The following is a 141,096-nucleotide window of genomic DNA, read 5'->3' on the forward strand; positions in this document are numbered from 1 at the left end:
CTATGCAACCTTGGCGGTTATTTCCTATATATCTCAGTAAAGCGGCTGATTGTTTGCAAGCCTAGATTCTAAATGTTTCCTTATGCCAGATCTAATCCTCTCCTAAGAAAGGGAAAGCCTTAAAATGTGACCAACATTGTATAATCTCCTGGTTTAGGAAGAAACTAGGGAGGGGAAGAGATAAAGAGGGAAAAGATCAGAACAAAGAATAAGGCAGAAACAGGACAAAGTTCAGGCAACAATGGTGCCTCCGGGGATTGGATCCAGACTTTGAACAGTGAATACTCCAAAATGGATTGTGGCGCTGCAAGCACAAAGGGTTACAGTTTTTTTTCAGTGGCAACCAGCTAGAGTGGGAGGAGGGAAGATACTCACTGCATTGCCTGAGTACTTTTAATGGGCAAACCACCATCCCAAACACGGTGAGAACTTGCAGCGGAGTCTTTCACCTACCTCCTATACTCAAGGAGTCTGCAGTTTCAGTTAAGAGCTCTAAGATGATCAAGTAATTGATAAACCAACTGTTGTATTTGGGTTGGTCATCATTTGTCCTCTTAAACTTTTTCCACTCATGACCCCTTCAGTGCTTCTTAAACTGTGGGTTGCTACCCCATATGGGGTCTAGTATATGAAAATAGGAAGCACCAGCTGTTGAAATTTCTTCTGCCATAGCAAACCCCTCAGCCACCAATGGCTATAGAGGAAAAAAAAAAAGAGGTGGCCTATATCTGAAGGACTTCCTGAGCCTCCCAGAAGCTGAGAGGATGATGTATGTTCCTTTTTTTTTTAAGATTTTTTAATGTAAATAGTATTTGTTTCCAACTATATGTAAAGACAATTTTCAACATTCATTTTTTATAAGATTCTGAGTTCCAAATTTTTCTCCCTCACTCCCTCTTCTCCCCTCTCCCCAAAATGGCAAGCAATCTGATATAGGTTATACATGTGCGATCATGTTAAACATATTTCCATATTAGTCATGTTTGTGAAAGAAGAAACAAAACAAAAGAAAAAAAATTTAAAAAAAAACAAAGCAAGTGAAAATAATATGCTTCAATCTGCATTCAGACTCCTTAGTCCTTTCTCTGGATGTGGATAGCCTTTTCTATCATGAATCTTTTGGAATTGTCTTGGATCATTGTACTGTTGAGAAGAGCTAAGTTTATCATAGTTGATCACGATGTGTTTCTTAAGAGCAGGGTATGTGCAAGACCTTATGAACCAAAAACATGGATCCCAAAAAAAGTATTCCAAGGAATCTCCACTGTATTTCTTTAAAGCTGTACTGTTTGGTATATTTTCTTCATGCTTATTCTCTGTACTTATTCCCACCCATGTCTGTCAATAACACTTACTAGATGCTCACTGTATGCAAAGGACTATAAAATAGTTCTTCCCTTCACCCATTTCTCTCACTAAACTATACATCCTTTGAAGGCGGAGACTAGTGGAATGTAGACTACTGGTGAAGAGGTCTCTTGTCCTACATAGCTTTGTAGTAGTGTGTTCTCAATGACATTAGGAAAAATCAGATGACAGACTATCATTAGCTTGTCTAACAATGGGAGAATATAAACTCAAAACCCTCCATCTAACTTTGCTGCCCATCAGGGCTGAAGAACTCTACTCCCAGTCGCACCACAGCGTAGGAACAGAGATTTTCCAATGACTGAAAACCTGGTAACATTCACAAGCAGTTCTTTGAAAAAAAAATGAAAATGGACAACACATAGTAGAAGATGAGATTCCCCCCTTGTCCTTGAATCAATTTGTCTCTAATATTGTCAAGGACTAGATTGAGAGCTGTATGTGTCTGGACCTTAGAGGCCATCAAGTTGAACTATCTCATTTTATAGGCAAGAAAACTGAGGCCTAGAGAAGTAAAGTGATGTACCCAAGATCACAAAGCTGGTAGTTATTAGAAGCTGGATTTGAACAAAAGTCTTCCATTTCCTTCTATAGCACTGATATGACATGAAACAAAACTTTCCTACGAGGCTTAAGGAGCTTTGTGGAGGAAGGCATGGCATTCTTAGTGCTTAGCATGGTGTTTTGCTATAAGTACATTTCCAAGTACACATTTATTCATACATGCACAGCCAGGAATAGATTACAGTTAATAATAAGAGCCTGTAATTTCATAATTGAAAGGTATCTTATAAGATGCCTAGTCCTACCTGGACCCAAATAGGCTTCAAATAAGGTTAAAAACACATTAAGATTCACAACATCAATACTACAAAGACATGAAATTTCATCATTCTACCCATGCAAACCAGAATTGTCTATAACACAATTTTAGAAAATCACCTGAGACTCAGAGAGTGTTCACGTAGGTCCTCCTGGCTTAAAACCCAGCACTCTGTCCTATTACTTCCACCTCTAATTTTACTAAGTTAAGGCCTCTCTATCTTGTATGAATCCTCTTATCAGTGCCAGAAAATCTATTCTGTCCTTCTCAAATTTCTCCAATTTGCAAACAGCTGGCACTTACACAGGTGCTGGACAATAAAATGACATGATAGCTACGTTGGAAGAGACCTCAGTAGCCATCAGACCCGTAGATGACCAAGAATCCTTTCTATCCAAGATGAGTGGTCATCCAGCCTTTATTTGAAAAGCTTAGCAAGGAAGAACACATCCTACCTCTTGAAGCAACAAGTTATATTTTTGGACAGCACTAATTATTAGGATGGGCAGCTAGGTGGCACAGTGAATAGTGTGCTAGTCCTAGAGTGAGGAAGACATCTTCCTGAGTTCAGATCTGACACCTATTAGCTGTGCGATCTTGGACAAGTCACTTAATCCTGCCTGCCTCAGTTACTCATCTGTAAAATAAGGTGAAGAAGGAAATTACAAACCACTCTAGTATCTTTGCCAAGAAAACCCCAAATGAAGTAGTCAGACATGACTGAAACTACTGAACAATAAGAACAAAATTATTGGGATACTTTTCTTTACATTGGGTCAAAGTCTCTCTCTCTACAAATTCTCCCACTGCTCCTACTATACCCTCTGGAAAAAGCTGAACAAATCTAGTCTCCTTGGCTTTCTTCCACATGGCAGCCTTTTGAATATTTCAAGACATATTCATTCCAATATCCACATTCCCCCTAAGCTTTTTCTACTGGAAGATAAATATCCCTAGTTCCTTCAGCCTATACTTACAGGGCATGATCTCCAATCCCTTCATCATCCTGGTTTCCTCCTCAAGCCACACTTAAGTTTATCAACACTCTTCCTAAGAAGTGGCATCCATAAATGTGTTCCAACTACAGCAGAGGACAGAAACACTTACTTCCCTAATTATGGATGCTGTCTCTCTCAAAATAGCTAAAATTAATGTTGTAGATGTGCCAGGAGTTGTTCTAAGCCTGCACTGTCTCCCACAGATGAGGATTTTGTGTTTCTATTATTTATGTCTCCCTCTACAAAATGTAAAAGTTCTTTTTGCCTCTTGATGAGGATTTTGTTTTAGCCTTGATTTTGTCTATTTGTTAACATTCAAACATTTGCCTTGTCCTGGGCTGCCTATTAACATCCCATCGAGGATTATTGATTGACCTATGGTCACGTCATATACTTGAGTTGCACCTTGGACATGGCCTTTGGACAGAGGTTACATGAAAACAAGAGCTAGAAGGTCAAATTAAGAGAGACTTACATTGGCACATTTACCTGCATGGAAGTATTCAAAACCACAAACAACATGCATTAAGAAGTCAGAAGAGTATACTGATACATGAAGAGGATCATGCTGAGGTGACCACTGAGGTACCTTCATCTATAAATGGTCTTGGAATAATTTGGTTCATCTAAATGAGTTACTGCATTGCTGGAGAGGATACGTGTATCAGTGAGGTCATAGATCCATTAAAGTATCCCAACTGGATCTCAGACCAAATTTTCTGCAAATTAATTTTTTTCTTGACTTTTTTTCTACTGTTTTCTTTTTCGTTTCTTTTCACAATAATGGCAGATATTACTGTGCAAAATTTCCCCTCATCTCCTTCTGCATTGTCTATAAATAAACTTATACACAACAAGGAAATTTCTGGCTAAGAATACTCCTGAATCTTGGCATCCTAGTTGTGGCAGTTGTTTTGCATGGGTTAAACTTCTCTAGAAAATTATAATGATCAAAGTCAATATCTTTGTTTTTATTCATTAGCTACTTTCAAAATTGGGGCAGCCAGCTGCTGCAATGGATAGAGCACTGGGCTTGGTATCAGTATAACCTGAGTTCAAATTCAGCCTCAGATACTGACTAGCTGGTGACTCTGGGCAAGTCACTTAGCCTTGTTAACCTCAGTTTCCTCATCTATAAAATCAGCTGGAGAAGGAAAGGGCAAACAGTATTTTTGCCAAGAAAACCCCAAATGGGGTCATGAAGAGTCAGACACAACTGAAATGACTGAACAACACTTTCAAAGTTGATAGCTTCTTTGAAAAGGTCAGGCTGGAGTTACACACACACATACACATATTACTTTCTGATCTTTAGCTTTTCCTCTAATCTTGTGTTTACTTTGAACAATCAACAAACATATACTTTGATCTATACATTTACTAACCATTTGTTAACCTGACGGCACATAGACAAAGTTCATTCTGAAGTGACCAAACCAGTTGTTTATTGTCTCTTAAGGAATAGTCTTTTTCATTATTGTTTCTTGTTCTTCAGTGCTTGTCACATTCAGGGCTAGTCTTGAATGAATCAATCCATCAGCAAGCATTTCTAGCCTCTACTATGTGCCAGGCACTGTTCTGGATACTGAAGAAAGCATTCATGATACAGTTAGAATGTTTTTGAATTGCCTGATCCTTTAGCTTTTGGCTCTTTCATTTTTTGATCCTGAACTCTATTTTCCAACACGGTTTTCATTGTTCTTCTCAATCTCATTTTCCTATTAAAGTCATTGAACACCAAAGCATATGTTGACTTTATTTGGAGGCTCTTCTCAACTTGAATTTTTATGTTTCTTCATCTCTTCATGTAAATAGAATCATAGAATTTAGAACCAAAAGGAGGTACTAATGAGGCCAATGAAGTAATTTGGTCCAACATCTTTATTTTACAAAGAAACTAAAACTCGGAAATATTGAATGACTGAAGGTGGAAAGCAACAGAGCTGTAATTCCAAACTTCATGAATTCTGATCGGATTGAGATCCAAAGTTGAAAAGCTAATGATTTTGCTGTTGTCTATTAATGTAGGGATCTACCTATCGGGAAAAATAGATTGATTTGACTAAAGTAACCTTTTGTTTTCGTCAACACTGTTGACATCATTCTTGCCTATGTGTCAGTTTTTAAAATGCTGTTTTAACAGGATAGAACTTTAGTAGAAACTGAGATGAACATCAAACAGGTTCTTGTTATTGTGGCTTACTAATTGGGGTGTGCCCAGGACTAAACAAATCACATCACATTGATAACACCAAGGTGTAATGCCAACGATGCCATCATTCACTATGAGATTGCTTGATAAAGCAAGTTGGAAAACCCTGATTCTACAGGTAGAAGAGTCCCCACAGTGATTTCCCCTTCCCACTCAAACTATCTGGCCCTGACCTGGCAAAAGAGGGAAATAAAGAGAATACATCCTTTCATTCAAAACTCCTCCAAAAGGAAGAGGCAAAAATGACCCAAAAAGGAAGGGAAATGCTTACCTCCGATCAAGTTGGCAATCAACGATTAAGTACCCTACTCTTTGTAAAGCACTGTGCTGGAGATACAAAGACAAAAATAAACTAGTCTCTGCCCTCAGGGAGCTAACACTTTACCAGAGAAAACTCTAAAGTGAAGCTTTTATGAGTCTTGGAATGAGAAATGCTTTTTTTTAAAAAAAAGAAAGTGTTGGAATGAAAAATGCTTAAAAAAAAGGTCTTGGAATGAGAAATGCTTTTTTTTTCCCTCCTCGGATGATGAGTAAAAGTAGCATATAAGGCAAAGAAAACCTCCCTTACATTTGTTAATGCTCTACTAGTGTAGGTAATCATCTTTACATTTGTACCATTGAAAATGACTATTCTTGGGGCAGCTAGGTGGCACAGTGGATAGAGCACTGGCCCTGAAGTCAGGAGGATCTAAGTTCAAATCTGGCCTTAGACCAAACACTTGACACTTACTAGCTGTGTGACCCTGGCAAGTCACTTAACCCCAATTGCCTAAAGAATAAAAAAAAAAGAAAATGACTGTTCTGGCAAGATACTGTAAAAGTCTAAAATAGATGTACCACACTGTCATGGCTCAAACTGGCAATCAATAAGTGGATTATTTCTTCTTGGCTTTTAAGTGTGTTTAAGTCTTCTTCAGGTAAGCATACATTTTACCTCCAGTTAGATTATATGCTCCTTAGGGATAGTTATCTCTTATTTTTTTCCATTTAGTTCCTCTGGCCAGGGTAAGGTGATAACAAAGCAAAGATCTGATACTTATGTGGGCTTGTTAGCTTAACATAGACAAAAACTGTTCTATGGTTATAGATTAGACCAATATCTCTGACAGCAGTCCTGAAGTAGTCAGAAGGGAGCAGAATAGGAGAATGGGATTTTTTTTGGCTATGTTTATAAATGTTGTTTCCACTGAAACCATGAACAAATATCAACTTGGAGAGAGTTTTCTAAAAGAGTACCACAGGGATCTATCCTGATCCCTACGTTATTCAAAATTTTATCATCCTTTGAAAAAAAGGCTTGGATGGATAAGAGAGGATCCTATTGGAGCCTGGGAATAGCATTAGGAGAGGACAATGGTCTTTTTTAAAAAGTTCATAAATGAAACTTTTTTAATATGTCAAATAGGCATAGATGGCATGCTTATCTTAGCTATAGATGATAGACAGCTGGGAGGGATAGTCAGTATATCAGATGACAGAAACTGGATCCAAAAAGATCTCAGCAAGCTAAAAGAGCAGCTAAAAAAATAAAAATAAAAAGATAAACAATCAACACGAGTATAAGGTAGAGTACTTTTATCTAGACAGCCCTTCCTGTGAAAAAGATCCAGGGATTCTAAGTACACATTCAATATGAGGCAACAGTGTGATATGGCAACCAAAAAAAAAGCTAATGTCTTCTTGGGCTGAATTAAACCAAAGTACCCAGAGGTAATGAGACTGGTTGATTCAATAGATAGAATGCTCAGCTTGCAGTCAGGAAGACCTGAGTTCAGATCCAGCCTCAGACACTTACTGTGTGGCCCTGGGTAAGTCACTTAATATCTGCTTGCTTTAATCCACTGGAGAAAGAAATGACAAACCCCTCCAGAATCTTTGCAAGAAAACTACATGGACAGTACAGTCAATGGGGTCATGAAGAGTCAGATATGACTGAAAGATTGAACAACCCAGAGGAAGGGAGGTGATAGTCCTGCTGTGTTCAAGCCCTACTCAGACCAGATCTCCTGGTTAAACATTTCCAATTTATTCAACCATTCCTTGGATGATGACACGATTTCCAGAATCATTTCCATCCTTGTTGTCTTTTTTTGGAAAAGCTGTAGTTTTTCAATTTATGTCTTTTTTTTTAATTCTTTTTTTTTTTTAATTTTTAGGCAGTTGGATTAAGTGACTTGCCAGGGTCACACAGCTAGTAAGTGGCAAGTGTTTGGTCTGAGGCCAGATTTGAACTCAGGTCCTGCTGACTCCAGGGCCAGTGCTCTATCCACTGCGCCACCTAGCTGCCCCCAATTTATGTCTTGAAATAGGGAACTCATAACTAAATAAAATAAACCAAATGTTGTGTGAACAGTGCCCCAATACTTCCCTTTATTCAGAACCTATACTTCTATCAATATAGCCCAAGTTGCATTAGCTTTTTAAGCATATAATAAACTCTACATGTAACTTTCAAAACTATACTTCATTAGCTTTTTTTTAAGTAGCCCATATTGTATATGTTAGCTCATATCAAACTCACGTTGATCTAAGGTTCCCATAGGTTTCAACATAAAAAACTGATCCACTTTAACCTATACATGTGAAATTCACATTTTAAATCTAAATGCTAAACATTACATTTATCCTTGACAAATTTCATCTTAGTCTGGTTCCCTCATTTTGATTTTTTTAAATCCTCATTCTGTCATCTATTACATTAGTCATCCCTCTCAATTTAAGTCATCTGCAAATTTAGTATGTATATCTTTTATGTCTCCATTCAAGTTGCTGAGAAAAAATGTTGAGTAGGATAGCATCAAGGACGCAATCCTCTTCTACAACTTCCTCTACATTGACAATAATTCATTACACAATACTTTGCACATGATTATTCATCCAGCTATGACTCTACTTAATTATCTATCAATCTAGCCATATTTTCTCACTATGCCCATAATGATATCATGAGAACTTTCTTTCAAATGCTTTGGTGAAATCCAGATATATTTGTCTACAGCATTCCCTCGATCTATATTTCTAGTGGACCTATCAAAAAATCAGTGCTAATTAAAGCATTTGCTAGTTATAATGTAAAATGTAATATATAGAAACTCTGTCTTTTTTGTCTTATATTATAGATAATAAAAGAGCTTGAAGTAACCAAAAATTTACCTGAAAAAAAAATAGTTATAGTGTTTAAGGATATCACCAAATACAGCACATAATTACAATCCATTTGTGAAAGACAATAGATAGTACCAATTTTTAATATGTATGTATGAGTTGTTATATAGAAGTTAAAATGGACAGTCTCCATCAGTATCACTTATAATGATTTTATAGGGGAAATATATATTTTTCATAATCACAAAATTATTCCTATAAGGCATTAGCCTGAAAACATGAGAAAGAGCTCAACCAAATGTTTGAAAATGAATAGCAAATTTTTAATCATATAATTATTTCTCTGTATCCAGACTGGATTGGAAGGAATCAGTCTTAGAATTGGTTCATCCTTATCTCAAGTCCAGGCTTTGCCTATAGCCAACCTAAGGATGGTAGCAGGAAGACAATCAATGGTGGCAAGACCTGCAAAAATAAGATCATAGGATCAAAGATTTCAAGCTAGACAGGACCTTACAAGTCACCTAATTCAACTTCTAATTGTACAGATGAAGAAACTGAGGCCCAGAGAAGTTACATGATTTGTGCAAGGTCACAAGGGCAGGAAAAGTCAAAAACAGAATTTGAACCCAGATCTTCTACTTTAACACTTAGTGCTGAGCTCACAAGAGCATTTATAAATACTTCAAGGAGAATAACTCCTCTAAAATCCTTATTTTTAATTTTAAAGCACCATTCTTACCATTTAACATTTGCCTTATCAATTCAGCCCATGACTTGTGCCAAAACCACCCCCTTGGTTTAGTTTTTGAAAATCTGCCTTTTGTTCAGAGAGTGGGTGGTAGAAAGAGACACAGGTGACTCCATGGGACACTTTCCGCCCCCCATCCTCCCACCCAACTCCCATCTCTGGAAACTTTTTTTGTGTTTGTTTGTTTGTTTTGTTTATTTTGTTGGTGAGGCAACTGGGGTTAAATGACTTGCCCAGAGTCATATAGCTAGTGAGTGTTATGTGTCTGAGGCCGGATTTGAACTCAGGTCTTCCTGACTCCAAGGCCAGTGCTCTATCTACTGTGCCACCTGGCTGCCCCAAAACTGTTTTTCTCGATAAAGGATAGTTCATGAGGAGTACTGTATCTTGACCTTTGACTGTATTGTTTGCTTACTCACTAAATAGAGCTTTAAAACTGAGTCATGTATAATTAAACAAGAGCATCAATAAAATAAACTTCATTCATATGAAACAGTATTCAATGGTGCACACATGCCCAGAATTCTTAGACTTTGAAAGGGCTTGCTGTATGACTTTGGGTTGACTTTAATTTGGGCATTGTATTATAATATTAACTTTACCAAGAGTTACAAGATTTCTATTAGGGCATTAACTGTAACTGAAACAGATCTTAGTTTCATGAACCATAGAATGGAGAAGTTCCCGTCCTAGTCAATAAACTGCAAGGGTTTCCTATTACCTCCACGATCAAACTCCTCTATTTTACCTTTTATAATCTTCCTCCCTTCCTATACCTTACTCCCATCCAGTGACACTGGCCTCCTTGCTGTTTCTCACACATTACACTCCATCTCCTGACTCTGGGCATATTCACAGACTGTCCCCATCCCCTTGCCTGGAATTCTCTCCCTTGTTATCTCCATCTCCTGACTTCCCTGACTTACTTCAAGCCCCATCTAAAATCCTATACTCTGTGGGGGGTTTTTTTTTGGTTTGTTTTTTGGTTTTTTTGGTGAGGCAATTGGGGTTAAGTGACTTGCCCAGGGTCACACAGTAAAATCCTATATTCTGCAAGAGGTCTTTTCCAATCTTTCTTAATGCTATTACCTTGTGATTATCTCCAGTTTATCATACATATATGTATATGTGTGTATATATGTGTATATATGTGTGTATGTATGTGTGTGTGTATATATATATATATATATATATATATATATATATATATATCTTGTTTGTCCATAGTCATGTATATGCTGTCTCCCCTGTTAGACTGAATTTTCTTGAGAACTGTGTTGTTATTGTTGTTGTTGTTGCAGGGGATGTTTTGGGGGATTTTCTTTTTCTTTTTTTTCTTTTCTTCTTTCCTTTCTTCCATCCCCCCCTCCTTTTTCCCTCCTTCCTTCCTTCCCTCTCTTCTGCCTTCCTTTCTTCCTTCCTTTTTTCTGTCCTTTCTTCCTTTCTTTTTCTCCTTTCTTTGCATCCCCAGCAATTAGCACAATACCTGACACATAGTAGGTATTAAATAAAGGCTTCTTGACTTGACTTGACTCAAGTTAGAATAGATGATCCTTGATGACTCTTCCAATTCAATCACTTTGTGATTTAGGAGTTTTCCAGAATCTGTGTAAATTGGAGATACATTATCTAAGCTTGAATGAGAGAAGACAAAAGCACCTGCTATAATATTTTATATTCATCACATGTCTAAAAGTTATAATTCAAGCCCTTCATAAATGCTAGTATTATTTCCATGAAAATGAATCCAGAGAGATGCTAAGCATCTTAACCAAAGTCATATTTGGTATCTGAGTCTGTATTTGAACCACAGTAGCCTATTGATGATCCTATTATGCCTTTCATTCAGTTCAATTCCACTAGGCAAGTATGTATTGCTTTTTTTTTTTTTTGGTAAGGCAATGGGGGTTAAGTGACTTGCCCAGGGTCACACAGCTAGTAAGTGTCAAGTGTCTGAGGTCGAACTTGAACTCACATCCTCCTGATTCCAAGGCCAGAGCTCTATCTACTGTGTCACCTAGCTGTCCCCTAGGCAAATATTTATTGAGAATCTACTATGTGTTATCAACATTAGAAAGTATTCAGGAAATGGAAAAAACATAATCTCTGCTCTTGGGGAGCTTACAGTCAAGACACATAAAAAAGTACACATATGAAACAATTAAATAAAACAGAAAATTGATGCTAAATGTCAATAGTACTTTTCACAGATGCTATTTCAATGTTTTCAACACCGAGCTGGCTGGCCTTGCTCGGGACATCTACAGTAAAATGTGGCAAGTTTCCTTTTATTGTCCAGATTACTATTTTATTTGTGAAGGGAGAGTTCTTAGCAAAAAAGGAAAGTCTTATTCTTTAAGGCCAAAGCACTCCCCAGTGGAACATTTACAGAAACTAATGATGTCCCAGTGGATTTGTGGCATTAATTTTACAGCTTCCTTCTTCAGAACCAAATGAAACAATTGCAAACCAGGTTGAATGCAGTGCTATTACTAAAATGAGTGAAAATAGAAGAAAACAGTAAGGGAGGATTCTCAAATTAAAAATGTGCTATTTCACTTAGTCAAGAGAAAAGATTATTTAAGTTGTCAATCCCTAAAAAACAAGCAAACAAACAAACAAACAAAAACAGTTTACAGGGGAAAAAATGATCTTAAAATCACCTTACCACCTGATGTGGTAAGAGCATGAAGCTGTTTTCAAAGAGAAAAAAACTTCCTCTTCATTCCATTTCATCTTTGTTACAAGGCCATGCTCAGGTAATGTGACCCCAGGAATAATCAAGGCCAAGGTCCAGCTGAGACTCCATGATGTTCTTGCCAAACTCCTCTCACCTCCAACCCTGGCCAGATTTCTGACTGAAGCATCTTGGCTTGCCTGAATGTCTAGTTGGGACAGGACTTTTTGGTTTGGGCCAGGAAATTAATTTGTGTTAGGGATGGGCCCCTACTGAACATGCTCATCAATTCTCCATCTGGACCACCCTTACAACTACCCAGTGATCTCTTCCATTCAACAATTCTTTCTTAAGTGCCTACCATGTAGAAGGCAATGTGATAACCACTCAGAAGTAGATAATTGCAATCAACCACTTGGAATATAACATAATGCATTTTGTACCATACTACCATGATAAAGGCTAAAAATGGACTTAAAGTGATTTGTTGGAAATTGGAGGAAGATAAGAAAAACATACAGACAATTTCTTTTATTTTACTATGAATATTTATTACAGTGGTTTTGCTTTGGTTTTGTTTTCAGGGAGGGAGGTGAAAGAAAAAAATATTTGTTAATTGAAAATTTATAAAGAAAAGAAAATACACAAATTAATGAATATTGAAAAAATATAATGACAAGTGAATATATACATATTTGTAAGCAAAGGGGAAGCTAAAGTCATTGACATGGTGAATAGAAAAGGAATCATGGGATTTAATGCTAATAACAATATCTGATGTGTATATAGCATGTAACAGTTTGCAAAATGCCTTCCATACATTCTCATGAGAGTCTCATAGGAAACTTGTGAGGTAGGTAATAAAAGTAATTATTATTCCCATTTTACTGAGGATCAGAGGAGCTAGATGGCATGCATATAGCCACTCAGCCAGAAAGTGTCATAAAAGGAATTTGAAGTTAGGTCTTCTGATTCTATGCCATACTCCCTACTCATTTCAATTTATCTCCTCTCTTCAAAGTAGTCAAAAATGAATTCTTGGATGAAGTGGGATCTTGGAAGCTTGATAAATGTCAGGGGTAAAGATCATTCCAAGTATTTCAAAAGCGAAGATTATGTAGTAAGTTAAAATAACAAATGAAGAAGACATTTCTGGCATGAGAGAGAGAAAGATAGGGATCCCAAAGAGTAGGTGATTTTAATTGGCCAAAAACATGGGAACCAATGACTACCTGAAGCTTATGGCTTAATGAAGAGGAAGAGAATCATCTAAGAGATATTCTGCGGGGAAAAAAAAATCAGCAGGCTTTGGCAACAGATGAGATGTGTGGGCAGTAGTTGAGAACTTTTGAGGATTACAGCTCATAAATATTTCAGGTACCTGAGGTATTCAGATCCCTTTTCTTGTCAGCACAAGAAAAACACTTTTCATTCAATTACATTCTGAAGAAAATGTACTTCTTTTGAGTTGATATGCTGTGAAGGATGCCTCTTCTGAAATAAGTAGAACAAGTTAGGATTTGAAGGCCTAAAAGAGAAAAATAACTTTTGGTGGTTTAAAAAAAATTTTTAAGCTAGCAACTTTTCTGACAATTCATATTCCCTAGACATTCATTTTCTTTATCTTCACTATGAAAATATGTGAAGTTTTCATCATGTCTTGATGAGAATAATCTTATTTAGACCCTTCTTGTCTAGAATTAACCAGACCCATAGGATGTATAAGGCAGTATTGAGTGGTTCTGACAGGATAGAGATCATCACTATTCTAAGAAAAACAATCCAGCAACCTAACTTGTCAAAGGTATTTCTCTGAAAACCACAGATAGATATTAAGCCTCCACAACTGTGGCTAGAATTAGCATATAGCAAAGTCAAGTCAACAAGTATTTATTAAGCATCTGCCACGTACCAGGCACTGTGCTAAGCACTAAGGGTAGAAAAAACAAACAAACAACAGTTCCTGCTCTCAAGGAGCTCATAGTCTAACATAGAGCTTACAGAAGGAGAAAAAGAAGAGAAGTGGCTTCAGATAAACAGAATTCACCTTTCTCAAAATATAGAAGGGTGTTGCAAAAGAATGTTTGATAATTTATTATCTATGTACCAGAAAAACTTTCATATTTAAGTAGGTTTTTTAATGCTTTCCATTAATAACTCAAATATATACTGGCCCAGTTTATTGTTCTTTTACAGTATGTCTCCAAGATGTATATACCAATTTGATTAACTCTATGGGTTGTCTATCCAACCGAATATCTGGACAAATGGCATTCTTCATCCCCATACTTTTTTATTAAATGGATAGGTAGGCTAAACTTCTGAGAAATTATCAGTCTCATTTAGGAGAGTGCAGTGTTTCTGAGAGTGATACAAACCACACAATGTCATACACAAATAGAGCCTCTAGAAAATCTGTAGATGCAATCCCTTCTAGATTAGGACTCTGCACTTGACTTCTATGATTCTAAGGTAGCTTTCCTTCCAAGGTACAGTAAACCCCAGAGACACTGAAAATAATATTTGGAGGAAACTCCTGAGGCTACGCATGTGGTACATGGTAGGGATCTTTGCATGGAGAATTGCAGGAAGGAGAAAGAAAAGTAGAGTTCAAGAGAAGCAGATGATTTCTCCATCATGAGGAAGAGGAAAATGTGGAGGGATTTGTTTCCCCACCCAGTGCCTGCATTCAGGGGGACTACGAGAATCTTACAGATTCTATAGATTCATGAAGTTCAGATATCTCTCACAGAGTACAAAAAATACCCAACCTACCCCTGCTGAAGTCTAAGTTGGAAAAACAAGTCCATAATGATGATAACGGTCAGCCTACACCATCTGCAAGCTCAGGTAGAGGAACAGAGAGGTTAGCAAGCAACAGCACAACTAGACCCATCTAAGAAATCACTAGACTAATTTATGATGTTGTAGGTATCCCTGAAGAAACAGTTACATAATTACCTAGGAGAAAGTACTGGGAATTGCCCATGTGAAGGGTGTCTTGCATGTGATTGCTTATGTTACTGCTGCATGTTTGAGTATGCTTGTTTGATTTTTTGGCTGTTATATTCATCTGTTAGTAGAACAACATCTGTAATTGTTTTGTGCTCTGTTTATTTGCATATGCTCTAATGATTACACTGAGGCTGCTTTTATAGGCCTGTTGGCATCAATATTGTTATAACTAGCTAACTTCGCTCTGTTAGACTCACTGCATTTTGTTGCTTCACAGTTTAGGGTTATTTGCTTTGTACTTCATATATGTTTGTACTTTCTATATGTGCATGTGATATGTCCTGTATGTACCTTAGGCATGCTGTCACTGAAGTATTCTAGTGATGCCTTTATAAGAGACACAGTCTCTTTAAGGTCCTTTTCATAAGGAGCAGTCAATGATGAAAAGAACAGAATAAGTGTTACTGTGTAAAGGAAGAATTTTAGATTGTCAATGATGTAAGATATTGCTGCTGGTATGGATGAAAATTTTGATATACAATTTGAATAGAAAAAGGACTTCATTTCAATATATACACTCCTAGAAATATGTATAAAGAAACAGCTTTCAGAAGACATTTGGACAGTTTGGGAGATAAAATAAAATGATCTGTGGTATAGATTTGAGGACTCGGATCTTCTTATTAACAATACAAAATAGTGTCTTGCTTTTGTGAAAACTTTAATATTATAAAGAAGCAGAAAATATATTTTCTGTATTAAAAACAGGGAAATATGAATATAAAGAAACATAGTTTCAAGGACACCAAAGAGATTGACCATGATGTTGAAGTATTCAAACTACAAAGTACCTTTGTAGTGTACCTTTAATTTTTATATACATGTTTGATGACCAATTAAGGCAAAACTAAAAGAAATCATAAAATCTCTGGAGAATGATGTATAATTTTAAAGGATGATCCATTTGTGAGGGGAGATTTCAGGAGTTGTGGTATTTTAAACAAGAGGTTCTTCACAGAGTCTGCAGGCTGTCTTTTGAGTAGCCACAGGAGGAATAGCAGAGAAGTTGACAAAGGGGCTCTATCTGTCCTTACAGGTAGGAAGCTGATAGGAGGCTTCAGCTAAACGATTCTTGATTGGTCAGAGAGAGAATTAACTACACTGGATGAGAGCTCCAGTGATAGCTATTGCCTTTCATCACCACTTCTCTTAGACTGAGTTATATGTTCAATCAAATGAGTGAAGTAGTCATGAACAAGTCATATAACTTTGTTGATTCAATTAATCAAAGTTATAATCTTGCTAAGAACTGAATGAAAGCTAATGCCAAGGAGGAAATGTCCTGAGGTTGGCTGCAGAAAACCAATCACATCCTATGATGTTTGGCTGAAACATGGAGCCCCAATTTGCAATACAGCTTACATAGTAGGACAGACTCTCATAGAGCAGCTCTAGCCAACCTTTTGAAAGGGAATCACTTGGCTCTAATGTCTTTTCTGAAAGGTTACCTTGAATCTATTTTGCATGTGCCTTGTATATACCTATATATGATTAATGTATTGAATCAATAGTTATATGACCCTGTTCACAACTACTTTAACACATTTGATTGATTCTATAATTCAGACTAAGAGTGGTCTTCACCTAAAAATGTATCGGGGTGTAACGCAACGTTTTAGTTCCATTAACTGGAGTTGAGGGATTTGAAATACTTCTCTTACATTTGTATGGCCCAAGTATAAACAATTAATATCTCTCTAATTTTAAGTCTTCTTTAATTTCTGTAAAGGGTGTTTTGTAACTGAATAAATGTACATCATTCATGTGTGTGTTTTGGTAAGTAGATTTCCATATATTTTATGCATTCTGATGCACTTCTTATTCTCTCTTCTTTTTGGATTTTGTTAATAATATACAGAAAAACTGGAGATTTCTTGGGGAAGGAGTTATTCTATATTATGCTACTTCATAGAAGTTATTAATAGTTTCAATTACTTTTAGTTGAATCTCTAGGGTTATCTAAGGAACCTGTCATATCATCTTCAAAAGGCAATCATTTTGTTTTTTCTTTGCCTATGCTTATTCCACAGAATATTTTTCTTGAATTGTTTTAGTAGTATTTTAACAATCATATTAAATAATAGTGATGACAATAGACATCTTTGCTTTAGCTCTCCTTCACTTCTTATTAAGAAGGGCTCTAGCCTCTCTTCATTACATGTAATCTAAGTTCTTGGTTTTAGACAGACACTTTATCACAATGAGAAAAGGGCCATTTATTACAATACTTCTAAATGTTTTAACACAAATGAATATTGCATTTTATATGAAGATTTTTCTGTATCATGTGAAATAATTGTGTGATTTTTATTGTTTTTGTCAATATGGTCTATTATGATTTTGGTTTTCTGAATATTGAAACAGCAATGCAATAATTGTTAGTATAAATCCAATCTGATCATAGTGTATGATATTTTAAAAGTTTTTGTAATTCTTTGCTAATATTTTACTCAATATTTTTGCACTGGTATTCATCAGGGATATTGGTCTACAGTTTTACTTCTCTGCTTTACCTCTCCCTGATTTACGTATAAAGACTATATTTGTCCCATAGAAGGAGGTTGGTAAGATGCCATCCCTCTTTATTTTTTCAAGCATTTTATGTAACATTGGACTTACTTGTTTTTTGAATACTTAATAGAATTCATTTGTACATCCATCTCTACAAATCTGTACATCTGTTTTCCCCTCTTTGGGAATTTATTGATGGCCTGATTAATTTCTTTTTTCTGAGATTGGGTTATTTAAATGATCTATTTAGAGTTCTGGACCTGGAGTCAGGAAGATATGCTACCTTAGACACCTACTAGATGGATGCCTGGGTAAATCACTTAATCTGTATGCCTCAGTTTCCACAACCTTAAAATGGGAATAATAATAGCATCTACTTCACAGAGTTGTTGTGGAGATCAAATGATATAACATTTATATAGTGCTTAGCATAATATATTTTATGTTTTTGCAAATATTTAGCCATTTTATTTAAGCTGTCAATTTTGTTGATATATTATTGGTCAAAATGTTTTCTAAGAGTTTCTTTATTTCTGTAGTGAATTCTCTTTTTTCACTTTTAAGTATGGTAATTTGGATTCCCTCTTTTTAATCAAATTACCTAATGGTTTATCTATCTTATTCATTTTTTTCTTCAAACAATTTTAGTTTTACATGTAACTAAATGTGTTTTATTTGTTTTCAATTTGTCTTTTCTTTGATTTTTAGGATTCTTATTTTTGTATTTAGTTGATGTTTTTATATACGGAGTTTTCCTACTTTTTTTAATGGCATGACCAATTCATTGAATAATTGGGTTTTAAAAAAATTGATGTTTAAAGATATAAATTTTTCCCTAATGAGTGCTTTGGCTATATCCCAAAAGTTTTGGTATACTGTCTCATTGTCATTTTCTTTGATGAAATTATCTATTGTTTCTATGATTTGTTCTTTGATCCACATATTCTTTAGGAATATATTATCTAGTCTCCATTAAAGTTTAAATTCTTTCTTTAAAAGCCCTTTATTGTTTACAATCATGTTATATTTGTGATCAATAAAGAATATTTAATATATTTTTCTTCCTACAATTGTTCATGAGGTTTTTAAGCCCAGAACATGCAAAGGTGCCATACAAAACCAAGAACAGGTATGCTCCTTTTAATTTCCATTCATTAAATCCCACAGACCTAATATAGCCAACTTCTCTAAAATTCAATTCTAGTCTTTCTTCTTTCTTATTTTTTTTAAATTGGATTTGTCTAACTCTGAAAGAGAGACATCAAGATCTTCAACTATATAGTTTTTATATCTACAGAGCAAAATTCTTTTGATTTGTTTCTTTTTAAGTACTTAGATTCTAAGCCATTTGGTATGTGTGTGTATGTGTGTGTGTGTGTGTGTGTGTGTGTGTGTGTGTATTCTAAAACAATGAAATTATTCCAATGACATTGAAACACTAAATTCAATAAGACTGACATTCAAAAACACTGAAATTATGTATTGGTATGAAGAGTCAGACATGAATGAAAGGACTGAACAACAAAATCTTTAAATATAATGTTAATGCTAAGTAAACTGCTTATTTACCTTAACTATGTCTATTTTTACTCTTGTCTTTTCTAAGATTATGATTACCACCCCTTTTTAAAATTCATATGAGAAAAATATATTTTGTTCCAATCTACCATTTTAATTCTGTGTGAAATTAGATGCTTCAAATGTGTAAACAGCATATTGTTGGATTCTGCTTTCTAATCCATTCTGTTACCTTTCTTCAACTTATGATTAAGTTCATTCCATTCACATTCACATTCATCTTTATGCCATGCTGCCCAGGATTGCCTCTCTTGCCATTATACCCTTACAGCTGGAACTATAGTTCCCACTCTATAGCCATACTAATTGGTAAGAGTTTGCTACATGTAACTGGCTCAAGATACCTGACTATGCCATCCTCATGCCATGCTACTATGCACCTCCTTATTGCCCCTACTTTCCACCTCCTGCTCTGGAAGCAGTATTAAAATCAGTAATGCCACTGTTTCAGAAAAGCTCATGTCATTCTACTGCCCTCTGACTAAACTCACCATCCCTATCATTTGCCTCCTCTTACTATAGTAACAGCTGACATTCATAAAGCCTTTAAAGTATGCAAAAAGATCTTTCATCTAAGTCTTGGCAAGCAAAGAGCTGCTCACAGGACTCCTCCCTATCTTTCCACCACCTGATGACATTGTCTGAGCTGTGACCCACAGATCTGCACCCTACATACCCTAGTCACAGGCCACCACCATGGTGAAGCTAGAAAAGGCTGCTAAAAATCAAGGTGAACCAAAGAAAATGGTCCCTCCCCCAAAGGAGACAGAAGACAGTGAGGATGAGGACATGTCAGAAGATGAAGAAGAAAGCAGGCTGTGGTTCCTCAGAAAAAGGGCAACCAGGCTGTGGCTGCACCAGGAAATAAGGTACTGCCAACCAGAAAAGCTGTTGTTGCCACCAGGCCTTCCAAGGAAGAAGCCATGACCTGGTGAGAAGAGTTGCCATGGCCCTGGCCAAGAAGGCAGCCCAAGAAAGCAGTGGTGTCCCCAAACAATAGGCAAAAAAAACAGGAAGAATGGCAAGAAGGAAGACAGGAAATCTGAAGAAGAGGACAGTGAAGATCATGGGCATGAAGAGTTTGAGCCTCTCAAAGCTACAAAGGTGGGAGTGACTCTGAGGATGAGGAGGATGAAGAAAATGAGGATGATTGAAGAAGAAGCTATAGATTCCACACCTGCCAAAGGGAAGGCTACTGCTATGAAAGCTGCCACTGAGAAACCTAGGAAGGCCAAAGAATCTGAGAAGGAGGAGGAGGGGGCAGTGGAGGAGGAGGAGGAAGGGACAGTGAAAGAAGCGCCAGGAAAGAAGTAACAAGGAAATGGGCAAACAGAAGGCTCCCAAAATTGGATGCTGAATCATTTACAAATTTCAATCTCTTCCCTGAACCTGAACCTCAACAAAACTGCTTCTGAGCTAAAAATAAGCATGACGTACTTTGCAAAAAAAAACAAAACAACTCAAAAAAACAAAAAAACAAAAAAACCAAGGACCTTACTGTTGTGGATGTCTGCCTTGGTGTCACCAAAAAGTCTGGCTATGGGGAATTTTAATATGCTGAAGACATGGAAAAGGCTCTTGAACACAGTGACTCCAAAGTGCTTGGCTCTGAAATTAAGCTGGAAGAATCAAAAGAGAAGAAGAAAGAGTGAGGTGCGAGGATGCTCTTTGTCAAGAATCTACCGTATAAAGTAATTCAAGAGGAGGTTAGGAAGTATTTGAAGATGCTATTGAGGTCAGACTGGTCTGCACCAAGCATGAGACCCCCCGCCCCAAGGAATTGCCTACGTTGAATTTCAGACAGTAGCAGATGTGGTCAAGGCTTTGGAAGAGAAGGAAGGCACTGAGATTGATGGCTGTGTGCTCATTCTGGACTACACAGGGGAGAAAAGCTGAGGACAGAACTCTAGAGGTGAGAAGAATAATTCCTGGGGCAGGAGCAACAGTGAGCCATCTGACTCCAAGACCCTTGTGCTGAACAACCTCACCTCCAGTGTCATGGAGAAGAGTCTGCAGAGAGCATTGGAGAAGGTGACATCCATCAGCTTGCCCCAGAACCACCAAGGCTGACCTAAAGGGTACAGTCCATTGAATCTGCCTCCCTGGAAGAGGCGAAAGAAGCCATGAATTCCTGTAACAACATAGAGATCGAAGGCAGAGCCATGCAGCTGGAGCTGAAGTGACAGAATGCCGTTAATGCAGCCCCAAGGAGCCAGTCCTACAAAACCTTGTTCATCAAAGGCCTGAATGAAGACATGATGGAAGAAATGTTGAAAGATTCACTTCACAGCTCAGCGAGCACCAGGATAGTCACAGACAGGGAGATGGGGTCTTTGAAAGGGTTCGGTTTTGTGGACTTCAACTCAGAGGAAGACACCAAAGCTGCAAAAGAGGCCATGGAGGACAGGGACGTTGATGGAAACAAAGTAACCCTGGACTGGGCCAAGCCTAATGACTATGGAGGCAGAAGGTACTTTGGAGGCCAGGGTGGTTTCCGAGGAGGCTGAGGAGGAGGCAGCAACAACAAGCCACAGGGAAAGAAGACAAAGTTTGAATAGTTTTCCTCATTCTCTTTCCCCCCTGCCATGTGAACAGACTCTGGGGGTTTTATCTTGTAGTCGAATAACTTTTGGAGTCTTCTGAGGACATTCCAAGATAGATGGGCAGCCCACAATCATCTTGGAAAAACCTGGATGACATTTCAAGGGAGGATGTTCCATATAAACTTTTTGCAGAGACGGGTGGTAGCTGTGGAAGGTCACCTTTTTATCTATGAATTGTCTTGAGTTTATAATGTTATGCCCTATGTACAAAACCATTTTTTCCTATAAATAAATAAATAAATAAATAAAAATAAAGTATGCAAAGATCCTGTACATACATATCTCATTTGAGTCTCACAATAATCTTGTGAAGTTGTTTGTTAGATATTATTATCACTCCTATTTTAAAGAATGAGGACAGAGAGATTGTATGACTTGCTCATGATTACATAGCCAGTAAGTATTAGAGGCAGAACTTAAAACTCCATCTTTAGGTCCAGCATTCTATCTACTAAGCCACACTACCTTTCAATAATATCTTAAAATTCAAAAAGAGAGTTTGGAAAAACCTATTACATGGGCGTGGAGTCAAGATGGTGGAGTAAAAGCAATGACTTGCTTGAGCCCTCCCCCAAACCTCTCCAAATACCTATAATGGCTCTAAACAAATTCTAAAGCAGCAGAACCCACAAAAAGACAGAGTGAAACAAATTTCCAGCCCAAGACAACCTGGATGGTTGATCAGAAAGGTATATCATGCTGGGCTGGGAGAGAAGCGTACCTTGAAGTGGGCACACTGGCAAAACAGGCCTTAGGGAACCTGGAGCAGGCCTCAGAGGACTGAATCATGGGCAGGTGTGGCAATTTCCAGACTTCTCAACCCACAAACACCAAAAACAACTTAGAAGGTTAGTGGGAAAAGTCTGTTTCTGCGGTGGTGAAAGAGAAGCATGGTGGGGTTCCAGTCCCAGTCCCTGATCATGGCCCCAGGGCAGCGGCTGCCTCCGGAGCTTCAGGCCCACAGACTGAGGGGGAATTGAATGGCTGAACAGAGCGGGATTGCAGGGATCTCTCTGCTGGTGCAGGATTCTATTGCTTTGCTCTTGCTTGGATCTGGGTAACAGTTTTGGGTGGTGGTCCTGGGGCGAGGAGGAGTGCTGGCCTGGTGGAGGTTGTAATGGCTATAGAGAGAGAATCTTCCTCACAGTTCCAAGACTGAAAAGAGTGCTTGTGGTCACTCATAGACCAGAGTACAGGCCAAGAAAGGAGTAAATACTTCACCCTTGATCACACCTTGGAAGAACTGAAAATTTACAGGTCCCTATCAGTATCTCTGAAAACAGCTGCACAAAACCCCCAAAGCTTGGGACAGTACATTCTCCACACTGGAAGCAGACCCCTACCATAACAAAGAGTTTATAACTCAAGTAACTGGCTGTGATCATGAGCAAGCAGCATAAAAATAGTCAGACCATAGAATCTTACTTTGGTGACAAAGAGGATCAAAACATAAAACCAGAAGAAGACAACAAAGTCAAAGTTCCCACATCCAAAGCCTCCAAGAAAAATATGAATTGGTCCCAGGCCATGGAAGAGCTCAAAAAGGAGTCTGAGAAGCAAGTAAGAGAAGTAGAGGAAAAACTGAGAGTGATGTGAGAAAATCATGAAAAAACAAGTCAACAGCTTGCTAAAGGAGACCCCCAAAAATACCGAAGAAAATAACACCTTAAAAAAATAGCCTAACTCAAATGGCAAAAGAGGTCCAAAAAGCCAATGAGGAGAAGAATGCCTTAAAAAGCAAAATTGGCCAAATTAAAAAGGCAGTCCAAAAGCTCACTGAAGAAAATACTTCCTTAAAAATTAGAATGGAGCAATTGGAAGCTAGTGACTTTATGAGAAATCAAGACACTGTAAAACAAATTCAAAAGAATGAAAAAATAGAAAACAATGTGAAATATCTCATTGGAGAAACAACTGACCTGGAAAATAGATCCAAGAGAGATAATTTTAAAATTATTGGACTATCAGAAAGAGAGTTTGGAAGTTATTGCTGTAAATTATAGCATCATAAGATCATAGATTTAAAGATGGAAGGGACCTCAGATGTTATTGAATTAAACCTTCTCATTTTACAGATGAGGAAAATGAGGCAGAGAGAAGTTATGTACATTACTTAAGATCACTTACTAGTGCCAGAAGCAGAATTTGAACTCAGGTCTTTCTGTCTCCAAGTCCAATACCGTATCTACTTACTCCATTCAGTTTTATTAAATAGTTCTTTAATTGAACTTGAGAAGATTTCTTTACTAGAAATACATTGATAAGATTTCTAGTAACTGAATCAAGATTCATGGTAATGCTATACTCCCATATCTGGTCTTGTCATAACTTAAAAAACTCTGTCATAACTTATAAAACTTTGTCATAATTTTTATAAAATTCTGGCTGCAGTCTCTGGGACTAAAGGAGAGGTGGCTTTTGGGACTTAGCTAATGGGCATGTTTCTCCACTCAAGCACCAAAGCTGACTCTCCTGGCATCTGGTCTCAACTCTTTCATTGTCATCTGGCTACCTGTGGCAGGTCCACTTGTTTCCTTTATAGGCCCAGTATAATTCCTTTATACTGGGGCCTATCCTTATTCTTGTAGTTACAAATACTTATTTGTAGTTCCAAATACTTATTCTTCTAGTTCCAAACCACGAAAACATGAGCCAGTCAAATCATAACTGGACACTGAAAATTAATCATATCCTCAAAGAGGTATGAATGGTTCCATGAGTACCCAGCCTTTGAGATGTCTTCAATCTTCTCGATGAAATAAAGCTAGCATGTCCATACAATTCAGACAGATGAAATCAAAGTCCCCAAGACTTGCCTCCATGAAGGTAACATTATCATGGCAATTTATCTTAAAAGGTGATAATCTGATTATCCCCCTTTAAACAGGCAAGAGGTGATAAGGCTCTGAAATTGGGTGGTAGACCTGTCAGTGGGTGAAAAAAGACAATTAAAAGAGATTCTGTGGAGGTAGACTCAAAAAGATTTGGAGAACAAATGAATATGGAGTGAGAAAAGTAGAAAAGATACAAAGATGGTATGAACTTTGGTAACTGGAAAGAGGATGGTATATGCAATTAGAAACCGATTTGGAAGTAGAGGAGATTTGGGAGGGTAAAATAATCAGTTCCCTTTTGGACATGATAGATTTGAAATGTTGACATCCAGGTGGATACATCTAGCATGCAATAGACCATATAAGTCTAGAGTTTAAGAGATAGATTAAGGAAGAACATGTGATTTGAGAATCTTCTGCTTGGGCATAACTGAGCCTAAAGGTTCAATGATGAGACCACTGAAGGTGAGTTTAGAGTGAAAAGAGAAGTAGACCCAGGATAGGGCCTATGGGACACCTGTACTTAGATAAAAGATGAATAATAATCCAGGAAAGGAGGTGGAAGAGAAACAATCAAACAGGGAGAGGAAGAAACAGAATTTAGTGAACATCAGAGGAACTAAGAGAAGACAATGTTTAAAAATGTCAAAATCTGCAGAGAGGTCAAATAGAAAGAGGGCTGAAGGAAGTAACTGGATTTAGCAGTTAAAAAATCTCCTGGTAACATTGGAGAAAGAAGTTTCAGTAGAGAGGTGGAGTCAAAAGCCAAATTACAAGAAATAGAAGGGAAAGTGAGGGGAATGGAGGCAATATGACTGTCTAGATAATTTTTTTTTTCCTAAATTGTTTAATTTGGCAATGAAAAGGCTGATCAACTGAAGGAATTTCAGGGATAAATTTAATCTTTTTTTCAGTACAGCTAGGTCATTATCCCCTAGGTTTAGTTTAAAGTTTCTGGGATACTTCTATCCCTTTTTCTAAGTCCTATATCAATATTTTTGAAAATAATCCTCCAGTGAGGCTCCTTTTCAAAGACTTTTGATAAATATAAACAGATTGCATCCATTGGTTCCTACCCTCTTCCTACCTTGTCCAAAGCTTATTTACTGCCTGAAAGAACTGTAATAAATTAGTCAGGCTTGGTCTTACCTTAGGGAAACTAAGTTCTCTTTCCCCAACAGACAACGTTTGCTTAAGTGTTAACAATTATTGCATAGACATTCAGAGAATTGTGCTTCATTCTTGTGAACAGACCCCATCTAGTGGTTAAACTAATCCCAGATTAGCAGAAAAGCAGTTGCTTCATTCATTCAATATTTATTTAACAGTTTGGGAATCAAATCAGATGTAAATTTCTAAATACAAAGCCTCTGTTCTTTATACCTGGATTTCCCCTAGAAAAACTATTCTTTCTGAAGCACTATTTACCAACACTATCAATTAGCCATCTCTTTACTAACCAATTTGAGCATCCTCTTACTTTATCAACAGCATCCCAACCAGAAGAACTTGGTTCAGATCAACACATTTTTGTTTGTTTCATTGATGTCTTTTACTTTTATATTAGGGTCACTTCTGATATTTCTCTCTTCTCCTTCTCCCACCCTGTGCACCATCCCAACATATAGGGGGCAAAGAGTTAAGCAAAAACAACCAACACATTGTCGAGAGTATATGCAACATTCCTGGCCCAAAGTTCCCCCAACTCTTCACTGAAAGAAGGCAGTATAGGCCTCTTCTCAAGGCCATCATTGCCAACTGGAATGTTGAAAGAGGGAGAAATCCCCATTTCCTTCTAGGATGGATGAAAATCATCTGAGTTTGAAGTGATTCCAGAGCCTATTCTGTGGAAAGAAATGTTACCATAACCTTTGGTTCCATAAAGAAGTGACATCTTACTAAGTCAAATTTGTAAAAATAAGAGTCACTCCCCAATTGATAAATGGTCAAAGGATATGAACAGGTAGTTTTCAGATAAAGTAATCAAAGCTATCTATAGTCATATGAAAAAATGCTCTATACTATTGATCAGAGAAATGCAAATTAAAACAACTCTGAGGTACCACCCCACACCTATCAGATTGGCTAACATGACAGAAAAGGAAAACAATAAATGTTGAAGGGAGTGTAGGGAAATTGAGACACTAATGCACTGCTGGTGGAGTTGTGAACTGATTTAACCATTCTGGAGAGCAATTTGGAACTATGCCCAAAGGGCTATAAAACCATGCATACCCTTTGACCCAGCAACACCACTACTAGTTCTATAGCCCAAAGAGATAAAAAAAAAATAAGGATCTATATGTACAAAAATATTTATAGCAGCTCTTTTAGTGGTGACAAAGAATTGAAAATTGAGGGGATTCCCATCAATTGGGGAATGGCTGAACAAGTTGTGGTATATGATTGTGATGGAATACTATTATGCTATAATAGTAGCTACAGCCTTGGAGTCAGGAGAACCTGAGTTCAAATCTGACCTCACACACTTGACAAAGACACTAGCTGTGTGACCCTGGAAAAGTCACTTAACCCCAATTGCCTCACCAAAAAAAAAAAGGCAAAAAAAAGAAAAGAAATGACAAGCAGGATGCTCTCAGAAAAACCTGTAAAGACTTAGATGAACTGATGCAAAGTCAAGTGAGCAGAACCATGAGAATAGTGTACACAGTAACAGCAATTTTGTGTGATGATCAGCTGTGAATGACTTAATTATTCTCAGCAATACAATGATCCAAGACAATTTCAAAGGGCTTATGATGAAAAATGCTATCCATCTTCAGAGAAAGAACTGATGGAATCTGAATGCAGATCAAAACATACTTTTTTAACTTTCTTTATTTTAGTTGCTGTTGTTGTTGTTTTGGTCTTTGTTTTTTCACAATATGACTAACATGGAAATATGTTTTGCAGGCATGCACACGTATAACCCGTGTCAAACTGCTTGCCTTCTCATTGAGGTAGGAGGGGATGGAGAGAATTTGGAACTCAAAGTTTTAAGAAATGAATGTTAAAAATTGTTTTTACATGTAATTGAGGAAAAACTAAAACATTTTAAAAGAAAAAAGTGATACCTTTTTTTCATAAAATTCTCATTATTATCCAACAACCCTTTCCTAAATTTTGCATTCACTCAAGAGAAAAATGGAATATACCCAGACAGCAAAGGGGGAAGTAAAAAAAAAAAAGTTTACATCTCTTCTGAACTTGGTAAACCCTACTTTCATACTTTTATGACCAGTAAAGGGAATGAGGGGAATGAGGTAGGTAACTCTGCCTTTGCTGCCTTCTGACTTATCGCTCAGGTACCTAAGAAGGTGAACAGACTGATTTGCCACACCATGGAGCTCAGTTCTCACCAGCCTCATTTTTTTAATCTGTTCTACTGACATCATTACCTTATGCATTTACCTGTCCTCTCCCATTATCCAAAGGTAACCAAAGGAGGATAAGAGCACAGTATCTCTTGTACAAGTCTATTAACCTTTCTCTGTTGGTGTGTTTGAATATCATTACCAGTGCTTGTGCATTAACTAGCTAATAAGTTGCCAATCATACACTAGTAAATATTGAAACAGCCATCCTGCAGCTTGGAGTACTTCTGACTGTAAATATGTTTGTCTATTTAGGTTGCAGATTTGTACAGGTAATTGCAAAGGTAATGAGGCAGTATTAAAACATGTTTCTCTCTCAATCACCTTTCAGTGCTTGGGTGGGCAAACAGGAAAGCTAAATGTCTTTACCCACAGCTGCTGGGGTAAATCTTCTCTTGGCCCTGTGGATGTGTTTGGATTTTTTTTTAATGGAAGAATTGTCAATCCCTCTTCTTTCAGGCTAATTTCACATAAAGTACAAGCCAAAAGAGACCTCTTTTCCTCCAGAAAAGATCATTCTATGCCAATGTAAGCAAAAAAAAAAAAGAACCTTTGGGGGTCTATCATAGATCAAAACCTTTATAATAACTGTAAGTTCTCCTCTCCATGGCTATAATTTCTCTGTCAGGTTGTACAAACCAAAGTATGCCAATTGGCCTCATGTTCTTATTTTGCCCTTCACTGTGTTTCAGAGATTTTTTTTCTCACAAGTTACATCCAAAACTCATTGTCAACCTCCCATTTTGAGAGTTTAAGAGCAATTGTACCATCTCTATTTTCATTTTTACAACAAAAATCCTTGAAAAACCTGACCCCCCCCACATTGGACATATCACTTAGATTATGACCAAGAGACTCCTTAAAGGGGAGTTAAAGTTACCTTTACTGCTTTGTACATACTAGAAAGTCTATCAGTGGCCAATAAATGAATGAATGAATGAATAAGTTTATTTCAGGTTAAAGAAATTGAGTTATCTAAAGATTTACATAGATTACTGAATGGAAAGATGAAACACAGTTACTGTTATTATTTCCATTGTCATTAATGGTGTACCAAGAATTAGAATATGGATATGTTAAGGCTAAGATGTAGAAATCAAACCATTTGCAAGTAGGCCAGCAAATCAATTTCCAATTGACCTCTTATCCTTAAGGAACTTGATCATTTCATTGAAAATATTTATTTTTAAATTAATTAAATTCATTTTATCTTTATGGCTCATTTTCTATTAAGGGTTTAAAATATTCATATTCCTTATTTTGAATGTGATAGATCGTGTCTCATTTAAAAACAAAATAACAATTGAATCAAGTTTCTCTCTGCACTTGGTCAGATCCCATCTAACAATTTGGAGACACAACCATTCCAGAGCAAAGCCTTTAAAGACGTAGATGTAAAGACTTAAAAATGATGTCGCATTGTAACAAACCAAAGCTATACCCCAAAAGGAATCCCTACTATAACATGGCAGACATTTATCATACAGTAGTCTCTACTTGAAAACCTCTCAGGACTGCCCATTCTACTTTTGAATAGATTTTATCGCTAAACTGTTGCGTTGTTTGTTTTTTTATGACACCAAACATAAATACACCTCTTCATAGCTTTACACGTATTATGTTTTCCTGTGGTTTTCTCTTTTCCAGGGTAAGCATCCCTAGTTCCTTCATCCAATCTTCCTAAGACATTGGCCCGAGTCACTTACCATCTTGGTTGCCCTGTAAATACTCTACAATTTACAGTTCCTTTCTTAAACTGTAACAGTCAAAACGGATCACAGTACCCACAGTAAAGCATAAAATACAGACTTTTTTAAATTGGGTCTCCCCATCTCACCCAGGCTGGAAATTTATGGACCACTCATAGGTCCAATCCCATTATTGATCGGCCCGGAAGCTTTGACTTGTCCCATTTCTGAACTAGGCCAGTTTGCCTCTCCTTAAGCAGCCAGGTCCCTAACCCCCCTTCCCCGTGTGCTTACAATGCGCCGACCACACTGGCACTTAGTGGGGCACCTGACTGGCTTCAGCCTTTAACTGCATCTGAGAACCCTTGAGCTCAAGGGATGCAACAACCTCTGCCTCCCAGGTAACAGGGATTATAGGAATCTGCCACCATACCCAGCTGCTACAGCTGTTTTTAGATGAGCTGTTGTCTAGCCACACCTCCCCCATCTTCCACTTATGAAACTGGATTTTTGAACCCAGGTATAAAACTTTACAGCTATTAAATTTCATCTTTTTGGATGCAGCCAATTACTCTAGGCTGTCAAAATGCCTGAAGTTTCTGCCTCCATCATTGAGTGTGTTAGCTATCGCTCCCAGCTTTGTGTTATCAGCAAATTTGATAATCATGTTGACTATTCTTATCTAAGTTATATTCCATCCGCTAGCATACAATTAAATGGGAAGCATCTCCCTTTGCACCCCCACCCCAGGCCTTGTGAGTTGGAGGGGAAGGGGGGTATCAGATTCTTGGAATTGATAAAGACCTGTACTCTAACTTAACCCCTCCTCATCTGCTATTGTCTGAATGCTGTTGCTGTTGCTGAGTTGTTTTTCAGTCCTGTCCAACCCTTTGTGACCCCATTTGGGGTTTTCTTGGCAAAGATGTTAGAGTGGTTTGTCATTTCCTTTTCCAGCTCATTTTACAGATAAGGAACTGAGGCAAAGAGGGTTAAGTGACTTGCCCAGGGTCACACAGCTAGTGAGTATCTGTGGCCAGATTTGAACTCACAAAGATGAGTCTTCCTGACTTCAGACCCAGCACTGGGCTCAAGGAGAGGAGAGTACACCTAAGGGTAGGGAAAGAAATAAAGAAAAAGACTTCAACCATCTTCAGTTATATGCACCTGCTCAGCCAGTCCCACATATCACAAGCGTATAACATGGAGAGAGATAAAGGGAATAACAACTACAATACACTGTAATGGATAAATTGGGGTATCCATTCACAATAGCAGCAGATACTGACATTGTTCTTGAATGTTATAAGGGATCAATTGAAATAGGCAACACTGGGTGCACTCTTCCAAGTGTGCTAGACAAGAAATATGTGTCATTGGGTAGGTTTAGAGAAGTGATAAATAACTGGCTTTTGTATCATGCTTTAGAGTAAACCCCATACGGGGTCATGACCCACATTTTAAGAAGCACCGATAGGGGTGGAGAGTGGAAAAAGTTTAAGAAGCCCTGCTTTAGAGTTTTCAATGCCCTTCAACCTAGATGATTTCAGTTGAATATCAAAGTTCAGAAAGATTAAATGACTTTCCATAGCTAAGGAGTTTAATTACAAGTTGACTACAAATCCAGCATTTTACTATGCTTGATTATCTCTTAAATAAATAATAAAATTAAGTAACATTAATAAAGGCTGGTAGAAAATACGTTTCAGATGATTATTAGATCTTAGAGTACTTTTTGGAAAAATGAGATTTCCATTGCACAATGTCTAACACTTTACAGTCAACTCTCAATTATCTGTTTAAATGGGGTAAGGGGAAGAGAAGTGATAATATGTATAAAGAAAAAACTGATACTCTTCAAACACTTTGCTGTTGGTCATTACTTTCAACTTGCCTTTTGTTAGAGCTTCAAGCAAGAAACACCTTTAGCTAAATCAAGTTCCCCAAATTTGTTTCTAACTTCCTCTAAAGACATTAGGAAATCATAACTTGGTCCAAATGTAGGCTTGTCATAAGAAATCTGGAGCATCTATTGAGTCATTAGTAACCACTACAGAAAAGGAAAGGGGTGCCCAAGTCAGAGTTGCCTGATGCTAGGTCTGCCAACACATTTTGGGAGGCTGAGTTGGAAGGTCATCAGTAGAATGTGATGAACATCTGTACCCCCAATCTGAATTAACAGTCTATTTATTTACTAAGATTCTGAGAGTTCCAATTTTCTTTGAAGAACTGAATGCTTAGAGTTTAGCAAACAGTAGTGTATTATACAGGGCCAGACTCCAAGAATCTCCATCCCTACAACTCTATCAGCTTTCACTTTGCACAAGTTCTATCAAAGAAATATTATCACCATAGCAACCATACCCAGCCAGGAAGGCTTAAAACTTATTCTGAGATGCCACTTGGAATGACTAGGTAGATAATCCAGGAAGGTGCTGGAATATCTGATCCAAACTGGTTTAAGTTCTTTTCCTCCTTCCTTATCTTCTGCCCCATATTAACAAGCCCCATATCATAGTTATTTGCATATGTACAATATCCCATGCCAGACTGTAAACTTCTTGAGGGAAGGGACTATGTCTTGTAAATACGGGGTTTCCTCTTACAACTAGTACAGGGTTCTCCAAATAGTGGATGCTTTGATAAAAGTTTACTGAATTAAAGCTATTAAAGGAAATGAGAAATATTTTGGCCCAAATAACCCAGTGTTGGCTTAGAAACTTCCAGCTCAAGACTCACTTTCTGCATGCAACCTGTTCCACTACTCCAAGCTATTTTAATTTCTCCCTGGTCTTTCTCCTAAAATACTTGGGTCTATACTATGTAATTTAGCCCTTTATTTTACATTACCCAACACTGCTCTCTACTCAAAAGACAACATGGAAAAGCTAGGCCTAAAGATATCAAGTGATACTTGGCAAGATACAAACTCTAAGATACTCAATTCATCGATAAAATGAGAATGATAATACATGTGACCTGGGAATAACATCTACAAGTGTAAAAAAATACTAACAACAATTATTTTCCAGTTTTATTGTAAGAAAGCATTGGAAACGTTAAAGTACTATATAAATTGAGTAATTATTGACTAATTCAAACACATGGTATAGACATACAAGAGAAACTATTGCCTAAGCAATCTCTAAATTGTAAGGAACCCATTTCTTCTCTTTAACATGTTCATTTTATCATTTAGAGTAGAGGGCATTTCTAAGTTCTTTATTTAGGAGCTAAGATGGAAATATTTAGAGGGAGAGTCCTGGGTAAAAATACAGCAATCAACTCAAAGCAATATTGTATATTTAACTACAAAGGAATCCTATTTTAAGACTAGTGTTAAGGGAACAATTGTCATAGGTTATGTCTCTAGTTATTTGGCAGAATTTGATTTAGTCCATCTGAATCTAAAGTGTGATAGAATTCAGTTGGACTACATTTTTTCAATGAACGAATGAATGAATGATATACATTTTGTAAACACATTAAGTGCTAGTCCCATATAAAAGGAAGTGGAAAAAATGTCTTCAGAATAGGACTCCACTCTATTTCTTATGTGTGGTCTGCCACCTAGTGTTCATCAACAGAAATGAAAAATAATTTAGAGCTGCAATTCCCAACCTAGCTATGGCAAAACGGAAAACATTTTGAATTTGGAGTATGAAATATCCTTTTTTAAAAATAAGAAAAGTTTTCACTGTAAAACTAAAAGTACAAAAAACTATCTTAAGATTAAGTAATAAAAACGTGAAATTAGGGTAAAAATTAAAATGCAACATATAGAGGGCATTTTACAAAGAAAGAAGACATTTTGGCAGATTTGTATCCCTCCTCATGGATAACTGTGGGACCTAAATGTTGCAGTTCCCCTACTACCCAGCTGGGTTCTGGGGTCCTCTCCACTGAGCCACAGTCACTATTGCCTAAGGAGCAGACAGAGTGCTTAACTTGGGAGTCAGAAGATCTCAGCTCAAATCTCACCTCGGACATTTACAGATGGGTGACCATGAACAAGTCACTCAACTTCTCTTAGTCTCAGTTTCCTCATTAGTAAAATGGGGGTCATAATAACTGTGGTATGTAGCGCAGAGAGCTGTAGCAAAACGCAAATAAGATAGCTATTGTAAATTACTGTGGGGAACAGGTAAGATAACAATAATAATTTTATACTTACTATCCAGTAGTTTGTCATGTCTGACACTCTGTAATCCCATTTGGGGTTTTCTTGGCAAAGACACTGGAGTGGTTTTGCCATTTCCTTCTCCAGGTATTTTAAAGATGAGGAAACTGAGGTAGGTTAAGTGAGTTGCCCAGGGTCACATGGCTAGGAAGTATATGAGGCCAGATTTGAACTCACAAAGATGAGTTTTCCTAACTCTAGACCCAGCACTCACTGTTCTACCTAGTTGCTCAATGATGATAATAACAGCTAACATTTATATTGTGCTTACTATGTGCCAGGCACTTTGCTAAGTACAATTATTATCTTATTTAACCCTTATAGCAATCCTGGGAAGGTAGGTGCTATTACTACCCTCATTTTACAGATGAGGAAACTGAGGCAAACAATGTGACTTGCCCAGGGTCACACAGTGTCTGAGGCCAGATCTGAACTTAGGTCTTCCTGATTCTAGGTGGCACAGTAGATAGAGTGCCAGGCCTGGAATCTGGAAGACTTATCTTCCTGATTTCAAATCTGGCCTCAGACACTTACTAGCTGTGTGACCCTGAGTAAATCACTTAATTCTGTTTGCGTCAGATTCTTCATCTGTAACATGGTTTGGAGAAGGAAATGTCAAACCACTTCCATATCTTTGCCAAGAAAACCCCAGATGGGTTCATGATGAGCCAAACACGACTGAAAAATGACTGAACAACAATTCCCTGATTCTAGGTGTTCACTCATAAAAAATAATTATAAAGCAATTCCTGAGTGGTGATGGCCCAGGAATTGTGGATGTGAAATAAAGGCAAAGAAAACCAAAAGTAGTAGTAAAGATAGCATTGGTGGATTAAATACATTTTTGTATTGCCCACGTTGACATTTCCATTAGCATGAAAAATTCAACTTGATTCACCCATTCACAATTAACTGGGATTTACAAGTTTCTTATTATCCAGCTTCTGATACTGTTCCCTTCCTAACTCCCATCCACCCACACACAAGATATTCTTGTAGTAAAAATGAAACCAAATTCTCTGAAGCAAGGAGTATTAGAACCTGAAAAACTATACATACAGGGGCAGCTAGATGGTGCAGTGGATAGAGCACCTGCCCTGGAGTCAGGAGGACCTGAGTTCAAATCCAGCCTCAGATACTTACTAGCTGTGTGATCCTGGGCAAGTCACTTAACCCCATAACCCAGCCTAAACAAATAACCAAAAAAACCCTATATATACAACATTATAGTGATCAGAGTTCCTAAGTCTTTCACAGTAATCTGTCTTTACAATATTGTTGCCAACGTATAAATTGTTCGCCTAGTTTTATTAACTCTACATCAGTTCACACAAAGTTTCCCAGGTTTCTCGGAGGCCATCCCCTTTGTCATTTCTTACAACACAATAGTATTCTATCACATTTATATCCCATAACTTGTTCATCCATTCTGCACTTTATGGGCACCCCCTCAGATTCTTATTCTTTGCCACCTCAAAAAGAAGTATAAATATTTTTGCACATGCTTAGAATTTGTTTTGCTTAGGACTAATCCTTCCTTTAATCTTCCTGTTGTTCAGTCATTTTAGTCATATCCACCTATTCCTGACCTTCTCTCCTCCACTTCCCCCTTTGAGAATAAAAAGAAAACAAAACCAGCTAAAAACATGTAGAGGCAAGCAAACCAAATTTTCTCATTTGCAACATCCAAAAAGAAAGATATACACACAAATACACAAATAAATTTCATTCTACACTTTGAGTGTTTCACTTCAGGAGGTAGGTAGCATGTTTTTTCATTAATCCTCTGGAATTGTGGTTCGTCATTATAATGATCAGGGCAGCTAGGTGGCACAGTGGATAGTGTACCAGGCCTAAAATCAGAAAAGACTAATCTTCCAGAGTTCAGACATTTACTTGCTGTGTGATCCTACGCAAGTTACTTAACCCTGTTTGTCTCAGTTCGTCATCTGTAAAATAAGCTGGAGAAGGAAATGGCAAACCATTCCAGTATCTTTGCCAACAAAACCTCAAACTGGGTCATGAAGAATCAGACACGAATGAGACGACTGAACCACATTAACAAGATATCCCTCCCAGGTTAACCTCGTCACCATGCTGTTAACTCAAGCTTTAAATGACACCACCTCCCTCAGCCTCCACTTCCCTCTGATTGGAGGGCTAGAGGCTGGCATACCAAACTCCTCCCTTTATAGAGGAAAGAAACTGGGTTCACAAAGTATGGGATACATCTGACTCAAGAACAATAATCAAAATTAGAAATGATGCAAGTGGTATTCCTAAATAGCAATAATAAAGAAATATTATAGCTGTGCTGTAAAAATTTCAAATCCTTTCTATTTTTTCCATACACTATGATTTTTTTAAAACTCCAGATCGTATGTAGGTGTGGACATGCATGTTTGTAATCTCTGCTAGTGGGTAGGCTATAGTAGTAGTGCACCTGCGTTCCAGAGCTAAGCCAAAGGAGTTTCTGCAGGATGATCTGTACCAATATGGTGAGCCTCTGAAAATAAATAGGCTACCTAAGGAGTTGTCAACTGGCCTGGGTCAGAAATGGTACAGGTCAAGGCTCCCATGCAAATCACTAGTGAGATCAGTCCATGACTGGCTGCTGTACTTCCAGTCTGGAGGGGAAAAAAATGTTCCTTGAAACAAATGAGATTTTTTTCATATGTCAACAAATCTGTGATGTTGTTAATATCAGTACTTCCTTCTTTGATGCAAATTCCAACTTAATAATACTTTTTCACCATGTATCATTTTTGTCCATGTTCTCCCATAAACCCCCCACAAAGGATCTATCCAACATGCTGAAGGTCTTTTTACATTTTAATAGTTTTTATGCAGCACACAGCCTGTCCATAAGTTATCCCTTGCTCTTGATATGTATTTCCTTTCCTAATTATGCATTTATTTGATGATATCTCTCATGCCACATCTGTCACAGCACATCAGCGGACCCTGAAACCAACTTGTACTCACCATGTATCTCTCCATTCCCCTGTGGCTCACCTTCAATGGAGTTAATACACCAAGACACATAATTGGGACAGTTATTGCAACTGGGTGCTTGGCATCACACAGTGAACAGCTAAAAGAGATTTAGATTGGACTGCATGTGCTTCTAACAAGTTCTTCCTGGATGCAAAAACCAATCCTTTCAAATACAAGTATTTTCCTAGTGGTACTCTACGATTGCAAATCTTGAAAAATCACAAAGTCCAGTTTCTTCATTATGAGTATTATAGATTTATATACAGATACACATAAATATCATTCATAAATATTGGTAATGTCTTATTCATTACTCTGATTTTCTTAAAGTTTCAATGACCAAACAATGACTTTTTAACTTTTAAAGTGTATTTTTAATGCTACCCAAAAGAGAAGCTATTCCATTGGCATAAAAAAGTTTAATTGGAAGAAACTGGTGGACTCGTGGATGGTGAACAGAACATATATACACTAATATAATAGCCTAATGAAGAATGAATAGGCTAATGAATAGCCTAATGAAGAAAACAGGACTACAAAAATGAGAAGCATTATACAAAAAAGATTATAGGCTCAATCTCATTAACTGCAAGGTTCAAAATATTTATATTATTCATTTAAAAAAAAAACTCCCATAAAATCTGAATATACCTTTTAATAATTTCCTTTGGGACAGGGACTGTTTGGTTTTTGTCTTTGTGTTCCAAGAAGCTAACAATGCCTTGTACAAAGTAGAATCTTAATAAATGTCATTGAACTGTTGAATTTAAATATCAATTATTTTTTATTTATTCCACATTTGTAATATTTATAACTAAAACAAATTTAATTTTTTTAAAAAACCAAATCTGTCTTGGCATAATACAGTACATGATGTTTTAAGTACTTACACCACTTAACTGTATAAGTATAACTGTAATACTTATATTTTAGTATCACCTATTCAACATACAAGACAATGAATGTGATTCCCTACCTTGAACACTTTAAACATTTTTAACTTCACCAAATATAAAACATACACTAGCTTAACACAAAGCTTCTATGTTTCATTCACATTTCAGGTTATGGCCTTGAATAAATTAATCCTTTTAAAATATCTATTAGTCAGTGCAATTTTCTTTTATATGGGTGGGAGAAAGAAGCCAAAGATTGCTGAGGAAAGTTGAAGCTACAGATTCTGCTGGAAGTGGAACAGAAGAACTACTTTTAGAAGACACCAAACAGGTCAATATGAGTCTCCTCTATCTGCTCTGCAATGTTTACAAAAACAACCAATATGACTAGAATCAGTCAAAATGCCGAACTGAATAAAAGACTCTTTGAAAAATCAAAATGGCATCTGGTCCAAGGGATTTTTTCTAATTTTTCCATTGCTTATTTTGGCATCCTTTAAACATAGCCTTGTCCTGGCAATCTGCAGTAGGATAGTTAACAAATAGTTTAAAATAAATTCTCCCTATGACTAGGGCAATTATCAAATAGTCGCAAAAACTGTATTAACTTCAAAAACCCCTAAATGGAATATGGTTATATGGAATGACAAATACCTATTCACTGAGCAAATTCTCCTTAATGATAATTAGACTTTGGTGCCAAATAAAGTCTATTCAGCTCAATCTTTCAGCAATTATTCTGACTCTTGAATTGTTGGCTTCAAAATAAGATTTAAGACATTATGACCCAAAGAAGTTTGTTTTTCAGTCTTATAATTCAATAAAATATGGCTTTTGCAGCCCTAAGACTTTTTTCCTACAGAAGTTTATTTTTAATTTAAGAGCACATAAGTATCTAAATATCAAGTTAATAGGATATTCTGAAGATTGCATATCTGGAAGCAACTCCACACAGTTTCTCCTTGACTATTTCAACTGACTGCATAGTGAATATTTTATGAAGCATATTTATTTTGGAGTTCTTCCTCCTTCCCTCTATGTATTCCTTCCTCCCAATAAAACCATTTAAAAGAAGCTAAAAGAATGCTTTTCTGTACTTTGCTAAATAAGCAAATTATAATTTTTATAATCTTGAAACCAAGGACAGTTTAAAATCAACCTTATACTTTTGAAAGAGGCACTACACATTTAAGCTCAACTTGTAGTTGGATCTGAATGATTTGCAATCCCTAGCATGTGACGTGGGGAAAAGCAGTTTGAGATTAAATCATCCACTCAAACCATCTCAATTATTCTTCATCATCTCGCTGAAGAGGTATTAGCTGGATTTCTTTGGCAATTCTTTCTGCCAAGGCTCTACTGCTTGCAGCAATTATTCTTCGTGACATCAAGTCAAAAGGTCCCCCTAAAATCAAAATCAAGCATATCAATGAATCACATGCAGTACAGGAGGGCTCAAAATAAGACCAGGATACATACAATCAGTTACACAGCGTTTCATGGCTTACTAAAGTCTTAAAAAAGCGTATGTATATATACACGCATGGCGCTTAAGTGTTAGCATTAGATAAATGGGATTCCAAGGCTTGCTTACTTTATCTGATACAAACAAATGCCCTGTAAATATCCCATTCCAAAATCTGGAAAAGATATTTATACAAGCTTCTCATCTCCTAGGTGTCCAGGAAAACATATATGACAGTCAAACTTCCACATCTCTCTACCTCCAACCCTTTCATTCTCTTGCTCTTTTCCCTGGCTTCTTAGTTACCTTTGCCCCATATCACTACTTAACTTAAAAAAAAAAAATTCCATTTATTAGCTCACAACAGTTATTTGACTTCTTTGTTTATGCAAAGAAAATCTTAAACTAGAAAGGAAAGAGAAGAAGGAATGTAGGGGAAAGAGTTCAGTTCACCAAATAATTCCTCACAGCAACTACCAACCCAAAAATGTTTTGGGAGATAACAAGTCTCTATGACCCCAAAGGAAATAGCCAAAAATCTCAGGGCTACTGACACTCATTCTGAGAAGCACAGACATAAATCAATGAATCAATTCATAGCCATCCATAGCCTCCCACATAATTTTTGTTATTTTGGTTTTGTGAACAATTATAGATTTCCCCAAGGTAAAAGCTGAGTCAATCAGTCAAAAAGCATTTATTAAGCACTTACTTACTATGTGGAGGCACAGTATTAAGTGCTAAGGACACACAGAAAAGAAGAAAATAGTTCCCACCCTTAAGGAGCTGACATTCTAATGGGAGAAAACAAGCAAACAACTATGGACATAAGGATATTTACAAGTAAAATGGATATAATCTCAAGGAAAGGAACTAATATGAGGGGTAGTGAGTAGGAATAGACCAGGAAAGGCCTCTTACAGAAGGTGGGATTTGAACTGAGTCATAAAAGAAGCCAGCATAAAAGAAAACAAAACAAAACAAAACAAAACAAAAAAATAGTCAAGCATTTAAAAGGATTAGTGAATTATGGGAGGCTCAGAAAACAGGTTAAAGGTTCTCTGCCACCATATAATTTACCTGTTACATCCAAAAGCACTCCACCAGCTTCAGTAATGATAATACCAGCTCCTGCCATATCCCAGCAGTGAATGCCCATTTCATAGTATGCATCTGCTCCTCCACTTGCAACAAGGCACATATTTATTGCTGCTGTACCAACACCCCTTATCCTAAAACACAGTATTTTAAACAAATTTACTAAGAAAAAAAATATCCTTTAAAACTGTTCTTGCTTTTCTCAATTCACTTTATGGAGTGCCACCTGAAATATCTGTTATCCATCAATCCATGGGATAATTAAGGCTAATATATCAAGAAAAATTAATAGTGTGTCATTTCCTTATCCTGTGTATATACTCTACAAAAATAATGAAATAAGTGTTGACCCTAACAAAACTAAATTATTTAATATGTTTTAACATTAACTAATGAGAGTATTTTGTTAACAGTATTAGTAATATTAGTAATACTAACCAATGAGAACATATTGCTAAGAAAAAATAAAAATGATTTTTAAATCCCACCAATAGTAATATAACAGTAAGACTGTCAATTGCCACATACTTTTAGATCTGTCAAACGTGAAATCAGCTCATTTTACTGATACATGAGAAACATACCAGTAAACATATAATATGTAAGCATATAATAAAATATAAATATAATCTTGGATTATAAGAAATGCCAGTACTTTAGACAATGAAAATATTTTATTTGTAATTAGAAAAAAAGTCATAAACTTTATATCACAGGATCAGTCATTCTTGACTGAACTGAAGCATTATTCTAAAAATGTAAGATAAAGACAAAACAGCAAAGGGAATAACAAATAAAATAAGGCTGTTTCATTTTGAGAAAATCTTAAAAATAATGATAGCTCGTGGTCAGAGTAACGTAGGACGGAAGGAGGGCAAATGTCATCATCATTTTGAGAAACGGGGAGGACGGAAGGCAAGTGGAATCTGCAAACTATAAGCTTGTCTTGAATTCCTTGGCAAAATTCTAGCTGCAAAGTTGGAAACAATCAACAATCACATAAATCTGCAATTATTCAATAACTTTCTTTTTACATCAACTCTAAAGAAGCTGTCAGAAGCCATAATGAAGTAGTTGGCTTTCCTAAAGGCACTTATTCTATTAAATTTCAAGAGACTCGAATCCTAAATAAAACCAAAATTTACTTAAAACAATATTTTTAAAGCTTTTACCTTTGAAATATTCAAGGAAAAATTCTGTAACTGTTCAAATATTAGTTTTAAGCTTTTTCTCCACATGAACATTCTAAGATGACTGAATAAGAATCAAGCCACATTTTAACCATTACTATGTTAAGACCTACAGTTTATGAAAAAAAAAATCATTTCTTATTCTAAAATATCAGAATTCTTTGAAGTTTTCAATAGAAGATGAGAATAGCTTACCCATGAATAGGAATACAAAGAAGTCTCTCCATGTTTGAAAGAATAATTTTTACAATCTCTGGTTCTCGGCTAGATCCCAATTCTGTCACCAAAACTGATTTAGTAATATCTAAAAGAAAAAAAAAAAGACTAACATTAGGAACTTGAAATTTCATTATCTTGAACTTAAGACAAAACACAATTATCCATTTGCAATTCAGATTAAATCATGACCTAAGTCCCTCTATGCTTTTTTCCATCAAACATGTCTGCATTTCAGCCTACAAACTTCTTTTGTTTTTAACAACAGTATAGGCCATCCATCTCTTTATGGAATATCATGTGATACAAAGGCTAGAATGATGACTCATTTTACATGTACGATTGGATTTGTTCAATATTTCTAGGTTTATATATTTACATAACACAATGCCAATGTATCTAACATTATGTTTTAAATAACAAGAATTTGGAAATTAACTCTGCAGAAAGTAGTAGACTTTCCTAAAGTTAGCTAAAGAAACTGTCATGCAAGGTCATGCTTGCTCAAGTAACAATCAGAATATCCATCCATCCCACAGACAGGACTCAGGGTGATGTAGGATTTTCTTGGACCCCATGGGCACCGAGCAAGCATCAAGCACATAACAACTACAAGCATCCTAAACCCTTTGGTTTGCCTCATGACTCCAGTTATTTATGTAGTTGGCAAAGGCAGAAGCTTTCTGTTCTTAGGATAACTCACTGAAATCAATACAAAGTCATGGATGCTTGACTATTTCCTCTTCATCAGGTACTAGTTATTCCAATGCTTGGAAACTGTGCACATTAAAACTTTAAAATCTACTAAGACTTTTGGAACATATTGTTTATGTATATAAGACTAGATAGAAATGTCATAATTAATGATAAACCTTCAAAAACTGAAATTCACTCATAATTTGTCCTAGTCCCTTCTTTCCATATGACCTCACTGTATATTTCTAGCACTACCCGCAAACAATTTTGGTTGGAGTCAATATTTAACAATACCCAAATGATGGTTCCTATAATTCTCAAAAGGAGTCTAGTATTCCAACCACTCCCCAAAATGCACAGGATACAACCCATCTGTCTACATAGATAGATCCTCAGGTGGGAAATAAGCAAATACTTTGAACCAGAACATACTGAACTTTGATGCTTTAAAGTGCTAACTATTTGTATATACATTTCCCATAAAACAGCAGTATGAGACTTTTAAAAAATTAAATTAGTATCATAGATTTAAAGCAGTTAGGAACCGTTGGGATCCATTTGATCCATTTAATCCAATATCATCATTTTAAAGATGAGAAAACTGAAGCCCCGAGAAATAAAGTAGTTTGTCCAAGGTCACACAAGTAGTAAACTACAGAGCTAGGATTTAGACTTCAAATCCAGTGTTTTTCCATTGCACTGCTGTTGAGTGGCACAGGCTGAGGCAATTCCAAATCATATTTGCTTTCTCTCTTTCCATGATTAGTATTAAAAGCTGATCCATAGCTAGAAATAAGAAAAGGAAAAAACACCAAAACACTGGAAGGAAATCAATAATCTTAGGCGACAAAATCCCCTTCCACACATTCACACAATTCATCACTGATGAATGGAGTGCTCCTCCCTCTAACTTTGCCAGCTTTTGGCTAGAATCCTTCTCATCCTTCAAAGCCCAGTTCAGATACCATCATATCTGTTTCATTCTTATCTTTGTTTCCCCCAGCACTAAGCCCAGTACCTGGCACATAACAGGTACCTGATAAATGCCTGTTGATTGAGTCTTCCCTGATTTTACTAACTGAAAATAATCTCTCCCTTTTTGAATTTTCTTACAGTACTCTGTCTAGATCTTTGCTTTGCCCTTATTATATTTTACTCTGAATTATATTGACTTAACTTTACATATGTGTGTATATGCATATACACACACATATACATGTACATATAGGTATTATCTTTTCCCCTCATTAGACTCTAGAAGCTTTTTGTAGGCAGGGATCATGTCACTTTCATTTTTTTTTTAAATTTCTAGCTTCTAGCAAAACCTTGTACATAATTGCACTGATATTTATTGGGCTTTATCATTTGGAGAATTCAAAATATTATCATAAAAATAATTCAAAGCCTTCTGAATTAATCATCTATTTTCTCTCTCCCACCAAAAATTATTTAATAAACTTACCTTCTTGTCCTGACACCTGAAGTTTCTGATCATTGCAAAAAGCCCCTTTTCCTTTCCTGCCAGTATACATTTTATCTTCTATACAACTGTATACAACTCCAAATTCCATCTACAGAAGAGAAAGAATTACAAAAGTATAACACTGAACTCAGTGTGTATTATTCTTAAGGAAATTTTCAGTAACAAGAGAATATATTTACATATAATTGTTTTGGTGATCTGACCAGTGATTTCACTGATATAGAAAATTCCTGAAAATCTTTTTACTTTCTTTATTTTTGGTTTTTTTTTGGACTGTGTTTTCTTTTGCAATATGGCTACTATAATCAATATCAAACTGCTTGCCTTCTCAAGAAGTGGGGAGAGACAGAAGGGATAAAGAAAATTTGGAACTCAAAATTTTTAAGAAATGAATGTTAAAAAATTTTTTACATATTAATTGGGAAATATTTAACAAAATAAATAAATAAATATATATATATACACATATACATATACATGTATATATATTTAAAAAAAATAAGAAAACTCCTTCTACCAACTCAGAACAAGAGGCACTTCCTGGGGCACTAAAAGGTTAAGTGACTTGCCCAGAGTCCTCCAGCCTATTCCAAAGCTCCTTGCCACTTTTCTAGAAAAGTGCCCTCTCCTGGATCCTATGTTCTTCCCTCACTTTCGTTCTGTCTCTTGGCTTCCTATAAATTGAGAAGTTTAGGAGGGAAGGTCTTTTCTTATCCATGATTCCAAACTGGAAGTTTAGGCCCTATACACATTACTTCTCTAAGTCAAGCTCCCTGGCTTAAACTAGTTATAGAAATTTCCTGAAGCTTCCCTCAGGCTTCCTATGTAAACCAATCAATAACATATAAGACCTGCCCAGCTCCAAAGGCCTCATTATTATTAATCAGTCAGTGTATATTCATTGAGAGTACATTTGTATGTGATCGCCCTTATTAAAATGGAAGCTCCTTGAAAACAAGAACTTTCTTTGCATCACCCACAGAGATTAGCGCAGTGCCTAGTACATAGTAGAATCTTAATAAATGCTCACTGACTGATGTAAGTACTACACATGCTAGGTTATAAAGGAGAATAAAAAGCAATTCTAAGACTGAATCCACTGTTAGGAGTTTACAATCTATCTGAGAAACTAAGATAAATAAAAGGGGACCCAAGAGGAATAACCCATAATAATCTATGCATGATCCTGATAAGGGATCACCTCTCCAATCTATGCTACTCACTGCTACCAGAATGATCTTCTTAAAATATTAATTTGCTAATGTCACTTCCTTCTTCAAAAATCTCCAACAGTTTCCCATCTCCAGAATATAAACCCCAGGGGCAGCATGGTGGCGCAGTGGATAGAGCACCAGTCCTGGAGTCAGGAAGACCTGAGTTCAAATTCGGCCTCAGACACTTAACACTTACTAGCTGTGTGACCTTGGGCAAGTCACTTAACCCCAGTGCCTAGTAAAAAAGACCCCAAAACAAACAAACAAAAAACAAAAAAAAAAACCACCAGAATATAAACCCCAAGATTCTTTCTAATATGGCTCCAAGCTAAAAGAGGCAGTGTGGTAGATAAACTGTAAAACACAATAAGGAGTCAAAGGACCTAGTAATCTCAGGTCTGTCAAGGAGTAAACCACTTAACATCTCTGAAGCTTATTTCTTTATCTATAAACTGAAGTGGTTGAACTAGATGACCTCTAACACACCTTCTAACTCTCAGTCTATTCTCCCTACCTTCTCTTCCTTTTCTCTTGCATTAGTCCTCTACACAAAACCTCCATTTCAGCCAAACTGTTCTAGGAGTCCTCATACTGTGAACATACCTTTTATTTTTCCACCTTTGTGCCCTTATTTCTAATCTCTTTTCTGTTCCCCAAATACTGTCCCCACTTCTACCGATTCAAATCCTATCCAGTTCAAATAGCATCTCCTCAATGACCTCTTCCTTAATTATCCAGAGTCTAGACTACTTCTCCTTCTGAATTCTTGAATCTACCATCATCCATTCCTTTTTGTTACAAAGTGCTTTGTATTTTAACATATGTATTACCTCCTCACTTAATGTAAATTCCTGGTAAGTAGGGGCGAAGTATTATATTTCTTTCTTATACCCATTTTACTTTGTATGCAACAGGTGCACAATGAATATCAGCAAATTAATCTGGTGACAAAGGCCTAACATAAAAGTTAATTCTAATGTTTCATAATACTCCCTTGTCAGGAAATCCTTTATATCCACTCAAAATCTATCAAGTCACCTCTGAAGTCAATCCTTCCTTATCTTTGTTTAAAAAGTTCTCATTTACAAAATTAAATAAACAGATTTAAACTAAGCAAAGATTCCATATATTTTCCTCAGAACTTATTAAAATATTTGAAGGCTAATTCTAATTTTCTTCACTGCAAAGATATGTAATAATTAACAATTATTGTCATTTATAATACTAAGTAGGTACCATTATATCGTTCATACATATACATTAGCCCAAATTTTATTGCAGTAAAACTTAGAAATCTTTTCCCAAGAAAGTAATAATACATAATTCAAGACAGATTTCAATGCCTATAAATTTTAAATGCCTACATACCTTTTTTCCCACAACAAAGCCAATGGAAACAGCTACAAATGGAAATCTTTAAAAAAATAAAAACAAGAAAGATAACAAATATTCAAAATAAATAAGATTTCTTGGTCAGACCTTATTGTAAAACTATACACAACTCTATGCTGATAGTTTCATATAATACAGAAAAAAGACAAAATACTATGTGCTTTTTTTCTACCGAAGAAAAATCACAGTATGATACATTTATTAATAACCTTTTAACTGTATTCTAAAATGACCTAATAAAATTGGAGAACATATTTCTTCCACATATAGTCTTGATCTACTCTGACTTTATTTCAAATTAAAAGTTAATTTTTTTTATCTGCTTCTCAGGACTACTGAATTTTTAAAAACGAATTTTTTCCAAGTATCTCCAAGATTATGTATACTAAGTATAAACAGAAAAGTGATGAACTAGAGGTAAAGAATGAAATATACATTTTTTGGCATGTCTAATGTGCTGATTCCTTTTACCTGACTCTACTTATCTGTCACAAAGAAGAACTTTTAGATTTTGAGGAGAAAAAAAGAGGGCAGTGATAGTGATTTCAAAAAAAAGAAAGAAAAAATACCAATAAAACATATTTCAAATTTACAGAAGAGAACAAAAGACATTTCAGAAAGAGACAAAGATAAGCAGGGTAGTTTTGGAACTACGTTTTGAATTTGTTAATGGTTGACAACAACAGAGATTCACAATTTAATACATAATCATCTTTTTCTGCTTCTTTGCTTATGACAGTGATCATGTTTGCTAAGTTCATAATAACAAATGAATTTTTTTAAAAGAGTGACCAATGGAACTTATTGCATATCATAGTTATGGATAGGAGAATTTGGGAATAAACAAAGACATAGAGAGCACTGTAAGATGTAAAATAGTTAATTTGATTACATTAAATTAAAAAGATTTTGTACAAATAAAACCAATGTAGCCAAGATCAAAAGGTAAGCAGAAAATTGGAGGGGGGGAATTTTATAGACAGTTTCTCAGGTAAAGGTCTCGTATCTCAAATATATAGAGAACTTTGCCAAATTTATAAGAATATGAGTCACTGTCATTCCCCAATTGATAAATGGTCAAAGGATATGAACAGGCAATTTTTGGAATAAGAAATCAAAACTATATATATTCATATATAAATACTCTAAATCATTATTGATTAAAGAAATGCAAATTAAAACAACCGAGATATAATCTGATACCTATCAAATTGGTTGAAATGATAGAAGGGGAAATGACAAATGTTGGAAGAGATATGAAAAACTGATACACTAATACACTGTTAGTGGAACTGTGAACTTATCCAATCATTCTGAAGAGCAATTTGGAATTATGTCCCAAGAGTTTTAAAACTGTGTATATCCTTTGACCCAGCAATAGCACTATTAGGTCTATTTCCCATGGTGATCAGGGAAAAAAGAAAAGAACCTATATGTTCTAAAGTATTTATAGCAGCTCTCTTTGTGGTGGCAAAGAACTGGAAATTGAAAGATGCCCAACAAGTGGGAAATGGCTAAACAACCTGTGGTATATGACTATGATGGAATACTACTGTGCTGTAAGAAATGATGAGCAGGTTGATTTTAGAAAAACATGGAAAGATTTGAATGAAATAATGAAGAGTGAAATGAGTATACAAGAAACAAGAGAACATTGTATACAAGAACAGCAACTTTGTTTGAAGAATTAACTGTGAAAAACTAAGCTATTATAAATATTCAAATCAACTACAAAAGACCTATGAAGGAAAATAGTATGCATGGTATGAGTTTACATACACACACACACACACACACACACACACACACACACACACACGTATCTGTGTCAAGTGGTGACCTCTAGTGTAGGGTGGGGTCAAAGGCAGTAAGAAGGGAGGGAGACAGTTTGGAACTTAAAATGTAACAAAAAAATTATTTTGAATTTTTAAAAAGTGACTGAAAACATCACTAAACGAAAATCATTCTCTCAGTTGAAAATTTCAACTCACATTTTACAGAAAAAACTGAGGCCATTCTCCATGAAATCCCTCTTCCTCATCTCTTATCACTCAGAAGCCTTCTGTCATTATCTCTTCCTTCACCCTTGTCTCACACGATGAAGTGGCCATACTCCTTACCAAGGCTTACCACTCTGCTCAAGTGATTTATTCTATCTTTTCTCCTCCAAAAGATTGCCCCTTCTCTCATTCCCACTCTTTCACTTATTTTCAGTCTCTCCCTCTCTTACTGGCTCATGTTCTGTTGCCTATGACTCCTCTATCCTGAAAAAATTCTCATTTGATCCTTCTATCCCTTTTAACTATCATCCTATATCTCTTCTGCCCTTTGTAGCTAAACTTTTCTACTTTCTTCTCACTCTCTTCTTAACCCCTTATGATCTGGCTTCCAAACTTATCATTCCACTTAAACTGCTCTCTCCAAAGTTATTCTCTTAGTTGTCAAATCCAATGGCCTTTCTCAATGCTCATTCTCTCCTTCTCTGTAGTCTTTGACTCTGTTGATCACGCTCTCTTCCCTGATACTCTCTTTTCTCTAGGTTTCCAGGATACCACTCTCTTCTGTTTTTTCTCCCCCCTATCAGACTGCTCTTTCTCAGTTTCCTTTGCTGGATCCTCATCCAGATCATGTCCTCTAACTGTAGGTGTCCCACAGTGTTCTGTCCTGGGCCCTCTTCTGTTCTCCCTCTACACTACTTCACTTGGTGATTTCATCAGGTCTCATGGATTTAATCACCATCTTCATGCAGATGATTCTCCATTCTATCTTTCCTGCCCCAAACTCTCTGCTGACCTCCAATCTTGCAACTCTAACTGCTTTTCAGACATCTCAAACTTGGATGTCCAGTAGATATCTTAAACTCAATATGTCCAAAACAGAATTCATTATCTTGCACCCTAAATCTTCCCTCCTTATTAATTTCCCTTTAACTTTAGAAGGCAACACCATTCTCCCAGTCCCTCAGACTCACAACCTAGGAGTCATCCAGGGTTCCTCATTATCTCTTACCCTTCCATGTCCAAGCTATTGCCAAGCACTATTAGTTTTACTTTTGCAGTATTTCCCGAGGAAGTCCCCCTCTCTCCTCATACATTGTTACCACTCTAGTGTAGGCCCTCATCACCTCACACGTGGATTACTGTAATAGCCTGCTGTGCGTGCCTGCCTCAAGTCTCTCCCTACTCAAATTTATCCTCCATTCAGCCACTAAAGTGATTTTTCTAAAGTACTGGTCTGATCATGTTAACCCCACTCCCACTCAATAAACTCCCTCTAGCCTTTAAGAGCAAATACAAAATGCTCTGTTTGGCATTCAAACCCTTTTATAATTTAACTCCCTTCTATCTTTCCAATCTTCTTACACATTCCTCCTCAACAAGTACTCTTCAATCCAGTGATCCTGACCTCCTGGGTATTCCACAAAGACAGGGGTGGGGAACGTTTGGCCTTGAGGCCACATGTGGCCCTCTAGGTCCTCAAATGCAGCCCTCTGAGTGAATCCAAACTTCACAGAACAAATCCCCTTAATAAAAGGAAGTGTTCTGTAAAACTTGGACTCAGTGAAAAGGCTGCACCCAAGGACCTAGAAGGCCACATGTGGCCTCGAGGCTACAGGTTTCCCACCCCTGCACAAAGACATTTTATCTCTTGACTCCAAGCATTTTCTCTGGCTGCCCCCCTCCCCCATGCCTGGAATGCTCTCCCTCCTCCTCTCTAACTACTGATCTCCTTTCCTTCCTTACCAGCTAAAATTCCTCCTTCTACAGGAAGTCCCTAATACCTCTCAATTCCAGTGCCTTCCTCTTTTAACTATTTCCTATTTAGCTTGCTTTATATATATATATTTGTATCCTTGTTGTCTCTCCCATTAACTTATAAGCTTCTTGAAGGAAAGAACTATCTTTTGCCTCTTTTTGCATCCAGTGCTTAGCTGAGTGCCTGACATTTAGTAAGTGCTTAATAAATGTTTATTGAATAATAACGAAAAAACAACAACAATGGTTTAGGAGAACAGGTAATGAAAAATACCTCTTTCCTCACAGCAGAGAGGCAGAGAATCACCAGGGGACAATATTATATACAGGGTCAGGTGGGACTTCTTCTACCAAGCCTCAACACTTCATCCTGAGGCCTCACTACAATCCTAGAATCCACACATTAGAAATACCTCCACCCTAGTGCCTCTACCTCTGACTGGGAGTACTTTTCTCTCCCTGCCCCTCCTCTCTTCCTCTTGGAGTCCTTTTATGCTTATTCCCTCATTAGAATGTAAGCTCCTTGAAGGTAGGGACTGTATTTCTTTCTATAAGTACTTGTATCTTTATCATTTAGCGCCATGCTAGCCACATGGTAAAAGCTTAATAAATGCTAGTTGACTGACTGTTGACTACTGATATTTTTACTTAACTGTTTTCCTTTGTTATGAGAATTCAGGTTGTAGATGGGGGGAAAAGGGAATTCCCCCAGAATGACAGAGATGAAAGGGTAAACTGTTATCAATAAAATATATTTTTAAAAATAATAAATGATTTTTTGGCTCTATAACCAGACTCTGCTTTCTTTCCTTATGGAACTATAATTTTAATACTAGTAGCATTCCACTTTTATTATCAGGACAATTCTCAATTTGGTGGGTGATAACATTTACATCATTAAAGAAACAACAGATTAAAAGCTTTCCGTAGTGAAATGTACGTATGGTATGGAAGTATGCCCTTTATAAAGGCAAGATGCAAGAGCTGGCCTATGGTTGCATCTGATAAGGCTTGGTATCCCCCAGGGTACATGGTAAATAAAGGAGACATAAAGCCTGTCCCTCTTCTCTGTATGTACTGTTTCACTCAGTGAGCTCATCAACACCAATGGACTCAATTATTGTCTCTGTGAAGATGATTCTCAGATCTATGTGTCCAGCCTTAACCTTTCTACTAACCTCCAGGTTCACATCTCCAATTGCCTAGTAGACATTTTGAACTGGATGTCTATTCATAGACATCCTGAACTCTACATGTCCAAAACTGAACTGATCTTTCCCTCCAAACCCTCCCCTCTTCCCAACTTTCCTATTATTGTCAAGGGTACCATCATCCTCTCAGTCACCCAAGCTGACAACCTAGAGGTCACCCTCAACTTCTCACTCTCTCATCCTATATCCCATCAGTTGCCAAATCTTGTCCTATTAAGTCCTAAAGGCTTAATAAATGCCTTTAACATTTGTAATATCTTTGGTGTGTACTCCCTTCTCTCTTCTGACACTGCCATCACGTTGGTACAGGCTCTCATCGCCTCACATCTGAACTATTTGCAATAGCCTGCTAATTGGTCTCCCTACCTCATCTCTCCCCAAACCAGTTCCTCTTCCAGTCAGCTGTCAAACTGATCATCCCAAAGTGCAGGTCTGACTATGATATTCCTCTATTCAATAAATTCCTGTGGCTCTCCATTATCTCTAGGATCAAATATAAAATCCTCTGTTTGGTTTTTAAAGACATATAGTCCTCTTTGACAACGAAGAACAAACAGCAGCAGCAAAGACCTTTAGAATATGGCACCCACATTTCCAGTCTTCTTAGACCTTACTCCCTACCCTGTCCCCCAACACTATGCTCTGCAATCCAGTGACACCAGTCTCCATTTCCTGATTCTGGGAATTTTTACTGGCTGTCTCCCATACCTAGAATGCTTTCCCTCTTCATCCATGCCTCCTGGCATCCCTGGCTTCCTTCAGGACTCAACTAAAGTTCTGCCTTCTGCAAGAAGCCTTTTCCAGTCCTCCTTAATCTTAATGCCTTCTCCCAATTTATTCTGTATATATCATTTGTACATAACTGTTTGCATGTTGTTTCCCTCATTAGTCTGTGAGCTCCTTGAAAACAGGAACTATTTTTGCCTTTCTTTGTATCTTCAGTTCTTAGCACAGTACCTGGCACATAGCAGACACTTAATAAACGCCGCTGACTTGACTTGAACAAGTTGACACATACATTGCCACTACAACTGTTTCAGAATCACTTTAAACTATTAGGAGGGTAAAATGACTAGTTTTTTGTAATTTTACAACTCAAAACAAAAGACTTCTTTACATTCCAGCAAAGCCTCAATGCTACTACTCAATACCAGGTATTTAACACAACTCAGATATAGGATTAACACTGAACTTTGTTGAACAAACTGCTGCTGACTTTGCTGAACCAAAATGCCACTTCTGGGAGGAGTTGTAACAAAAATCAGAACTGGCTATTCAGCATTCCACATTCATCTTATCTACAAGAGTCAGGAAGAACTGGATTCCAATCCTATTTCTGGCACATATCTATGTAACCAAGGGCAACTCATTTAACCTCTCAGGACCCCCAGGAAATTCTCTGAGACTAAATATCAGACAAATCATTGACTTGTATCACTGAAGAGAGTTGCCATACCAGAAAGCCCTGCACTGATGAAATCAGAGGACCAGGCCAAAAAAAAGTCTTAACTATAGAAGCACAACAATAATAACATGTAGATATCAACTGCTATCTCAGAAGAGAGAAAAGATCAGGAAAATATTCAAGAGCACTTTAAAGATTAGAACTGGATTAAATGTGAAAAGTACTGAGTTCATGCCTGAAAGGAGGTCAACAAAGAAGGAAGGAGGATACTGGCAGAGCTGTGCTGGTAAATCTTTAATAACGAGCCCTTGTAGGGGATCGGGGGAAGTTCATGACATACTTTTAAGTATAATCTGAATATTGACATTTTCTCCATTGCTTCCTTAAGTCTATCAATGAAACTTAAGCCTAGATCTGCAGCATTTGCCAATTTCTGAGGTGTAAATGCTCACACTGAAAACATAGTAATTGGCTCTCAAAAATCAAGAGAAGCTGGCTCCAGCACATGCCGGGCCATGGGTATCACCGAGCATTGGAAACAGGTCTAAGAAACACATTCTCCTTTGAGGCTATTTATTGTTCATATATTTAGGGCCGGAAGGAACAACAGAAGTCTCCTTGTCTAAGGCTTGCTTTTTATAGATGAGGAAACTGAGACCCAAGGAGATGGAAGTGACGTGCCAAAGGTCACATACATAGGTAGTAAATGAAAGGGCCAGGACGTGAACCCAGGTTCTTCAATTCCATACATATCCTAAACCATAAGAAGCGTTAATATTTTACAGTTTTATATAGACTCCAGACAGCCACTGTTTGCCAAGTATATGCATGTGCATGTAGAGACAGAGATGAGAGACAGTGACAAAGTTCATAGATCTACAACTACAATGGACCTCATGGACCTCAAAAGGCCATCAAGTCCAACTTCTCATTTTACAGATGAGAAAACTAAGGCCCATAGAAGCTAAGTTACTTGCCCAAGTCACAAAGGTAATAACTGTCAGAAGAAAGATTTAACCCAGGTCTCTTGATTCCCCGAGCTCTTTCCCACCCCACGCCCCCCCTACCCCCGCACTGATTAAAAAAAAAAAATCTACTCATTTAAGGAAAATAAGGTTGATTCTCATTAATAATAATTCTTACAATTATCTTAATATTATCTAAAAATAATTATCTAATAATTAGTAATATTTCCCTGAAATCCCTTCTTCTATTTACTCTTCCTTTTGAACTGTACTAGCTCCCTATTCTTTCCAGATTCTGTCTATTCTGACTACCCTCTTCCCCATATGCATTTTAACCCCCTAATCTGTCAGCACACACTGAAACTTTGGGAGGCCATGCTGTTCCATATTTAAATTTTCATTTGGTTCCAAGACACAATCTGGGACAGCCAGGGGACAATTTGGTGACATATACAACAGCTTTATAATGCTAATAACTACATTCCTGATTGAGAATTGATTGAGAAAATTAAATAGTATTTATTAAAAACAACAATGTTAAACATTCTTTTGTAAAAGTTGGCTATTTTTTGAAGAAGCTTAAACAGGACAATCATTTTTCTAAATGGTGGAATGTTAAAAATTTTAGAATTCCAAAACAAAAACCCCAACAGCATACAACACAAAAAATTGTTAATAACAATGACAAATAAATAGCTGATATTATATAAAACCTATGCTTACAAAGCCATTTATACTGATTAATTAATTTGACTATCACAAAACATGGCAAAAATTTGCATTTTATTGATAACAGTATTATTGGAGTGGTACATACCTATGAACAAAGTTAGTAGTTCCATCAATAGGATCAATTATCCATGTGGGATTATCAGTCAAGACACTGTATTCCCCAGCAGCCACTGATTCCTCACCAATGAAACTAAAGGATAAGAATATCAAATGTTATCAAGTTCATTTTACTTTCATTTTCCTAAACATATTTCACAAACTCAGCAGTCTACTCACAAAATCTCACAAACTTACATCACAGACTTAGAATTGGCACCTAGTTCAATGTCTAATTTTACAAATGAATAAATGAAGGCCTGAGAGAGGACTTGCCTAGTGTCAAACAGGTTATAGTAGCCAGGCAGGGATTTTGAACCCAATTCCTCTAACCCCATATCCAGCACTCTTTCTGCCTGCACACTCTTCTGCTATTACTCCTCTTTATTTCTGGAAGATCTGCAAGAATATAGATCTGACTCTGTGCTGGTCCAAGTTCTTACACAGACAGCAGGGCTCAATATAAATGCAAAGTTAAGGTGAGTCAGAGTTCAAGGAGCTAAAAAGCGCATCAGATACAAAGAAGAAAACATGAAGAACATCAAAAATACAGGGACAAGAATCAGCCTGAAATCAAACCATTCACTCAAGGCACTGTGCGCATGACACCCGGCCTGGATCAGTCTAAAATAAGGAGGCATCTTAAGTAAACAACTGTGTGCCCTCATCAGTGGTGTCTCTGTCCTTTTATAAAACTTCTTCTTCTACTTCAGTTCAATTCAGCAACATTTACTGCCTGGCGCAGGGTTACCTCGCAGTGACACAAGGAAAGGATGTAACACTTGAGACCAACATCTAATAAAAGGGGGGAGACTTAGATAAATGCAAAGGAAAGATTCAGTCAAGATGCTCCGAGAAATCTAGGGACAGATTTCTGTAGCTACTTAATATAATTATCCTTGGCAAGTCACTTTATCTTTGCCTGCAAGTTTCCTCATCTTTAAAATGAGGGAGTTGGGGGCAGCTAGGTGGCGCAGTGGATAGAGCATGGGCCCTGAAGTCAGGAGGACCTGAGTTCAAATGCAGCCTCAGACCAAACACTTCACACTTACTAGCTGTGCGACCCTGGGCAAGTCACTTAACCCCAACTGCCTAATTTAAAAAAAAAAAAAAAAAAAAAAAGAGGGAGTTAAACCAGAGGCCTCTCAGGTCTCTTCCAGCTCTAACTCCATGATCCTTTTTCTAAGCTCTTCTTTCCAGCTTCTACTAGAATTGTTTCCCTCTTTGTACTGGTATCCCCAGAGCACAGCACTGCCTGGAACACAACAGATACTTAATAAATGTCTGCTAATTGATAGCTAAGGGTATAGTTTTTGTTCATGCAAAAAGGTTGTGATCTCAGCTACGAGTGGATACTGGTAAAGGAAACCAAGGCTTTCTCTCCCACATAAAGGCAATTCCTTCTACCTGCAACATGAAAGTCTTCCTGCCTTGATTTGAAACTCATCTCCCTCCTCCCTAGTAGCTTCAACTTCTCCCTCTCTCCTGGGTGCTTTTCAGCCTGTATAATGTATTTGAGTTGTCATGTTCTTTCCCCCTGCCCTCCACAAAAGCTTTCATTTGTCCACATTACCCTTCCAGTTTCTTTCATGGGTCAAGGATAGACAGACTGGTCTCATACTAAATTATGTTACACCACAAATAATATAATAGCAAAATTTCGAAGGAGAGGCCACATACCCTAAAAGATAGAAAGCTGGCCTATAAATCAAGATGACCTGGGTTCAAATCCCACCTCTCCCACACACTAGCTGTGTGGCCCTGGGTAGGTCATTTAACCACTCAATAATGAAAGCAACACTCTAAGAGCTTAAGTGGCAAAATAGCTTCCAACCTGCACTGGCATAAAGAACTTCCTCACCAGAGGTCTACACAAAACAACTCAAAAAAGTTCCAAGGAATTTAATTATGCCTCCACCTGTTTCTATTTCTGCATTATTTATACTCTGTATTCTATACTTGAAATTGAAGAAATACCTGTGAGAAGGAAACCTCTCCTTTATGGCAGAAAGCATCATTTTTTCAACTTTCTGGTCAGTGGCTGTAACCAGATCTGCTGGAGAACTCTTCATCATGACAGCCACCTCATTTTTTAAAGCTTCCCGAATCACCTAAAGAGATTGTTTTTAGTGAACACATGGAAAAGAGATGAACAACTTAAAACCAGAAAAAAACACAAATGGTATAAAACATGAAAGTAGTACTCAACAATACCCACAGCCATCAACCTTTAATTTACATAAAATTAGCCTTCAGAGATCAAGGAAAGAAAGTTACAGCTGGAAGAACCTTATAGATGAGCTGATCATTTTATAGATGATGAAACTGAGGTCCAGAGAAAAGAGTAATTTACCAAGGCACATGGCTAATTAGTAGAATTGAACTAGAAAATCATATCATCCAGACTCTTTCTAAGATACAATAATCATAAATTCATGAATTTCTAAAACTGAGTCCTTTGTCAGACTCAGCTCTGTCATCTTTTCATATTGTAGTAGTAGTTTTTTAATCCAGGAGGTGGAACATTTATTTCTTTGAATTCAAGTGATATTTAGCCAAAAGAAAAGTGAGCTTCACTAACTTTTTAAAAAGTCTCATTTAAAATAGCAACATAAATTGTGTACCCATCCATGTATATGTGACCCAATTTACCTCTCCGGCTTTTCTTGCTAGGGTTATTGCATAATCCATGCATTCTTGCCAAGGATCGGCCATCTTCTCCTGTATATATTTAAAGACATTATGTAAAATAGCTACAAATTCCCAAAAGTCCTAATCTTAGTTGAAGAATATGCTGTTCAAAAGTTAGTCCCATAAAAAAAAGTTAGCCCCCAAAATATGCTTTGATTTCAGATTCACCACCTTCCCCATCTAAGAACTCATAAATTTTTAAGATACCTTCTATAGTCATGTTACTTTAAAGATTACATAATCCAACCCCCTAATTTTACAGCTTAGGTAACAGAGGCCTAGAAAGGTAGAGTGTCTTGCTACGATGGGGCAAAGTCAGGATGCTTTTACTACTACCCCAAGATGCTTGACCAAATTCAAGGGCTTATTGAGATTTTTTCCAAATTTTTTATTTACTTACTTTTAGCTTTTTTTTTTTAAATTCTGAGTTCCAAATTATCTCCTTCCATCCAGCCCCCCTCAACCATTGAAAAAGCAAGTGATATATCAATTACACATGTGAAATCATGAAAAATATTTCTATATTAGCAACTGCAAATTGCATGTTGCAAAAAAAAAAGCAAGAAATATTAAAAAAGTGAAAACTACTTCAATTTGCAGAGTTCACAAGTTTTCTCTTTAGATGTGGATAGCATTTTTCATCATGAATCCTTTGTAATTATCTTGGATCACAGTATTGATCAGAGTAGCTAAGTCTTTCACAGTTGATCATTATAATATTGCTATTACTGTGTACAATGATCTCCTGGTTGTGCTCACTTCACTCTGCATCAGTTCATAAAAGTCTTCCCAGGTTTTTCTGAAGCCATCCTGCTCATCATTTCTTATAGCACAATAGTATTCCATCACAATCACATAGCATAACTTGTCCAGCCATTCCTTAATTGATAGGCATCCCTTCAATTTCCAATTCTTTGACACCACAAAAAGAGCTGGTGTAAGTATTTTTGTACATGAATCCTTTTCCTTTTTATCTGATCTCTTTGGAATAACAGATTTAGTAGTGGTATTGCTGGGTCAAAGGATATGCACAGTTTTGCATAGTTGGTGGAGTTGGATTTTTTTTCCTTGGTGAGCTCATTTATGGCTTGTTCAACTTCCATTCCTAAATGCATAGTTCCAAATTGTTCCCTAGAATTGTTGGACCAGTTCACAACTCCACCAACAGTATATTAGTGTCCCTGTTTTTCTACATCCCCTCCAGCATTTGTCATTTTCCTTTTGTGTCATGTTAACCAATGTGAAAGGCATCAGGTGGGAACTCAAAGGTGTTTTAATTGCATTTCTCTAATCAATTGTGATTTAGAGGACTTTTGTATATAACCATAGATAACTTTTATTTCTTCTTCTGAAAACTGCCTATTCATATTCTTTGGCCATTTATCAATTGAGGAATAATTATTTTTATAAATTTGACTCAGTTCCCTATATATTTGAAATATGAGGCCTTTATTAGAGAAACTTGCTGTTAAAGTTATTTACCAATTTCCTGCTTTTCTCTTAATTTTGGCTGCACTGATTGTGTTTGTGCAAAACCTTTTTATTTTCACATAATCAAAATTATCCATTATACTTCCCATGACCATACTTTTGTTTGGTCATTAACTCTTCCTTTATCCATAGATCTGAAAGGTAAAATTTTCTATGTTCCCCTAATTTGCTTGTATCACTTTTTATGTCTAAATTATGTACCCAATTTGCCCTTATTTTGGTATATGAGGTAAGATGTTAGTCTATGCCTATTTCTGCTAAACTGTTTTCCAGTCTTCCCAGTAATTTTTTTCAAATAGTGAATTCTTCCCCCAAAAGCTTGGATCTTTGGATTTATCAAAACTAGATTACTATATTACTATATAGGAAATGTACCTAAAGTATTCCACTGATCTATCACTCTATTTCTTAGCCAATACCAGATTGTTTTGATGATTACTGCTTTGAAATATAGTCTAAAATCTGGTACCACTAGGCCACCTTCCTTCAGGGCTGTGCCCCCCCCCCCCCATTGGTTCTCTTGATATTCTTGATCTTTTGCTCATCGAGGATGAATTTTTTTTTTGTTATCTATGAAATAATTCTTTGATAGTTTGATTGGTATGGCTCTGAATAAGTAAACAAATTTAGATAAAATTGTCATTTTTATTTTATTAGTTCAGCCCACCTATGATCAATTAATGCTTCCTCGGTTGTTTAGATATATCTTTGTGTGAAATGTTTTATAATTGTGTTCATAGAGTTCCTGGGTTTGTCTTGGTAGGTAGACTCCCAAGTACTTTATGTAGTCTGTAGTTATTTTAAATGGAATTTCTCTATCTCTTCCTGCTGGGTTTTATTGATAATAGAGAAATATTGATGATTTATATGAAGGTATTTTATATCCTGAAACTTCACTAAAATTGTTAATTGCTTCAGCTATATTTTGGTTGATTCTCTAGGATTCTCTGAATATATACCATCACATCATCTGCAAAGAGTGTTAGTTTTGTTTCCTCATTGCCTATTCTTACTTCTTCAATTTCTTTCTTGTCTTATTGCTGCAGCTAGCATTTTTAATGTAATACTGAATAACGGTGATGATAATGAACAGCCTTGCTTTACCCCTGATCTTACTGGGAAGGCTCCCTGTTTATACTCACTTACAGATTGCTTGCTCTTGATTTTAGAGAGATACTACTTATCATTTTAAGAAAAGCTCCATTGATTCCTATGCTTTCTAGTATTTTTAATAGGAATGGGTGTTGTATTTTTGTACAAAGATTCTTCTGCATTTATTGAGATAATACGATTTTTATTGTTTTTGTTATCAATCTAGTCAATTACATTAATACTGAACTAGCTCTGCATTCCAGGTATAAATCCCACTTGGTCAGAATGTAAGATCTTTTTAATATATTGCTGTCATTTCCTTGCTAGTATTTTATTTAAAATTTTTACATTGATATTTATTAAGGAAATTGGCCTACAGTTTTTTTTTTCATGTTTTTGCTCTACCTGGCTTAGGTATCAAAACAATATTTCTATCACACAAGGAATTTGGTAGAACTCCTTCTTTACTTATTTTTTTCAAATAGTTTATATATTATTGGAATTAATCGTTCTTTAAATGTTTGGTAAAATTCATATGTAAATTCATCTGGTCCTAAGGATTTTTTTTCCTTGGTGAGCTCATTTATGGCTTGTTCAACTTCCATTCCTAAAACAGGGTTATTTAAGTATTCTATTTCTTCTTCTGTTAATCTGGAAAATTTATAGTTTTGTAAATATTCATCCATTTCACTTAATCAGTTTTATTGGCATATAATTGGGCAAAATAACCTTAATGATTGTTCTAATTTAAGCTTCATTAGTGGTACATTCAATTTTCAATTTTTTATACTGGTAAACCTAGTTTTCTTCTTTTTTTTAATTCAAAATAGCCAATAGTTTGTTTATTTTATTGTTTTTAATCTTTAGGATTAGATTTACTATCCAATTAATTTTTCTGAGTAATATTTTATTTTTCCCATATGGTGATCATGATCACCATACCTCATACATCAGAATGTATGATCACCATACATCATACATCAGAATGTATGATCTTTTAAAAATATTGCTGTCATTTCCTTGCTAGTGTTTTATCTAAAATTTTTACATTGATATTTGTTAAGGAAATAGGCCTACAATTATTTTTTTTCATGTTTTTACTCTCCCAAGCTTAGGTATCACAACCTAATTCATCAAAACAAAATTCATTTTAAAAATTCATTTTAAAAAATTTTAAGTTCCAAATTTTCTCCCTTCCTCTGTCCCCTCCCTGAGGTGGTAAGCAATTTGATACAGGTTATACATGTGCAATCATGCAAAACAAATTTCCATATTAGTCATGTTGTGAAAGAAAACCAAAAAAGTGTGAAAAAACTAAAGAAAGTGAAAAATAGTATGCTTTGATCTGTATTCAGACTCCATCAGTTCTTTCTCTGGAGGTTGATAGCATTTTTCACCATGAGTCCTTTGGAATTGTTGTGGATCATTGCACTGCTGAAAAAAACTAAGTCATTCACAGTTGATCATCACACAATATTCCGCTCACTTCACTTTGCATCAGTTCATGTAAGTCTTTCCAGGTTTTTCTGAGATCAGTGTGCTCATCATTTCTTATAGTACTATAGTATTCCATTACAATTACATACAACAACTTGTTCAGCCATTCTCCAATTGATGGACATTTTCTCAATTTCCAACTCTTTGCCATCATAAAGAGTTGATATAAATATTTTTGTACAAATAGATCATTTCCCGCTCTCCCTCCCTTTCTTTAATCTTTGGTATACAGATTTAGTAGTATAACTGGGTCAAAGGGTATGCACAGTTATATAGCCCTGTGGGCATAGTTCCAAACTGTTCTTCAGAATGATTGGATCAACTCTACCAACAGTTCATTAGTGTCTCAATTTTTCTGTATCCCCTCCAATATTTATCATTTTCCTTTTCTATCACGTTAGCCAATCTGAGGTAGTAACTCAGAGTTGTTTTTTCACTTAATTTTTAACCTATGCTTCCAAGGCCCTTTACTAAATGTAATTTTTATTACATTATGGTCTAAAGAGAATGCATTTAATATTTCTGCTTTTCTGCATTTGTGAGATTTTTATGCCCTAATACATACTCAGTTTTTGTGAAGGTGCCATGTACAGCTGAGAAAAAACATATTCCTTTCTATTCATACTCAATTTTCTCCAGAGATCTATCATATCCAGCTTTTCTAAAATTCTATTTATCTCCTTAACTTCTTTCTCATTTATTTGTTAGATTTATCTAGTTCTGAGAAAGGAACATTGAGGTTCCTAAATAGTACAGTTTTACTATTTCCTCCTGTAACTTTTTTTAACTTTTCTCTTAATTTAGATGCTCTGTCATTTTGGTACACACACACAGACACACAGACACACACACACACACACACACATTTGCTATTGATATTACTTCATTGTCTATGTACTTTTATCAATGTGTAGTTTCCCTGATTATTCTTTTAAGTAGGTCTATTTTTGCTTTTGCTTTGTCTGAGATCATGATTGCTACCCTGCTTTTTTCTTTATTTCAGCAGAAGCCTAACAAATTCTACTCCAGGCTCTTTTTTTAACTTCGTGAGTGTGTCCTTGTTTCAACTATGTTTCGATTATAGTTTCTAAGCCATTCTATTATTCACTTCCATTTTATACATGAGTTCATCCCATTCACACAATTATGATTACTAATTGTGTATTTCTTCCCAACCTATTCTATTTATACTTCTCTGTTTTTACTTTATCCCTTCTCAAAAGTGTGTTCTGTTTCTGACTACTGCCTTCTTCAATCCATCCTCCCTTTTATTACCATTCCCCTTCCTCTCATCCCCTTCCCTACTTCCCTGTTGGGCAACATAGATTTCTATTCCCAATTGAGTGTGTATATAAATTCTTCCCTCTTTCAACCAATTCCTATCCAAGTGAAGTTCAAGTGTTGCCCCCCATTCCCAATTATGCCCTCACCTATAAAAGCTCTTCCTTGTGTACTTTTTATGTGAGATCATTTTCTCCATTCTTCCTCTCCCTTTCCCCTTCTCCCAGTGAATCCCTCATTTTCATCCCTTCACTTTTTTTGAGAACATCCCAATTGGATTGACTAACACCCATGCCCTCTATGTGGACTCCTTCAAACTACCCTAATAAGGATAAAGTTCTCATATAGGAATGTAAATTGCTTTACCTTATTAAATTCCTTATGATCTCTTTCCTATTTACCTTTTTATGCTTCTCTTGAGTCTTGTATTTGAATGTCTCATACAATCATTAACTTCCACTTGCCCAATTCTTGTTTTTAAGCTCTTTTCTTCAGTGAATTTTTGTTCTTGTTCTATTTGAAATGGCCAATCCTGTTTTTGAGATTCTATTTTCTTCAGTATTGTTTGTGCCTCTTTTACCAAGCTGTTAACTCTCATTTCATAATTTTCTTACATCACTGGCTTTGTTTGCAGCTGTTTCACCTTGTTGTCTTCTGAATTTGTGTCTTGATCTTCCCTGTCACCACAGTAGTTTTTCATAGTCAGGTTCTTTTTTTGTTGCTTGCTTTTTTTCCTGGCCTATTTCTTGACTTTGAACTTTATGTTAAAGTTGTGCCCCTGTACTCCTGCAGCCACAAGCACTAGCACTCCTCAGGGCCCTGGAACTGGGACCAGGGTCTCTGCTCCCCTGAAGCCACAAGCACTAATACTCTTCTCTGCCCTGGAATTGTGATCCAGAATTGCATATGGGCCATGAAGTTGCCAAAGAGCACCAAGTCTTGTGCACAATGCTAGCAAAAAGTTCCTGTAATCTCTTTCTGACCTGTTGTCTGATCCCCTTACTGTCTCTAGGCTGAGAACTCTGGACCGCAGTCACTGCCTCCAAGGTCCACCACTGGTGCTACCACCATGTGAACTCTGGGCCTACCCCCCTGCCCCACCCTGGTGTCACAGACCTCTTCTGCTGACATCCTAAATTGTCTTAGACCGGAAAAATGTCTAATTCTGACTCTCTGTTGGCTATGCCACTCCAGGATTTGATTTAATGTCTTATATTAAAACCGTTTGGAGGGGAATATCAAGAGAGTTCCCAGTTGGCAGGGTTGTTGCCTCTACTCTGCCATCTTGGCTCCACCCTTCAGACTGCTCATTTAGATTTAAACCAGGTACCTCTAGACCCTTTAATAATTCCTCCAACTTATTAAAAATATCATTCTAGTGCAGATATGGGATATTTTCATAGTTGAAAATATTCACACTATTTCAAAAGGTGCCAGAGAATAGGGAATAAAAGGAAATAGTAGAGATTCAATATTCTAAGGGTGTGTATATATCAGTGGGGTCAAACTCAAATACAAATGGATTCCTGGCTGCATACTGATTTAGAAAACCATAAATTAACATTACCTATGCTGTACTGTATTTTCATCAATTTTGTTAAATGTTTCTCATTCTACATTTTAATCTGGTTCCCATCCTCACTTGAGAGTTTTGCAGGACTTCAAGTTTGACACCTCTGGCATAAGAAATGAGAGAAAAGGAGAAAAAAAAAGCATAAGAAGAGCAAGCTGAGGATATAAGAGAATAAAGAAAATGGCTATCAAGTACAAAAGAAATAGTATCAACTAGAGTATGAAAAAAAGCTAAAAAGGAGTTATAAAAGTAACATCTATGTTATAGGGAGAAAAAGCATTTATGAGACCTCTTCCATGAACTCTGTTTTTACTGACTTCTCCAAAGTGAAATCCTGAGGAAACTAAAAATAACTAACCAAAAACATAACTAAAAATTTTAAAATATCACTTATTACAATGAGTTTTTCTAAGGTACCTGATGCCTGGTAGAACTGTCGATTGTTTATAAAGATGTAGGAATTTTCTCTTATGTGTAATTTTCTATGAAAGGATAATAAGCATAGTATTTCTGCCTAAAGAGTTAATAGAAATCACATATGGCTAAAACTGTTACAACGGTACTCAAATCATAGAAAGAAAAGAGGAGTAAAAAAAACAGAGTTAAAGCAGAGAAAAAGCTAACAAGATTGATTTCCTTCATGTTGTAACACAAACATCCTGTAGCGTTTCTTGGCTCTTCATAATCTATTCTAGCCCAAACCTACCTTTTGGGCTTCCCTTGTTTCTTACTACACCCTATAGTCTATATTTTAACCAAACTGGACAACTCTTCACTGTCTGAAAAAAACCTTGGCTCTGCTCCTTCGCTCAAGCTTTTCTTTAACCTGGGACCTAAGGGAAATGGGATGACTCTACAATCAATTAGTCAATGAGGTTGGCTTTGATTCTCAGCAAAACTAAAGAACGTTTTGTTAAAAGAATGGTTATTAAGTATTTAGAAAGAGAAATATTAACCACAGAATCATAGAATTTTTAAAAAGGAAGGAATTTCAGCAGCCATCTTTTCTAACCCATAAAGAAATGCTTACTACAATACACATAGCAGATGGTCAGGTATACAGGACAGGTATAGGATACAGAAATATCCTATATCTATATCAAGCTTCTACTTGAAGAGGGGGAAGGGGAGGAACTTTATGTCTCACAGATCTATGTATCCAGCCCTACATACACCTCCCCTGAGCTTCATTCCTGCATCAAAAATACCTCTTAGGCATATCAGATTCAACATGTCCAAATCAGAACATGTTATCTTTCCCTCAAAACCTACTCCCTCTTCCAGATTTCTCTTATTTCTAAAAAATGCACCACCATTCTGCAAGTTTCCCAGATTTGTATCCTGGGTATGTTATCCTTAACTCCTCAATCTACTCCACCTTATCCAATGAGTTACCAAAGTTGTTTCAACTTCCACAATGTCTCTCAAATCTGACTCCTCTCTATTAACAACACCACTTAACAGAGCTCTTTAATATTTAAGTGTTTTACATACATTACTTCACTTAATCCTTATAACAAACCTGTGAGATAACTGCTAGTATCATCCCCATTTTAAAAGATGATGAAATGGAGACCAAGAGAGGTTAAACCCAGGATCACACAACTGTTAAGTATCTGAAGCAGGATAAATTTGTAGCAGATCCTCAACATGGCTAATAAGACTTTCTCCAGCAGCATTTAGCAGTATTCAAACAGAAGCAAAAAAGGCAACTCGGGGTTGGGGTTTAGAAAGTGACAAACAGTGATAAAAACAGATGACAAAGATTTAGACAGTATAAGATGGCATAAAGTTGAACTGCAGAATCAATATTTCAAAGAAGGGAAGAAAAGCCTGAGAATGAGTGATGGCCAAGGAAAGCAGGGAAGGGTGAAATGACTGAAGGTTACTGTGAGACAGGAGCAAGAGTCTGGTATATAGGGAGAAGTGGCAGGATGGTTTATGGTCAAAAAAAGGAAATTCACAGTTATGGATTGTGGAAGTAGTACACGTGTAGAAATGATGAGATCAAGGGTGTGTACGGTTATTGTTGTGGGTGTCTGAAGTGCAGGGAATGTGCAGATAATAGGAGTTGAACATGTTGATGAACTAGGATGCAAAGGTGTTTCTGAGGAGATAACAACATGTATGGGTAAGAATAAAATGGTTCCAAAGTACAGGAAGGCAATGAGTTAGGTATCAAACTCACTGAGAAATGAGAATGACCTAGGGCTGATATGTAACAGCAATCAGGATCTGGATATGGTGACCTACATGAAGGAGAGATTGCTGAGTGATGGTGGTAGTTAAGAGCAATTCGAAGGAGTAATAAGGAGCAAGAAGCATATCTACTCCTCCTCCTGGTCCAGTACGTCAAGTGACACAAGAGAAAGTATATCCAATAACTCAAGACAGTGGTCAGGGGCTGTCTTCTGGATAGGGCTAGGCTTCTGTGATACTAGGAAGACAAGACAGAGGAAGAGGTTTAACATAAAAAGTAGTTGGTTAATAATACAATAAGCTTTCCAACAAGGTACAATGAGTGAGGGAAGGCAGACTGAGAAAGAAAATTAGGAGAGGTAGTATTGACGTGGATGGGTAAGGTTTTGGGAGTAGTACCAGGGGAAGTTTTCACCTAGGCAGCCTAGATTTAAATCACAGGGATTCTACAAGGAAAAGATAACCACATTCTTCATAGTAGTAATGGCAACGTGCCCTAGTACTCAGCTCAGAGTAGATGCAATTACCATTCCTAAGCAAAAGGTTGAAAAGTGGGGTGAGAATGAGATAAATCGAGCTCACTTCTTTATAGTTTGCAGACTATTTTCTTCCTTGTTTTGAAAATTATGTCTTTTTGTCTTTTTCTCCATCTTTCAAACATCACTGATCAGTTCAGCAATCATATTCTTCATTTCTTTCAGTACCAAAAAACAAAGTTCATCTGGACAAAGGGATCTGAATTCTATGGGTATCTAAGGGCTCTCTAATATCTACTTACTTATCTTGTGTACCAATTCCCCATTAATCTTTTTTGTTGTCTTTTCCAATCCAAAGTTCACTGTACTTGGCATAGAAAACAGAAGCAAAATAAGAACTCCACTTTCTCTCTGTTCAAATTTTTTTAAAAATTAAAAATGTTTTCAAAAACCTTTTTTTGTTGTTCTCCTTGATAGCCTCAACTCATTCTGAGCTCTAGCATTTCTGAGACTATTCTTATAGTAATATTCTATAATTCTGTAACAGTCCTCTATTACCTGCCCTTGCTTCCATCTTCTATACATTTTTTTTAATAAATAAGTTGGTTGGTGAATTCCCTGTGTGCATCCACATCAGTCTCCATACAACCCCTGTTTTTTCTTCCTCATAAGAATTGTTAGAGTTTATATCTTTAAAATTTCACTGTTGAATTGACTTCTGGGAGTCAAGATGGTGGAGTAAGCAATAAGTTGCTATCATTCTCCTTTATTGACTTCTGAAAAAAACAGAAAATAGCACCCCGGGAAAAATCCTGGAACAGCAGAGCCAGCCAGAAGAGGAGGTGAAGCAGTCTTTTAACCCAGGAAACTTGGAGGATTGGTAAGAAAGGTCCGTTTCACTTGGGTAAAAGGGGAGCACATTCCAGGACAGGAAGCGTCCCAGCAAGCCAGCAACAAGCCCCACCTCAGCAAAGCAGCAAGAGATCCTGAGGGTGGTGGAGAAGACAAACACCAACACTAAGACCCCACCTCCCACCTTGCATGCCCTAGCAGAGTCAGGGGAACCAGCAGTCTCCATCCAGCCCAGAGAACCACCATGTGTACCGGGGCAGCCCTGAGTAGGCAATCATCCCCCTGCTGCTGGACCTGTATACACGCAGCCCAGAGCGGGCAGGTGTCCTCCAGTGGCCAGATCTCCATATGCTTCAGTGTAGCCCTGGGAAAATGCAGAAAAACCCAACCTGGCCTCAGCACATGCCAGACACCACCATTAGGACCCATAAGCTGCCAGACCCCTACAGCCTCCAGCTGCCAGCACTTGAGGCCTCAGCACACAAAGCCAGTGCCCAGGTCCCTGGCCCCCAGAACAAGAAGCTTGGGACAGTGCCCCTGAAGCAGAGCTCAACTTTAAAAGCCAGGAAAAAGGCAAACACCATGAGCAAAAAAAGCAAAAAAGCACACTGAAGACTCTTTTTATGGGGACAGGGAAGTTCAAAACACAAACTCAGAAGAGGACAACACTGTCAATATACCTATGTCCGAAACCTCAAAGAGGAATTTGAATTGGTCTCAAGCCCAAAAAGCCTTCTTAGAAGAGCTCAGGAAAGATTTTAAAAGTCAAATAAGAGAGATAGAAGAAAAACTGGGAAAAGAAATGAGATATGCAAGAGAGTCAACAGTTTGGAAAAGGAAGGACAAAAATTGACCGAAGAAAACAATTCCTTTTAGAAGAATTGGTCAAATGCAAAAGGGAGTACAAAAATTCACTGAGGAGAAAAACTCCTTTAAAAGTAGAATTGTTCAAATGGAAAAAGAAGCACAAAAACTCACTGAAGAGAAGAGCTCCTTAAAAAGCAGAACTGGCCAAATGGAAAAGGAGATACAAAAGCTAACTGAAGAAAACAATTCCTTAAAAATTAGAATTGGGCAAGTGGAAGCTAATGACTCTGAGACATTAAGAATCAGTAAAACAAAATCAAAGGAATGAAAGATAGAAGAAAATGTAAAATACCAATTCTCTTTCCCTTCTCTCAAGATGGCAGACAAAAAAAACCCCAAAGGAAGAGAAGATCAGAAAGGAAAAAAAGGAGAACAAAAAGGAAGAGGTGGCTGAAAAGGTAGTGAAAAAACCTCGAAAGCATTGCAGTTGGAACCCAGTCCTGGCCCAAGGGATCGGTAGAAACTTTTTGAGGTCTGCAATATAATCCTGGAGAGTCACGTACAAGTGAAAATACGCTGCACCAAAAACCCAGATTGAAAGGAAAAAGAGAATGTGCCTGCTACTATCTCAAAGCCAATTGGTGGTGGTAAGAGTGGAGGAACCCATATTGCAAAGATACACAAAATGCCTAGGTATTACCCTACTGAGTATATGCCTAGAAAGCTGCTAAGTCATGCTAAAAAGCCCTTCAGCCAGCACGTGAGGAAACCTCAAGCTAGCATCACCCCAGGCATGGTTCTGATCATGCTCACTGGCTGCCATGGGGCAAGGGCGTGGTTTCCCTGAAGCAGCTGGCTAGTGGCTTGCTACTGGTGACTGGACTTGTGGCCATCAGTCGTGTTCCTCTGAGAAGGATCCATCAAAAATCTGTCATTGCCACCTCTACCAGGGTTAACCTTTCTGGTGAGAAAATTCCAAATCAAAAATTCCAAATCATCTTACTGATGCTTACTTAAAGAAGAAGAGACTCCATAAACCTAGACAACAAGGAGACTTTTGACACAGAAAAAGAGAAATACAAGATTATAGAGCAGCACAAGGCTAATCAGAAAACAGTGGACTCTCAGAAACTGCCCCAAATCAAGCCGTGTCTCCCTAAATTCTGTAGGTTTATCAGAGTTTATCTTCACAAACTGGTGTTTTAAATGCCTTGCAGAGAACTCTTATTAAAATATTTAGAATAACCAAAGAGAAAAAAAAAAGAAAAGAAAATATAAAGTACCTCATTGGAAAAGCAATTGACCTGGAAAATAAATCCAGAAGAGACAATGTAAGAATCATTGGTCTACCTGAAAGATGTGATCAAAAAAAGCATGGCAGCATCTCTCAAGAAATTATGAAGGAAAACTGCCCTGAACCAGAGGATAAAATACCATTGAAAAAAGAATCCACCAGGGGGCAACTAGGTGGCTCAGTGGATACAGCGCTGACTCTGGAGCCTGGAAGACCTGAGTTCAAATCCAGCATCAGACACATAACACTCACTAGCTGTGTGACCCTAGGCAAGTCACTTAACCACAATTGTCGCACCAAAAATAAATAAAATAAAATACAAAATAAAAGATTACCTCCTGAAAGAGATCCAAAAATGAAGACCCCAAGGAATACTGTAGCCAAATTCCAAAATTATGAGGTCAAGGAAAAAATACTGCAAGCAGCCAGAAAGAAACAATTTAAACATCATGGAACCACAGTCAAGATTACTCAGGACCTAGTAGCTTCTACATTTTAAAGGATCAGAGGGCTTGGAATATGATATTTCAGAAGGCAAAGGACTTTGTATTACAACCAAGAATCAACTACCCAGCAAAATTTCACATAATCTTTAAGGGGAGGAGATGGACATTCAATGAAATAAGGAACTTCCAAACTTTCTTGAAGAAAAAACCAGAGCTGAACAGAAAATTCAATCTTCAAATACAAGACTCAAGAGAAGCACAAAAAGGTAAACAAGAAATAAAAAAAAGCCATGATGTTTAATAAGATTAAACTATTTACACCCCTACATCTTTACTGCAACATTTGCAAGGGTATACATAGATGGAGGGCATGGGTATAAGTTGAGGTGAAAAAAAGGGATTGTACACGGAGAAGAGGAAAGGAGGAGGCAGAAAAGGGTAAATTACATCACATGAAGAGGCGCAAATAACTATTACAGTAGAGGGAAAGAAGGGAGGGAGATGAGCATTGTTTGAATCTGAGTCTCACTGGATTTGGCTCAAAGAAATTGGAATAACATATACACTTAGATACAGAAATCTAACTTACCCTATAGGAAGTAGGAGGGAATAGGGGAAAGAAAAGGAGGGAAGTATGCATGGAAAGATGATATTTGTAACTCATGAGACCTTTGTCAGTATTAGGGTAGTTTGAGGGAAAAAAAATTATATGTAGATATATAGACAGATACACAGACAGACCGATAAATAGATATAGATAGAGGGCACAGAGTGAGCTGAAGATGAAGGGGTGATATTTGGAGAATAAAATTAAGTGGTGAAAGAAGACTATACTGGGAGAAGGAGAAAGGGAGAGGTAGAATGGGGTAAATTATCTCACATAAAACAGACAAGAGAAGGTTTTTACAGTGGAGGGGAAAGGGGGGAAGGTGAGAGGGAATGAGTGAATCTTATTCTCATCGAATTTGGCTTAAGGAGGGAATAACATACACATTCAATTTGGTATGGAAATCTATCTTACTCTACAGGAAAATGGGGGGAAGGGGATAAGAGAGCAGGAGGATGACAGAGGGGAGGGCAGATTGGGGGAGGGGATAATCAGAAGCAAACATTTCTAAGAAGGGACAGAGTCAAAAGAGAGAATGGAATAAATGGGTGGCGGGATAGGAGGAAGGGAAATATAGTTAGTTTTTCACAACATGACTACCATGGAAGTGTTTTGCATGACTACATGCGTATAACCTGTATCGAGTTGCTTGCCTTCTCAATGAGAGTGGGTGGGGAGGGAGGAAAGGAGAAAATTTGGAACCCAAAGTTTTAAAAACAAATGTTAAAAATTGTTTTCACATGCAACTGGGAAATAAGATACACAGGCAATGGGGTATAGAAATCTATCCTGCCCTACAGGAAAATAGAAGGGGAAGGGGATAAGAGAAGGTGGCGGGGGGGAGGGGAGGGCAGACAGGGGAAGTGGTATTCAGAATGCATGCCATCTTGGGGTAGAGGGAGGGAGGAGATGGGGAGCAAATCTGGAACTCTAAATCTTGTGGAAGTGAATGTTGAAAACTGAAAACAAATAAATTAATAAGAAAATAAGAAAAGGAAGGAAATGGATAGAAGGGAGGGAAGAAGGAAGGGAAGAAGTAGGAGGGGAAAAGGGGAAGAAAAGGGAAAGGGCAGATAGAAAGGAGGGCAGGTTGAGGGAGGCAGTGGTCAGAAGCAAAACACTAGCGAGGAAGGAGAGAGAGAAAGGAGAAAAACATAAACCGGGAAAAATAGGATAGAGAGTAAGGCAAAGATAGTAATCATAACTGTGAATGTGAACAGGATAAACTCTCCCATAAAACGGAAGTGGATAGCAGAGTGGATTAAAAACTATAATCCCACAATATATTGTTTACAAGAAACACATTTGAAGCAGAAAGATACACACAGAATAAAGGTAAAAGGCTGGAACAGAATATATTATGCTTCAGCTGAAGTAAAAAAAGCAAGGGTAGCAATCCTGACCTCAGACAAAGCAAAAGCAAAAATAGTTCTTATCAAAAGAGATAAGGAAGGAAACTACATCCTGCTAAAAGGCACCATAGACAATGAAGTAATATCATTACTAAACATATATACACCAAATGGTATAGCATCCAAATTCTTAGAGAAGTTCAGGGAGTTACAGGATGAAATAGACAGCAAAACTACTAGTAGGGGACCTCAGCCTCCCCTCTCAGAACTAGATAAACCACAAAATAAACAAGAAGTTAAGGAGGTGAACAGACTTTTAGAAAAGTTAGATATGGTAGACCTCTGAAGAAAAGTGAATGGGGATAGAAAGGAATATACCTTTTTCTCTGCAGTACATGGGATCTATACAAAAACTGACCATATATTAGGGTATAAAAACCTCACAATCCAATGCAGAAAGGCAGAAATATTAAGTGCATCCTTCTCAGGCTATGATGCAATAAAAATTACATGTAATAAAGGGCCATGGAAAGATAGATTAAAAATTAATTGGAAACTAAATAATCTAATCCTAAAGAATGAGTGGGCCAAACAACAAATCACAGAAACAATACCTTCATCCAAGAGAATGACAATAATGAGACAACATACCAAAACTTATGGGATGCAACCAAGGCAGTTCTTAGGGGAAATTTTATATCTCTAAATGCTTACATGTATAAAATAGAGATACAGGAGATCAATGAATTATGCCACTAAAAAGGCTAGAAAAAGAATAAATTAAAAACCTCCAATTAAATACCAAACTAGAAATTCTGAAAATCAAAGGAGAGATTAATAAAATTGAAATTAAGAAAACTATCAAACTAATAAATAAAACTAAGAGCTGGTTTAAAAAAAACAATAAAATAGATAGACCTTTGGTTAATTTTATTTAAAAAAAGAAAACCAAATTACCAGTAAAAAAAAAATGAAAAGGGTAAATTTACCACCAATGAAGAGGAAATTAAAACAATAATTCGGAGCTATTTTTCCCAACTGTATACCAATAAAACTGACAATCTAAGTAAAATGTACAAAAATACAAATTGCCCAGATTAACAAAAGAGGAAATAAAATATTTAAATAACCCTATTTCAGAAAAACAAGCTGAACAAGCCATCAATGAACTCCCTAAGAAAAAATCTCCTGGGCCAGATGGATTTGCAAGTGAATTCTACCAAATATTTAAGGAACAGTTAATCCCAATACTATATAAACTATTTGGGAAAACAGATGAAGGAGTCCTGCCAAATTCATTTTATGATACAAATATGGCACTGATGCCTAAACCAGGAAGAGCAAAAACAGAGAAATAAAATTATACACCAATTTCCCTGATGAATACAGATGCAAAAATGTTAAATAAGAGATTACAGAAACTTATCATGAGACTAATACACTATGACCCAGTGGGATTTATACCAGGAATGCAGATCTTGTTCAACATTAGGAAAACTATTAGCATAACTGGCCACATCAATAACAAAATTAACAGAAATCATATGATTATCTCAATAGATGCAGAAAAAGCTTTTGACAAAATACAACACAAATCCTATTAAAAACAGTAGAGAGCATAGTAATCAACAGAGTTTTCCTTAAAAATGATAAGTAGCATCTATCTAAAACCATCAGCAAGCATCAGCAAGCAATGGGGATAAGCTAGAAGCCTTTCCCATAAGACTGGGGGTGAAACAAGGATGTCCATTATCACCACTGTTATTCAATATTGTACTAGAAAAGTTAGCGTTAGCAATAAAAGAAACAAATTGAAAGAATTAGAATAGGCAAAGAAGAAACTGAGCTATTACTCTTTGCAGATGATATGATGGTATATTTAAAGAATCCTAGAGAATCAACTAAAAAACTACTTGAAATTAACAACTTTAGCAAAGTTGCAAGATATAAAATAAATCCACATAAATCATCAGCATTTCTATATATTACTGACAAAGTCCAACAGCAAGAGATAGAAAGAGAAATTCCATTTAAAGCAACAGTAGACAATATGAAATATTTGGGAGTGTACCTGCCAAGACAAACCTAGGAACTATATGAACACAATTACAAAACACTTTTCATACAAATAAAGTCAGCTCTAAATAACTGGAAAAATATCAGTTGCTTAGGCGTAGGCCGAGCTAATATAATAAAAATGACAATTCTACCTAAATTAATTTACTTATTCAATGCCATACCAATCTAACTACCAAAAAATTATTTTAAAGAACTAGGAAAAATAATAACAAAATTCATCTGGAAGAACAAAAGGTCCAGAATATCAAGGGAATTAATGAAAAGAAATGCAAGGGAAGGTGGCCTAGCTGTACCAGATCTAAAACTGTATTATAAAGCAGCAATCACCAAAACTACTTAGTACTGCTAAGAAATAGAATGGTGGATCAGTAGAATAGGTCAGGTACACAAGACACAGTAGTCAATGACCACAGTAATCTACTGTTTGATAAACCCAAAGACTCCAACTTCTGGGATAAGAATTCACTCTTTGACAAAAACTGCTGGGAAAACTAGAAAATTGTATGGCAGAAACTAGGCATAGATCAACTTTTATATCCAACTTTCATATTTATATATATGATAAAGTCAAAATGGGCACATGATTTAGACATAAAGGCTGATACTATAAGCAAACTAAGAGAGCAAGGAATAGTTTACCTGTCAGATCTATGGAGAACAGAAGAATTTATGACCAAATAAGAGATAGAAAACACTATGAAATGCAAAATGGATAATTTTGATTACATTACATTAAAAAGGTTTTGCAGAAACAAAACCAATGCGATCAAGATTAGAAGAGAAGCAGAAAGCTGGGAAACAATTTTTACAGCCAGCATCTCTGATAAAGACCTCCTTTCTAAAATATGTAGAGAACTGAGTAAAACTTATAAGAATACAAGTCATTCCCCAACTGATAAATGGTCAAAGGATATGAACAGGGAGTTTTCAGATGAAGAAATTAAAGCTATCTGTAGTCATAGGAAAAAATGCTCTAAATCATTACTAATCAGAGAAATGTACATTAAAACAACTCTGAGATACCACATCACATCCAGCAGATTGGCTAACACGACAAAACAGGAAAATAATAAATGTTGCAGAAGATACAGGAAAATTGGAACACTAATGCATTGGTGGAGTTGTGAACTAATCTAACCATTCAGGAGAACAATTTGGAATGATGCCCAAAGGGCTATAAAACTGTACCTACCCTTTGATCCACCAAAATCAATTCTAGGTCTGTATCCCAAAGAGATGGGAAATGGAGAAAGGACCTGCATGTACAAAAATATTTATAGCAGTTCTTTTTGTGGTAGCAAAGAATTGGAAATTGAGGGGATGCCCAGCAATTGGGGAATGGCTGACCAAGTTGTAGCATATGAATGTAATGGAATACTATCGTTCCATAAGAAATTGTGCACAAGCAGATTTCAGAAAAACCTGGAAAGACATGAACTCATACAAAGTGAAGGGAGCAGAAGCAGGAAATATTGTACACAGTAACCACAACACTGTTCAATGACCAACTTTGATAGACTTAGCTCTTCTGAGCAATGCAATGATCTAAGACAATTCCAAGACTAAAGATGGAAAATGCTATCCACATCCAGAGAAATTTTTAACTACAGAGTTTGAATGCAGATCTCAGCATACTATTTTCACTTTTTTCTGTTTGTTTTTTTTTCTTTCTTGTGGTTTTTCCCTTTGGTTCTAATTATTCTTTACAAAATGACTAATGTGGAAATATGTTTAATATGATTGTACATGTATAGCCTTTATCAGATTACATGCTGTCATGGGGAAGGGAGAGCGGAACGGGGGGATATAGAACTCAAAATTTTATAAAAGTGAATGGTGAAAACTAAAAATAAATTAAAAAAAAAAAGAATTTCACCATTGGGAGATACACATCCCTCCTGGGCTGACTTCCCCGGTAGAAGTAGCATGGGTTCATCAAGAACAGTTTATGCCAAACTAATCTCAATTCCCTTTTTAACAGGATAATTATATTGGTAGTTCAGAGGAATGACAAAGACATTGACATCTTGCCGAAATTTCTGTATGCAAAGTCTGCCTGTGTTACTATCCTATGGACGAGGAGAAATATGGACTAAACTACAATATTTTTTAGGTAGATTCAGAAATGGTTCTATGATCAGGCCCAAAGAGTAAATACTAATAGGTAGATCACAACTTATAACACTGGATGCTCCCAGGGTTCTTTTCTTAGTTCTCCTCTATTCAACATTTTTATCTGTAACAGGTATGAAGGCATAGATGGCATAATTCAAAAACTGGCAAATGACACAAAACTGGAAGGGCAAGAGATGGGAGCCAGGATTTAAACAAATCCCAAGCTAGAACAGGAAATGTTTACTAGATTAAGATTCTAGCAAAATGAAATTTAATAGGGATTAAACCAATTAAACTAATACTTGGTTTTTAAAAAGCATCTGTACAAATAAAAGACTGGGGTGGTGTGACTGGATAACAATTTGTGTGAAAAAGAAAATCTAAGGATTTTATAGAATATAAATTCAAAATAAGTCAATGACCCAGCTGCTAAAAAGCTAATGTTATCATAGGTTAAATTAACGGAGGTACAATGTGCAGGAGGTTAATATCCCCTTGTAATCTGCTCTGATCAAACCACAATCTGGATTACTGTCATCTATTCTGCTTCACTTTAGGAAGGTCTTTAGCAAACTGGAAAATGTGATGAGCACTAGAAGGGTAATGATGGGTCTTGGGATTATGCCAGATGAGATTTGGTTGAAGGACACAGAAAGTTTAGCTTGAAGATGAGACATAAGGGGGACGGGTTAGATATTTTTGTGTATTCATAGGCCTGTCAATAAGAAAGATTAACTTTTTCCTGATCTATAATGGGAAAAAGTTGTCAAGAAGTCAATTCAGGCTCAATGTAAGAAAAATTGTCCCAACAATTAGAGCTAAACAAAAATTGCAAAGGCAATTTTTATTTGAGGCCTGATTATTAAGTGACAGGCAAATATTTACATAAATTACACAATAGGAGGTGGTGATAAAATGAATAAAGGATGGTTTGATTGGGGACAGTAATGAGAAATCACTAACTAGTTGGCTTATTCTTACATGCCATGTGAAATACCAGTTATATGCTAGTTGGCAAGAAGGCTGAGATGTTCAGACATGCAGTAAAACTCAATATTTAGCAGATTTCTGTTAGTTGTAATGCCAGGTATCATTTGGTAAACATCTTTAGTATTTGTTTTCTCAAGCGTTTTGTACTTTGTTGATGTCAACCATTTAAATAATTTTTGTTATGATCCAGCTTATAAATATCAGAGACAAAATTTTACTGATCTAGTTAAGAAAACATATGAACTCTATTTTGATTTTAAAATAGGTAATCACTATAAGCCTTGGGCCCCTTATTTGTACTATTAGACTACTAACTGGCTGGATACATGGATATCCTCATATGTTCTTTAAAGTTCCTATAATCTGGAGAGAATAGAAAAGAAAAATTCAACATATTGCTATTTCTGCTTAACAAGTATATTAGGCATTACCTACAAATCTAGATATGCTGTTCAATATCCAAATCTACCATCACTTCAGACAGATTTTAACAACCAGAAACTCTGAATTTGGATGAACCTTATGATTCAGATTGTAATAATGATGCATAAGAGATCAGTAAGGTGATCCTCAAATATACATTCAATAACTCAAACAGACCAAAGTGACCTTGTTCAAGACTTTAATTGGGGGGGGAGGGGGGCGGAGCCAAGATGGCAGAGAGAAAGCAGTGACTTGCTTGAGCTCTCCCCTAAACCCGTCCAAATACCTGTTTAAAAATGGCTCTAAACAAATTCTAAAGCGGCAGAACCCACAAAAAGACAGAGTGAAACAAATTTCCAGCCCAAGACAAGCTGGATGGTTGATCAGAAAGGTATATCGCGCCAGGTTGGGAGAGAAGCCCAGTGTGGCGTGGGGGCGCAGACCACAGCAAACCTGGAGCAGGCCTCAGAGGACTGAATCGCAGACAGCTGTGGTGGTTTCCATACCTCTCAACCCACAAATGCCAAAAACAACTTAGAAGGTCAGTGGGAAAAGTCTGCTTCTTTGGTAAGTGAGAGAAGCTAGGTCCCACCCTCAGTTCCCGAGCTCAGCCTGGGGCTGAGGCTGCCTTCTGAGCTTCTGGCCCACAGACTGAGGGGGAATCGAGGGGCTGATTAGAGGGGGATTACAGGGATCTCTTTGCTGGTGCAGGATTCTCTTGCTTTGCCCGTGCTTGGATCTGGGTCACAGTTCTGGGTGGCAGTCCCGGGGCCAGGAGGAGTGCTGGTGTGGTGGAGCGTGTAGTGGCTGTGGACAGGAAATCCTTCTCACAGTTTCAAGACAGAAAAGAGTACTTGCTTATGGTCACTCATAGACCAGAGCACAGGCTAGGAAAGGAGTAAACACCTCAACCCTTATCATACCACCTTGGAAGAACTGAAAATTTACAGTCCCTAGAAATACCTCTGAAAACAGCTGTACAACACCCCTGAAGCTTGGGACAGTACATTCTCCACATTGGAAGCTGACCCCTACCTTAACAAAGAGTTTATAACTCAAGTAATTGGCCGGGATCATGAGTAAGCAGCGCAAAAGGAGTCAGACTATATTATCTTACTTTGGTGACAAAGGAGATCAAAACATACAACCAGAAGAAGACAACAAAGTCAAAGCTCCTACATCCAAAGCCTCCAAGAAAAATATGAATCAGTCCCAGGCCTTGGAAGAGCTCAAAAAGGATTTTGAGAAGCAAGTAAGAGAAACAGAGGAAAAACTGGGAAGAGAAATGAGAGTGATGCAAGAAAATCATGAAAAACAAGTCAACAGCTTGCTAAAGGAGACCCCAAAAAATATTGAAGAAAATAACACCTTAAAAAATAGCCTAACCCAAATGGCAAAAGAGATCCAAAAAGCCAGTGAGGAGAAGAATGCCTTAAAAAGCAAAATTGGCCAAATGGAAAAGGAAGTCCCAAAGCTCATAGAATAAAATAATCCTTAAAAATTAGAATAGAGCAACTGGAAGCTAGTGACTTTATGAGAAATCAAGACACTGTAAAACAAATCCAAAAGAATGAAAAATTAGAAAACAATGTGAAATATCTCATTGGAAAAACAACTGACTTGGAAAATAGATCCAGGAGAGAGAACTTAAAAATTATTGGACTATCTGAAAGCCATGATCAAAAAAAGACCCTAGACATCATCTTTCAAGAAATTGTCAAGGAAAACTGTCCTGATATTTTAAAACCAGAGGGCAAAATAGAAATTGAAAGAATCCACTGATCTCCTCCTGAAAGAGATCCCAAAGGAAAACTCCTAGGAATATTGTAGCCAGATTCCAGAGTTCCCAAGTCAAGGAGAAAATATTGTAAGCAGCCAGAAAGAAACAATTCAAGTATCGTGGAAATACAATCAGGATAACACAAGATTTAGCTGCTTCTACATTAAGGGACCACAGGATATGGAATATAATATTCCAGAAGGCCAAGGAGATAGGATTACAACCAAGAATCACCTACCCAGCAAAACTGAGTATAATCCTTCAGGGGAAAAAATGGTCATTCAGTGAAATAGAGGACTTTCAAGCATTCTTGATGAAAAGACCAGAGCTGAATATAAAATCTGACTTTCAAATACAAGACTCAGGTGGAACATGAAGAGGTAAACAGGAAAGAAAAACCACAAAAGACTTAAGGTTGAACTGTTTACATTCCTGCACAGAAAAATGATATTTGTAGCTCATGAGACCTTTGTCAGTATTAGGGTAGTTGGAGGAAAAAAATTATATGTATGTATATATATACATATACATATATATTGATAGATAGAGGAAGGTGAGTTGAAGATGAAGGGGTGATATCTGGAGAATAAAATAAAGTGGTGAGAGAGGATTATACTGGGAGAAGGAGAAAGGGAGAGGTAGAATGGGGTAAATTATCCCACAAAAAACAAAAAAGAAAAGGCTCTTACAGTGGAGGGGAAATGGGGGAAGGTGAGAGGGAATGAGTGAATCTTATTCTCATCAGATTTGGCTTAAGGAGGGAATAACATACACACTCAATTGGGTATGGAAATCTATCTTACCCTACAGGAAAATGGGGAGGTGGGCGGGAACAAGAGAGCAGGGAGATGATAGAGAGGAGGGCAGATTAGGAGAGGGGGTAATCAGAAGCAAACACTTCTGAGGAGGGACAGGGTCAAAAGAAAGAATACAATAAATGGGGGGCAGAATAGGATTAAGGGAAATAGTTTTTCACAACATGACTACTATGGAAGTGTTTTGCATAACTGCACATGTATAACCGGTATTGAGTTGCTTACCTTTTCAATGAGGGTGGGTGGGGAGAGAGGAAGGGAGAAAATTTGGAGCCCAAAGTTTTAAAAACACATGTTTAAAAAAATGTTTTCACATGCAACTGGGAAATAAGAAATACAGGAAATGGGGTACAGAAATCTATCCTGCCCTACCAGAAAAAGGGGGGGAAAGACAGAAGGAAAGGCAGACTAGGGGTAGGGGTATTCAGAATGCATGCCATCTTGGGGTGGGGGGAGGGGTGAGATGGGGTGAAAATTTGGAACTCAAAATCTTGTGGAATTGAATGTTGAAAACTAAAAATAAATAAATTTTAAAAATTTAAAAAAAAGAATTAGATGTTCTCAAAAAAAAAAAGACTTTAATTCATCTAAAAATCAAGGTCATTTTTTAGCTACCAGACCACATGGCTGGAATCTTCCATAAGGGGAAGCTGTTTGAATAGTCCAAGTGATATAGGAAGAGGGAAAATAAAGGAAGTTGGAAGTGGGGGATAATAGTTGGGGGACTAAAAAGAGTGAAGCCAAAAAAAAGGGAAAGAAAATTTAAAAATACCACTGAAATGCTTAAATAATACAGGGGAAAGAGCAGAAGCTAGTTCAGAAGAGAACAAAGATAAGCAGGGTTATTTTGTTAATATCATGTTAAACCGAATAAATTTTAAAAGACACAAACTATGTAACATAAGTTCACAGTTTTATATATACAACCCTCTTTTTTGTATACTGAAATGTTCAATGCTTTTATTATTAAGTTTATAATAAAAGATATTTTTAAAATGTTTTTATATCCAGATAGGCCTTAACAAGGTATTGTCTTGTTAGTGAAAAGGGGAAATATATGAGAGATGCAAAATGTCACATTACTTAAGGCAGGAAGTCTTTAGTCCAAACCTTTTTACTTGAGAGTCAGAGACATGGTGGCTTTCCCAAGAGTATACAGGTAATAAGTGGAGGAATCAGGATTCTGCTGCTGTCCCCAGGTCTCCCTCCCATTATCTCTGTTGCCACAGGCCACTGCCCTCAGCCCTGTGACTTGTACAATGGGGATGCCCAATAAATATCGTTGAATGAATGAAACAGCTGCTTCTCAATTAAGACACAAGATTCAATAACTCAACAAGCATTTATTAAGTGCTTACTGTATGCAAGGAACAGGCCATACAAAGACAAAACCTTAAGGTCAATTTAAGCACTTCAGGAAAGTGCGGCCCAGAGAGATTAAGGGGGTTGTGTAAGGTCACACAGGTTTAAAAAAAAAAAAAGTTGGACACCAGGAAGTTAACCTGTGGTACTAAGTGAGGAGCCCTCTCCACAATGTGTCCAGGGGGTGGGGAGGGGGGCATGAAGTCCCTGCCAGTCCAGCCCCCCCCCCACCGCCAGGGCAGGGTGCCAGGGCTTAGGAGAATGGGGCCAGGGTGTGTAGGGCTGGAGGAAGAAGGCTCAGGTGGGGCGGGGTGGGGTCGAGGCGCTGAACGAATTTATTGCGGGTGTACCCACGCCCTCCCACCCCCGGCTGCGCTCCCGCCTGCCTCCAACTCAGCCCCCGCCCCCCGCCGTGGCACCGCCCCCTCTGTCACCTCGGGGTCTTGTCTGGGTCCGGCCGTCACGCCCTCCTCCGCGCGGCTCGCACAGTCCAGAGGGTCGACCCCGGCCCCAGTGCGCAGGCGCCAGATTTAGGCCGCCACCGCCGGCTTCCCCCCCTACCTTGGTGGGCTAGAAGTGGGGGAGGGGAAAGAGAAAGCAAAGGAGTCCTCAAGCCACGAGAGGTGGAGTGGGGGGGGGAGGAAAAGCCTGGGGGCTGGGGGGGGAGGGGGGGAAGACATCCCCAATCTCACCTACCAGTCTCAAACTCCCGGCCGGCTCTCTCTGTTGCCGTTAGAGTCCGTTCTTCCGGATCGGAAGCCGTTCATCTTTGGGACAGGAAGTCCCGCCTTCCTCCTGGACCGTACCTGAGGCCCTCAGGGGCCCGAGATGCGCGAGCCCCTCTCGCCGGGCCTCCAGCGTTGTGAACCTTCCACGGCCATCTCTTCCCTTTCTTTGCCTTCTGCATTCCTCCATTGGCCAACCTTAATCTGTCCCCTCCTTCCGTTACTTTCTCCCAAACATCCTTCTTGCCCTTCCTTCACTGAAGACCCGGTTCAAAACCACCTTACATTTACTTACTAACTGTGTGACCCTGGGCAAGTCCCTTCACCGCCAGTTGCCTCAGTTTCCTCATCTGTGTAATGGGGATAACAATAGCACCTACTTCCCAGGGTTATTGTGAGGCCAAAATGAGATCATATTTTAAAAGACTTTTACAAACCTTAAACCACAATATTTTATTACTATTATCCCCAATACTCTCCATTAACACCCAAATTTAGATGAATCATTCATTCAGCAGCCATTTATAGTAGTATGATAGTCAATGCAAATAAAACACAAAAATAAGTCAGTTGGGAGAAGATATTTGCTCAATTTAGGCTTGTGAACGACCAATCAACAAAATTACCAGAGCTGTGTTTGAGGGACCTTTTGTATCATATGGCAAAAAAATGGAACTGGTATTACATGAAAGGTTACTTTCATCGGCTTAATTCACATACTATTGCTCTTCTTTGATAATCCCATTTAGTCTTGTGGCCAAAAAGATGAGCCAGGCAGTTAAAAGTGCTGTACAAATACACGGTATCCCAAAGGTCTTAGTGAGTTTTAAACTTTAATAGCTTAAGGTACAAGGTATTCAGTAGCAGTAATAACTGGCACGGGAAATTTTTATTTTGATGAACAATGCTTTTACTCCCATCCAATGATTGCCTTCCAGAATTTGCTTTTTTTAAAAAAGCAACTAAATTCAGCATTGTCATTAGTTATACTTGCATGCTGGAAATGAAATCTGTTCCTGGAGTCAATGAGATAGAGTACCTTGTCTTTACTTTTCTAAAGCCTGATGCCCTAAGCTTCTTATTTAAACAGGACCCTATGAGAGAGTAGCAAATGAGCCTTTGCTTTGTGTTGTTTTTCTTTAAAGTCTCTCAGTGTGTTGTCCATTGGTTCATCCTTATAAACTCTGTTCTAATTCTGTGGATATTCCTTTTACTAATATAGATTACCATTCATGTGAGCCTTCTCATTCTATCTGCTTTCCCCTACCTATTTTTCTGTAAGTCGCCCACAGAAAATCCTCCCAACACACAAAGGTCCTTTAGATCTTTTTAAATTTTGTAGATATTAGTGTTGCTTTTTGATCTGCTTGTTGAATGATCTATCTACCTCCTTTTTTCATGGGGCCATAAATTTACAGCTGCAAAGGGATGTTAGAGGTGATCTAGCCCAAGACTAACATTTTTCAGAAGAAGAAAATGAAGCTAATTTACCTGCCCAGTGTCACACAGGTACTAAATAGAAAAGCCAGGGATTCAAATTCAAGTCCCCTGATTCCAAATCCATTGATGTGTATCACATAACCTACTTTAAGTCATATACATACTTGATGTATTTTATACAACTTTTGGAGACCAAATCATCATTGATCATATTCAGTCTACTCAAAAACCCCTTATGTTTTTCTATTTATTTCCTTTAAGGTCACCTACAATTTTGATTTTTATGGAATTGTGGTGTTGAATGATTCATAGTCATACAGCATTACTGGGAATATAAGTATTAAACAAATGCGCTTTTGTGGCAAGGAGCATGATAGCATTATTGAAAATGCTTCGTAGTTTCTAAAACTCATTTCAGCCCTTTCTCCTTCTATTCAATTCTGGATATAATTCATTCATCATCTGTAGTGAATACACATTAGAGGTTATGGTCACACAGGCATTGAGTGGCAGGCAAAATTTGAACTCTACCACACTCTGTTATAACCTCAAGGTCAGCACTATTTCAACTACACCACATTTCATCTTTATATAATACTGTACATAAAAGAAAATCTAATTTAAACCAAAATGTGCATGTGTTTCCCCAGGATAGTCCCTGCGGTTTCTAAAGTGGTTTAATTATTTTTACAGATGAGAGGTTGAAGAGAGTTCTGAAAAGATTAAGATTGACACTATCATTTTCTTATTGATCCTATTTACAAGTATAGTTATCCCTTCTATATCTCAATGGTTATAGGCATGGTGTCCCCTCAGGCTGAAAAATCCGCCTAAAATTTTTTGACCCTCTCTTCATACCTGAGAAGAAGTCTGAATTATGATCTTAAAAGATAAAATATGTTCATATTATACAATACTATACATATATTTTATGCACTTCTGAGTCTCTAAACTTTTTCTGTGTCATCTGCTGGTCTTCAAGTGTCATCTGTGACTTCCACAAAAATCCCCCCAAATTCTCATTTAATTTCTTATGCTAACCCGTGATATATAGAAACCACGATGGGGAAAGTCAAGTTGTGGAAGGGATAACTGTAATTGATTTTGCACTGTAACTGTCAAGTCACAGTTCTTGTCTCTGAATTTAGTTCAGAGTTTAACTGGCATGTAATGGGTTAAATTTAAAACTCCACCTTTCCTGCCTCAAGGAATTTAACTGACCTTGGAGAATATGTGAGAAAGCAAGGGAGTTTGGGCCTGATATCTTTAATTCACCAAGCTATCTTTCAAAGAGGTCTGGTTTGTCCAAAAGTATGGGCCACTCTCAACTGGACTCAAACAAAGAGCACTTCTTAGTCTCATGAGAAAAAAAGGGAAGCGGGGCAGGAAGTGGCATTGCTAGCCCCCATTACCAAACTTCCAATCAATCACATTGTTCCCTGCACCTCAGTTCTGTAACCAGTCATGTTGCCCTTAATTCCATACCCTGTTCTGTTCTTTGTTCTGTACTCCCCAAAAACCTATGTAAGGAGAACTGTCCTCTTGTTCTGGGTCTTTGGCATAAATGGAGGCAAACCATGCGACCCACTTGTTGACAGGTAGCATGCCTCTGCTAATAAATGGAGGTCTGCCTCAGTTTATTCTTTTGTTAAAATTTTATTGAAACAGTTCTAACTTGATGAATCTATGTGGATATCCCTTCTACAGGTGCAGATTTTGGACCTTTATCTGTCTAACCAGTTAGAGATTTGTAATAGGTTCTTTATCCTGGTATAAGAGTAAATGTGATAGTATCATGCCCTTATGCTAGAAAGAACCTCATGAAATCACATGATTGCCTTCCTTTGTACCATAAATCTTGGCTATGTAAAATAGACTGCATAAAAATTGACTCATTAAGTCTGTTTTATGCCATTAATCACAAAGAATATCTCAGATAAAATTCTATGGGTCTGTGAGCATACAATCAATAGTGCACTCCCATTTAATTCATATAGCTGTTATAAATAACTTGCTATGACACATCAATAAAAGAATATAAAATTAATTGAAATATTTTGAAGTCTTAAGTTCAATCCCTAGATACTCAACTGCTTCTTAAAGTGGAAAATTGCTTTTAGTGTGCATAATCATAAATAACCATCTGATTTGTTGATCTACTCAGGATGATAGCAGTGCTTTACCACCCTCCATTCAATACCCTTTTAGAATGTTATTAATGATCATTTAGTCCATCCTCATTTTATTAGTGAGGAAACAGGACCAGAGACATTATAACTTGAGTATGGTAGAGTCTGAATTGGAATCCAGATCTCTGGCTCCAAATCTAGTAGTGGCCTTTCTACTATACCAACGTTGGTATAGTCAATTAATCATAATAATATTTATTAAGCATTTATTAAGCACTTAATTAATTAATTTTATTATTATTATTAAGCACTTATGTGCCAGGGACTATGTTAAGGGGCTGGGGACACACAAAAAGGCAAAAACAGTTCCTGCCATCAAAAGAGCTCATATTCTAGTGGGGGGAGACAATATGCAAACAGTCATGTATACACAAGATAGACACAAAGTAAATGAAAGGTAATTTCAGAAGGAATTCAGTGAACAGTTAGGATTCAGGGTGAGCAAGAAAAACTAAGAAGACAGGATTTGAGCTGAGTCTTGAGGGAAGCCAAGAGGCAGTGTGAGAAAGGAGGAACATTCCAGGTATGGGGGTCAGCCAAAGAAGTTAACATGTTAGCAAATTAACATGGAGTTAAGAATGTGGTGTGGGGTATAAGTTCTTTACACAAAAAATAATATAATATAGAGTTGAAAGGAACACTAAAGATTACCTAATCCTAATAGTAATTAGATTTTTCCAAGTTCCAGTCCAATGAGATGTTTTTCTGAAAAGCTGTATGTAATTTGAATTACATACACAAAAAGAATTTGTTATTTAAAGAAATTTTATGGTGAATACCATAAAGCAAACTAGTAATCCTTTTTGAAAGTTGAATAATCACCTTCTAATTTACTTATCTTTTAATAAACCTAAATTTGTGTTCATTCATTCAATGGAAACTCCTCTCTCTAAAGTCTTTAAGAATCTATTAGTTGCCAAATCTAACTGATGGAATCCTAATAAAGGTGCCCCCAACCTCAACATTCTAACTTCCTTATGGACTCCACTGAACAGCAGGCATGTCCTCATTTAACCACACAAACCTGCCTCAGGCCCCCAAACTCAATATAGCCACTGCCCCTAGCTAGCTACTGCCCCCAGATCTAATTAACATATTTGAACAGGTGTGTTCTTATACTCAACCACAATCACATCATCCATTTAGCCCAAGACAGAACCACAATACCTAATAATCCATCTTGACCAGAAAGGACCACAATAGCTAGCCAATCAGAAAGCAGTACAAACAGGATGTTTGACCACCGAACCCTAGAAGGGACCCCTCTCCATTACCTAACCCCTTAACAAACCCCTCCTGCCTTTTTAATATTCATAATTTCTGTTGTGTAATCCGCATCATTACACTATAAATTTTTTGTCTTACTAAGTTTCTGGTTCTTCTTGGAACATAGCCTGCTTCTGTGAGGCGTCAATCCTCAATAAATGCCTATACTTGGAGTAGAAGGGTCTGACTGAATTCTTTGAGATGGTGCCACCACAACACACCATGAAACTGCAGCATAATGACCTTTTTTCAGTCTTCATCCTTCTTGGCACTGATACTCTAGGTTTTCATGATACTACTCTCTCCTGATTCTCCTAACCTATCTGACTAGTTCTTCTCAGTCTCCTTTGCTGGATCTTTCTCCAGGTCATGTCCACTAAATATGGATGAGCCCTAGGTCTTTGTCCTATGTCCTCTTCTCTTCTCCCTCTATACTACTCTTGGTGATCTCACTAGCTCCTATGGATTCAATTATGATCTCTATGCAGATGACTCTCAGATTTACTTGTCTAGCTCTAACATCTCTTCTGACCTCCAGTCTAGTATCTTATATCTCTGACTGCCTATTAGACATCTTGAATTGGATATCCTAAAATCTTAAAATTAACATGTCCAAAACTGAATTCACTATTTTTTCCCCAAAACCCTTCCCTCTTCCTACCTTCTCTCTTACTGTTGAAGACACCACCGTCCTCTCAGTCACCCAGGCACAAAAACTAGGTATGTCATCCTCAACTTCTCATTCACCCTCACCTCCAATATCCAATTTGTTGCCAAAACCTGTTGATTTCACCTTTGAAGCATCTCTGGAATATGGCCCAGTCACTACTTTGACACTGGTATAAATCACCCTGATATATGTCCTTATCATTTCACAACTGGACTATAGCCTGCTAGTTTGTCTGCCTACTAAAAGTCTCTTCCCACTTCAGTCCATCTACCATTCAGCTGTCAAAGTGATCTTCCTAAAGTACAGGTCCCCCAATGGATTGTAAGCTCTTTGAGGCTGGGGACTCTTTTTTTTTTTTTTTTTTTTTGGATCCCCAGTGCACAGTGCCTGGCACATAGAAGGTGCTTAAAAATTGTTTATTGACTGACTGATTGATTGTGTCATCCTCCTTACTCAATAAAGTCTAGTGGCTTTCCATCCTCTCCAAGATCAAATATAAAATCTTCTGTTTGGTATTCAAATTCCTTCATAACCTGCCCTACCTCTCTTTCCAGTCATTTTATACCTTAAGCACTTCCCCCACCCACATACTCTGAGATCTAGTGACTTCCTTGTTGTTTCTCAAACAAGACCCTACATCTGCTGATTCTAGGTGTTTTCATTGACTGTCTCCTGTGTCTGGAATGATCTCTCTCCTCATCTCTACCTCTTTGCTTCTCCTTCATGTTCCAGATAAAATTCCACTTTCCACAGGAAGCCTTACCTAATCCCCTTTATTCCTAGTGCCTCCCTTCTGTTGATTATTTCAACTGTATATAACTTTTTTGTATATAATTGTTTAAATGTTGTTCCCTTGATTAGATTGTGAGCTTCTTGAGAGCAGGGACTGTCTTTTACATTTCTTTGTATCCCCTGCACTTAGCACAAGGCCTGGCTCACAGTAGGCACTTAATAAATGTTTATTGACTGACTGAGTTAAAGTAGGGCACATAAGTAATCTCTGGTCCATGGTTACATGAGATGGGAACCATGGTTGTGTTTGATTCTTTTGTCATATGATGAGAAAGCTGGGAATAAAATCACATGATTCTATGGGTAAGATGGCAAAAGATGTTAGCAGCAACTATTTGTAAGTTCTTGACACCATCCCTAATTGTCAAATTGAAATTTTAATAATCAGCAGAGACTTAATGGTAACATTTTTGACTATGACTAAATATATGAATTGTTTTAAACATGAGCATACACTGAGAACCACATGCTTTGAAAGAAACTAGACAGCTGAAAATAGATAGGAACTACTCCCACTAAAATTTCAGAGTCTGTCCTACAGAAAATTAAATTCTTTAATATGGACCCTATCCTATTTTTTACTCATATATGACAACAATGCTGTTCACTCATTCATTCAACAACTATAGATTTGAACCCAGGTGCTTCTGACTCCAACACTATCCACTACATTAAATGCCATAGGAAAAATAGAAACAGAGTGTCGCTGGAGTACCGAGGAAGATGAATGGCTTAATGGAGGAGGTGGGATTTGATTTGGGCTTTAAAGGATGGATAGAATTTTAACAGAAATATTGAAGTCATCATACCTTCTAAGCAAAAAGGACAGCAGCAAAAAGATGTGGAGACCCAAAAGCCCAGAGTAACGCAATAATTTGGATTAAAATAAGGAGACACAGCTAGATAGAAGGTTCTTACAGTCTTGAATGCTAGACTAAGGATTTAGGGTTCTATTTGATAAGCAGTGAGGAGCCAATGAAGGTTTTCAGGCAAGAGTCCATGACTGTAGGAGGCTGTTGACTTGTAGCCAGATGAGGGTTAATGAAAGCACAAAGTGGAGTGGTGATGACCATGGAAATCAAAAGTAAATGATGACCATGAGAAATGTCACATGACTAAAATCTATAGGATTTGTAGATAGATTGAATATGGCAATAGTGAGGGAGAGGGAAGAGGCAAGAATAATGTCAAGACTGCAAGCCTAGATGATAAAGACAATAGTCAGCATCATTTACAGATATATAAGAAAGGTAGAAAAAGGGACAGTTTTGAGGCAGAAGATCCAAGGTGGATGTTATTTCATTTGGTAAGCATGTGGCTCAGTGTATGTAGTGCTGGACCTGGAGTCAGGAAGACCTAAGTTCAGATCTGGCTTCAGACACTTGGCTGGATGATCTTGGGCAAGTCCTTCAACCTCTGTCTGCCTCAGTTTTCTCTAAAATGAAAATAATAATAGCACCTACCACCCAGGGCTGTTACGAGGATAAAGTGAAATAATACTTGTAAAGTAACTTACAAATTTTAAAGGGCTATATAAATGTTTACATAGTAGGGACTTATGGTAATATGAGAGGATAAAAGATTAATTTAGACAAAATTTCAAAAAATATTCTTTCTTTTGATAGAGATGAGAATCAAAAGGGTCCAGCTCAGACCCCATCTTTCTATCTATCCTTTCAAGATCACTCCAACTGGAAGAAAAGCTACTACCTAGACTGGTATTCAACTGGATTATCTAGTGTTTTATCATAAAGTCAGTCATTTATTACTAAGTTACTTACCTTACTTTATGGCTTTTTTTGTTTGTTTATTCTGGTTTCTTTTCTTTTGATTTGATTTTTGGTAAACTTAGCTGAAAGTGATTGCTCTGTCTCTGAATTCCTATAGAATCTCATCCTCTGATTTCTCTTAGCCTTTACCCACTGTTCTAGGTATTTGACATTTCTCATTTAGGTCTTGTAGTGTTACTTATCTTTTTCTCTTATCTCTTATCTAGACTGATAGATTCTCAAAGGCTGGAACTGTTTCTGATATTAATTTTTATTTTCTTCAGAGACCAATACATGGCAGGTGCTCAGTAAATATTTGTCAAATGATTATAAGAATTTATTAGACAAAAGAGTTTAGTTTTTCATCTTCATTGAGAGCAGTAATTTTCTTAACTTTGTATAATAGAATCATAAACAACATTTCACAACCAGAACACATGGCTACTGTAAAAGGAGCAACTGATGCCAACTCTGCCTTGTGTTGTGGAAAAGAGAGCTGAATAATGGCCAGTGCTAAGAAACTATTTAATGCCCCACCTTCAATAGCAACTGTTTTGCAAACTGGAAGGGGCAACATAAACATTTTAGAAAAAGAATATCCAAACAACAAACCCAAAGCAGGAATTAATAGTCCCAGGGAAAATACCTCCAAGTTGATTGTTCTTGCAAACATTAATCCCATCCTGAAGCTCAAATATATCCCTATAGACATTAACACAAAACTAAAAGGTTTAATTATTTTTTCTAGGTAGCTTGCCCATTTAGGTACTTTCCGCTTAATGATTATGCCTACTGATATCGGTATAACTATGAAAAAGAGGGTTGTCACGATTTTAGAAACAGGAATATGAAGTGAACCATGCAGCCCCAACATTCTACTATAAATAAATGAATTTAGAGGCATCATTATCAGTGCTAATAATGTTGAAGCACAAGTCATCACAATGGCCAAAGTGATATCACCTTCCAGAAGCAGGGCAAAGAGATAGCCTCCACCTCCTCCAGGACAGGTACAAGTCATGACAAATCCGAAAGAGAGAGCCTGGGATAATGCCAAAATCCTAGTAAAAACAAATCCACAGAATGGCATGACAAAAAATTGTATAGCTCCACCAAGAAGTATTGGCAAGGGTTTCTTCCATGCAATCTGGAGTGTCTCCACTTCAATCTTGCAGCCAAATGCACATTTATTAAGCAGTATCATTGGTAAAATCAGCATTAGGGCAGAGCTGTCAAAATGCAAAGGTGCCTGTAGGAGAGTCTCAGTTTTAGGTTTGAAGATCACCTTGATTTGAATATCTTTTATCTCTTCAACTAGTCTATCTTGCCCACCTACGGAATCCCATAGTTGAATGATTAAACTTGTCTCACCTTCTCTCTTTGTCAGCAGGCTTATTTTAAAGTTCATCACCTCCGAGGACATCTTGGTCACGTTTACCACTTGTGCCACTTCCAGGTCTTCTAAATATACAGAAAGATAGCTGCTGTTTGGCCCATTGCTCTTGTAGCTTGACCTCACAATTAATGCTTCTTCTGTCTTCGTGTAAAGCAGGACTTTGGTCTTGTCTAGACTCAGAAAACGAGCAAATGGTTTCCGTACTTCACCTGAGGATATACCCAAGATTTGCAAAACTAAAAATTCTATAATCATTTTAGAAAACATAATATTCTCTGTAGCTTTCAGACCAGGAAAAATGGCTCAGATTTAAGAAAGAATTTAATCTTTTCCAGTATTCCAGTTCCTGATTGCTTTAAGTTAAGGTAAATAATGAATTGATTTTGCTGGACCAAAGTTCAGCAAAAGAGAGGATAATAACCTCCTGGGCTCTTCAAGTAAACGTAAGGGTATCTGGTGATATAACCTGTTTAACCTGAAGTAATTTGTTAAATAAAAAAAGGGGTGTTTTAGCAATTCTAGTTTCTTACAATGTAACATAATCTTAGTAAATATACCTACCTTAAAAACCTTACAAACAAAAGTGGAAATATTGAACATATTTTTATTGACCACAACAAAATAAAAACTATATTCAGTAAGTGACTTTTGAAGAAAGGATTAAAATTTAATTAGAAACTAAATAACTTAATCCTAAAGATTTTGTGAGTCAAAGAACAAACCACAGAAACATTAGGAAATTTAATCAATGAAAATGACAATAAAAAATAATACACCAAAACTTTTTGAGGTACATAGCAATGGATATCCTTAGAGAAAAATGTAGACCTCTAAATACATTGATCAACAAAAGAAAGAAGAAATAGATCAAAAAATTAGGCGTGCAGCTAAAAAACTAAAAAACCAGCATAACTGGATAGTTTTAGCAATTTTTCATTAAGACATATGCTTCACCCCTGGTGAGAATCCTGATCAGGTCCATAGCAACAGAAAGCATTTCAAGTACAGGCAGGCAGCCCTGACTAGGCGCGCGCGCGCGCACACACACACACACACACACACACACACACACACACACCCCATATGAATTTATCCAGTTATAAATATAAATGGCTATCCTGCTGAGGATTTATCTTCAAAGATGACACATGAAATAGTCATAGGATGTCCTCTTCCCTTCTCACTATTACTGCCAGTGAGAATTTCCCTTCTCTGTTCACTCACCATTGCAAACACATATTATTCACAACTTTACCATCATCATTCACCCAATGACTCTGTCCTGCTACTTTTTCCTATGCCATCTCAGTACTAAAGAATCCCAATTCCCTCCTCCACCTTTCATGCCCTTTCCCAAGCTATCCCTCATCCTACAGCAAATGCAGTCCATGCTGTGCTAGAATCCTTGCCCTTTTCATGAGAGACATCATCAGTAACTTCAACGCTCCTATGCTCAAGATTTAGAGTTAGAAGACACCTCAGACGTCACTTAGTTCAACCTTCTGATTTGTGAAAAATTGTAAAAACTGAGGAAACTGAGGGCTAGAAATATTAAGTGGTCAGGTCAAGTTGGGGTCAGACAGAGAATAGTAAGTGGCAAAGTCAGAATTGGAACCCATGTCCTATGATTCTAGATCCCGGAAGAACTCTACCTTTTCTAGAAGGGACCCTTTTCTCTTCTAGGAAAAAAAAAGGGAACCTTTTTTTAAATTATTTTTTAGCAATGGCTTAAAGGCATATATTAAATTCACAATTGACACTGTAATTCTCCAGACTATATCACTATGTCTTGTCACTTTGGATAGGTGGTTGGAGGTGGGAGTGGTGGGCCTTACACCTGAGCCATAGCTAAGCTTTGTTTTCAGCATTTCTCCAGAGTCCTCCAGATAAAAGGCAACAAGTCAGAAAGTGAAAAAAGTCTACCCCCTCCCCTGGACCTGGAGTCTCATTTACCAACTTGGGATGAATCTGGATTCATGAAGGCTCAAAGCCCCTTCCTCTGCAGGCAGGGTCCTCTAGGCCTCACTCAGACTGTATTTTTAACTGTTCAACGTCTATAAGAAATAATTTGATCTCATCACAAATTTTAATGGATATCTAGAATATATTTCAAAGACATGATTTCAACAGTGAGGATACTTCTCTCCACAAACACAGAGATTGTTATTCAGTCACTTCAATTGTGTTCAACTCTTTGTGACCTCATTTGCAGTTTTCTTGGCAAAGATAGTGGAGTGGTTTGCCATTTCCTTCTTGAGCTCGTTTTACATATGAGAAAACTGAGGCAAACAAGGTTAAGTGACTTGCCCAGGGTCAGACAGCTAAGAAGTGTTTGGATTTGAATTCTGATCTTCTTGACTCCAAGCCCAGTGCTCTATCCACTGTGCCACCTAGCTGCCCATGAACATAGATAGAAACTTCTTTAAACCTTAGTAGCTGGTTTTCATCAATTGCTGTGGCCAAAATAATCCCCATCATCACTACATATTCAACTCTCTGGAAATGAACCTCTCCAAACTTAGCTGGGCTAGTCCTGAGTCATTAGACATCATCTGTCCAATAATGAAATCCTTTCCTGCTTTGTAGTACCTGTTGAAGCATATACTAGCCCTTTTCAGCAGCAGCCTAAATGAAGGCATACATGGCATGGTTATTAAATTCACAATCGACACACTGTAGTATTCCAGACTACACCAGTGTGCTTCCACTGCCTCTTGACTTTGCTCCTACATGTCACTTCTCCCATTTTTTATTTCTTCCCTGAACTTCCATTTTGGGGAAGGGCCCAGACCAGCTATCCCATATTTCTATACTTGGCTACCATATCCCTGCCCCAGATACAGTCTTCCCACCGCCACCCGCCTTTCCTTCTTACCTCCCCTTTTATGTGTTGTCTTCCCCCATTAGAATGTAAGGCCCCTGAGGAAAGGGATTGTCTTTCTTAACATATTTTATACTCCTAGCATTTAACACGGTGCCTGGCACACACAGGAAGCACTTAATAAATACTTGCTGACTTAACACAAGTAGGCATGAATCTAGGAAATACATTTAACACATATAATTACAGTTAAGACTGAAAAAGATCTAGGTGGGAATGATGGTCCAAATTTAATATGGCAAAATGTAATAAGGACAAATGTAAAGACTTATGCTCAGGTTAGAAAAAATAAATTTCATTAGTGCAAGATGTAACACAAATAACTATTTTAGTGGATTGAAAACTTAATATGAGGCAATAGTGTGACATGACTGCCAGAAAAGCTAATGTGATCTGAAAAGCAATGTGGTGTGAAGGAAAGGTCACTGGAGTCAAGAAAGACCTGGGTTAGAGTTCCACCACCAACCCTTACTGGCTATGTGAATATGAGCAAGCCATATACTCTCTCTAAGTCTTATCTTCAAACAGGGGATAATAATACCATTAGAACCTACCTCCTAGGTTTGTTGTGAGGATCACAAATTTCCTTTAACCCCAGGAAAGTGCCACAAGTTTGGAAGATTGTATGGTTAACCTAGGTATACTAGGAGAAGTTGTGCACATCTAGGAGACTGGGAGGCTGACTTGTTCTGAGTGCTTTCTCTTTTTAGAGACCATCTCAACCATAGGGTACTATACTGTGGGAAGAAATACCTGGATAATTGGAGTAAGAGGGGGTTACTCCATTCTCTATGAACCCTAACTACTTTCACATTGTTTGGGATGTTCTCAACCCTAGGGTAGTAGCATCTATCTAAAGGATTGTTTAAGTCCCTGGAGAAAGTAGAGACCCAGTTGAGAGAGGATAGTTGTTTTGACCATTCATTGATTCAATATGTTGTTAGGCTGAATGGTCACTTGGGATCATAGGATCATAGATTTAGAGCTAAAAGGGATGTAGGGTAAGTCAATCAGTCAGTCATCTAGCATTTATTCAGCATCTACAATGTGCCAGACACTGTTCTGAGCATTGGAGATACAAGTAGAAAAGTCAGATAGTCCTGCTCTCAGAGAGCTCACAGTCTAACAAAAAGGTGACATGCAAACAATTATGTATAAACAAGATACATGCAGGATAGATCAAAGAAAGATATTAAAAAGATCTGGGAAAGGCTTCTTGCAGAAGGTGGGACTTTAACTGGGTCTTGAAGGAAGCCAGGAGGTAGAGTGAGGAGGGAGAAGAAGAGCATGAGAGACATCAAGTCCAACCCATTTTATTGGTGAAGAAACTGAGGCCCGGGGTCACATAGATAGTAGGTGTCTGTAGCAGGATTTGAATTCAGGTCTTCCTGATTCCAAGTCTGATGCACTATCCACTACATCAGTTAGGAAGCTGGAAACTGCCAGCCTTTTCTCTTTTGTTGCAGAAGTCTAGACATGCCAGGGGAAACCCTGGGTGGAAGCAAAATGGTTTTGAGATTCTGCATTAAGAAGTGATTCTCGGGGCAGCTAGATGGCGCAGTAGATAGAGCACTGGCCCTGGATTCAGGAGTACCTGAGCTCAGATCCGGCATCAGACACATAATACTTACTAGCTGTGTGACCCTGGGCAAGTCACTTAACCCCATTGCCTAACCAGAAAAAAAAAAAAAAAGAAATTCTTAAAAAAAAAAAGTGATTCTCGAGGAATCAGCTGATTTCAGTTATTGATCTAAAGGTTGCTTCTTTCTAAAGTCTTATGCTGCATATTCTGAAACCTCCAGTGGGTCCTACACCTTCTTCCAATAGGCCCTTTCTGAGCACCTTCAGAGTAAATTTTTCTTTTAAAAATCATATGCAGCAGACCCTAATTACAAATTTCTGGAATGAGGCTCCCCCAAATTTATGCGCATTTCCTGCACAATAGCATCAGAATCATGGAATTTTTGAGCTGTAAGGTTTTAAAGGTCAGTTAACCCAACCTCATTTTCTAGATGAGAAAACAGAAACCTAAAAGAGTTAAGTGATTTGCCCCAAATCAATCTGCTAGTTTATGACAGAGAGAAGCCACAAACTACATTGTGTCCTAGAACATGTGGGAAGGAGGAATAAGCATTTATATAGTGCCTACTATGTGCCAGTCACTATGCTAAGTGCTTTACAAACATTATCTCATATGGTCCTCACAATAATCCTGGGAGGTAGGTACTATCCCATTTTACAATTTAGGAAACTGAGGCAACAGAGTTTAAATAACTTACTCAGCTAGTAAGTATCTAAGGTTGGATTTGAACTCAAGTCTCCCTGCCGCCAGCTCTCTGGATCCCTTTCTCTGGCTCATAAGGAAGCTGCCCAGTAACTCCTGCCAAAGAGACAATAGCTTAGCTCTCAGATGGGGCAAAAATATTGAAGGCTTTGAAGTTTTATACTCAATGGAGACAAAGGGAAATGGTGCTTCCTACAAATGTGCCAGACTGGAGTAAGTAGACAGAACTCAACGGAGATGAGAGGCCTCCTTTGGAGTGAGGTGCTGCACACATGAATACTGAGTTACCTCATGAATTTATCAATTCTCTATGAATTCTCCCTCATCCTCTGAGTGAAGGGATCATTTAACTTTTGAACTGTCTCTCCCTCCCCTACTTTGTCCCTCTAGTCTGATCCCCTCACTTACGCACAAATACCTTACACTCAATCCTGGCTCTATGCCTTTCTTCATATTGTTCCTCTAATCTTGACTCCTTTCAGAGACCAGCTGAAGTCCTCTATCCTACAAGAAGCCTACCCAATAACTCCAGGTTCCATTGGTTTTCCTCTCTGAATTCCTACAGCATTTATAGCCTTTAAGTCACATGATTTTATATGACAGTCTTTATAAATTTGTATGATAGTCTTTATAAGCTAGTGTCTTTTTTCCAAATAAGCTGAGTTCCTTGGAAGGAAGAGCATTCGTTTTACTGCATAATCATCGCTCTTTTGGGTGGGGTGGGGGATGTTTCTGTCCAAAATTTTGTTTACAACCTTTCATTGCTGTAATTGTTACATAGTATAATTCTGTTTGTCATGCCGTTTAAAAGGTAAACAGAGCAGCAATGTATTCACCAGTGGCATATGGATATGCATTTATTTCTCACACATTGCAAGCTGCGAACCTAGAATTCTCAGCCCACCCACAATGTCAGTATATTTCCAAAAGCCAGCTTGTGTGGTTTGTTTAGAGAGCTGTAGTACTAAGGGCATTGTCACTCAACCCAATGAAGTACAACAGGGGCAGGCAGGCAGGTGAAGCTGCCATGAGTAAGTCACATGATATAGTAAGACTTGAATCTTCCCACACTAGCTAAACTGTACAGTTCATATGACAGTGATATATTTATGGGAGAAGCATTTCTTTCTGATTATGGGTAAATATAAAAAGTATTCATGGGCTTCAAGCTAAAAGTGATTGTGTTTGTTGAACAGCATGAAAACATTTTTCAGTGAGTAAAAAGTTGGTGTAAGACTGGTGGAAACTAAAAGACAAGTAACACTAGCATTTTTTTTAAAGCTTCACATAATGGTTGTATCCTTTTTCTGCAAAAAAAAAATCTGGCACAAAATCTGGGACGATTGTACGGTGAAATACGGTACAATAGTTTGTCCACTAGTATCTGCTGATGCACCCAGTATGTACAGTAGTGTTGGACACACAGCAGATCCTCACAAATGTGGGTTAATAAGAAACTGCTTCACAGTTGTCTCCACTTTAAACACTAGTGGCCAGGACCTTTAACTGTAACCCTTTCTCTCTTGCAAAGAAATTAAGTCTACTTTTTCAAGGCATCAGGCAAAAAAAAAATCTGTCCTTAGACCAAAGTTACAATGTTTTCACAGCTCTCTTTGGAACTCTGTTTGAACATAGTCATTTGCAGACATTACAATCTACACAATTAAAAAGGGACCTAAAATTTGAGTAGGAAGAGTAAATTTAGATTTCTAACTGCAACCGGGAACAATGAGGCTTGTAGGACAGAAGCATGAACAAAGAAAGAAAAACAGGTGTAAACAGAAAGGGAATTAGCAACACAGGAGGAGGAAAAAGGTAAACAAGGCAGCTGGGGCAGACAAATGGGCACTGAGAACCTACCTGCCAGTGAGAAGGTATAGTTGATGTTATTCCATAGGAGACTGCAAGGATGTTGTAAGAATCAAGAGGTACTGTTTTAAGGTTTGCAAAGTGCAAACTTTAAAAAGCACTATATAAATTTTACCTATCATCACCATTATTGTTATTACAGTAGTCACTACCTGTTCTGTGATCTCCAGACTCAGAAACACAGACAACTGGTCCCTGGGTTCATTGGCTGAAACCTTGGAGAGAACTCCCAACGATCTGTTGGCCTCTGGACATGACTTCCACCTCCAGAACTTCATTTTCTAGGATACTTTGTTGTCTGATGTAGTCTGAGCTCTGTTACAAACCAGCTCTGTGATCTTGGGCAAAGTGGTCTGGTTCAATCACTACTGAAAGCATTAATTCCATCTGCACCACTTCTGACAAATGGTTATTCAACCTACATTTGAATACCACTAGTGACAGGGAACTCAATAATCAATAGTTAATATACATATATATATAAAGGAGCTAAAAGGAGGAGAGAGGAAGGGGACCATGAACAGGTACCTAGTGCCAGGATATGATGTTCATAGAGTTGAAACCAAGTAAAGCAGCTGACAGAAAATGATGCTAAGATGTGAGCCCTTTATAATGGGAGGTCTTGAGAGTAGTTCATTGCTCTGCCCTCCAGTCAGAGGGGAGAGGCAACTGAAGGTGCTGAGCGCGAGGCGAGCATCAAGGCTGAGTCAGTAACCACTAGAAATACCCTCAGTTGCTATATTTGATTTAAAAAAAAAAAAACCTGCCTTCCAAGATCCTTAAAAGGACTGGAATGGTTTTGTTTTTGTATTTGTTGCCCCAGCACTAAGCACTATTCTTGGCACAAAGTAACGACTTAAATATTGTTGAACTGAACTGATACTGTAGAAAGGACTTCTATTCAATTATGGATTGGATGAGATAAACTGAGGTCCCTTTGAGATTCTGTGTTTGACTGTTGTCCCTGAACATACATCTCATTAAATCCTCTAGGATGACTTGGTTGCAAACAGTTCGGGAAATACAATGATAAATCTTCCTCTTCCCCAACAAGATGACCTCATCTCCACCTGAGGCATTGTACTAAAGCTGCAATACATAGTGCTAATGTTGCCTTTAAAGTGCTAGAGCTGGACGCAGGGCTAAGGGATTACTTGGTTCAACTTCCTCATTGTAAAAATTAGTAAAGTAAGACCTAGAACAAGTAAATAATCTTCTAAGACCACATGGCTTGGTAGTGCGCATCTGAGCTTCCTGATTCACCTTCCCCTATACCATGAAGCCTCAGTTTACACAATATTCTGTGGTAAGTATAAAACAAAAAACCCTTTCCACTGTTTCACTGGATACTTAAAATGGCATGGGGCAGAGGGCAACCCCATTTTATAGATGAGAAAAATGAATGTCAGGATGATTGTGGGGGGCAGCTAGGTGGCGCAGTAGATAGAGCACCAGCTCTGAAGTCAGGAGGACCTGAGTTCAGATCTGGCCTCAGACCAAACACTTGACACTTACTAGCTGTGTGACCCTGGGCAAGTCACTTAACCCCAATTGCCTAAAAACTAAAAAAAAGAAAGAAAAAAAAAGATGATTGTGAATTAATTTGCCCAAGGCTGCAGAGAGAGCAAGTACTTGAGGGTAGAAGTGGACACATTTTATGCTAGTGTTCTTTTGACTAAATGTCTAGCTTTTGAAACAGGCATATAAAAGCAGATTTTTATTAAATCAACCTTTTTACACTGAATTTAATAAAAACTATTAAGCTCTTGCCACAAATCTTGTGAAACCCAACCTCTGTCTTAACACAGATTTATATACTGGAAGTTTCTCTTCCTCTATACCTTTCCCTTCTGCTCCTCTCTCCTCTTGGTATATTAAATTGGAATTCTCATCTCCTCTCTTCCCATCCTTTAATCTTATTCCACAATCCCCTTCCTTCCCTCAAGACTATCATCATGCACTGTTTCTGGCGCATTGAACTTTAATAGTTAGTGATGATTTTGTACAGCAACATCTTCCCCACCCCCAATATTTGGCATTCCTACCACCCCCAGCCTGAGCCAGCAGGGTTATTATAAGGCTCAAATGAGGTAATATATTATGAAGCACTTTGCAAACTTTAAAACAGTTATTACTATTATTATTATTCCTATGTTTCCTCTTTTATTACCACTTCTTCTGATGAAGTTTTAGATAAAGAACTACTATCCATCATAGGAAGTGACCTATGTGCTATCTGTGTGTACATGTATACAGTAATGCTTTACTTGAATTTATTGATATTTGGTTTTCAGCCCAAAATTACTTTTATCATAATTTTTAGCATAATTACAAAAATACTTTATATAAAAACTCATTAAATAATGTATCACTGTCATAGTTGAACTAAGCTTAAAAGTACCTTTCTTTGAAGAGTACATGGTGTTAATATTTAATAAATTAATTTTTAAATGTATTGTTTTCCTAATAATTGTGGGTTGTCCTTGAATGGCTACTTTAAGTAAGAATCAGCATTTTCCAAAAATTGTTCTTCGTTGTTAAGATATTCTAAGATAATATTTCCACCATTATATAAAGGGCAATCTTCCTTAGTAATCCATGTGTCCAAAGATTGATCTGAAGGTAAGGCTTCTCCTGTTGCAATGTTACACAATCTTAATTTCTGTAAAAGAAACAATAGGACTACAATTAGCAATTGCACTTTGAAGAAAGTAATCTACCAATTTTCACATGACAATTACTACAAATCAGTTAGCACTACCTTGGCCGTTGCTTTGTTGTTCTCATTTTTAAGGCTGGCTAATGAAGCTGCAAAATCCACCGCCTTGCCAATACTCCATTTATAACAAAAGAACATGGGCTTGCTTTTCTCCTTGCTCCCCTTAGGTAAAAATACCTGAAAGTAAATTCTTTCTGTCTGCAAAAATAAAGTAAAAAAAAAAATACACATTATGCATTTCTCTTGGCCAAGAGGATGCTACTTTTAAAATAAGGGGCAATAGTGATTTGGAGCCAAGAAGAGGGGGAAAAAAGAGACAACTTGGTAAATACCAACACCAAGATAAAGGGAAGGTGACAATGCATCAAGGGTTTTTGTTAGTGATTATCAAGCGTTCAGCAGAGAAATAATGGGAGTCAAGGTGCCCTTCCCTCTAGACTTTTATTTTTCTTCTAGACTTTTAATGACTTATTAAAGTTACTCTGAAAAAAGGTGACATCTCTCTTTTCAAAGCAAAAACGAAAAAGAAAATGTAAGCCAACAACTTTCATTTCATTCAATGAGCTCATCTTTGATTCTATAAAGCATATCAGAGATTAAGTAGGGTTCACTTCATAGAAACTCATTTTGTAACCAGCTCTGTGGGAATGTACCTGTTGTACCCTAAGGGAAAGAACAGAGAGTCATAAAATCTTAGTGCTGAACAGAACCTCAGAAGTCAAAATACAACCCCTACTTTTTTTAGTGGGGTAACTGAAGTCCAGAGAAGTTTCACTATTTGTCCAAATACAGATAGAATTAAGAGCAAAACTCAGATTCAAACTCTTGATTCCCAGGCTATACACCCCTGCTGCCTCCCTCATTTGCTGTAGGTATTACAAATAGAACCCAGATCTCAAGACTTCTAAACATACTGCTACACAATTCAACTTAGATTAAAAAAAAAACACACACCTTACATTCAAGAAATGTCTATATGTAAAGTTAATTATTGCTATAACAAAAATCCATTTAACAAAAAAGTTCAAGTCCTGGAAATAGGGCCATTTAGTTTAAAGTAGATAAAATAATAAAATAATAAAAATAGATAAAATAAAATTCAATTGGGTTAAATATGGACACCTTCTCCCTTTGCTGAACACGCAGACACGGACATGGACGGACGGACGAACACACACACACACACACACCCCTTTGAAGTTTAATAAGATTGTAAGATTTGCTATAATGGAGTAACACATTTTTAAAACACCGAAGCCCAACCTGTGGCAAAGATTTATCTCCATCAGCGTGCATTTTTAATTTCATCAGTGCAACTTTTGCTGCAGTTTCACTGTTCTTTGCACCTCTGCGACCTCTGCTTATTGCTGTTCCTTTCTTAGAATCTGAAAAATAAGAAAATTAGCACCTGATGAAATTATCATAGGCTATATTTTCTAGTTTTATTACAAGTGCCTAATGATAAATTAAAACACCAAGAATCATCCACAAATACAGTCCGTAATACCTTTTTAAAAACTAAAGATACTGCACTTACTAGGCAAGGTGGTGAGGGCATAACCTACCACTGGGGAAAATTTCTACTGAAGGCTTCTTCATCTTGCCCAGGAATACCTGGAGAGTTTGCACAAAGCAGAAACTTTGCATTTCTGCATATTCTCCTGTAGTGGAAAGTCCAGTGGATCTGAAGTCCAAGGAACTGGGTTCAAATTCTGCCTTGGCTAATTTACTGCCCATGTGCTTTTGAGAAAATCACCTAATCTCTTTGATTCTCAGTTTCCTTACCCATAAAATGAGGTGGCTGGATGAACTCTAATGTGCCTTTTTTCTTTTTTTTTTTTGCTAGGCAATGGAGTTAAGTGACTGGCTCAGGGTCACACAGCTAGTTAAGTGTCAAGTGTCTGAGGCCGGCTTTGAACTCAGGTCCTCCTGACTCCAGGGGTGGTGCTCTATCTACTGCACCGCTGAGCTTTGCCCGTAATGTGTCTTTTTTCATTTCTAAAGAATATGATCCGTATTTAGTAACATGGGAAAGATAAAGAAAATATATACTTTATTTAATAAACAAAGAAAATATATACTATGTTTTTGCAGTGTATAGAATTCTAGACCTGGAGTCAGGAAGACCCGAGTTCAAATATGGCCTCAGACACTTATTAGTTGTGTGACCCTGGGTAAGTCACTTAACCTCACTGTGTCTCAGTTTCCTCATCTGTAAAATGAATATAATAATAGCACTTACGTCCCAGGATTACTTTGAGGATAAAATGAGGTAATATTTGTAAAGTGCTTTGCAAATCTTAAAGCACAATGTAAATGTTAGCTATTACCATGATGATTATCATCATCATCATCATCATCCTCCTCCTCAAGGATAGCTTATACGGACTCATCCATACTTCTCACCTACTTCCATTTCTGAACAATGGATCCTGGAAGGCATCTGGTTAGCCAGGGTTGTATGGTCTTCAGAATGGCATCCCAAACTACGGATGACAGGATTACATATTTAGGATGGGGAAGAACCTCAGAGGTCATCTAATCCAACCCTCTCATTTTAGAGATGAAGAATGAGGCTCCCGGAGGCTAAATGACTTATCCAAGGTCACACAGGACCTAAGGGGCAGAGCTGGGATTTGAAGCCTGGTTTTCTGATTCTAATTCCAATCTCTTTCCACAGTACCATCTCTAGCCCCATGTAACACTGAGATCCCTCCAACTCTCAAATTCTGTGCCTGTGAAATTTCAACCAAACTAAGCAGCTCATGAAGGATAAAATGAAAAGGATAATTCCATGCAATTTTGAATTAATCAGAAGTCCCACTTCTAGGAAACATCTAGTGGTGATTTAATTAAGCGTCCACTAAGTGCCAGGTATTTTACTAGCTGATGGGGATACAAAGAAGAAAGCTTAACAGGAAGCTCCAATTATAGGGGGAGTCATGCACATATATTGGTATATATAAAACAGACACAAGGTAACCTCAGTGGAAAGGCATTAGCATTAGGAATGACCAGGAAAAGGGTTCAGGCAGAAGGTGGCATTTGAGTCAAATTTCTTACATATACCCCCTTCTCTCCTACGACACAGCCGCTACCCTGGTGTAAGCCCTTAACATTTCACATTTGGACTACTGCAATAGCTGGCTGGTTGGTCTCCCTGCCTCCAGTCTCTCCCAACTCTAGTCTACTCTCCATTCAGATGCCAAAGTTGTCTTCATAAAGCACAGGTTTGCATCACCTAGTCAGTAAACTCCAGTGGCTCCCTAATACTTCCAGGATCAGACATAAACTCCTCTGGCTTGTAAAGCCTTTCACATCCCTACTTTCTAGTCTTCCTATACCCTCCTTACTACTTCTCCCCTCCTCCCCTCCCCCAGCCTCCTTGCTGTTCCTCAAACAAGACATTTTATTTCCCAACTCAGTGCATTTTCACTGGCTTCCCCTATGCCCAGAATTCTCTTCCTCCTCACCTCTGCCTCCTGGCTTCCTTTGTTCAAGACTTGGCTCAAATTTCACCTTCAGTAGCAGGCCGTTCCCAGTCCTTTTCCTCCTGAAATCATCTTCCACTTACAATGTATATCCTGTTTACACCTAAGTTATTTGCATGCTGTCTTCCACACTATAATGTCAGCTCCATGACAGTATGGACTGTGTTTTTTGCTTTTCTGCCAGTGCTTAACAAAGGTTTTTTGACTGACTGTGAGAAGGTTCATGAAGCAGGCAAGAGCTTTGGAAATAGCAAGTGTGCAAGGTAAAAGAAATCAGCATAACCAAATTCTTTAGACCTTACCTATGATTTCTTTAACAAGCTGCTGTGTGGCAGCCATCCGAGCCTGAGGAACTTCCAGCTTTTCACATTCATGGTCTGACTGGTGCCGGTGTCTACACAGTACAGAAGAGTAGATACTGGTTGGTTTACAAACTTGCACAGAATTTAAAAATACCTACAATCTTTGAAGGGTCCAATCATCACCTCAGGCAAAAATTCTTCTCACAGAAGGGACATAACACTGGCACAAGCTCTCTTCCACTGCAGTCCTTGTATGAACATGGGTAAGATGAATGGTCATCAGTCTTCAATCTCTCACTTTTTATGTTCACCTAGAAATATAGAGAGGGAAAAATGTCCTTGTAATTTAACAATGACAGGCAATTAGATTTTATTCAAATCTATTTTGAAGAAATAATTTTAATATTGCATTAATTATAGCAATGACTTTATTATTTTCATAAATGTCATCTTTTTGTCAGGATCACATTTGTATGCTTATTTCATATTTTAGATTTTAGTTCTTGGAAGGGAGATGCCATATCTTTTTAGATCTAATAAGTTAAATTACTACGCACCAAGGAGATGCTTAATAAACTTCTACTGATTTCAAGCAACCAGGAGAATGTTTTTGAAGAGACACACATGTTTGTGTAATGAATGACTAACTAGCTTGGTACACTAACCTTTTTCAAGTTCTCTCAAAGACTAAAATAAGAATACAATAACCAGCTATTGTATATGTATATATACGATAACTAAGCTAAAGGAAATATTAATCAAATCTGGCCTCAGACACTTGACACTTAACTAGCTGTGTGACTCTGGGCAAGCCACTTAACCCTGACTGCCTCACCAAAAAAAAAGCAAAAAAAAAAAAAAAAAATTAAGCTCAATTTTGTATTACCTTCTTCTTTTGTTTAGCTATATTGGTTTTGTTCTCCTCCATCCAGATTAAACCCAGTGTCTAATTTTTTTAATTATGTAATTTAAAAAAAACATAATTATATGTATACATATAATATGTAATTATACGTATACCACTATAAAACTCTATTTCATTGTATAATGAACTTAATACAATATCCCATATATTAAGCTATCCCTTCATAAAAACAGAAGAGGTGATAGGACAAAGAAGCTACTCCTCACTGTGGCTCAAAAGTAAGCACTGGCCAAATCTCTAAGATGGATTTAGGAAAACACTGGCTGAAAAAAACAGGCAGCCAAAGAGCCTTTTTCCATCTCAATGCTTCCACCTTGGGCTCTGGATTTCTTAACAACCTCCTATGATGGTTCTACCAACATATGTTCTGCTTTCATTACTTAATACTTGGATTCACAGTCAGGATATAGTTATAGATATTAAATTGTATGAGAGAAAATAGATCAACACAGACTGATTTATAAGCTGCTTAGGAAAAACATATGAATTTTATTCTTCCCAAAGTGAATACTCTAAATGTAATTAATGAAAGTGATGTTTTATTTTTATTCTTTAAATGTTTTAAAATCTTAAATGAATATCATAACTATGAAAAACTTCATGACTGCAGTAAGTGAGCTAATATTTATATTCCATATAAAGAGCTACCCCATAACTTTTGAGGGTCAAATTTTGATCTATCTATCCTTCACTTGTATAAATGAAGAAAGTCTGTATGCAACACATATTGCTGCACCTTAATTGTCTACATAATGCTACACATTCAAAGAAAAGCACTTATTCATATATGCTTTTACTGACTGTACCATTCACTTAGCATTTATGAAAGTGTTTCGTTTTCTTAAGTTTTTTTATTTGCTATGTATATAGTATGTACTAACTCAGTCACCTTGTTCTGGACATCCAGAAAGAATCCTGTCTCAGGTCCTACAGTCTATAGAAGCAGCACTCATCTGCCTGCACTGTTGCTATTTCCTCTTATGAAAGAGAACTTAATTGTCTTTTTTTCTGCACTCGACCATAAATTTCTTGGGGTAAGAACTAAAACCTTAGACTTTTTGGTATTGAACATATAACATGCTGTTTTGTACATAGAAGCCTTCAATAAATATCTGTTGAGAAACAGATCATACAGTGAAAAACTTCATCAAATATCTAGGTGTTTCTAAAATCTGTACTCATGTGGCATATATACACATAGAATACCCAGATCAAAAACTTTATTTCTCATTGTTTATCTGTTTTCATACTGTGCTACATAGAGACCAAATCAGTTTCTAAAAATTTACTTCCTTGCATCTTTTCACAGTATCCTGCTATTAGGTGGAAAAAAAAAAAAAACAAATCTGAATAGATCTGGGTCAATAAAAAGCCATTTGCTTTATTGTGGATCTCATCAAAGGTAAACATAGGGTCCAAATCTTTAAGTAGACATGCAGCATGGCATAGTGTAAGAAGTCATGAAGAAAGTCTGATGACCTGGGTTCTGATTAACTCTGCCACTATGTGTCCTTGGCTAAGTCAAGTCACCTCTCTAAGCCTCAGTTTCCTCATCTGAAAATGATGGGTTTCACTAGATGATATTTAAGGTTTTTTCCAACTTTGAAATCCTATAATTTCAAGGTTGGACTCTTTAATTTGTACATGCACAAAAAGCATGATCACAAAAAGCTGTACATGCCAACGTATAAAAAATTAACTTATCGTAAAATGAACCTCAGTGAAAAAAAAAATAAAACCAGTTTTTCATATATTTCTTTATCTGGTTAAATTTTATCTGATATTACGGAAACAAAGAAATTAAAATTCTTAATTCCTATTATTCAGCCTCTTTATAAAAGAGAAAGATAGTGATAATCATACCTCAAATAGAAATACAGAAGAATGTTTTTAAGTACATTATGGGAAAATAGTTAACATGCTTATTCATACCTCAGAACAGCCATGAGACTCCCTGCTTCTGTGCTCAAGACTGAAACCAAAAACAAAACAAAATCAGAAAATAAAACAAAATTTTAACCATTTAATACAACTTTTAGATATTTCGCATTTATTTTGCTCTTTTATCATGTATAGTGGTGCCAAACTCAAAACAGAAATAGGTCCCTATAGCTGCATAATGACTTAGGAAACCATATATTAATATTATTTATGTTGCACTGTATTTTTATTTATTTTGTTAAACATTTCTCAATTATATTTTAATTTGGTTTGGGTCCCAAGTTTGATACCTCTGCATAGTATTCTCGGGGCTAAGATGATTATATAATTAATGTATAATTTATGATAAGTTTCTACATGAAATATATTCTCTATTATAAAATTAAATGTCAGTTAACTCGAGGTCCAATCCTCCTGTACTAGTTATATATTTTTTAATTAAGAACAATGCTATCTTAATAATAGGCTTAGGGACTGACTATGATTTCACTAATAAATGGAATACTCTCTGACCAATGCAGGCCTGTACTTTCTCTGCAACTCTTGTTTTTTTAGAATTGTTGACAGCACTAAGAGGTTAAGTGGCTTGCCCAGGGTCACAAAGCCAGTATGTCAGAGGCAGGATTTGAATCCAGGTACTCCTGGCTTCAAAGTCAGCATCATGCTTTTCTTCTTAATGTTAACAGCAAAAATTGAATATCACTTTTAATTTGTATGCTTTATGATATTCTACTTTGGGGGTCTGAACTTTGTAAATATCCTCCTGTATTGGTTCCACTAGCACAGGCCTGTACAACCTGTGGCCTACCAAAGGATTTTGGGTGGTCTGCAAAAAATGTAGAGGATCCTTTACCCCTGAAATCCTTTAGCAGGCCACAGATTGTGCAGGCCTGCACTAGCACATATTCTGCCTTTACATTTTAATACTTTGATCCAAAAATCTAGAATATAGTCACAGACAGAAAATTGCATGGGGGTAAATGAACATTCACACCACTCAGTTAAGAATGGTTCACAAATATTAGAAAGCTTCTAACTCCTGTCATTTCTCAAATAGCACTAATAGAAAAATATCAAACTCAGTTACTAAAGCATTCACCACAGTATGCTACTTCTACATTGATGTCAATCACAGATTAAGGAATTTCATTAGGAAACAGTCTGTCCACCAAATTGCTTTTTGTCTTCTAATAATCCTTTCTGAATTTCCTGAAAACTAAATTCTTTCAAAGTTTTACTCAATATTATTAAATACTACATAATGTGATAACTGGAAAATATTTTCCAAAATATTCAGTCAATTCTCAAGTTTTGCTTTGTACTCTATTTTTATTTTTTTATTTTATTTTTATTTTTTATTTTTACTTTTTGATGAGGCAATGGGGTTAAGTGACTTGCCCAGGGTCACACAGCTAATGAGTGTTTTATGTCTGAGGGTGGATTTGAACTCAGGTACTCCTGACTCCAAGGGCAGAGTGCTCTTCACTGCAACACCTAGCTGCCCCTTGCTTTGTACTCTAAAATATGTTCTTGATACCACTTGAGAGATTAGCCCAGGTTTCGTTCTGATCTTAATAAGCAATCATCACAAACTGCCCATCTCTGGCCATTAGTCTTGTTCAATGTAAGGACTATTAATTATCACTGACTCTGTGTGACTGCAATTCACACATTTAACTGGTGTTTAACGAACCTCACATGTGGATGGCAAAGGATTCTAATGTGTGGTACACATCCATGAGTAAGTTTTATTTCAGAGAATATTATAATAAATCTTAAATAATAGCCACAGAGTATAACTAGTACATAAAACAAGAACAGTCTCCATTTTCTCAGTAATAAATAGCCTGGTAGAGACCTTCACACTAATCCTCCATTTTATATAAGATACTGCTAATATGCCTTACCAGAATATTCCTGAACATCCATCACACACAAATGGAAGAAAATCTAAAATTAAAAGAAAAAATATTAATTCTCAGAATGTGATTTTATTTTGTTTTCTTAAGAAAACTTTTAAAAAAGTACTATTTCTTTGCAGGTACACCATGCTACATATGACACAATCATATGAAATTTGTGAGAGGAGGATAATGGAATTGGAATTATTAGGAATTATGTATCTTTTGTGCTAAGAAGGATGAATGAGAAGTCAGAAGTTCTAAGTTTTATTTCCTGATCTGCTTTTTAATTTCCTGATCTGATTTTCCTGATAATTCAACAAAATACTACAAGCCTCAGTTATAACATGGAAATAATAATTATGGGTCTCTTACCTACTTCATAGAGACATTGTTATGAAAAACCTAAGATGTACAGGGGGGAAAAAAACCTGAGAAGGTTAAAGCAAGGGCAGGTAAAAGAATGAATACAAAAGTATAGCACAGAAAGAATACTAAGACAGAAATAGAATGGCACTAGGAATGCTGAAACTCAGAGTGGAGGTTGAGAACTGCATAATGAAAAGCTTTTTTGTTTTGTTTTGAGTTACATTAGGGAAAAGAGAACTAGTGAAGGGCTAGGAGTGCTGTTTTGTAGTCTGAGATGATCAGCACACTAGAGACAAGGATGAACTACCTGACTTATTTTGTTTTTTTTTTTTTCTCTGCCAAGGGGAATGGCCTTTGGACTGAAACAAACAGTAATCTTTGCAAGACTAGAGATTAAGAGAAAAAGTGATGAAAATGGAGTCTGCCAACTATAGGTCAGGATTCTTAACTTCTATTCTTGACAAAATTACTGAAAAGTCTCATCAAACGCACTTTATTAAGTAGCACAAAACTAAGAAACAAGAGGCAAAGAGCTTGGAGCCCACCCAGAAGCCTCATGCTTGAAGTCTCTCCCTCACCTCCCTCTTCGGGCTTCCTAGAAGTCTCTGCTAAAATGCTACCTTCTGCAAGAAGCCCTTCCCAGTCTTTCATATCCTTAGGGCCTTTCCTCCGAAATGATCTCCAAATTATCCTATGTGTAGTGTTTGGACATAGTTGCTTTCATGTAGTCTCCCCCATGAGACTGTGAGCTTTTTGAGTGCAGAGACTTTTTTTCCCCCTTTCTCAGTATCCCTATCACCTAGTACAGTGCCTACAACATAGTACGTGCTTAATACATGCTTATTGACTTGTTTCATTAATACCTTTATGAACGAAATAGGCACCAAATAACATTTTGTCAGTGAAATGATTTCTAAGGTTGGTAGTAATTTCTGAATGAGCTATCAGGTAGAGAAACAGCATATATATTATATATATGTGACAAATTATAAAAATTAAAATGAAAAGCTATGGCATGCAATTTTAAAAAAGAGAAAAATTTGAAGGCCTTTAGATGACTACAGCAATGAAACTGATAGTATCAAAGAGACAGATGGAGTAAATCTCAAATGAAATGCTGCTAAGTGATAGCAGTAGGGAAAGAGTCTGGAAATGGCAATGAGGAACAGGAAGTGTACCTACTTCTGGCTCAGTGTGGGGGAAAGGAAAAAATATATGGTAAGGACAGGTCAGGAATGCAGTGTCGTCTAGAGGGAGTCAGTTTTCTTTGAGTGCATGCAGATGGAAAGAATGTGAAAGGAAGAGGTCAAGATGAAGGAAATATTGTAATTAAAAGATGTTCCAAAGGGCACAATGAAGTGAAGAACATTAAAGGTAGATCTGGAGAGGAAAGAGTGGAGAGGTAGGGAAGAGTAGGGCTTGCCTTGGCCAAAGGTAACTCTGAATCACAGGGGCTAATGCAAGAGGAAGAAGTAAAAATTTACTAGTCACAGGACAAGGGCAGTGCCAGTTGACCAGGGCTCCCATATCCATGAAATATCTATGATACTTGAAGCTGACATTCATCTGTTCTCTCCTTAAAAAGAGTGAAGAAGGAACTGCAGTGACCCTGGGACCTGGGATAAGGACAAGAGAAGCCCCTGACTTGCCTTGTGAAGGTGAGATCAGCCTGTAAACCAGGCAGTAGGTCATAGGGCAAATAAGCCTCCAAATACAGTTTATCAGGCCTACTGCACAAACCTCACCTTCTAAGCAAATACAGTGATGGAGAGTCCAGAGAAAAGCAGGTAAAGGACAAGAAACTCAGAGTCAACAAAGCCCATACCTGCCTGAGCTAGAAGTGGTGGCTGAAGTTAGTTCCTACAACTGCTGGGTGATGATGTTGATTCCAGGATAGTAGGTTCTGAGCAAGAAGGCCTTCAGATCCTGTCCCTCAGTAGGGCAGAGGCTGAGATAACTACTCCTACAAGTGAAACAATGAAAACTTTGATTCCACATCAGCTCCTAGTAAGGCGGATGGCGGCTACCAGAAGCCACCATGCTTCTCTGCCTATTGTCCGATAATGATATGGAGCTGGATGGGCAGTTAATAGAGTTGATTCTTGGACATATATCTTGGATAGATATTACACGTTTCCTTGATATTGATAACTACTTCATGAACTGAGATATGAGATGAGTTTTTGTAACTCCATACAAAGTGTCTATTCCAAGATTATGCAATAGACAATTAATGACATACTTCTCTGCCTACAACATGAAATTCCTTTAAATACCTTTCCTGTGCCTCATATTTATTTAAGAGTATGGGCAAATAACTTCAGATATATTCACAAAAGGAATGTACTGCTGAACTTCATTTGAGAGGTAGAATAAGCTAAAACTTATTTGAAAGGACCTCATCCGGGTAAGCAAGGCCAATATAATAAAAATGACAATTTTACCAAAATTAATCTATAAATTCAATGCCATCCCAATTACCAAAAAAATTATTTTAAGGAGCTAGATAAAATAACACAATTCACTTGGAAAAGCAAAAGGTCAAGAATATCAAAGGAACTAATGGAAAAAATGTAAAGGAAGGAGGTTTAGCAGTACCAGATCTTAACTATGTTATAAGGCAGTAATTATCAAAACTATTTGGTACTACTTAACAGAAAAGTTAAACTAGTGGAACACAGTAGACATATGATCTACAGCAGCAAACAGATATAGTTACCCAGTGTTTGACGAGAGTAAAGACTTATACAAAAACTTGGTATAAGAATTCATTATTTGGTAAAAATTGTTGGGAAAGCTGGAAAGTAGTATGGCAGAAATTGGGCACAGGCTAATATCTTACACTATTTACCAAGATAAGGTCAAAATGGATACGTGACCTAGATATAAAAAGAGATATTACAAGAAAATCTGAAGAACATGGAACATACAGCCTATCAGACTTGTGGATAGGTGAACAACTTATGAACAAACAAGCAATAGTGTTGTGAGGTGTAAAACGGCAATTTTCTCATAAAGAATCAAAATAATTTATAGTCACATGAAAAAATGCTCTAAATCATTATTGATTAGAGAAATGCAAATTAAAACAACCTTGAGATATCATATTATACCTATCAGATTAGCTAAGATGATAAAAGGGACAAATGTTAAAAGAGATGTGGAAAAACTGGGATCTTAATTCACTGTTGGTGGATATGTGAGCTGATCTAACCATTTCGGAGAGAAATTTGGAATTACGCCCAAAGAGTCATTAAACCACCTATACCCTCTGACCCAGTCATACCACTATCAGGTCTGTTTCCCAAGAATATTAAGGGAAATGGAAAAGAACCTACATGTTTGAAAATATTTATAGTAGCTCTCTTCATGGTGGCAGACAACTGGAAACTGTGGGGATGCCTGTCAATTGGGGAATGGCTAAACAAATTGTGATATATGTTCATGCCACAAGAAATGATGAGCTCAATGATTTTAGAAAAGCATGGAGGGACCTCTACAAAGTAACAAATAGCAAAATGGGCAGAACCAAGATTACACTATATACAGTAACAGCAGTATTGCTTTAAGAACAACTTTGAGCAACCATGTTATTATAAATACTTAAATTAAACTCAAAGATCCTATGAACAAAGATGATATTTGAATCCAGAAATGTGGCATAGGAAATGATGAACTAGTTGATTTGGAAAAACACTGAAAGACTTGAAGGAAGACTTATGAAGGAAGATGCTATCCACCTTCAGAGAAACAGATGATAGGAGGAAATAAGCATAATACAGTTTTACATATATGTGTATGAGTGTATATGTGCCTATATGTCTGTGTTTCTAGATATCTATGCATATATATTCACGTTTAATTGTAGCCTTCATTGGGGGGGGGGGAGAAGGGGAAAAAACTAAAGTAATAAGTGTACAGCAGAGAACAAAAGAAAACCAACAAGGAAGCAAAGAAAAGCTGGGCAGCTTTGAAAACAATATGTAGTATTTATTATGTAGGTCTTCTTGAAATGAAAATTTATTGTTTTATATTTAATCCTCTCTAATGGTCTGCTGCGTACATGGCAATGTTTTTTTTTCTTTTCTCATTTTGTATGTAAGTGCAAAATAAAAAAATTTACAAAAAAAACCCAAAAAACAACAAACCTCATCCTACAGTAGCTAACTGATTAGAAAGTAGAGTACTAGCTGGTTACCATACAGTCAAAAAATCAATGAACAGAAATCAATATTCACATATCCCCAGCCAAATTAGCCTATTTCAGGGAACTGCCTCATAACGAGCACAATAAAATCAAAACTCACTTAGCTGAAATAGTTCTTTTATGTAAAATGGGAATGGGAGCAGAAGTAGACTGGATTTAAATGCTACTGTTGTCTATAGTTAGTGGCTAATAGTTATTGTTATATCAAATAGGGCGAAATGGTATAAAGGTCCTATGCTACAGTGGAAAGAGCAGTAAATTCCCAAGATCTGGACTTAGGGTCCCAGCTCTCCCACTTACTAGCTGTGGTACCTTAGGTACTTAACTTCTCCAGGCTTCAGATTCCTCACCTGGCAAATGAGGGGGTTGGGCCAGATGATCTCTAAGGTCCCTTCCATTTTTAATATCCTGTGATTCTTTGAAGAATCTCCTAGGAAAGACAGGAAAATGGATACTCAAAAACAGTGATAATTTTAGATTAACCTATAGATTTGATTTTAGATTAACCTATAGAATAAGAGATATAGAAATGCCTATAAGTGGGGGAAAAAAACCTGGCTCCTAGTACTTGATAAGTGTGATTTCCTCGAAGAAGATCAAAGTAGGATTGTGGCTGGCAAAAATGTATGTTGCTCTTTGTAACTTTGATGCTTTCATCATTTGGGATCAATACAAGATCTGATTCCTGGGACAAAGATTTTCATCAAACCACTTCACTTAGACCTCTTCACGATAATGCAATGTGAAGAATTCAGCATGAGTCAGTTGTGAATCTTCCCCTAACTAGGAAATCTATCCCTCAGCAGGCAGTGTTGTGATAACAAAATTTTAATATGTAGTATATTTAGGTCATCGTCTCTTCTGGACCAAAAGCTGCTTGAGTTATGGTAATTTTAAAGGGATAAAGCTATGTAACCTTGTCTTAACCTTGTCTGCCTCAATTTTCTCATCTGTAAAATGGGGATTTAATAGCACCTACGTCCCAGGGTTGCTGTGAGGATAAACCGAAATTATATTTGTAAAGTGCTTTTTAAAACCTTAAAGTAACTACAGAAACACTAAATATCATTAAAATAGATAAATATACTATAAAAATGTGAGTATTTGTTATTCAAATTGCTCACCACATGCTATTGACCCATGGTCTCACAGGCCTAGCCCTACTACTTCCAATTACTAAAGCTCTACAAATGTTCAGCAGGTCCCATGCATAGACATAAAGAATGTGACTTAGAAGACCCTAGAGATCATCTGGCCCAGGGTTCTTTCAATATAACTGGCTTCCTTTGTAATCTTATATATTTTGTTCTATGCACTTAACTCATGATTCTGAGAAGTCCATAAGCTTTACCGGGCTGTCAAAGGGGGTCCATGACACAAAAAAGGGTTAAGGACCCTTACCAGTCCCACCTCTAACTTTACAGACGTGGAAACTGAAGCCCAGAGAGGAGGAGGAAGCGACTTATCCAACTTCAAACAGCCAATTAGTGTCACAACTGGAGCTGTAACCCAAAAACGGTGAATTGCAGGCCACTGTTCTTTTCGCTACACCACAGTGCCCTCGTCTGACTGACTGAAGGAAAGATGGGAACAACGTAATGTAACCCAGCAGTCAGCTTACACAGAGAAACGCCTACTGGGAAGGACAAGAGCAGTTCGGTCTGACCTGGCTGCAAGAAACCTGCAGGCTTCTACGAAGCACGGAACGCTATAGCATTAGCTTCGGAGCACGGGGTCCACAGACTTCTGGGAGGCTCAGGAGCCCACGCGGCGTATCCCCGCCCCTCCGGCGAGCCCCGCCCACAAGGCAGCCTAGCTCCTCCCCTCTGGCGAGCCCCGCCCCTCTGGCCAGGCCCCGCCCTCTCTATGGGCCCTCCCCCATCCACTCAGCTCGGCCTTCCGTCTCTGACCCCTTCCCTTCCCTTCCTTTCCAACTACTCTAGGTCCCCAGAAGGCGGCGTCCGCTTCCTAAAACCCTCCAGGATCACCTTTCTGCCGGCAGTGCTCCACCTGGCAGTGCTTTCCGATGTCCAACTCGGCCATCGTTACCCTCTGGGCTGCCTGCTAAGCCGAACGGACTGACAGGAACGGAAGCGAGGGGGCCGGAAGTTCTGAGGCGCGCGGTGGTTTCTGGGATTGTGGCATTTTCCGGCAGCTACAGACACAGCGGGAAGAGCTTGAGAGATTGTTGCGGGAGGCGGGGAGGGAATGGGTGAAGGAAGGGCGGGTTTCCGGGGTTGGAAGTAGAAGGAGGTGGCTAGGCGATGCGCATGTGCCTGACGTCTTGGCATGGCCGGAGGACGCCCCCTTCGGGCAGACGTTGGCGTTGTGATTGTGTGAGCCTCGCTTTGCACTGGTGTTTAATCTGACCTCATACCTTGTAGTGACGTGTCATGCATCCTTCCGGAAACCTTCGGGCCCTGCCCTCCTTTAGAGCAAACAAACGGGGTTGGGGTGAGGGGGGGGGGGGGGGACGTCACCTGCGGGACCAAGGAAGAAAGCTCTGGCTTTAGAGTCAGAGCGACCCAGGCGACCTGGGATCTAATGCCGCTTCATCCTGAAAAGGACGGAGATGGCCTAGACAGCTTTCCGAGGGCCTGTCCAGCCACAGATCTGTGATCAGCCATTTAAGCCGCTTGCCCTATTCCAGCTGTGTATACATAGACTCTGGCGACCTGAAAGTTTGGTTAAAGAGGCAACAAGCTAGGTGATAATTCAGATTTATGGTCTCCATATATGTTTAACCATAGCATGAGAAAGGAATTTTCTTAATTTAATAGGTTGTAAATGCAATAAGATAGGAGAAGTATTAAAGGGTCAATTGAAATTATAGTCCCAGGATATCTGTTTCCCCTACATGACATATGTCCATAGGATATCAAGGTAAGAAAAGCCCCATTATTCAAGGTAGTGTCTGGGTCTGAGGCCCCTAAATGGTCACAAACAGGAGAATACTGGTCAGCTTCATCTGGTCCTGCAGTTGCTGACACAGGAAGGGGCATTTTGAGTTCCCTCAGAGAACAAAGAAAAAGCCCATCTGTTATGTTGGGGTGCTTCTTCTGGTTGATTTGTTCAGGCTTTGGCCCTTATTGGGGCTCAAATGATCTTAAATAATCATCAACTCTTACCTTAAAAGGATTTCAATCCTCTCTAGGAAATAGACACAGAATTCCAGAGCTGGAAGGAATAGTGTTAGGATTGTTTTATAACCCTTGCCCTCAAGGAGTTTACAATCTAATGGGGGAAGACCACGCACAAAAAGAAGCTGAAGGGGGGAGGGAGGGGAGGAGACAGGAGGGTATTCAACCCATGGTAGAGAAGTTAGGGAAGTCCTAAAATAGTGCAGCCAGGTTCCAGCTGAGCCCCCTTCTTAAGAGTTTGGGGTACATGGCCCCAGTGACCTTCAATGGGATGTAGTGATGAGGTGGAACACCAAGGCTGGGGATCTTGCAGGATGATGAGGTACTGAGGGGCAAAGAACAGAGCAACTATGATACATGTTCTAGGAAAGAGACAGACCCTTCAAAAGCAGACTGGAACCCCAGAAAGGAGGCACCAACGCTCTTGATTATTCATATTTTCTATTGGCTGTTTCTCCTTCATCCAGAACTAGAGTTTTAACCAATTCGTCATCAAACCTCAAATAATAAGAATAAGGATAGGATGAAAGGTGAGGATCAGAAACATCCTGCACATCAGGTCGGAAAAATTAAAGGGTGTTCAAGTTTAAGGTCCTCTGTGGTATTTCTGAAAATGATCATGAAGATCTCTTCTGATTTTAATTCATATGACCCTTCTTTAAATCTTGTGTAGGCTAAACATCTTCAGTTCTTTCAAATGGTTTTTTGTACCCTCACCATAATCCTCGTCCTCTTTATATTTTGTCTCATCTCTGACACATATTGGCTATTCAACCTTAGGCCACTCATTTAAGCTCTTAGTGCAGGAGACAACTCTTAAGACTTCCCATGCAGGGAAGAGGTTGACCTGCATGGTAGACAGGATTTCCTCATTTGGAAGTTCCCTTGAAATCACAGTTTCGGTCCCTGTCCTTACCCCCCTGTACACACCCAAGCATATCAAAACTCTTCCTAAAATGTGGCACCTTAAGTTAAACACAAAACCCAAGGCAGATGTGGTCTGACTAGGGCAGAATACAGCAGGACTGTGACCTCTCAATCTGGACATTAGATATTAATGTAGAAGCCTAAGATGATCATTTTGGCCCTACCACTTCACAGAATTAATTCTTATGAGCTTTCATTTCACTAAAGCCCTGTGGTCACATGACTGCTGTCTAGCTACATCTCAATTCTATAGTTGTATACTTGATTTTTTAAGCCTGTGTGGGCCTTTGCATTTATCCCCATAACTCTTCATCCTTTTAGAGTTATCTCATAATCCAAGCCTGCTTTAGATGCTGATTTTATAATTTAAGCTATTCAAATAAATCAGTAAAAATGTTTTTTACTATATTTGACCCTTTTTTGGTGGGTAAAATGTCACGGATGAGTAGGACATACGGGATTGTTTCTTGCTTTGTGCCTTTCACTGTATTTCAATTTCCAATTCAATTAGACCAAAGGTATAAAGAAACCCTAAGAGGCACAGTGGGTAGAACACTGGGCCTAGAGTCAGAAAGACCAGAGCTCAAATATGACCTCAGAAACTTACTTGCTGTGTGACCCAGGGCAAACCACTTGGGTGTGTTTGCCAAGAAAACTTTTTGAACAGTTGATCCACAGGGTCACAAAGAGCTGGACATGATTGAATGACTGAACAACAACAACATAAAGAAATCAAGCTAGGGTATCTAACAGGATGTTTAGTAAATGGAACCATAGCCAGTGCTAAGTTTGTCAACCAAATGAAATTATAAAAAATCACCATTTTTTGGTAACGAAATACTTGTTAATTTATAGATTGATCTGATCTAACCAAAACAACAACAAGGACAAAAATCCCCACTATAGCAGACCCAACCAGTGGTCATCTAGCCTTTGAAGACCTCCAGTAAGGGGGAACCAGCTACATCATAAGTTCTATTTTTGGATATATCTAATTGTTAGGAAGTTTTTCCTTACATTAAACCTAAATTTACTTCTTTCAAATTTATTCTAATTGCTTCTAGGTCCGCTCTCTGAGGCCAAACAGAACAAATCTAGTATCTCACACGACAAGCTTTCAAATACTTTTCATTTCCCTCCTTCCCTTCAGGCCTCCCTTCTCTAAGTTATACTCTCCTAGTTCCTTTCCAACTAATTCTTGTAAGGAATGGAGTAGAGGATCTTTACCATCCTCCTTGTCCTCCTCTAGACACTCTACAGTTTATCGTTGTTCTTTCTAAAATGTGGTGACCAGAACTGAAAATAATTAGCCAGATGTGGTCTAAGTACAAGTACAGCAAGATTATCACCTGCTTCTTCCCTTGGTGCCTTAGTAGATGGTCTTTATGAGCTTCTGTTAATCAATCAGTCAATCAGTAAACATTTATTAAGTGCCATCTAAGTGGTAAGTGATGGGGATACAAAAGAGGCAAAAGAGTTCTGCCCTCAAGGAGCTTAGAATCTAATGGGGGAGAGAAAATGCAAACAAATATATACAAAGCAAGCTACATATAAGATAAATAGGAAATGATTAAAAAGGTAGGCACCAGAAATAAGAAAGTTTGGGGAAGGCTTCCAGTAACAGATAGGATTTTAGTTGAGACTTAAAGCCAGGGAAGTCAGTAGTCAGGAGGGGGAGCATTCCAAGTATGGAAGACAGCCAGAGAAAATACCAGGAGCTAAGACATAGAATGTCTTGTTCGTGGAACAACAAGGAGGCAGGCCCCTGTCACTGAATCAAAGAGTATGTGGTAGGGAATAAAGTGTAACCAGACTGAAAAGAGAGAGGTTAGGTTAGAGGGGGTTAGGTTATAAAGAGCCAAACTGAGCATTTTGTATTTGATTCTGGAAACAATAGGGAGCCATTGGAGTTTATTGAGTAGAGAAGTGACATGATCAGATCTGTGCTTTAGGTAAAAAACAAACAAACAAACAAGCAAAAAATACTTGGTGATGTACCTTTTGGAGATGAGCCTCTCTGAATTTAATTAGGCTGGTCCATACATAAAAGACCTTTGTCTATCACCAAGAGTTGGGAGTCTTTTAAAGACTGTGCTTCTTTGATAAAATCTGCAAGAACCCTGAGTCACCTCCACTTCCAAATGAAGAATGATAAAAGGATAAGACTTTAGAGGAGGGATACCAACTGATATCACATAATTGTAAAATCCAGTGACCTTCCCAGACTCGATGCAAGGTACTGTATCAGGGTCCAGTTGCTATTGGTCTCTCTGGGATTTAGTAGTTCTGAAATTTTCCCTTTCCTTTATGTAATTATTCTTAGTTTGCAAAATTTCCTGGATACTAGTGTTCAATAGATATGGCTGAATCAATGAACATCTTCCAGTTAGTCGTTTAATCTAGGAATATTCTGTCTTCTTGTAAGGGACAAAGTATCATGCTCCCACAATAAGATAACCTTTGACGTCTTACAATATCAGCAAAGAAGTTACATTGTTTTAACACATTTACAAAACCTTGAAAGGGCAAGCCAATGAGAAGGGCCCTAATCTTTTAATAGACCCCAAAGTTCTAGAGGGCCGAACCAGTTTTAACTAGTCCTAAGTAGGACAAAGGCTTTTGGATGATGAGGGATGGGGTGGGGGAGTATGTCGAGGGGATGTGGGATGGGTGGATGTGTAAGATTGTAACCTGGAAAGGAACGGACCAATCCGGGCCTGGAAAAGAGGAGTCCAGGTGTTCTAGCAGTATAAAACTTTTTCTGGCTTCTGTAATCGTCCCAATCTCTTCTGAGAGGTTTGCCCAGTTCTCTCACAAGAACCATAAATAAACGATTCTTCACTCACTCCGAGCTTAGTTTTGTTTTTAACCAGAAGGTTTTGTTTCTCTAAGGCCTTATTTTTAACATTCTGATCATAATTACTAAATCATGATTTTTTTTTTAACCAAAGTCAATCATAAAAATATCCTAACCTGTTTTGGTACCTTTGGTGGTAATGCTAAAGCACAACATCATAATTGTGATTTTTAGATTCTAAATTGGTTCAGTAACACCAATTATAGAAATTTCAGTGAAATTGAGATAATGGCAGGTATTATATGTAGCACATTTACAGACTTTACATATCTCTGATTTCAAAATTGGTGCTAAATGAAGTGTTGGGAAATATAGATAAAACAAGAAATACCAATTGTGTAGCTGAGTCTATTTACTATTCTATCTCATGAGATTGTTTTTTTTTTTAATGGAAGAGCAAGATAAACTAATAAACATTTATAGAACATATTTTTTAAAAGGACAGAGAATACTCTATTTCATAAGATAATTAGTGCGAATCGCTCATCTCTTAAGGTGAAAATACTTTGTTTTCCTGATTAAATTTTCCAAAACTTTAAAGTTCATACCATGACTTGAATTGCAGTGAAGGAGGCTACAGTTGTAATCATTTAATGGTTTCTGATGGCCTCCAAAGTTTTGAGGTTACTCAAAAAGATTTAAAAGAGGGCATTAGGGTGGCTAGGGTGTGGAGGAAACAGATTCAGGTTACTCTAGGTGATTTCAACTGAGTGATCCAATTAAATAACTCTCCCTTCTTGGCATTCAAGTTCACGTACAATTACTATTGGAAACTTGACAGAATAGTTTAATCCTCAAAATATGCAGCTGGCCCCACGAACTACAATAGCTGCATCCATACAATCAGGCTTTGCTAAGGGACAAGTAGTGTAAACAGTATAAAAGACCCCTGTGCCAAACTCCTAGTACTCCCCCAGCCTTGATGTAACCCCATCTTACTTGAGTAACTCTGTTGGGGTCCAAGATGCATGTGTCTTTTGTGAGGCTAAAGGCACTGGGAGGTTGCCTATCAACCAGACTCTGAAAAGCTGCTATGAAAACATCTATACAAAAAGCATCCTTGATTTAATTATGCATCTTTGTTCTAATAAATGTAGCTCTAGAAAGAAAAAGTGCCAAGTCTAATTCGTTTTGTATTCCGAAAAGAGCATAGCACACAGGTTGATGGATGAAATGATAGTGCTATATAACAAAGAGATCCATCCCAAGACTTCATGAACATATGTCAGTGATTTAGTTGCAGTCCATGGGGACACTATGTTGATATCTCTATCACTAGAGACATTGCTTTCATTTCTAAGCTCAGTGTTCTAGGCAAGAAAGAGTAGAGGATCTATCCTCTTGGTGGGAACTTAATTCCCATACTAGTCTGGGTGGAAGTCATTCATATAGAGAACGAATGGAGAGCAACTTAGCTTCTCTCTATACAGTGTCTTTACCTATATAGTTACTTGAGTAATTCAAGTAAATCAAGCCAATATGGCTGTTTCTCATAGAGTTCCATGTATGACTTGGCGCACATCCTTTAACCACTCTGGGCTTCAGTTTCTTCAGTTATAAAATGGAGCTAACCTACATGACCTCTCAGGTACCTTCTAACTTAAGCTTCCATAAATGAGGCCACTTGAGCCCTGGGCAGCCAAAAGTCTAGTCCTCTGCACAAGAGGCAAATAAAAAGAGTCATTTTTTGGACAAGCTGAGGAAAGCAATCAGAAGCTGAGCTTGTGAAAGTTGAGGGAAGCCATCAGATTAGAATATGGGTGTCTCGATTAAAAACAATCTTTTCCTTCATCCTGCTGCCATCTTCAGTTCTCATCCCACATTCCCCCCTTCCCTTTTGAAGTAAAAGATTTTGCTGGAATGGAAGTCAGACAACTTTGTTAAAATTCTAGGTCTGCCATTTTTTTTAGCTGTGTGATACTGGGCAAGTTACATAGTCTTTCTGGGCCCCAGTTTCTTCATTTATAAAAAGAGTTGTAATAGATGACCTGCACTATCCTTTCCAGCTCTATATCTGTCAAAATCCTATAGTAGTCTAAACTCCGCCTCTATTTCCTCACCATTCGCTTATTCCTCAACCTTTTGTAACTTGACTTCTATTTCTATCACTACTAAACTACTGTGTTCAAGGTCACTAATGACCTTAATTTCCAAATCCTGATGGGTTCTTCTAAATTCCTCTTCTCCTTGACCTCTCTGCAGCAGCATTTGTCACCATCCCTTAGCAACTGTGACATTGCTTTACCCCTACCTTTCCAACTTACCTGTCTTAATCTTCCTTAATATTTCCTATTCTATTAGTGTAGGTGGTCTCTTCTCTCTCTTCTCTGTGCTGTGGCACCCTTAACCACTCCCACTGCTAAAAGTATGATTTTTATGCAGAAGGCTATCTAGTCCAACCCCTTCATTTTATAGATAAATAAACTGAGGCATAAAGAGGTTCAGTGGCTTGTTCAAGGACATACAGATAGTAAGTAGGAGAGCTGGGATTTGAACTCAGGCCCCGATTTTCAAGAGGCAGCTAAGTGATACAGTGGATAGATCCCTGGACTTGGAGTCAGGAAGACCTGAATTCAGATCTGGCCTCAAACACCTACTAGCTGTGTAACCTTGGGCAAGTCACTTGACTTCTGCTTGCCTCAGTTTTTTCAGCTGTAATATGGGAATAATAATAGCACCTACTTCAAGGGATTGTTGTAAGGATCAATTAAATGAGATATTATTTGTAAAGTGCTTAGCATAGTACCTGACACATAGTAGGCACTTTATAAATGTTTATTCCCTTCCTTTCCTTCCCTTCTAATACATGGCTCTTTCTCTTGTAGTACTCCCTGACTCTTCTAGTTTCCCTTTTTCTGATAGTGACACCACTATCTTAACAGTCACTCAGGCTTAAAAGAGCAAAGTCATCACTATTCCTTCTTTTTCTTTCTTTCTAAATATGTTTCCAGAGTATCTCTCCTATCTTTCTCCTCCTTTCCATTCTGATTGCCATTATTGTAGTTCAGAATCTCATAACTTTTCATCTAGCTATTTTAATAGCCAGTCAGACCACATCAGAAATGTTGTATTCAGTAAGGTAGCATTTTTAAAAGAAGAATATTGAAAAGTTTAGCATAGAGAAGGAGGGGATCACAGACTTAGATTGAGTACAGTTTATAAAGCCAATCTAATCCAACTCCCCTCGATTCACATGTGAGTAAACTGAGGCCTAAATATGGTAAGTGACTTTTCCAAGAGTATAAGGGGCAATGCTGGGATTCAAATATGGGTCTGCTAATTCAAGATCCAGCACTTTTTCACTGTATCACTCAATTAAACAATCAACAAACATTTATTAAATATCTACTGTGTGCCAGATTGGAGGCAGCTAGGTGGTTCAGTGGATAGAGCACTGGAGTAAGGAAGATCTGAGTTCAAAGTTGGCCTCAGACACTTACTAGCTATGTGACCCTGGGCAAGTCACTTAACCTCTGTTTGCCTTAATCCACTGGAGAAGGAAATGGAAAACTATTCTAGTTTGTTTGCTAAGAAAACCCCATGGATGCTGTTGGAGTGCTATGGTTCATGGGGTCACGAAGAGTCAGATACAACTGAAGAACAACATGTGACAGATACTATGCTAAGCCCTGCTTTTATGTCATAGGAGGATCAGGGTATGAACAGGGGATGTTTAGCCTGGAACTGAGAATACTTAGAATGGACATGATAACTACCTACAAGTAATTGAAAGGCTCTCACATGGAAGAATTTGACTTTTTTTTCCTTGATCCCAGAGACCAGTGTAAAGAAATTGCAATTATGGTTTGTCTTGCTATGAGGAAAAGCTTCTTAACCATTAGGGTTATCCAAATAGAGAATGCAGGCAGCAAAGTGGTGTAGTGCATAGAGCGCCAGGCCTGGGGTCAGGAAGACTTATCTTCATGAATTCAAATCTGGACTCAAACACTTAATAGCCAAGTGACCTTGGAGAAGTCACTTAACCCTGTTTTCCTCAGTTCCACATCTGAAAAATGAGCTTGAGAAGGAAATGGCAAGCCACTCAGTATCTTTGCCAAAAAAATCTCAAATGGGGTCATGAAGAGACATGACTGAACAACAACAACAAAGTGACATAGAAAAGTTCTTAGCATTATTTACTCTGATAGTAGATTCTTTGACTTATTAAGCCAACATAAGGCATATAGTATATACAGAAAAAACATGATGGACACTCAGATGCATGTTAAGTATTTCTTTATTATGGGACAAAGCAATGGGTGCTTTTTTTTTCAACTTGAAAAATAATTTTAATCTGTCATACTTTATTGCTATAAAGTTATTTCCCCAAAATTGTTGTTTCTTCCCTCATTATAGTGATCAGTTATGTGAATTCCATGGATGTTTGGTTTAGACTGAAAGATATATGCCTGAAGAATGTGCCCATACATGTTTAGCTGCTTGATAAATCACTATTAGGTGACAATCCTATGGCGTGCTTAAAGAATGATTCTTCTTTACTTAGTTAGAGTTCATTTGACATTCTAAAAATGGATGCAATTTCAAAGGGCAGCATAAATGTATCAATTAGCCTGACTTCTGTTGTCTCTTATTAGATCTATAATTTTCCAATTTCCCTGCCATCTTAACTATGCTAAATCAAACCAAGAATGATCATTCTTCTAAACAATAGCTTCCTCATTAGTTGAGATCAATTGAGATTAGAAATTGAAAAATATACTGGCTGCTGAGCACTCTTTATGAAACCTTATTTGTGGTTTATACTATTGAATGAAGATTAATGGGACATTTTCAGTCTGTAAATCACTTGATTTAAAAAAAAAAGTTTATTTTCTACACCTCCATTACTGGAATAGTAATGAAATATATTTTATTTATTTGCTGACTTGCAAGTATGGCCTTTTGTCTGTTGGTGCTTACGTGTGAGAAGGCTGGAGTTGAATTTTTTTTTACTCATTTTAATTTCATAGATCTTTTTAATCTTCATTTACAATTGCTCTGCAAGTGGCAAACTTTTAATGCTCTAACTTTTATTTACCTTGGCCCTACTCTGTCTCCCACAATGATATATAAAGATATACTTGAATAACTAATACAGTTCTTTTTAAAATCTAACCTGTCCCTGAATCCATTTCTTTTTTAATGCCCTTAATAAAGTTGTCTCATAACCACTCCTGAAATATTTAATCCAACAAGTATTTATTAAGTACCTCGTTTGTGCCTACTTAGGCAGCAGTTTGGGACAAGAATAGAGACATATAGAAATAAATGATAGTCCCTGACCTCAAGGGGCTTATAATATAGTTGAGAAGACAAGATATAAAAAATATAATTTTTAAAAATATATTTTATTTATTTTTAGTTTTCAACATTCACTTTTACAAGATTTTGAGTTCTAAATTTCCCCCCACCTCCACCCTCCCCTCCTCAAGATGGCATGCAATCTGATATAGATTATAAATGTGTGATCATATTAAACATATTTCCACATTAGTCATGTTGTGAAAGAAGAATCAGAACAAAACAAAAAACCAAAAACAACAACCGAAAAAGAGAAAATAGTATGCTTCGATTTGCATTCAAACTCCATAGTTCTTTCTCTGGATGTGGATAGCATTTTCCATCATGAATCTTTTGGATTTGTCTTAGATCATTGAATTGCTCAGAAGAGCTAAGTATAACAAAGTTGGTCAGTGCATTATGTTGCTGATACTGTGTACAATATTATCCTAGTTCTGCTCACTTCACTCAGCATCAGTTCATGCAAGTCTTTCCAGGTTTTTCTGAAGTCCTCCTACTTAGCATTTTTTATGGAACAACAGTATTCTATTACATTTATATACCACAACTTAGTGCGCCATTTCCAAATCCCCTCAGTTTCCAATTCTTTGCCACCACAAAAAGAGCTGCTATAAATATTTTTGTACATGTGTGTCCTTTTCCCATTTTTATGATCTCTTTGGGATACAGTCTTAGAAGTAGTGTTGCTGGGTCACAGGGTATGCATAGTTTTATAGCTCTTTGGGCATCATTCCAAATTGTTCTCCAGAAAGGGTGGATCAGTTCACAACTTCACCAACAATGCATTAGTGTTCCAATTTTCCCATATCTTCTCCAACATTTATCATTTTCCTGTTTTGTCATGTTAGCCAATCTGATAGGTGTGATGTGGTACCTCAGAGTTGCTTTAATTTGTATTTCTCCAATCAATAGTGATTTAGAGCATTCTTTCATATGACTATGGATAGCTTTAATTTCTTCATCTGAAAACTGCCTGTTCATATCCTTTGACCAAAAAATATAACTTTTTAAGAAAGTAATTGAAGGCAGTATACTCAAATTCTAAATTAAATAAATTCTCTAGGTGTTAAGAAGGATTGAATTCAATTCTATATGCTTTTATTAAATATCTGTTATGTGTCAGTCACTCTACTAGGCCTTGGGGCTACAAAGATTATTTGTATTTGAGGCTATCCACACCCATATTGTGGTATAGAAGAAAAAGCACTGGATTTGGAATCAGAGGGTCTGGATTGAAAGCAATGACCTACTATTTACTACATATGTGAGCCTGGGAAAGTGACAACTTCTGTGGGTCCCAGTTTCCTCATCTACAAAATTAAGGGGTTGGATGAGATCCTTGTTATGTTTCCTTATGATTCTTACCTCACTAATCCAATGTTAAAAATGCATAAATCCAACAACATATTTAGTTATAAAAACATTTATGAAGTGTTATACAAAACACAATGCTGGACAATGGGATTCAAGATAGATACCCCCCAAAATCTCAAAGGGCTTACAATCCAAATGGGATAAAGTCACATTAATAAATGTGATGTAAAGGAGAGTAATATAAATGCAAAAAGAGTGATACAGGGTAAATGTTCTGAAAATTTTAAGAAGCACGATTAATGGAAGAAGGAAGAGCAGAAAAGGTAATGGAATAAAGACCAGTTTGACTGAGATGTAGAATATATAAAAGGGAATGTAAAATAAAACTGTAAATGTAAGTTGAAGGCAAATTGTAGAAAGCCTTAAATGCCAGGATCTAGAAATTATACTTTCTCCAATTAATCCCATTGCCTGGTAATGAGAAACCAATTAAAGTTTTTGCTTAGTGGAGTGATATGATCAGAAAAATGTGTTAGTGAGATTTCTTAAATGTCAGTGTGGAGGATGGATTGGAGATAGTAAATAGAATGGAGTGAGAAAGAGTACTTAGCAGGCTATTACAGTAGACTAGATAAGAATAGATAAAAGCCTAAAATGGTTGCAATGGGAGTGTAGAGAAGAGTACAGATGCAAGAAATATTGAAGAGGTTTAATCAATAGAACTTGGGAACTGATTAAATATGGCTCCTATAAGTTCCAAGGCAGCATAGTGCTTAGTTCTAAATATTTGTTGGTCTGACTTGTTGACTTATCCCACTCTAAATCACTTTTATGAGTCATATCCTCAGAGCTTGGCTATTATCTCCCACCTGGGGTTCTAGGCACACCCTCTGAAGGTAAATGGGGTGACTTTCTCTAATGACACTGACTTGAGCCCCTTTTGGTGTCTTCCCTCCAATGTTATCCACTGAGAATCATTTTAACTAACTAGTTTTAATTAGCTTTTAGGGAGAGGTATTTACCAAGGTTGTATAGTTATAACAGTTAATACGAAATGTCCCCCCAAAAATGAGTGACATATTCTTCCACAAATACTCTCGGAGTCCAGGGGAAAGTGAGCTTAAGCTTAGAGTGCACAGTAGGGTAACTCATAGCTCCTGGTTGCTGTAAATTCTTCTCTCTCATTTGTGGGGTGTTTAAGAAGGTTCCCTCAAACATGGTGAATCTATATCCATCTGTCCTTGGTTCCTAATGTAGACACTACCCTTAGTTGATCTGGAATTCTACTAGGCTATCAATGAAAAAATAGGAAGTCCCAAATCTTTCAGACCTTTCAAGGCTTACAAGGTACATCCTGGGCCAAAGTGGGTGGAATGGGAAGGATACCTGCACAAGGAAGCCACATGCTCCAGTTTCTAAAAATTTACCCCAATCTACTAGATTGATAATTTGTAGATGATCCCTGGGATGTGGCCAACTTTTCTTAGTCTATCTGAACATGTTTTCTTGTGCAACTTCATTTTCATTTGAAGGTCTTCTGTTTTTAGCATGTAGTTTAAGGTCTCTGTCAATGATTGACGTACGTTCTCTCCTATTTAAGGTATCAAGGCTAAAATGTGAAGAGTGGTTTTGACACCACTCTTCCACATGTAGCGAAGTATAGTGAAGAGTCAAAAATGGTTCTGAGGATATGAGCCTGGGTGACTGGGAACATGAATGTTCTCAACAGAAATGGAGATGTTGATCAGAGAAATGGTGGGGGATGAGCAGTGAGGAAGTACTGAGTTCAGTTTCGGAAATGTTGCATTTGAAGTTCTGGCAGGACATTCATTCCTGGTAGTTGTAATTGTTTCATAGTCAACACAGTATACTGGATAAAGCATCAGAGAGAGAAGACCGAGGTTTGAGGAGGCCCCAGGAAGAGGAGTCCAGTGGACAGAGCACTTATTTGAGAGTCAGAGGCTTTGATATCTGATATTTGCTATCTATGTGACCTTGGGCAAATCACTTAACCTTCCAGGGCCTCAGTTACCTTATCTTAAAAATGCAGAAGTTGTAGTAAATGGCCTTTCAGGCTCATTTCTGTGTTAAATGTATGATTCTATGAATCTCGGATCATATACTGTTTAGTTCTGTGACAATGGACAAGTCACTTAACTTTTCTAAGACCATTTTCTTGTCATATGATGTCATTTCCTTGTTAATAATGTCAATTTACCTTTCATGTTAGCAAACATTGCTTGTGGCTCTGATGATGGGAATCAGATAGTAAGAGCAAAATAACAATTCTCTTGGGGCAGCTAGGTGGCGCAGTGGATAGAGCACTGGCTCTGAAGTCAGGAGGACCTGAGTTCAACTGTGGCCTCAGACCTGACACTTACTAGCTGTGTGACCCTGGGCAAGTCACTTAACCCCAACTGCCTAAGGGGGGGGAAATTGGCACTAAAAAGATAAGTTTAAAAAAAAATAACAATCCTCTCTTACTAGGATTTTCTATCCTTTCTTAATACTTGTATGTATATGATAGATGGAAAATAGACCCAACTTCAGCTAGCAAAACAATTGCAGCCTTTTTTAGATAGGATTACATAGAAAGTTTAAGAATCCTTATGAATCCAACTAAACATTTCCCAAAGTCCTTCCACTAGGAAAAGAGATTGCCATACCATTCCAAATCCATGTTGGTAAAGATTATCTTACAGAACCTATTCACTCTATACATACAGAGTAAGCCACTTTCACACACACACACACACACACACACACACACACACACACACACACACCTGAGCTTTCATAAATACACAAAAACACCTGCATCTGTTTACATAGGTGGGATCATAGGTAAGGTGTTAGAAGCACCTCAGAAGCTATCTGGTCAAACTCCCTCATTTTGTAGTTAAGGGAACTGAGACTCAGAAAGTTTAAGTGACTTGCCCCAGGTCACACCACAGCTGTCAGAGATGTTTTTTGAAACCAGGTCCTCTGACTCCTAATTCAGTGATCTTTGCAATATGCAGTCCGGGAGGGGTGACAGTCAGGCAGTCAATCAAGAAGCATCGATTCTTTACTGTGTGCTAAGCACTGGGGATACAAAGAAAGGGGGAGGGGGAGACCAGTTCTCTGCTCTTAAGAAGCTCACAGTCTAATGAGGGTGCAACATACAAACAGCTATGTATATACAAGCCATCCATAGTGTAAATAAGAAGTCATCTCAGAAGAAAGGCACAGCTATACATACACGCCCAAGTATCGATGGTGTATACTACATGTATACCTGAGCTGCTCTTTCGGTGCCTTCTCCATAATTCGTTCCCAGTTCCTGGGATGCTCCTCTAAGGGACGGGGCTCAGGGTCCCCAGTGTGCGGCTTCCCACCCCGCCTCTTTCGGGGTTTCTTCACCACCTGTTTTCCTCCGGAGGAACAAACGGAAGAGCCAACACTGGCTTCCAAAACTCTCCTCCCTCGCCCTTCCCACTCCTCAGCCCAGCACAGGTAGCCTGCACCGCCGGACTGCTGGGGCGGGGCTCCGGACCCGATGGTCAGGAAGTGCCTCAGAGTGTATGTCACTCCTTGCCCTGACACTTTGTTGATTTCTAGGAGCTTAGACTACACTGCCTGGCAGGGAGAGGACCTATCTTAGTCACCTGTCCTCCAGGTGCGGCCCCAGGGGGCTGCTGGGTCTCCACGCCTCCTTCGGTGCTTTGGGGGTCCCCAAAGAAGCCACCATGAGCAAGTTGGGCAAGTTTTTCAAAGGGGGAAATTCCTCCAAGGGCAAGGCCGCTCCCAGCCCCCAGGAGGCCTTGGCCCGGCTCCGGGAGACTGAGGAGATGCTGGGCAAGAAACAAGAGTACTTGGAAACCAGGATCCAGAGGGAGCTCGCCCTGGCCAAGAAGCACGGAACGCACAATAAACGAGGTAGGGCTCGTGTCCTGTCCCTCCGTGGCAGCTACCCGACCTCATTTCTGACCATCTCTTTACCTCTGAACTTCAAGCCCCAAGAGACGGGCCAGAGCTTAGGACCCAGGGTCAGAGCAAGCCACAACTTCATTTAAACCCTCTCTCTAGGTACTTCTGACTACCCTAACAGTAAAAATAATTTTCTGCCAAGGAGCTGAGGCTATGTATAATATATGCAGTTGTGTACATGCTTGTATATGTGTTGTACCATAAATGGAATTGTATACAAACATGCAACCGATGGTTGCATTTATTTTAGTGAGACCTGTACGTGCCCCTTCCATCCATCTTTCATCTTTGAGCCCTTCAGTCAACTTTTCTGTAGTTAAGATCTTATCAAGAAGGGGTGGATTTCAAATGCCTATACCTGCTTGACCTTTACAATTTATAGGGAATTCTGAAGCAATAATGTCTTAGTATGCCTATCACATTCTGAGTTCTTTGTGCTTTGCAAACCTCCATTGGACTGTTTTACTTCTTACCTGGTATCCCAAGTATCCAGCAAGTGCCTGGCACTTAGTAGGAGCTTAATAAATGCTTTGTGATAAAGGTGAATATAGAACATTGGTGTACACTAGGGATAAGTAAAAAAGGCTCACAGAGAGGTGCAAGTGATTTTTCCTTTTGCCTTTTTTCTGCAAGTAGTATGTTAATGATTGCATCTACACAAAGATGTTTTCTGTTCTGATTGAATATTTTTAAAAATGCAGTATTTTATGTGATTGATTCATAATTATACTATGACTTTTACAAAAATGTATTTCCTTTTTTTAATATAATTTTGTATCCAACACTGTAGAAAACTACATAAACTAAACTGTTTATAAAGGGCAGGAACAGTGACTTTTATGATTCTTTATGTAAATACTGATTTTTAAAACTTCTTTAATTTTTTATGCTTCTTAAGATGTGGCAAACTAGCACAGAAAAAAATAAATTATTTGACCCATATACTAACATAACTTTATATATTGAGACAGCTAGAACTACTAGATTCCTGTTCTTTGGCACTGGCCGGGCTGGAAATAGAGCTGGTGATATATAATTCTGTTTTCACCATCAGACTGTTAATGTTTGCATCCCCATGCTTGCATCCCTTAGTCATATACAAGTGTTGTTGTTGTTGGAGGTGGGGGGGGGGAGAGAACAAGTTTTTTCCCACAGAACCAGAACTGGAAACACTGTACCTTCTCATTGGAATTTGCTAATCACACCAGAAGTTTCTGTGTAACTATTACCCAGTCCTGTACAGCAATTAGAACTGGAATATGCACTAAGGGCAAACTTCATTTTTTCCATGATACGCTATTTTCATGCTCTCATACTGTCACAATATTATGGTACGTATCTAGCACTTGTAATGTTGGCTTCTATTTTATTTTTGTGTATGAAAATATTTACTGGAAGACATTAAGGCAGTAAATTCAAAAGGATAAGTTCAATCTTAGCTTACTGGGAAAAAACCCACAATACATCAGTATTAACTGATGATGACTATCTCAAGGATTACTGCTTTACTCTGCATTCTCTTGGTGCTTATATACGGTTTGTATGTATTACTATCTTAATATTAATAATTAATACCTTTATTAATATGTTGTTCAGTCATGTCTTACTTTTTATGACCCCATTTGGTGTTTTCTTGGCAAAGATATTGGAGTGGTTTGCCATTTCCTTCCCAAGTTCCTTTTACAGATGAGGAAACTGAGACAAACAGAGTTGAGTGACTTGCCCAGGGTCAGATAGCTAGAAAACATCTGAAGGCCAGATTTGAACTCAGGAAGATGAGTCTTCCTGACTCCAGGTCTGGCACTTTGTCTACTGTGCCACTTAGCTGCCCTGTATTAATACAAATGTTGCTTTCATGTGTTCCTAAAATCCCCTAGTCTCCCCTTTCCCATACTATACACACATTGTCTGTCTCTTTACAGGTCTCTGACCACCTGAATTATTGAAAAGCAATCTCTTGGATTTTAAGACCTTCAAAAGCAAAGACTGTGGCTTTTGAGACCATTTCTAGTGCTTGCTGCATAATAGGTGCTCTTCTCTTTTTCGAATACTCCAAATTCTTTCAACTAGTCTTTATATGACATAAATTCCAGAATTGTCACCATCCTGTCCATTTTTCCTGGACATTTTCTCTCTTAAAGTATTACTCTTAGAAGTAGGCAGAATATTCACATGCAAAATGACAAATGCAAAGTATGGTGAGATACATATATGTATTTATACACATATATGTATATATTCATATATCCTAAAATTATTATTCTTTATTTGATATTTACCAAAATTTTCTTTTGCTTCTTCAAGTGGTAAGTTGTAGGCTTACTCTTTAAAGACAAAATTTAGAAAAAACTCATCCTAGTCTTCTCCAGTTGTCATAGGATCATAGCTCTAGAGCTGAAAGAGACCTCACAGGCCATCTAGTTCATCCCTCATTTTATGGAGGAGAAAACAGGGTCTGGGAGATTAAGTGATTTGAGTAAGGTCACACAGAGAATAAGCATCACAAGTAGAATTTGAATCCAGGTCCTCTAACCCAGCACTCTTTTCATTGTACAACACTGCCTCCAGTGCCCCATATCCATGCTAACAATGCATCTGCAAACATCCTTCATAGCAACATCCTCAAATCAGGGGACCTTTAACTGCATGTGTTAGTATGACTAGCAAGGGGTTGACTTTGCAAGACAGTCTACTAAAATGAGATGATAAGGGAAGAAAGGGATCATTGGGAATAGCTAAAAGGCATTCTTTATTACAGAAGCTGAAATCCAAGGAGACACTTGAATTCAGTGTCTATTGGAATATAGAAAGATCTGGCTTGGAGTACGCTTATTACCAGGTCAAAATATGGAAATGATTGTTGATCATGACTAATTTTTTTTTGTCAGCAATAAATGTTCACATATAAAGCAACAGTTGTGATCATCAGCATCATTAAAAGGGCAATTACGTGTAATTTTCATTTAATCAACTAGCTGCCTTATGCTCTACTGTTGTGTTCAAAAGATTGCTGAATGTGAAAAAGGATGAGTTGGAATAAGATTTATGAATCTTTTTTTTTTTTTTGGTTGGGCAATGGGGTTAAGTGACTTGCCCAGGGTCACACAGTTAGTAAGTGTTATGTGTCTGAGGCTGGATTTGAACTGAGGTCCTCCTGAATCCAAGACTGGTGCTCTATCCACTGTGCCACCTAGCTGCCCAAGATTTTTATGAATTTTTTCAAGAATTTTAGGTGGTCAGAGATTTCGTTAGTGTTGCTTCCTGAGATGACACTGAAAAAAGTGTCATTTTCATCTAGTGCCTTTCATCTAGTACAGCTATTTTGTGGCAGTGGCAAGCTTCTGGTATTAAATAATCTTCTGCTTCTTCTGGATATTGTCATTTGAAATGTCAGTGACAGCAGCATGCGCTCTGTTATCTTTTGTACAGTGGGTGTGAACATGCTCCCTTATAAGGCATATCTTTGAGTACTTAGAAATAGACTTGGAAACGTAGACTCTTCAAAGTCACACAGCAGTGTCTGACTTCCGAAAACAGCAATCCGCTTGACCACACAATGCCTTCCTCTAGCAACAGGGAATATTCCATTACTGGACATCAATGTCAGGCAGTTCTTTATGATGAATAGCTAAAATTTGCCTCTCTCTACCATCCACCCATTATCGAATCTAGTTTTGCTTTCTGGGACTGAGCAGACTAATTCCTCTAGACATAATAGCTTTTCAAGTATTTAGTATTCCTAGGATCATAGAGCTGGAGCTGGAAGGAATTTCAGAGGCTAACCAACCCCCTCATTTTATAGACGAGGAAACTGAAACCCAGTGATGTTAAATAACTTGCCCATGGGCACACAGGTTGTAATTCAGTCAGTCAAAAAGCATTTATTAAGGGCTTACTATGTGCCAGGCACTCTGGGTAGTACTGAGAAGATAAAGAAAGGCAAAAAAGGCAAGTTGAGAGGGAGGATTTGTACCCAGTTTCCCTAATTTCAGAAAGAGTGCTGTTTTGTGTCAGTAATAATATTAATAGCAATAATATTTGAAAGCAGGCAGCTGGGTGACGCAGTGGTATAGAGCATGGAACCTGGAGTCAGGAAGACCTGAGTTCTAAATTGGACACTTACTACCTTTATGACCCTGAGCAAGTTACTTAACCTTTGTTTGTTTCAGTTTCCTTATCTGTAAAATGGGGATAATAATAGCACCTATGTCTCAGGATTGTTGTGAAGATCAAATGAGATAATAATTATAAAACACTTAGCACAGTGCCTATATATGTGCTATATAAATGTTAGCTATTATCATCATCATTATTATTATTATTATAGTAACTGTATGGGGCTTTCCTTATCACACTTGTGAAGTAGGTACTATAAATATGATATTCCCCATTTTAAAGATTAATTTGAACTCAGTTATCTCTTGATTCAGAGTCTGGTATGCTTTCCACCATGTGGTGAGTATTTCCTCACGATCTGCCTAAATCTCTTTTTCAAATACCCCTTCTCCTGAAAAAAGTTTTTTCAACTGGTCTCCATAGGACATAAGCCCAATAACTTTCCCTATCCTAGCCATTTTTATGTTGTCATTCTCCTTCTTAAAGCATGAATCCCAGAACTGGCCAGAATATTCCACAGGTGGTGTTAAAAGTACAAAGTACAATGGATTGTTTCCCTTCATATGGACGTGGTATTTATATTTATGTATCCCCAAATTAATTTTTTGGCTGTTATATAATAATAATTCCTCTATGAAAATCCCACTATAATGCATCATCAGGCATAGAGGTGACCTTAGCTTCTTGAAAGTTATGCCAGCAGAACACATGCTCTCACAAATTCTTCCAAAGCTATAAGGTTTTGAATACAAGTCTAGTGATATGTGAGTCTAGATAAGCATAGAGAGGTTTATCACCAAAAGCTGATGGGTAGACGGAAGCTGATGATTTTTTGGCCACAATAACCCAAAAAATTGACAGAAAAGCATAAAACTATCCTCAATCCTATGCAACCTTCTTTTGTTTCCATAGTGAAGCTAGTGTGATATCAGAAAAGGGGATTGAGATTGCTAAGACCAAATAGTTTTTAGAACATCTGTGAACATTAATTTAACTGTTGATAATCTTAATATGCCATCTTTGTACAATGATCAGTGAGTTGCTTCATGATTGGAGGAACCAATCATCTTAACTTTCTTATTGTAAATATGACAGTAAGACATAAAAAGTTTGCTTGTTTTCATCATATATACCAAGGCAATAAGAAATAGATTCATAGAATATTAAAACAGAAAGGCATTTAAGGATGATTTAGTTTAACGTCATCATTTTATAGATGAGAAAATTGATATTCAGGGAAGTTAAGAGATTTGTCAAAAGTCACACAGGTAGCCAAAAGTCAAACCAGATCTCGGTTTCCAAATCTAGAGTCCTATTATACTATACTGTTCCATTTCATGGGAAACACTTTGCCGTTTCACTGCTCACAACTGTAACATCAATGTGAAAATAATAGTATCTTATGTACAAACATCTCCTGAATGACATCAAGATGTAGGGGAATTCTATGAGAAATCTGACAAATTCTCCAAACTAATTCAGAGACCTAGATACTCAGTGATTCCAATGCAGATTGGCCCAGGGAAGAGTAGTGAAATCTACTTTGGGAAATACCATTTTGAAACAACAAGTGAAAAAGGATAAAGGTAAAAACTACTCAGAAACCTCACATCTTTCCATCATGAATATTTTCTGCTAGAAGAGAGAAAAAAGGTTCTGGACACAATAACAGAAAAATCAGCTAATTTTAACAGAAAGGATATGGCTGGTTATAGAGATGAAATGGTTATTTCTGAATCAGTTGTCTATACATTCAGGTCATTAACTAGTTAGAACAAAGGACAAATTAAATACAGATTAGAAAAAAAGATAAAGATGAGAGGACACTACACTTGTTTAAACAAACTGTCAATTCTAAGAAATGAAAAATGGCCATTTTTTTTTTTAGAGATAATAAGCCTATGCAAAATAGTTGCTACCAGGAGGCCTTAAAGATCACAGAAGGTGCCTCAGCTAGCAAGCATTTAATCGAAATTATTAATTCATTCAACAAACATTTATCAGGCACTTGCTACGCGGAGAATCCAGTACTAGACACTGGAAAAGGTATGAAATTTAGTTAAAATGGAATTTTTGCCTTCTTTGGGGAAGAGAGTGGTAGTGGTGGTGATAAGATAGATATATAGAATTACATCATAAATTCATTAGAGAGTTTTGAAATAAAATGTTATGTTATGTCTAAGAGGAAAGGTTGTTAAGACTGTGGGGATCATGGAGTACTTGACATTTGAATTAGGCTTTAAAGGATGGATAGGAATTCAGCAAAATAAACAGGAAAGGTGAGTTTTTCAAGAAGGAAGGAGGGAATGAACAAAGGCCCAGAAGTGGGAAAGCAGAGTGAATTTGGGAGGCAGCAGAGAGTGGTCCATTGTGCTTGGTAAAAAAAGGATATGGAAGGAACAATATAAGATTAAACTGCAATGGAAGATTCTTGCCAGATGTCAGGCAAAGGAATTTTATCTTTAGGCAATGGGATGATAGACAAGGGCAACACCTGTTTAGAGTACAGGCCCATTTGTAAAAAATTGTAAAATTGTAAAAAATTGAAGAATGCAAATAGCATTTCCTCACAAAACAGGAAATTAATTGAGAAAATCAGTCTACAGAGAACTTCGCGCAAGATCCAGCAAAATCAGATCCTAACAAGAATATTCATAAATGAAGGTCTAAATGTGGACAGCAATTTGCAAAATGGAACAGATCTGCCAGCATTTTTATAGTGATCTATTTTTGTTGGTAACTCTTGTGGAACCACCATTTTGGCACTCTTACATCAGAATCTGATGTGTTATAGTAGGATGTCCCGAAAGTCTTAGTACTATTTAAAACTATTAATGCTTAATAATAATCCAAATAAATAATTACAGAAAAAAATCTGTGTAAATATAGATCTTTGACTAGTTAGAGCAAAGGGCACATTAAATATCAGTTTAGAAGAAAGAATAAAGATGAGAATATACTATATTTGTTTAAACAAGTATAAACTCTGAAAAATGGAAGACAGATATTTTTTAAATGGTAACTCAGTCATCACCATTTCTTAGCAATATTAAAACTACACAAAATAGTTGCCATAATAAAAAGGACACAATGAGATGACACTTTTAAACGTAGGAAAGAATTCTCAAAGGAGAGATCCAAAGGAATTGTAAAAATAACGGGCAGTGTTTTTACCCCTTTCTCATGCAACTTAGAAGAGATAGCTATTCGAAGGATCCATGATTTTGTAGGTGTGGGCATTTCTTCTAGCAATGTAGTTTGCAAACTTTCTTTGTCTAAAGACATAGTTCTTTTGAATTGCTGTAACTGAAAAAAATAATTACTTAGTAACAAACCTTTCAGTTATAAGCTTCTCTGAATTAGCCTGGGACTCCAATGACAAATATAGAGATATATTCAAACCCTTTCCAGGTTGGTAGGAGCTGCCAGAGCTTGTATTAAATTAAACTAACATAGCTTTCAGCAATCCAGGATCATCTCCAGACTAATATGAATCGTCTGAGTACATAACTTTATCTGAAGATTTATTAAATGCTTTTTTTTTTTGACAAGGCAATCAGGGTTAAGTGACTTGCCCAAGGTCACACAGCTAGTAAGTGTCAAGTGTCTGAGGTCAGATTTGAACTCAGGTCCTCCTGACTCCAAGGCCAGAGCTCTATCCACTGCACCACCTAGCTGCCCTTTAAATGCCTTCTTAAAATGAGGCTATAGTATGTTTATGATATTCTTCCAACCTACTAGGCTATTATCAGAAAAGGAAATGAAGTTAGTTTGGTTTAACTTATTGAATTCATGCTAGCTCTTAGTGATCACCTATTTATTTTTTAAGTGTTTGTAAAATTGAGCTTACAGTATGGAATTTTCTTCTTGCCCTCTTTTTAAGTGAGATTTTTGATAGGTCAATGTGTTAGTCTATTTTTAGAAACAGAATTTGTGTGGTTTCATTCCTTTAATATTCTTTCTGATTTTGAATGGTGGTAAGTGTTCCTTCACAGATTTGGGTTAGTGTTATACATTTTAAAGTAATCAGGATTAAAACTATGGAGGCAGTTAGGTGTCACATTGGTTAGAGTGCTGGGCCAGGAGTCGGGAAGACCTGAGAACAAATCTCGCTGCAGATACTTACTAGCTATGTGGCCTTGGGCAAGTCACTTACCTTTGTTTGCCTCAGTTTCCTCTTCTGTAAAGTGGGGATCATAATAGCACCTATTTCCCAGGATTATTGTGAGAATCAAATGAAATAATATTTATAAAGCTTTCAGCGCAATACCTGGCACATAAGTGCTATAAATGTCAGCTATCATCATCATCATTATTGTTGTTATTTAAATGAGAGTAGTATGCAACAGATTGTGTTTCCTCAGACTTTTCTATACATCTTCATAGTTGTAGAAAGTTTATATGATTTTTCTATTGAGTATCTATATGTAAGTATTAATTTCATTTCAGGTGAACTGGATAACTGACATGCTTTGCATTTCAAATAAAATGTCCTTTCCGCAGATAGGAGAGCAATGTAGATATGTCCCCAATGGCATACATATATATGTGTATATATGTATATTTGTATATGTATCATTCCCCCCCCC

At 37.5% G+C, this 141,096-nt stretch overlaps 4 protein-coding genes and 1 pseudogene across 6 annotated transcripts in view; 2 read left to right on the forward strand and 3 right to left on the reverse strand.

Moving 5' to 3' along the window:
• The first annotated feature begins 19,734 nt into the window (after positions 1–19,734).
• Positions 19,735–21,596, forward strand: LOC114053686 (annotated as a pseudogene).
• Positions 21,597–37,086: 15,490 nt separating this feature from the next.
• LOC114054301 (inositol monophosphatase 1) lies at positions 37,087–82,509 on the reverse strand. Of its 3 annotated transcripts, XM_027877507.1 has the most exons (10): positions 82,444–82,509; positions 64,145–64,253; positions 57,178–57,246; positions 56,503–56,636; positions 54,515–54,619; positions 46,338–46,383; positions 43,735–43,843; positions 41,556–41,664; positions 40,153–40,304; positions 37,087–39,012 (listed from the first exon to the last, which is right to left on the reverse strand). In XM_027877507.1, exons 3-10 carry the CDS (start codon positions 57,238–57,240, stop codon positions 38,897–38,899), a joined length of 834 nt encoding a protein of 277 aa, XP_027733308.1. In that variant the 5' UTR covers positions 57,241–57,246; positions 64,145–64,253; positions 82,444–82,509; the 3' UTR covers positions 37,087–38,896. The 3 variants fall into 3 exon arrangements, with proteins under 3 accessions (XP_027733308.1, XP_027733309.1, XP_027733307.1); XM_027877508.1 differs by lacking the exons at positions 64,145–64,253; positions 82,444–82,509 and adding an exon at positions 82,182–82,238; XM_027877506.1 differs by lacking the exon at positions 64,145–64,253 and having other exon boundaries at positions 37,088–39,012.
• Positions 82,510–90,938: 8,429 nt separating this feature from the next.
• LOC114053758 (sodium/bile acid cotransporter 5-like) lies at positions 90,939–92,261 on the reverse strand. Its single transcript, XM_027876895.1, has one exon. It carries the CDS (start codon positions 92,259–92,261, stop codon positions 90,939–90,941), a length of 1,323 nt encoding a protein of 440 aa, XP_027732696.1.
• An 8,469-nt stretch (positions 92,262–100,730) lies between these two features.
• Positions 100,731–117,070, reverse strand: LOC114054095 (AN1-type zinc finger protein 1-like). Its single transcript, XM_027877209.1, has 8 exons — positions 116,872–117,070; positions 110,314–110,356; positions 108,398–108,437; positions 105,724–105,851; positions 105,541–105,632; positions 103,011–103,132; positions 101,790–101,945; positions 100,731–101,690 (listed from the first exon to the last, which is right to left on the reverse strand). Exons 1-8 carry the CDS (start codon positions 116,924–116,926, stop codon positions 101,520–101,522), a joined length of 807 nt encoding a protein of 268 aa, XP_027733010.1. The 5' UTR covers positions 116,927–117,070; the 3' UTR covers positions 100,731–101,519.
• Positions 117,071–132,007: 14,937 nt separating this feature from the next.
• LOC114054152 (charged multivesicular body protein 4c) overlaps positions 132,008–141,096 on the forward strand; it is a 32,229-nt gene continuing 23,140 nt past the window's right edge. The window contains exon 1 of the mRNA XM_027877299.1: positions 132,008–132,340. Within this exon, the coding sequence (XP_027733100.1) occupies positions 132,151–132,340 (190 nt within the window). The 5' untranslated portion in view covers positions 132,008–132,150. The remainder of the gene's footprint in view (positions 132,341–141,096) is intronic.

This window comes from Vombatus ursinus, unplaced genomic scaffold (assembly GCF_900497805.2).
Source record: "Vombatus ursinus unplaced genomic scaffold, bare-nosed wombat genome assembly UNPS02014812.1, whole genome shotgun sequence".
Lineage (NCBI taxonomy): Eukaryota > Metazoa > Chordata > Mammalia > Diprotodontia > Vombatidae > Vombatus > Vombatus ursinus.

Excerpts from the sequence above, each read along its gene's own strand:
- LOC114054095 (XM_027877209.1), bottom strand. The coding sequence starts at position 116,926 with ATGGCCGAGTTGGACATCGGAAAGCACTGCCAGGTGGAGCACTGCCGG. Across the intron at positions 105,633-105,723 it reads GAGAAGAATTTTTGCCTGAG|ACACCGGCACCAGTCAGACC; the intron begins GTGATGATTGGA and ends TGTACTGTGTAG. Across the intron at positions 101,691-101,789 it reads ACAACAAAGCAACGGCCAAG|AAATTAAGATTGTGTAACAT; the intron begins GTAGTGCTAACT and ends TTTCTTTTACAG.
- LOC114054301 (XM_027877507.1), bottom strand. The coding sequence starts at position 57,240 with ATGGCCGATCCTTGGCAAGAATGCATGGATTATGCAATAACCCTAGCA. Across the intron at positions 56,637-57,177 it reads TAGCAAGAAAAGCCGGAGAG|GTGATTCGGGAAGCTTTAAA; the intron begins GTAAATTGGGTC and ends CAATCTCTTTAG. Across the intron at positions 54,620-56,502 it reads GAGAGGTTTCCTTCTCACAG|TTTCATTGGTGAGGAATCAG; the intron begins GTATTTCTTCAA and ends CTTATCCTTTAG.
- LOC114053758 (XM_027876895.1), bottom strand. The coding sequence starts at position 92,261 with ATGTTTTCTAAAATGATTATAGAATTTTTAGTTTTGCAAATCTTGGGT.